This window comes from Equus asinus, chromosome 2 (genome assembly GCF_041296235.1).
Source record: "Equus asinus isolate D_3611 breed Donkey chromosome 2, EquAss-T2T_v2, whole genome shotgun sequence".
NCBI lineage: Eukaryota > Metazoa > Chordata > Mammalia > Perissodactyla > Equidae > Equus > Equus asinus.
The window spans coordinates 34,512,914-34,655,467 of NC_091791.1; the positions used below are offsets into that span (position 1 = coordinate 34,512,914).

Consider the following 142,554-nt stretch of genomic DNA (forward strand, 5'->3'; position numbering starts at 1 on the left):
TAACTTTGAGGCTCTGTGCAAGGAGGGAGTGAAGGCTAAGGCAGAATTCTAAACTGCCTGGATGAGTGTTGAAGGCATGTTCCGACAAACACACTGAGCATCTTGCAAGGACTAGGAGATTTATTGGTCTAGACTACTAAGGAAATATCTGTCCAGGTATTAGATGACCACTAAGCTAACTGAGCAGCGGCTTTAGTGGGTGCACATGACAAAGAATAGAAACTTTACAAAATTAATTCAGAGTAGTCATGAAAGAAAAATAAACAAAGTAAACTGCAAAGAATGTTATAGGTCTTGAGGGTGTAAATGTGTAGCTGAATAGAAGAAATAAACAGCTGGTGGTAAAGAAGTGTTGCTATAGGACCTGGATACAAGATTAATACAAAAATAAATTTCTTTATACTAACAACAAATAATTAGATGATGATATTATTAAAATAACCATCTAAAATAACCTAAAACCCTCTCAAATTCCTGCAAATATGTCTATTGTATAATGTGTAACACCTCAACACTGCAAACTACATAATACTTCTGGGAGAAATTAAAGAATACTCAAATACATGGAGAGTTATACCATGTTCGTAAATTGAAAGAAATTAAAATTAATATTGTTAAGGTGTCAGTTCTCAATGCATACTATAAAGTTCACGAATTCTCAATTAAAGTCTTACCAGAATTTCTGTGGGAATTGGTCAATTGATTCTAAAATCTGTGTGGAATGCAAAGAAGCGATTATGCTCAAGACAATATTGAAGAAGAAGGGCAGAGGACTCACACATCAGGTGTAAAGACTTATTTTAAAGCTATGCTATTTAGGACCATGTAGTATTGGCACATGGATAGCAAATTGGAATGGAATAGAGTAGAATTTAGAAACAGACTAACACATATATAATCAAATGAGAGTACCACTTAATTTAGTAGGAAAAGGATACTCTCAATAATTGATGCTAGACAAAATGGGTATTCAGTCAGAAGAAAACTCAATTTGTTCCCTACAAGTTGTTTACAAACAGTAATTTGAGATGGATCATAGACAGAAGTGTGAAAAATAAAACTATAAAGCCTCTAGTGTAAAACATAAGAGCAAGTCTTTATGACCTTGAACTCTGCAAACAATTTTTTAAAATATGCCACACAAATAACTAATTGTAGGAGATGAATAAATAGGTCTTGATTTAAATTAATATTTAAACTCCTTTTCATCAAAATGTATCATTTAAGGTACTCAAAAGGCAAGCTACAGGCTGGGAGAAATATGTGCAATAGATATATCCAGGAAAGGACCTATATCTAGATTACATAAAGAACTGAAAAAAAAATAACACCCCCAATATTTTTTTAAAAGATTTTATTTTTTTTCCTTTTTTTCCCCAAAGCCCCTTGGTACATAGTTGTACATTTTTAGTTGTGGGTCCTTCTAGTTGTGGCATGTGGGATGCTCCCTCAGCATGGTCTGATGGAGTGGTACCATGTCGGCGCCCAGGATCTGAACTGGTGAAAACCTGGGCCACCACAGCGGAAGATGCGAACTCAAACACTTGGCCATGGGGCTGGCCCCAAATATTTTTTATTGGGCAAAATGTTTGAACAGTCACTTCACAGAAGGGGCTATCCATATGGTCATGAGAAAAGGTACTCAACTTTATTAGTTATATGGGAAATAAAAATTAAAACCACAAATGAATTACTAATGCATACCTACTAAAATGGAAAAAAAAATCCTGAAAATCCCAAGTGTTTGTGAGAATGTGCTACCACTAGAACTCTTGTATATTGCTGGTGGGGGCATAACTTGTTTCAAAACTCTGAAACCTTTGACCGTATGTTCTAAATCTAGACATGTGCCTACCCCTAAAGTCCAGGGACTTTACTATTAGTTGTATACCCTGGAGAAATTTGTGCATACGTCAAAGAAAATACCTGAACAAGAGTGTTCACAATAGCTTTCTTCATAGTAGCCCCAAACTGGAACCAATGTAATGTTTATTAACACTACAGCGGATAAACGTATCATGTCATATTCATACAATGGAATACTACTATCAGTAAAAAAGAACACACCACTGCTACCAGTGGAAACACGGATGAATCTCGTAGATATAAGATTGAATGAGAGAGCAGACATCAAAAAATATGTTCTGTAAGATTCTATTTTTGCACATTTCTAGAATAGGCAGAACTAACTATCGTTGACAGAATTCAGAATAATGGTTTATTCCTTAGGGTGAATGGACTGGAAAAGGCCATGAGAGAGCCTCCTGGGGTGGTGGAAAATGTTCTAGATCTGGACATAGATATGTACAAGGTGTATACATACGTAAAATACCAAAATGTCTACATAAAATCAGTGCAGTTTACTGGATGGGTTTTATATTCCAACAGAGCAAAGGATAAATCAAATAAACAAACCTGCAGAAAACAAGATACTTACAAAGGTGTGAGAATAAAGAGTAGACCATAGAAAGAAAAATCTGTTAAGTCTAAGTCGTAGAATTATCTGAAAGTGGCAATATAGCAAGTATGGTGAAAATTTTTATAGAAATATAAATGGAAAGATGAAGAATTCCAGCATAAAAAACAGAAAATGTTAAAAAATATTAAATAGAAGTTTCATATTGTTATTCTGGCTTTATTGAGGTATAATTGACCAATAAAAATTGTATGTAATATGTATGTAAAAAATACATGTAAGGTACAATGTGATGGAGTGATATACATTGTGAACGATTACCACAATCAAGTTAATTAACACATCCATCATCTCATAGTTACCTTTTTTTTTTTTTTGGTCCTGGAAAGAACACTTAAGATCTACTCTCAGGAAATTTCAAGTATACAATAAAGTATTATTAACTATAGTCACCATTCTGTACATCTAGATCTCTAGCAGTCATTTACGTTATAATGCAAAGTTTGTACCCTTTGACTAATATCTCCTCATTTCCCCCACCCCCAACCCCTGGCAGCCAACATTCTATTCTGTGAGTCTGTGATTTCAACTTTTTCTTTTAATATTCCACATATAAATGATATCACATTGTATTGCTATTTCCCTTTCTGGGTTATTTAATTCAGTATAATCCCTCCAGTTTCATCCACATCATCACAAATGGCAGGATTTCCTTCCTTATGGCTAAATAAATTACACTATATATTATATTATATTTTCTTTATCCTTTCATTCATCAGTAGATTTAGGTTGCTTCCATATCTTGGCTAGTGTGAATAATGCTTCAATGAATATGGGAATGTAAATATCTGTTTGAGACATTGATTTCATTTTCTTTGGATATATACTCAGAGGTGGGATTGATGGACTATATGGTAGTTCTATTTTTAATTTTATTATTATTTTAATTAACTCATTAATTAATTTTTTCATGTACATTGTAATATATTTTGAATTCTGTGTAGACTACATCATGTTCACCACCCAAAAGGCTAATTATAATCCATCTCCACACAAGTGTGCCTAATCACTTCTTTTGCCCTCCTCCCCCCCACTTGCCCTCTGGTAACCACCAATCCAATCTCTGTTGCTATGTGTTAGTTTGTCATTGTTTTTATCCTCTACTTATGAGTAAAATCATATGATATTTGACTTTCTCCCTCTGACTTATTTCACTTAGCATAATACCCTCAAGGTCCATCCATGTGGTCATAAATGGCCGGATTTCATCATTTCCTATGGCTGAGTAGTATTCCATTGTGTACATATACCACATCTTATTTATCCATTTGTCCCTTAATGGGCACCTAGGTTGCTTCCAAGTCTTGGCTCTTGTGAGTAAGACTGTGATGAACATAGGGGTGCATGTATCTTTATGCATTTATGTTTTCAAGTTCTTTGCATAAATATCCACCAGTGGAATGGCTGGATCATATGGCAGATCGATTCTTAATTTTCTGAGGAAACTGCATACTGCTTTCTATAGTGGCTGCACCAGTTTGCACTCCCATCAGCAGTGTACAAGTGTTCCCTTCTCTCCATATCCTCTCCAACACTTGCTGTTTCCTGTCTTGTTAATTATAGCCATTCTGACTGGAGTGAAGTGATATCTCATTGTAGTTTTGATTTGAATTTCCCTGATAGCTAATGACGTTAAATATCTTTTCATGTGCCTGTTGTCCATCCATTATCTTCTTTGGAGAAATCTCTGTTCAGATCTTCTGCCCATTTTTTAATTGGGTTATTGTTTTTTTTTGTTGTTGAGACATATGAGTTCTTCGTATATTTTGGATGTTAAGCCCTTATGTGGTATATCTTTTGCAAATATCTTCTCCCAATTGTTGGGTTGTCTTTTCATTTTGTTGATGGTTTCCTTTTCTGTGCAGAAGCTTTTTAGTTTGATGTAGTCCCATTTGTTCATTTTTTTTTTTTTAATTCAAACTTATTATTATTTTTTTTTAAGATTTTATTTTTTCCTTTTTCTCCCCAAAGCCCCCCTGTACATAGTTGTGTATTCTTCGTTGTGGGTTCCTCTAGTTGTGGCATGTGGGACGCTGCCTCAGCGTGGTCTGACGAGCAGTGCCATGTCCGCGCCCAGGATTCGAACCGACGAAACACTGGGCCGCCTGCAGCGGAGCGCACGAACTTAACCACTCGGCCACGGGGCCAGCCCCCCATTTGTTCATTTTTTCTGTTGTTTCCCTTGCCCAGTCAGACATGGTACTTGAAAATATGCTGCTAAGACCGATGTCAAAGAGCATACTGTCAGTATTTTTTTCTAGAAGTTTCACGGTTTCAGGTCTTACATTCAAATCTTTAATCTATTTTGAGTTGATTTTTGTGCATGGTATAAGGTAATGGTCTACTTTCATTCTTTTGCATGGAGCTGTCCAGTTTTCCCAACACCATTTATTGAAGAGACTCTCCTTTCTCCATTGTATGCTCTTGGTTCCCTTGTTGAAAATTAGTTCTCCATATATACGTGTGGGTTTATTTCTGGGATCTCGATTCTCTTCCATTGATCTGTGTGTCTGTTTTTGTGCCAGTGTCATGCTGTTTTGGTTACTATAGCTTTGTAGTATAGTTTGAAATCAGGGAGTGTGAGACCTTCTGCTTTGTTCTTTTTCCTCAGGATTCCTTTGGCTATTCAGGGTCTTTTATTGTTAATGTTTTTAATTTTTTGAGTAGCCTTCATACTATATTTCCTCATAATTGTAACAACTTGCATTCCCACCAACTGTACATGTTTCCTTTTCTCCACTGTCTTGCCAGCACTTATCTTTTGACCTTTTGATAACAGTCATCATAACAGGTGTGTGAGATCTGATTATGGTTTTGATTTGCATTTTCCTGATGATTAGCGATGTTGAACATCTTTTCATACGCCTGTTGGCCATTTGAATGTCTTCTTTGGAAAAATGTTTATTCAGATTATCTGCCCATTTTAAAATTGGATTGCTTTTTTTCCTATTAGTTGTACGAGTTTTTTATATATTTGAGATTTAACCTTTTATCAGATATATGATTGCAAATATTTTCTCCTATTCTGTAGATTGCGTTTTCATTTTGATAATGGTTTCTTTTGTTGAAGAGAAGCTTTTTAGTTCAATGTAGTCCCATTTATTTGTATTGCCTTCAGTTGCCTTTTATTTTGGTGTCAAATCCAAAAAAATAATTTCCAACACCAATGTCAATGAGCTAATCCCCTATCTCCTGGTTCCTACCTTCCAGTATTTAATCAATTTTGAGTTGATTTTTGTGTGTTGTGTAAGATAGTGATCCAGTTTCACTCTTTTGCATGTGGCTGTCCAGTTTTCCAAACACCATTTATTGAAGAGACTATTTTTTCACATTTCATATCCTTGGCTCCCTCATAGTGAATTATTGACTATATATGTGTAGGTATATTGCTGGGCTCTCTATTCTGTTCCATTGATTTATGTCTGTTTTTATGTCAATAGCATGCTGGGTTTTGATTAAATAGCTTTGTAATACAGTTTGAAATTAGGAATTGTTATGCCTCCATCTTTGTTCTTCTTTCTCAATTGCTTTGGCGATTTGGGGTCATAGCGGTTCCCTACAAGTTTTAGGATTGTTTGTTCTATTTCTGTGAAAAATGCCATTAGAATTCTCATAGGAATTACATTGAATTTGTGGATTGCTTTGGGTAGAATGGACATTTTAACAATAATAATTCTTCCAATCCATGAACCAGAAAAATCATTCCATTTATTTTTGTCTTCTTCAGTTTGTCTCATAGTTTTCAGGGTACACGTCTTTCACCAACTTGGTTAAATTTATTCCTAGTTTTTTATTCTTTTTGGTGAAATTGCAAATGGAATTGTTTTCTTAATTTCTTTTACCATTAACTCATTAGTGGTGTGTAGAAACACAATTAATTTTTTTAATACTCATTTTTTATCCTGCATCTTTACTGAATCATTTATTTGTTCTGACAATTTTTGGGGGGAGTTTTTAGGATGTTCTCGATATAATGTCATGTCATTTGCAAAGAGAGAGAGTTTGGCTTCTTCCTTTCCTGTTTGGATGCCTTTCATTTGTTTTTCTTGCCAAATTATTCTCACTAGAACTTTCAGTACCATATTGAATAAAAGTGATGAGGGTGGCAACCTTGTCTTATTCTTGATCTTAGGGGAAATGTTTTCAGTGTTTCACTGTTGAACACGATGTTAGAGGTGGGCTTGTTTTATACAGCCTTTGTTATGTTCAGATACATTCCTTCTGCAGCCACTTTCTTGAGAATTTTATTATGAATGCACATTTTAATCTTGTCAAATGATTTTCCTGTGTCTTTTGAAAGTATCATATTTTGATTGATTTGCAGATGTTGAACCACCCTTGCATCCCTGGAGTAAATCTGACTTGATCATGGTGTATGATCCTTTTCAGTTATTGTTGAACTCAGTTGGATAATATTTTGTTGAGGGTTTTTGCATCTTTGTTTATCAAGGATATTGGCCTGTGACTTTCTTTTCTTGTAATGTCCTTGTCTGGTTTTGGTATCAAAATAATGCTGGGCTTGCAAAATGAGTTTGGAAGTGTTCCCTCCTCTTCTATTTTTTGGAAGTGTTTGAGAAGGATTGGTATTAATTCTTCATTAAATATTTGGTAGAATTTACTAGTGAAGCCATTTGGTCAAAGATTTTTGTATGTTGGGAATTGTGTTTTTGTTCCCCTGTCTTAGAGACAATCATCCTGGGAAACTGCTTAATTTTAAAAATAGCAAGAAATTGCAACCAGTTTGGATAATTTTTTAACATTGTCTACTAAAAATATGTTTCTATCCAGTGGCTTGGCAATTGCACTGCTAGTTAAACACTCAAGAGAATTGAATGTATGTTTCTACTAATAGATATGTCCAAGAATGCTTATAGCAGCATTTTCCTTCATTGTCCAGATTGAAAACAACCCAGTTGCCCATGAACAGTAGAAAGGATACATAAATCGTGGTACATTTGTACAATTGATTATGCACCAACAAAAAATTGCAATTGTTGCTACATGCATATATGGATGAAACCCATAGTCATAATGATGAACAAATGAAGCCAACACAAAGACTGCATCTATACAATTCCATTTATAAGAAACTAAAGAAGAGATTAAGCTAATCTATAGTGACAGAAGTCCAAAATAGTGGTTTTCTCTGCAACCTGTGACAGGGAAGGGGCACAATGGATCCTTCTAGTATGTTGGGAATAATGAAGGAAGTGATTTTACATAACATTGAATTATACATTTTGCTCCCTTCATTTTGTTTGTACCTCAATGAAAATAAAAATAGTAGAATGTACTAGCATGCAGAACTGAGAATTCTTTGTTAATGAAGAATCATCAAAAAGTCTCTGTTCACATTAAAGAAAAATCAAGAAACTATTTGCATGTTTGGTTAAAGTCATAGAAAAATTCCACATAGAAATATTTCAATATTGATTCTTTACATTTATTTTTGTTTTACAGATGTAGTCATCTGTGTAGGTTAGCTTTAATCTTTGGATGAAATCTAAGAAAATTTGCTGTAAAAAATGAATTTAAGTTCCACTTTGCTTGAACAATACACAGAAAGCATTGATCCCAGAGCAAAAAGAAAGAAAAGAAAAATGAGTCTTCTCAATAGATATGTTATGTTGTACCTACTTTTATAAAATTCTTATAAAAATTCAGTACCAACTACTTCAGTGAGCTCCCTTACTATATTTAGTTTTTGATTTTTATTTTTTATTGAGATATAGTTGGCATATAACATTATATTAGTTTCAGATGTACAAAAATGGTGATTTGATATTTGCATATATTTCAAAATTATCACAATAAGTCTAGTTAACAACTGTCACCATACATAGTCATAAAAATTCTTTTTCTTGTGACGAGAATTTTTAAGATCTACTCTCGTAGTATTTCAGTATGCAATATGGTATTATTAACTGTAGTCACCATGCTGTATGAGCAGCATGTTTTTTTAATCTCCACATACTTTTGAATTTTCCAATTTTCTTCTAATAAGTTATTTCTAGTTTCATACTATTTGTCTTGCTTTTATTTCAATCTTTTAAAATATATTAAGACTTATTTTGTGCCCTAAAATATGATCTAGTCTGGAGAATGTTCTATATGTGCTTGAAAAGAATATGCATTCTGCTGCTTTAGATGGAACGTTTTGTAAATGTGTTTTAAGTCCTTCTGGTCTAACGCATCATTTAAGTGCAAAGTTTCTTTATTGGTTTTCTTTTTGTCTGGATAATATATTCTTTGAAAAAAATGAGGTATTGAAGCCTTCTCCTATTATTGTAATCCTGTCTATTTCTCCCTTTAGATATGTTAACATTTGCTTTAAATATTCAGGTGCTCCTATGTTGGGTGTATCATTCTTTTTTTGTTTTTGTTCTTCTAACTAGTTAATTTCAAGTGTCTCATTTCAAGTTTGCTGATTCTCTTTTCTGCATGATAGAGTCTGCCTTGAAATTATCTGTTGAAATTTTCAGCTCAGTCATTGTACTCTACAGTTCCAGGACTTCTGTTTGGTTTTTTCCTTTACGAATTCTATATCTTTATTAAACTTCTCATTTTGTTCATGTATTCTTTTCTTGATTTGTTTAGTTGTCTGTGTTCTATTGAATTTCATTTAGATCAATTAAGGTGATTATTTTGAATCCTTTTCAGACAATTCATAGATCTCTATTTTGATGGTTATTGGAGCTTTATTAGTTTCCTTTGATGGTGTTAAATTTGACTGATTCTTTAGGAACTGTGTAGCCTTGTGTTTGTGTCTTTGCATTTGAAGTAATAAACATCTATTCTAGTCTTCATAGACTGGTTTCAACAGGTAAAGATCTTCTCCTATTTGGTCTCAGGCTGATGGGATTGCTTCTATGGCCTCAGGTGAGTGGGGTTGGAGCCACTTGTCATGGTTACTGCTGGGTCTGCACTAAGGTCTGTGGTTGTCAAGCTTGTTACCAGGTGCTTAGGAGGACATGCATCCTGCTTGATCCCTGAGCATATGAAACTGCCTCCAAGAGCTTGGTCAGTAGGGCTGATGGTGGGACAAAGCTCAGCTTCAGGGTTCACAGTTGCATCAGCAGATGTTGTGTCTGTTACCACATTCATGGACAGGTGTGGCTCCTGTTGGTTTCTTAGATGGAGTATTGTTAAATTATCGGGTGGATCCTTCAGCAGGCAAGACTGTTCCCCAAACTGTAGCTTAAAGGGACTAGAACCGAGTTACAGGGCCACTTCAGGATCTGGCATTGGACTGAGGTTGGTGGGCCAACCTCTGGGGTAACATACACATGTGTGTCTTGCTGGAACCTTAGGTAGGCAGGACTGCTCCAGACCATGACTTAAAGGGGCTGGAGGTGCATAATAACCTGCTGAGACCCATGTTGGATGGTCTGTTACCCAAAGGAGGGGTGGCAGGGTTCCTTCTGTGTCCCTTGGTGGATGATGCTGGTGGTAGGATCAATGCTAATGGGCTATAGCTGAGTCCACAGGGGAATGGTGTTATTTTAAGATCTGTTGTCAGGACCATGGTTAACAAGCCTGCCTCCTGGTTGCAAGGTCCCTTCTCAAAATAGCCCTCTTTGGTCTTCAGTTACACTGGGGTTTTGCAACCTCCTTCCTGGATCCAAAGCTCCTACAAAGGCAGTTTTGTCCATGGACTACTGACAAATTATTGCTTCTTTGCAGGAATATGAATGGGAAATCTTGTATTCTACCATCTTGCTGGTGGCTGGTGATAACTTTTTAGATACAACACAAAAATCAGAGTCCATGAAAAAAAGAGAGTTGAGAAATTGGACGTCATTAAAATTAAATATTTTCTGCTTTGTGAAAGAAACTGTCAATAGAAATGAGAAGACAAGCCACAAACTGGGATAAAATATTTGGAAAATCATATTAGGTAAAGGACTGTTATAAAAATTATACAAAGAAACTTTAAAACTCAACAGTAAGAAAATGAACAACCCAATTGAAAAATGGGCAGAAAATCTGACACTTTATCAAAGAAGATATGCAGATGAAAAATATGCATGTGAACAGATATTCCTCATATATCATTAGAGAATTCAAAATTAATCAACAGTGAAATATTGACAGACAACTCAAGAATGGCTAATATTTAAAACACTGACAGCATCAAATGTTGACAAGATGTGGAACAAGAACCCTCATGAATTGCTGGGGGGAATGCAAGATGGTACAGCCAGCTTGAAAAACAGTTTGGCAGTTTCTTAAAAAATTAAACATAGTCTTACCATATGATCCAGCAATCACACTTCTTGGTATTACCAAAATGAGTTAAAAACACAAAAATCTGCACATGAATTTTTATTGCAGCTTCATCCATAATGGACAAAGCGTGGAAGCAACCAAGGTATCCTTCAGTAGGTGAATGAATAAGTAAACCATGGTACAACTATACAATGGCATATTATACAATGCTTAAAGGAAATGAACTATCAAGTCATGAAAAGACATGGAGGAACTTTTAATGCATGTTACTAAGTGAAAGAAGTTAATCTGAGAAGAGTATATATTATATAATTCCAACTATATGACATTCATCTAAAGGCAAAACTATGGAGATAGTAAAAGGATCATCAGTTGCCAAGTATTTGAGGGAGGGGTCAATGAACAGGTGGAGCACAGGGGATATGATTGTTAAGGCATTGAAATTATTCTATATCATACTATAAGGGTGGATACATGTCAGTGCACATTTTTCAAGACCCATAGTGTGTAGAACACAAAAAGTGACCCCTAAAGTATGCTGTGGTCTTTTGCTAATAATGATGTGTTGATGATGGTATATCAATAGTTCCATTCTGGTGGGTGAGGTTGGTAGTGGGAGATCCTGTGTGTGAAGGAGTATGTGGGAATTCTCTGTACTTTCTGCTTGGTTTTGCTGTGAACCTAAAACTGCTCTAGAAAGTAAAGTCTAATTATTACATATTCCCTTTCCTGGAGCTCTGGTTCCAGAGTGAAAGAAGCAGGAGAGACAGAGACCAGATCTATTGTCACTTCTTAGTCAGACAACTGGGAGCCTGAAATCCAATGCTTTTATAACATGCCCTGCTAATTCAACATGTGCCACTCTGAGGTATAAAGTGACCAGTCAATCAGCTAGGTCAACTCTAATGCCTTCTGAGTGGACTTTTGGTCCACTGATAAAGATAAAAACAAAGTGTTCCTTAGCCTTGCTCTTCTTTCCAATCTCTTATCCTTGAGATTCTGAGATACGGCCCAAGAAGTGATAATTAAAACACAAACACAAAAATCCTCAGTTCGTTTCAAGCACAGCCAGGATATACATATAACAGCTCCAATCCACAATTCTAGCCAAGCCAAAGTTTGTATCACTCTGTGACTGTAGCGGGCTTCACACTGATGCTCCCCTGTCTATCCATTAGATCAGCAATGGGAAATCTCTTCAACATGAGGAATCACAGAACTGGGCGTGGGGAAACCTGGATTCTAAGACAAGGTCTTGAATGGGTGCGTTGGTGACATTTCACTTCACTGATTTAAAAATTGATCATTCCTAAAAATAAAGATTAGATTAGCTTTCCTCAGAGATATCTTCTATTTCCAAATTATCTATGGATTTTACATTCTATTAAAGAAAGGGCCAGGGAAGAGCTTCAGCAGAGGGAATGAGGAGCAGGGAAGAGATACTTGCTTCTTTGGGAATAAAATGGTTATTCTAAAGAGAGTGGCTGAGCTTATTTTATCTAAAACAAGCTAGTGAATATCTCTTAGAGTTTAGATCTATATGAGCCAAGCAGAAAATTACTGCTTCTCTTTGTCCTAGATAAAGTTTCCCCGAGACCTGGACTCCCTCAAGTTGTAAAGTTTACAAAACTAAACTTTTCTGAAGACTATTTTAATCAATAGGTGCTGCAATTGTTAACTAAATAAATGTAAATTTTTAACATCACTTTTTAGAGTGAATCATGGAATACTGACTCATGGTACACACTCAGTAATTGTTGGGGAACTTGCCTGAACTCAATGTTTGGTTTGGAGATAGCATGCAGGACTCAGGGAATGTGGGGCTTGAACTCTACCACCTGTAGCCTGTATGTCCTTGGCCAGGATGCCCAAAGTCCAAAGCCAGCTTCCTCATCATTAAAATGGGAGTAATTTTATCTTCAGCAAAGATAACTTAGAGAACCAGAACTATTATGATGCGTGTGAAAACTCTTTGTCAGTCTCCCTGTAAATATGAGAACTAAACTATTTTGTAACTAGGGTCTTGATAAATCTTAATTTTTCCCTTCCTAAAAGAGCTCAGAAATAACTACACTAATTAATTTAGAACAAACACAATGATATCTTGACAGAACATGCCTTTGAATAAACATTGCCCTTAGTTATCTACAATATATATCATTCCAGTGATATTTAGATCCTCATGACCATTAAATGCCGTCTCTTGGCAGGACTGCATTTTGTGGTGGTTCGTGCTGTGGGCCTGGTTAATGAAGTTCCTGCCTCTCATCCTTCACTGAAGCTACGCTTGTTGTTCTGTCTATGATCTGCGTCTGCGTACTCTACTTCATTTCATTATGTCTGACAATGACAGTCCAAAAAAGCAACAGAAGCAGCTGTTTCTAGAGGTGACTGGGAGGCAGGGGAAACCATACTTTCTCAAGACCTGCTCCCTCTAAATTTCAGGGATTGGCTCTTCCCTCAGTTACACTGAACAAGTTTCACTTCTGCAGTGATAGAGAGAGTGGAGAATCTATAGCCCTTTTATCCTTAGTATCAAATAAGGGACATCTATTTGATGTGAAGCCTGTTCTTTCGTGAACAAGGTCAATGGGGTGTAAATTCAGACTAATTGATACTTTGAGGGTTTTTTTTCCCTTTTCTTAAATTGTTCTTGAGGCAGCTGTGGTGTAAGCCATAGTGCACCACAGTGGGCATCAGAGGTCTCAGTTCTAATCTCAGTCCTGCCGCCTATGAGCTGTGTGATTCCAGAGTCTCCCTTTATCCATTTTAGAAATAAAAATAACAGACTTCATTCTCCTGTGATTTTTAGGGGCCTTAATGGTAAAAGGTGTGTATATTGACTTAGATAATTACCTGATATATGTTGGTTATTCCAGATGTGAGTTATGCTAGCTATTTTATGTTTAGGCAGCTATAATGTTAGCACAGTACATTAAAATATTTAAAAGACTTCCATTTTCAAGGACAAAGTATCTTAATCTTTGATAAAACATTACAAGATAAAATTTTTTATATGTAAGAAATAGAATGCACTGATTTCCCCTAAAGTTCTAATTTTCTAACTGGTCATCAGTCTGAGAATCCAGAATATTGAACAATATTTTGGATCAAATCATTTACTTCAGTGGTTCTTGATCCTGGCTGTACTTGAAACGAACTGAGGATTTTTGTGTTTGTGTTTTAATTATCACTTCTTGGGCCGTATCTCAGAATCTCAAGGATAAGAGATTGGAAAGAAGAGCAAGGCTAAGGAACACTTTGTTTTTATCTTTATCAGTGGACCGAAAGTCCACTCAGAAGGCATTAGAGTTGACCTAGCTGATTGACTGGTCACTTTATACCTCAGAGTGGCACATGTTGAATTAGCAGGGCATGTTATAAAAGCATTGGATTTCAGGCTCCCAGTTGTCTAAGAAGTGACAATAGATCTGGTCTCTGTCTCTCCTGCTTCTTTCACTCTGGAACCAGAGCTCCAGGAAAGGGAAGCTCCTGCCTGGCCCCCCTCCTCTCCCTACTATTGGAAATATCCTACAGTTAGATGTTAAGGACATCAGGAAATCTTTAATCAGTGTAAATATGTTTTATGCTCCCTTTGTGACTTGCAAGTGTAGGTAAGTTGACAGTTCCTTTTAAGCAAAGTATATTCCTAGTGGCAAAATTATTAAAATCGACCATCAAACAGAAAAGACTCTTTATGTATTCCAACGATTCCATTGTTTCTCAGTTTTTCCTTGTCAGATAGTGGAATGAAGTAAAGCATTTTGGGAGAAGAGAAATATCAAATTGTTGTAGACAGGATCAAAATAATAAAGTGGCAAAGTCTTGAGTGTTCCTGCTCTTGTTTCATAGTCATTTGCTGTGATTTTTTTCCCTGAAACCAAATGGTAATGGAAATGTTTTCTGATCAGAGATTTCATTCAAGGAGTTATCTGAGGATAGCCCTGTGGCCTAGTGGTTAAGTTTGCACACTCTACTTTGGCGGCCCGGGGTTCGCTGTTTTGGGTCCTGGTTGCGGAACTATACACCACACATCAGGCCATGCTGTGGCGGCATCCCACATAGAAGAACTAGAATGACCTACAACTAGGGTATGCAGCTATGTACTGGGGCATTGGGCAGAAAAAAAAAGAGGAAGATTGGCTACAGATGTTAGCTCAGGGTCAATCTACCTCACAGAAAGAAAAAAATGTTTATCTGCTTTATGAGCTAAAGATTTTGTTCTGATGAGTCATGAAAATTAAACTTCTCTAGAAGCAAATTATGTCTAATGTCAAGAAATAGCTAGGGGCTCAGGATCCACATAAATGAGTGAAAGAAATAATCATTGTGGATACATTGGGTGGTAACAGAGTCCTTTTGGATTTTCATAAAGCTGCTGTCTGTACCCTGTGAATGCTGCAGGATAAAAGAAATTGTTCTTCCATGAGATGCTGCATGTTCTGGCACTGCCTTTGTGATGCTTGTTCTCCTTCTGTATTTGTAATAGCAGTGGTTTCAAACTGGAGTGGGTGTTAGAATCATTTGGGCTCATTTAAAAAATATAGATTCCTAGTGTTCATTACAAGACTACTAAATCTGAATACTCATGGGAAGAGTTCTACAGGTGATCCTGAAGCAATCAGCCTCACATTGTTCCAAAGATGGGAGGCAGTGGGACTGACAAATTGTTCAAGCATCAGATGTTGACAAAATAGAAGTTCAAATTTGTGTCTTTTATTTATTTGCCATGGTACACTGCAAAAGAATTTGTAATTCTCTGAGTTTAGTTTCTTTATTGTAAAACTGAACAAATAAACTTGCGAATGTGTAGATGTGAGGATTATATATAATCTGTGTACCAATGGCCTGGGTCATTGCATGGCATTTCATAGGCCATCCGTATGTGGCAGCTATAATCATCATCATACTCATGAATAAAATTCAGAAGTATTTAAAGCCGTGATGACTGAATAGAAATATAAAATATATGATGATAATATCAATCTGAATCATGCAAAAATATAGACGAATTGACTTCTTTTACTAAGATTTGCATTTTCTTTCCTTTTCCCAGCTCTCAAAACTGTATGGCCCTGTGTTTACTCTGAATTTGGGCTTGGGGCCTGCCGTGGTGCTGCATGGATATGAAGCAGTGAAGGAAGCTCTGATTGATCTGAGAGAGTTTTCAGGAAGAGGTCATTTCTCAGCAGGTGAAAGAGCTAATAAAGGAAATGATAAGTGTATGTGTGCATATTCAGTATTGGTAATGGGGGTGGGGAAACATGAATTTAAAGATTTTCTCAGGAGAGCTTTGCCCAGCCCCAAGGCTGCCAAGTATCAGCTTCCTCTTTTTTTTTTTTTTAAAGATTGGCATCTGATCTAACAACTGTTGCCCATCTTCTTTTTTTTCTGCTTTTTTTCCCCTAATCCCCCGAGTACATAGTTGCGTATTTTAGTTGTGGGTCCTTCTAGTCGTGGCATGTGGGACGCTGCCTCAGCATGGCCTGATGAGTGGTGCCATGTTCCCGCCCAGGATTCCAAAAGATAAAATCCTGGGCCACTGAGAGGAATGTGCAAACTTAACCACTTGGCCACGGGGCCAGCTCCCAGCTTCCCCTTCCTTGACAAGAATCTCCCTTTCAGTTTCTCTTTCCCCTCGGATAGGAATAGTATTCAGCAATAGGAAGAGATGGAATGAGATGCATCACTTTTCCCTCATGATCCTGAGGAATTTTGAGGTGGGAAATAGGAACATTGAGGATCGCGTTCAACAGGAAGCCTGCTGCCTTGTGGAAGAATTGAGAAAAACTAAGGTGAGTGATTCCATACTCTGTGACTCTGATCTTAACAGTCTGCTCTCTTGTATAACAACATCCTTGAAAATATTTCATGGGTAGCCAAATCTTTCATTATGGGTAGTGGCTACCAGCCCTCAGGTAGAGGAGGGAGCGTATGTAGCAGGGAGCCAAGAGAGCTCTTGTGTGTATGTCTGCTTGTTGTGTGTGTACAATCATGACTGTGCATCCAGTGTGGGTATACAAGGTTGTTTAATCTTATTCTGTTGTTTATTTTCAAGTCATGGCATTATAAGAGTTGAAAGTTTTGAGCCTCAGTTTTCAAAAGAGTTAAACAGCATTGTTTCTTCCATAGCATAACTGTGGGTTACCCATATCAGAACTTCTCATCAGTGAATACTTGTCAAGTGAGAATAACCTTGCACATCCTTATATTGATGAACCAGCTGACATGTGCTTTCACATAGTTAGACTATAATTGTACTGTCAGGCTCACTGACAAGTCTGAGGGTTTCTTTCAATGTCCCTGCCTACACGTTACCAGTAATGGTGCTACCTATGGTTTGTAATTTAATATATGGTTTTAATTGCTTTGGCATATCTTTGTGCAGTACTCATCAATTATAATGTTTGCATGAACAAAGTATGATTTAAAAACTGTCAGCATGAATTATTTCATATTACCCATTTCTCACTATACTGAGTTACACATTTTGTGAATATATATTCTACAGCATAATTCTGCAAAATACACAAATACCAAGTTGTATGATGATTTATTTAAGTAGACTTCAACTATTATTAATCCCTATCACTGACTGTAATTGGTTATGTTTCCAGTTTTGCTTAACTTTTTCCCCTTCTTTATTGGATTTTGTGTTAAAATTTTATGGTAATTATGTACCTCCCACTGTGAGCTCTGCTAACCTATGAAGTGCTTGTTACAGTGACTCTCATTTTCTGCTTGGATTCCAAATTGCCCTGTTTATCTCCATTTATCTCCCAAATGAAGTGAAAGGAAAGACTGCAAGTCACATTTTACCTGTGAATCTCTCTCTCTCTCTTGCACACATCCCCTCGATGTTGCAAATAAGTCTACACCTCTTTAGCTAAAATAAAACTGTTTTTGAAAGCTTAGACCCTGGAATATGTAAAGGAGCCTGCCATAGAAGCAGATAACTCTACAGATTTCCCGTTATTCAATACCTTATTGTTTCCTCACATTATTTGTTATTCAAGTCACCTTTAAATAAATTTATAGAAGTGAATTTGGGGTCTTTTTATGTATAAAGTTTATTGACCATTTGATTACAATTTCATTTTTCAGATCCCCATGAAAAGAAAACCTTTCCTCTGCTTTAATTTACCTATAAAATAACAGAATTAACCAAAATGATGTTTAAATTTTTGAACTTATTTTATTGAGGTGTTATTGGCTTATAACATTGTGTAAATTTCACATGTACATTATTATCTGTTTCCATATAGTTTGCATCCTGTTCACAACCAATAGTCCAGTTTTTATCTGTTACTGTACATATATCCGCCTTTATCCCTTTCGCCCTTCCTCCAGCCTCTTCCCTTCTGGTACCCCTAATCTGTTCTCCTTATCCATGAGTTTGTTTATCTTCCACATTTGAGTGAAATCATACAGTGTTTACCTTTCTCTGTCTGGCTTATTTTGCTTAGCATACTACCCTCAAGGTCCATCCATGTTGTTGTAAATGGCACAGTTTTGTCTTTTTTCATGGCCAGTAGTATTCCATTGTATACATGTACACTATATGTTCTTTATCCATTTATCTGTTGATGGGCACTTGGGTTGCTTCCCCATCTTGGCTATTGTGAATAATGTTCACAATATTGTGACTAATGACTAGGATGCATAAATCTCTTTGAATTGTTGATTTCCTGTTTCTTTTGATAAATACCCAGTAGTAGGATAGTTGGATCACATGGTATTTCTATTTTCAAGTTTTTGAGAAATCTGCATCCCACCGGCACTGTATGAGGGTTCCCTTTTCTCCACATCCTCTCTAACATTTGTCATTTCTTGTATTGCTAATTATAGCCATTGTGACGGGTTTGAGATGATATCTCATTGTAGTTTTGATTTGCATTTCCCTGATAATTAGTGATGTTTAACATCTTTTCAAGTTCTTGTTGGCCATCTGTACATCTTTTTTGGAAAAACTTATATTCATATGCTCTGTGCATTTTTTGATCAGGTTGTTTGTTTTTTGTTGTTGAGTTGTATGAGATCTTTATATATTTTGGAAATAAATCCTTGCTGGACACAGGATTTGCAAATATTTTCTCCTAGTTGGTGGGTTATCTTTTTGTTCTGTTCATGGTTTCCTTCTCCTTGCAGAAGCTTTTTAGTCTGATGCAGCCCCATTTTTAAATTTTTTCTTTTGTTTCCTTTGCCTGAGTAGACATGGTATTCGAAAAGATACTGCCAAGACCAATGTCAAGGAGTGTGCTGCCTATATTTTCTTCTGCGAGTTTTATGGCTTCAGGTCTTATATTCAAGTCTTTAATTCATTTTGAGTTAATTTTTTTGTGTACGGTGTAAGATAATGGTCTACTTTCATTCTTTTGCATGGAGCTGTGCAGTTTTCCAAACACCATTTATGGAAGAGACTCTCCTTTTTCCATTGTATGTTCTTGGCTCATTTGCTGAAGAATAGCTATCCATAGAAGCACGGTTTTATTTCCAGGCTTCCAATTCTGTTCCATTGATCTGTGTGTCTGTTTTTGTGCCAGTACCATGCTGTTTTTATTACTATAGCTTTGTAGTATATTTTGAAGTCTGGGATTGTGATCCCTCCAGCTCTGTTCTCTTTTCTGAGGATTTCTTTGGTTATTCAGTCTTTTGTAGTTTCATGTAAATTTTAAGATTCTTTGTTCTATTTCTGTCAGGAATCTCATTGGGATGCCATTGGATCTGTATATTGCTGTGGGTAATGCGGACATTTTGACTCAGTTTATTATTCCAAAGAATGAACATGGAATATCTTTCCATTTGCTTATGTCATCTTCAATTTATTTCAATAATGTCTTATAGTTTTCAGTGTAAAAGTCTTTCACCTCCTGGGTTAAATTTATCCTTGTTATTTTATTCTTTTGGTTGCAACTGTAAATGGGATTGTATTCTTTACTTCTCTTTCTGCTAGTCCATTATTAGTGTACGGAAATGCAACTGATTTTTGTATGTTGATTTTTGTACCTGGCAATTTTGTTGTAGTGGTTGGTTATTTCTAATAGTTTTCTGGTGGATTCCACACACTTTTCTGTGTATAGATTGATGTCATCTGCAAGCAGTGAGAGTTTTACTTCTTCTTTTCCAATCTTGATCCCTTTTACTTCTTTTTCTTGCCTAATTGCTCTAACACTTCGAGTACTATGTTGAATAAGGGTGGTGAGAGTGGGCACCCTTGTCTTGTTCTTGTTCCCAGAGGCATGGCTTTCAGGTTTTCACTCTTGAGTACGATGTTGGCTGTGTGTTTGTCATATATTGCCTTTATTATGTTGAGGTTCTTTCCTTCTACACGCATTTTATTTCAAGTTTTGGGAGTTAGGATATCATTTGGATCTTGTCAAATGCTTTCTCTGCATCTGTTGAGATGATCATGTGATTTTTTTATTTTTTATTTTGCTTATGTGGTGTCTCACGTTCATTAATTCACAGATGTTGAAACATGCTTGAATCCCTGGAACAAATCACTCTTGATCATGGTATATGACCCTTTTAATGAATTGTATCAATTTGCTAATATTTTGCTGAAGATTTTTGCACCTACGTTCATCATCACTATTAGCCTATAATTTTTTAGTTTTGGTCGTTCTTGTCTGGTTTTAGAATCAAGATAATGTTGGCCTTGTAGAATGAGTTAGGAAATGTCCCATCCTCTTAAATATTTTGGAATAGTTTGACAAGGATAGGTATTAAATTTTCTTTGAACGTTTTGTAGAATTCAGCAGAGAAGCCATCTAGTCCTGGACTTTTGTTTCTTGGGAGGTTTTTGATTACTGTTTCAATCTCCTTACTTGTGATTGGTCTATGCAGATTCTCTATTTCTTCTTGATTCATTTTTCGGAGATTGTATGATTCAAAGACTTTATAAATTTCTCTAGGTTATCCAATTTTTTGACATGTAAATTTTCATAGTATCTCTTAAAATCATTTCTATTTCTGTGGTATCCATTGTAATTTCTTTTCTTTCATTTCTGATTTTATTTGAGTCTTTTTTTCTTAATGAATCTGGCAAAGGGTTTGTCAATTTTGTTTATCTTCTCAAAGAACTATCTCTTAGCTACATTGATCCTTTGTTTTGTTTTTTACATCTCTATTTAATTTATTTCTCCTCTGATTTTTAGTGTTTACCTCCTTCTACTGACTTTGTGGGGGTTTTCCCCACCTTTTTCTAGTTTTCTTAGTTGTGGTTTAAGATTACTTATTTGAGATTTTTCTTGTTTGTTGAGGTAGGCCAGGGTTGCTATAAATTTCTCTCTTTGTACTGCTTTTGCTGCATACCATACGAGTTGGTATGCTCTGTTTCACTAGGCTTGCCCTCCTACCTGAAACAAAAAGGAAATGGTTTACAAATGTTTACAAAGCCTTGATCCATCAGATAGACAGACAGAAAAACTAGAAAATTTCAGTTATATATCAAAATAGGTTAGCAAACAGTTAATTATAATCTAAAGGATAAAGGGAAAGAAAACATCAAAAATAAGTGTAACCTGGGGCTGGCCCCGTGGCAGAGTGGTTAAGTTCGTGTGCTCTGCTGCAGGCGGCCCAGTGTTTTGTTGGTTCGAATCCTGGGCACGGACATGGCACTGCTCATCAAACCACGCTGAGGCAGCGTCCCACATGCCACAACCAAAAGGACCCACAATGAAGAATACACAACTATACAATATACTGGAGGGCTTTGGGGAGAAAAAGGAAAAAAATAAAATCTTAAAAAAAAAATAAGTGTAACCACTTTAATTTGGTCACAAACTCACAACACAAATAAAAATAATTTGTGACAACATAAACATAGATGGGGAAGTGGAAAGGGATGGAACCTGTATAGTGTAATGGAGATAAGAGGCTATCAGAAAAAGGAATATCTCATCTATGAGATTATTTATACAAACCTCATGGTAGCCACAAAGCAAAAAATCAGAGCATAGTCACAAATCATAAATACAGTGAAAACTATCACAGAGAACCACCAAGCAGAAATGGCAGGCAGAAATACAAGGAAAAAGAAACAATAAAAATAAAGAACTGGAAAACAAGAGATAAAATGGCAATATGAAGCCCTCACATATCAATAATCACTCTAAATGTGACTGGATCGAATTCGCCAATCAAAAGACACCGAATGCTGGATGGATTAAAAACAATACCGAACAATATACTTCCTCCAGGAAACACATCTCAGCCCTAAAGACAAACATAGGCTCAGAGTGAAGGGATGGAAGATGAATATCCGAGCAAATGGCAAGCAAAAGAAAGTGGGTGTGGCCATACTTATACCAGACAGAGCAGACTTCGAGATAAAAAAGTCAATGAGAGACAAAGAGGGGCAGGGTATAATGATAAAAGGGACTCACACCAAGAAGACATAACACCTGTTAATATATATGCGCCTAACACAGGAGCACCAAAGTATATAAAGCAACTAGTAACAGAACTAAAGTGAGAAATTGACACCAAAACAATAATAGTAGGGTGCCTTAACACCCCACTTGCATCAATAGGTAGATTATGAAAACAGAATGTTAACAAGGAAACAGTGGCCCTAAATGAAATACTAGACCAGCTGGACTTAATAGATATATTTAGAATATTTTGTCCCAAAATGGCAGAATAAGCATTCTTCTCAAGTGCACATGGAACATTCTCAAAGATGGACCACGTGTCGGGAAACACGATGCTTAAATTTTATTTATTTTTAATTTTTTTCTTGAAGATTGTCACCTGAGCTAACATCTGTTGCCAATCTTCTTTTTTCCTTTCCTTCTTCTTCTCCCCAAGGCCCCCCAGTACATAGTTGTATATTCCAGTTGTAAGTGCCTCTGGTCATGCCTTGTGGGATGCCACCTCAGCATGGCCTGATGAGTGGTGTCATGTCCTCACTGAGGATCCAAACTAGTGAAACCCTGGGCCACCGAAGCAGAGCACACAAACTTAACCACTTAGCCATGGGGCTGCCTCCTATTCTCATTTTTATATAAAAATTTTTTTTATTGTGGTAACATTGGTTTAGAACATTGTATACATTTCAAGTGTACATCGTTATATATTTCAATTTCTGTGTAGATTACACCATGTTCCCCACTCAAAGACTAATTACGATCCATTATCACACACATGTGCCTAATCACCCCTTTCACCCTTCCCCCTCCCTCCTTCCCCTCTGGTAATCACAAATCCAATCTTTGTTTCTATGTGTTTGTTGTTGTTTTTATTGCTGCCGACGAAATGAAAACACGAACACCGGTTGCTGTGCAGTAGTCTTCTCCCCCTCGAGCTCCCTGAGCTCTTTATTATTATAGCCTCTAAACAAAGCCGGCCTTTTGCCAAAGCAGTGAGTCAGCGACCTAAACCTGCGCAAGCGTCCCACAATAATGACCTTTCCCCTACACATCTGTTCATAACAGGTTCCTTCATAATGTTTCAAACTCCCAAGGTCCCAGGCTTGCTCCTTTTGAGAAGCTGATAAAACATTCTTGTTTGCAAGCAATGTTTTCCCTGGGGCCTTGTGAGTTCACCAGGCAGAACATTCTGTTTGCAGAAAAGTCCAGCCAGTCTTGTGGATGCCTCGCGTGCAAGAACAACCACAATTCATGCCGGGTCTCCTTCATTTATCTTCTACTTATGAGGGAGATCATATGGTATTTGATTTTCACCCTTTGACTTTTTCACTGAGGATAATATACTCATGGTCCATCCATGTTGTCACAAATGGCTGGATTTCATCATTTCTTATGGCTGAGTAGTACTCCATTGTGTATTTATACAACATCTCCTTTATCCATTCATCCCTTGATGGGTACCTAGGTTGCTTCCAAGTCTTGGCTATTGTGAATAATGCTGTGATGAACATAGGGGTGTATGTATCTTTATGCATTTGTGTTTTCATGTTCTTTGGATAAATACCCAGAAGTGAAATAGCTGGATCATGTGGTAGATCTATTCTTAATTTTTTGAAGACTCTGCATACTGTTTTCCATAGTGGCTACACCAATTTACACTCCCATCAGCAGTGTATGAGAGTCCCCCTCTCTCCACATCTTCTCCAACACTTATTGTTTCCTGTCTTGTTAATTTTAGCCATTTTGATGGCAGTGAGGTGATAGCTCATTGTAGTTTTGGTTGCATTTCTCTGATAGCTATGATGTTGAACATCTTTTCATGTGGCCATTGGCCATCTGAATATCTTCCAGTGATTTTATTGCTTTTTCCTTTTTTTTTTTTTGATAATTTTCTTATTCCTTTTTGTGGTCTTCTCTTTCCCACTTAAATAAATCACTTTAGCATTTCTTGTAAAACTGGTGTCTTGGGGCTAAACTCCTTTAATTTTTGCTTGTCTGGGAAACTCTTTATCCCTTTTCCATCCTGAATGATAACCTTCCCAGGTAGAGTATTTTTGGCTGTAGCTTTTTTCCTTTCAGCACTTTAAATTTATCATGCCACTCCCTTATAGCCTTTAAGGTTTCTGCTGAGAAGTCCACTGATAGCCTTATGGGGTTTCCTATGTATGTAACTTGTTTCTCTCTTCATTTTTAATTTTTGACATTTTAATTATAATGTGTCTTGCTGTGGACCTCTTTGGGTTTATCTTGTTTGATGCTTCCTGTGCTTCCTGTACCTGGATGACTCTTTCCTTCCTTAGGTTATGAATGTTTTCAGGTATTATTTCTTCAAATAGATTTCAGCCCCTTTGTCTCTCTCTTCTCCTTCTGGGTCACGTATAGTATGAATGTTAGTGTGGTTGATGTTGTTCCAGAGGTAACTTAGACTGTTCTCATTCTTTTTAATTCTTTTTTCTTTTATCTGTTCAGCTTGGGTGAATTCCTCTGGTCTTTAGTCCAGCTCACTGACCCATTCTTCCGTATCATCTACTCTGCTATTGAGTTCCTCTAGTGAGTTTTTCATTTCCAGTATTATATTCTTCTTTTCTGATTAGTTCTTTTTTATATTTTCCAATTCTTTGTTGATGTTCTGACTGTGCTCATCCATTCTTCTCCCAAGATCAGTGAGCATCCTTAGGACTTTTTGTTTGAAATCTTTGTCAGGTAGATTGTTTATTTCTCTTTCATTTAGTTCTTTTACTGGAGTTTTGTCCTGTTTCCTTACTCAGAGCATATTCCTTGCCTCCTGATTTTGCTTCTTCTCTGTGCTTATGTCTGTGTATTAGATGAGTCAGCTATGTCTCCTGATCTTTGAGAGGTGGCCTTATGTAAGAGACACCTTATGAGGCCCAGCAGTGTGCTTCCCTCTTGTCACCAGTTCCAAATGTTCCAGGAGTGACTCTTGTGTGGGCTATGTTTGTCCATCTGTTGTGGCAGGGTTACTCTTGCTGCAAATGCCCAGGGAGACTAGGCTATCCCCCTGGCCAGCTGGTTGTAATTTTCAGCAGTGTGTGTGGCTTCTCTGCACCCTTCTCTTTTTTTTTCAGGCAGGCAGACCCCCAGCACAGTTGGCTGCAAAGTCTAATAGCACATTCTTGTTGCAGTTTTTCTGTTAAGTGAGTAGGCCCCCAATGTGGCTGGTTGTGAGGCTCAGGTGCTTACAATTGCTGTAGGCCTCCAGCCTACAAGGCTGTTGTCAGTTCTCTCAAGATTGCAGCTGAGTGGGGCTAGCACCAGGCATTGGAGTGCTCAATTTTTTCAGGCTCTGGAAGGTGGGACTGATCCCCTATGTGGCTGTTTGAGAAGCACAAGTCTTCTGCAGCTGACATCTCCCACCACCCATAGGGTCACACACACACTGTCAACACAGTCCTTCCCTGTGTGCACATCCTGATCCCCTGAAGTAGAAACAGTTGCCTCACAGCAAAGGCCCCACACACTCCACCTACTCATCACACATGGTCTGCCCCACAGAAGCAGACCCACTTGCCTTGTTTCAGAAGATCCAGGAACCCAGCCTATGCAGGCCTATAAGTTGCCTGAGGGCCTGCTGTTGGATGGGGCCACTCCCTAGGACAGGCTGCCTGCCCTGGCTGAGCTGGATTAAATTGATGCTCTAGTGGGTGGGGCAGACCCTGGGCTGACAGGCCAAGGGGAGAACTCCAAGGGCACCTGCCAGAGTCTGTGTCAGCATTCTTGTAGTAGGTCACAATAATGTCTACCACCAATATCTCAGTCCCTGGAGAGGTCTCACCTCTCTCCAAGTAGCACACAGAGCCTATCAGGTGAGTTTCTTTTCTCCAAACGACTGTCCACCTTTCTTTCTGAGGATTTTAGTTTGCTTTCCAAAGTGGGTGAATTTGTACATGGGCCCTTTAAGACCAAGCTTTTTTCCTCTTATGTCTGATAGCTCTTTTGGGGGTATTCCCCATTGTTGTTAGTAGCCAGCAAAGCCAGATATTATGAGACTCTTCTCAGTTGTGCTGAGTCCAAAGGATGCTTATAGCAATAATGCTCCCCCACTCAGGTCCCCCACTCCTCCAGGAAAGGCTGAATACCATAGGATTGCTTCTGGCCATCCATGAGACACCATGGTTAGTGAAGGCAGTTTTTTTCCTCTCCAAAAAGGAATTTCTGCCTCTTCCACCTCATTCAGCACTGTCCCCTGTTGCAGGGATTCTTTTCATCCAGTTTTCAGTTCTCTCTCAGGGATAATTGTTCCCAGAGTAGTTGTAAATTGGTTGTGTCCACAGGAGGAGGTGAGCTCAAAGTTTGCCTAAACCACCATCTTGACACCCCTCTCAGGACCATGATATTTAAATTTCTTATAATTTTTACATCACAAAATACTACTCTTCTTTTGGGTTTTTTTTCAGTTTTAAAATTCTTGGCTTATGGGCTGTACAAAAACAAGTGGCAGACTGGATTTGCATGGCCCATGGTTTGCTGACAACTGGTCTAAGACAACTTTCTGCAGTGATGGAAATGTTCTATATTTGTGCTGTCCAGTAAAGTGGCTACTAGACACATAGGCTTATTGAGTGTCTGTAATGTGATTAATGCACCAGAAGAGCTAAATTTTTATTTACTTTTAATTAACTCAATTTAAATATAAAGAAAAATCTGTGGCCTATAGCTACGGCATTGGATAGCATTTCTAATTTTATTTTCCTAATATGGGGTTAGAAATCCCTCATCCACAGCTTTGCAATACTAAAACTCCTGGAAATATAAATAAAATCTAAGGTTGGTGCAGTTTCATTGGACGGTCAAAACCTGACTTGAATTGAAGTGAATCGTTTATATTCTTACTTATTCCACTTTGAATATTTTTATTTTGCTCAAAAATATCCATGTGCTTGATTATATGGCATCACTCTACAATATTTTGGCAGTATTATAAATTCTATAGTGTATACATAATACTCCTTTTTAAAATATCAAACAATTCTGAAAGTGGAAATACATTAGAATCCATAGGTTTCGCATAAGGGATTGTATATATATGCCTTGAAGAAACCAAATGTTCAATTTTAATCAGCTGAAGCAGAAAAGTAGGAACAGGATAAAATTTTCTGCCTAGAGATAATCTTGTGATGGCTGATAAAATGTTTTTGGGAAAGGATGACTTCCTCTGAGTTATAGAATGGTCATTTGTATTTTATGTGCCCAGTTTATGCCTCTGTCAGTGGATAAAGGGGGACTACTGTATTTATTTTATTTCTATTGAGTTGTATGACTTCATTATATATTTTGGCTATTAACTCCTTATTGGATATATGGTTTTCAAATATTTTCTCCCACTTAATAGGTTGCCTTTTCATTTTGTGACTCACTTCCTTTGTTGTGCAGAATCTTTTTAGCGTGATTTAGTACTGTTGGGGAAGGTAGCCAAGTAGATGTGACTGACCTTTTGACTTGAGAGCTGGACCCAGGCAACTGGAGGCTCTTCTCCCTTCCCCTGTCCTTGGAATGTGTGCTCTGCTTGCCTTTACCGTGCTAGCAGCTCCCCATGGATACAACTTAGAGATAGTGATGTGGTGTTGAGACCATCTGGACTGGGTAAATGACTGAACCCAGTTAAGGACTACTGTGTTTGTGATTTAATCCAGTTAAGGCTTCTCTATAAACTTTTAAGATTTGTTGGGCAGGTATGGATAATTACTGATCTTGTGGCCACCCAAGAAAAGCTTATAAGTAAGTTCCCTTGCTTATTAAACCTGCAACCTACCAATCACCTGGAATGGTCTGCCTTTTTCTTCAGTCTCTCCTTGCCCTCCACATACAAAGACCAGTTTCAGATTATACCTGGGAAGCTCCCAGGCCAGTTTCATGCACACGAGGTTCACTTGTTTATTACTGCTTTTATTGCTTGTGTGTTTGGTGTCATATTCAAAAAGTCATTGCCAAGACCAATGTCAAGGAGGTTTTCTCTTATGTTTTCTTCTAAGAGTTCTATGGTTTGAGGTCTTGCGTTTAAGTCTCTAATCCTTTTGAAATTAATTTTTGTGAGTGGTGTAAAATAGAGATCCAATTTCCTTTTTTTCCATGTGAATACCCATTTTCCAAACATCATTTGTTGAAGATCTATCCTTTCTATGTTGAGTGTTCTTGGTTCTCTTATCAAATGTTAATTGACAGTATATGAATGGGTTTATTGCTGGGCTCTCAGTTCTATTCCATGAGTCTATGTAACTGTTTTTATGCCAGTACCATAATGTTTTTATTACTAGAGCTTTGTAATACAGTTTGAAATCAGGAAGTCTGATGCCTCCCGTTTTGTTCTTCATTCTCAGAATATCTTTGATATTTGGAGTCTTTTGAAGTTCCATACAAATTTTGGGTTTTTTTCCTATTTCTGTAAAAATGCCACTTGAATTTTGATAGGGATTGCATCAAATCTATGGATTACTTTGGATAGCATGGACATTTTGACAATATTAATTTTTCCAATCCATGAACATGGGATATCTTTCCATTTATTTGTATCTTCTTTAATTTATTTTATTACAGTCTTATAGTTTTAAATATACAAATCTTTCACCCCCTTGCTTAAATTTACCCCTAAGTATTTTATTGTTTTTGATGCTATTGTGCATGGGATGTTTTCTTCATTTTTTTTCAGATATTTTATTGCTAGTAATTAGAAATATAATTGATTTCTTTATGTTCATTTTTGTATTCTGCAACTTCAGTGAATTTATTGATTAGTTCTAACAATTTTCTGGCAGAGTCTTTAGTGTTTTCTACGTATAAGATCATGTCTTCTACAAACAGGAAATTTTACTTCTTCATTTAGGATTTGGATGCCTTCTATTTGTTTTTCTTGCTGAATTGCTCTGGCTAGAACTTCCACTACAAAGTTAGCACTCTTGTCTTGTTCCAGATCTTTCACAATTGAGTATTCTAGCGATCTGTTTGTCACCTATGGTCTTTATTATGTTGAAATATGATTCCTCTATATCCCATTTGTAGAGAGTTTTTACCATGAAAGGGTGTTTAATTTTGTCAAATGCTTTTTCTGTGTCTATTGAGAGGCTATATAATTTTTATCCTTTCCTCTGATGCAGTCCTATACTTCACACAGGATTTCTTCACCCTTTTAAATTCTATTTTCTTTTTGCTCCTCTAACTGGCTAGTTTCAAAACCTTGTCTTCATGTTCATTAATTTTTTCTTCTGCATGTTTGAGTCTGCTGTGGAAACTCTGTGTTGAATTTTTCAATTCCAGTCTTTACAGTCTAGTTTCAGCAGATAAATACCTTCTCCTGTTCATTCCCCAGGCTTATGGAATTATCTCCAGAATCAGAGTGGTATGAGGGGAAGTTGGGTTATGAGGCTGTTGCTGGGTCTGCTGTGGGTTCTGTTGTTGGTGGGCTTGTTATCAGGAGCTCAGAAAGGCATGGATTCCCAGGTGGATGGGACCACCTCTAATCAGTAGGGTGCTGTTGGGACAATGGTCTGCTTCAGGGTCCAAATTTGGTTCCACTGACAGCAGGCTTCTTATCAGGTGCATGGGTGGGTGTGCATCCTGGGAGATCCCTGGGAGGGCTCATGCTGGGTCACTGAGTTGCTCCCTGGATGGGCAGATCTGGCCTTGGACAGTGGCTGAGAGAGGCTGGAACTGTGTCCCAGTGCTGCTTTGGGTCTATAGACAAGATTGAGATATGCAGATTTGGTACTGGAGGAATGGATGGGCATGTCCTTCTCTGGGTCCCTAGGCAGGCTGGTCTGCTCCTTGACCATGGCTGTAGCAGTTTAAGCCTATTATAGGGTCCTTTCAGGATCTCTGGGTGGCAAAAATGGGATTGTCTCCTGCTGGTCCCTGGGTAGGCTGAACTGCTCTCTTACTATAACTGGAGGGACTGGAGCTGAGAATAGTGCCCTTTCAGGATTTCTGTAAGCAGAGGCAGGAGTTTATTCTGCTGGATCCCTGTGATGGCAGGGCTGGGATGGGAGGAGTTGTAGCCAATTTATAGTGCCCTTTTATAATCTATAGTCAGACTGAGTTTGATGGGCTTACCTCCAGGGTGTTCTTGTTTGTAATAGAGAGGCACTAGAGCTGGTTCTTGGGCCACTGCAGTGTTCATAGCCAGGACCAACCTCTATGTGCCTATCATTTAAGGTATGGGTGAGCATGACTGTTTCCAGCTCCTTTGGAATATGGTGACTGTGACAAGATCAAGGCCAAATGAGGCTGTATCCAAGTCCTTGAGGTATGGAGCTGTTTCTGGGTCTGTAACTGTGACCATGGTCAGGCAGTCAGCCTCCTGGGTGTGGAACCACCTTTTCAAAATGGCTTTCCTCAATTGTGGATTCTACCAGCGTTTCCAAATCTCCTAGCTGGACCCAAAACTTCAAACCAAAACACTTTTTTTCTGAATGGCTACCAAATTATTGTTGCTGAGGAGGGATATGAACAGGGCACTTCTTAGTCCATCATCTTATAGATATCACTTCCCCAAATTTTATTAATATATGCCAATTGACAGTCATTTCTCTCTGCATGTTCTAAATAATGTTATTATTTTCTGGGTTAGCTCTCAGACTTTCCCTCTTTTGTACATAATGCAGTTAAAAAATTAAAGAATGTAGAGTCCAAAGAGGTCATTCTGGGCCTCATAATGATAATCAACAGAAAAGATAAAAGGGATGAGTCTCTTGGTTGAGTTCTTGGTTGAGTGTCACACAGAGTTACTTATGGTTTGTATGTGAAAGTGACAGAATTGCTTCCAGGAGTAGCTCCAGTCTGTAGGTAAATGACATCAGTGATGGTGAGGAATAAACATTAAGTGTTAGCAATCACGGCTCTGATAGAAAACACTAAATAAAAATTTGAAATATTATTACTTATTCTTTCACGTTTTATATTTAAAAAAATTAAGTTTGTATATATACAATATGATGTTTTGATATAAATATATAGTTCAATGATTACTAAAGTCAAGCTAATTAACATACTCATTTCCTCACATTCTTATCATTTTTTTGTGCGTGTGGTGAGAACGCCTGAAATCTACTATTCTAGCAAATCACCAGTATATAATAAACTATTATTAACTATAGTCATTCTACTGTACATTAGGTCTCTAGAAGTTATTCATTCTGTATAACTGCAACTTTGTACTCTTCGACCTAAATGTCCTCATTTCCCTATTATTTCATATTTCCAATTTGGCTTTATGTATAATATGCATTTTTCTCAGTGCTAATCATACATTCTGAGTATTATTGTTTTCCTCTAACAAGGACAAAATTCCTGCAAGATATTACCAGATTTTATTCCTTCTCAAGTTTATACTACATTGCTTTGTAATTAACATAAGAGCAAAGATAATTATATTCTATGGTCCTGAAATGATTAGTCTAGTGTCATCTTCAAAGAATGGACAACTGAATATTGCATACATGTCAAACTATAGTCGTTTCTTTTTTCCGTTTTTCTTGAGGTGTGTGAAATGAGAAATAACATCACCCATTAAATTTCTCCAGGTCATATCCAAGAGGAAGCCAATTACATTTTGACATACATATTTAAGATAATGTATATGTGTACAGATGTTCATATGTATCTATACATATATCTGTGCACAAGTATATATTTATAAATATATACATTATGTAAACATACACATACATAAGGGATTAAAAGTGGTTCTTTGTAAAGTTGGGCTCATATAACACATTATTCTACAACTTGCTGTTTTTCTTCTACACAATATGCCGGGAAAACCTCTAAGATATTGGAAACTTTGGCAAATGATTCAAAGAACAGCTTACAGAAGACAAAATGGGAATGGATGTTAAGCATATGAAAACAGATTAAAAATAAAAAATACAAATTAAAACTACATTACATACACCTTAAGCCATCTTGATTGGAAATGAAAATATGTTATGTTGGCAAAGGTCTGGGCAAACATAGAGTCCCGTACATTGATATGTAGCGCCTTCTTAGTGAAGTGAAGGTGAGGATCTTATTGAAATTTATAATCTCTCTTCCATTACCACGTTCCCCATTGTTCATCTTCTGATTCCCCTTACATTGGTTTTGGTAGTTTGCATGTTTTATGTTACTTAAACTTTCTCATAAATTCATGGGGTATATAGTGTTGGTATTAATGCCCATTACTGCTATAACAAATTACCACAAACTTGGCTTAAAAATACAAATTTATAATCTTACAGTTATGGAGTTCAAAAGTCAATATCAGTTTCACTGGGCTAAAATCAAGGAGTCAGAGGACTAGTTCCTTCTGGAGGTCCTAGGAGAGAATCTGTTTCTCTGCCTTTTCAGCTTCTAGATGCTTTCAGCATTCCTTGGTTGATGGCTCCTTCTTTGCATCACTCAGGCCTCTTGTTTCAGTTATAACATCTCTAACTATTAATTCTTATCCTCTTATCTCTCTGCTATAAGGACTATTGTGATCACTTCGGGCCCACTTGGATAATCCAGGACAATATACCCATGCCACGATCCTTAATGTAATCACATCTACACTGTTTATTTTATTATATAGAGTAGCATATTTGGAAGTTCCAAGGATTAGGATGTATAGGTGATGCTATGTTATGCATCTTGTTTCTTGTTAAAGGTCACAAAGATTTAAGTAGCAGACCCAGGAGATGAACCAGGGCAATCTGGGTGGAAAGTAGAGGTTGCTAACCATTTTACTATTAACCTTGTTGTATTTATTTTCCTCCACCACAATACACATTCCATGGTCTTTCCCAGTTGTCTGGCATAGGATTAGTTACTGGTGGAAATTAGCTCAGTGATCTCTGTGGTCTGGGTAGGCAAACAGACCACGTGTCTGCAAAAGCCACTATGGAAAAATTTCATCCTGCCAGGAATCTGTACTTGTGGAAAACTTTTGGAAATGCTGAAAAGTTTCATGGCAGAATCCACTAATGAGATACAAAGTCTCACTGTCCCTAGGTATCAGTGGGAGATGGTGGAGGGTGTTTTGATAGTTCAAGTGTTCTTAGCTCTTGCTTTCAGGCAGAATTTTTCAAGCACTCAATCTCTACAGGGAGAAATGTAACTTACCAGTAGCAATTCAGCATCAGCTATAGCAAAGTATGACACCCTTGACAAGTTTCATCCTGGAGTGTAGGAAGATACAAAAGCTGGAGTGGCTGATGACCTGAACATTCCCACTGTCGTGCTAGTGAACATGATATGTACCATAGCAAACATCACTGAAAAACTTCTCAGTATTAAGAGCAAGAGCAGTTGATGCTCACACTTGCGAGAAAGATCCAGGGTGTGAAAATGAAAGCAATTCCATTAAAACACAAATAGAAGCTAAAATGCAATTAAAACTATTATGGGTGACTGAAAAAAGGCTCAGGGTCTTCACAATGAGCTCTGGAGCCTGAGCAGGAGTGAAATCAAGTCTCTTCAGGTCACTGGCTCAAGGCCAAATTCCTGGCAGCTTTCCTGGAGTAGGAAGGAGAACACAGGTGAAAACATGGAATTGAGAAATGGAGAGATTGTTGATGACCTACCCAAAGCATGCAGGAAAACAGAATTTCAACCCTTTGCTGGAGGAAGAAACAGTTTGGAAGTGGGGAAGAGAAATAGCTTGACTTTGCCGGCATGACTCTTTCCCCAAGGTGGCATAGCTGAGGGCTAAATATGATGGCCCATGATTTCTCCCACGGGGAAAGGGAGAGACAGTGAGGGAATGCCTAGTTTCCTCAGATGTGCAAGATGCTGCCAAAGAGACTTCTTTTTTCTCTTGCAGCATCGAGAGTATTAAATTGGGAGCTCCATGACTCAGCAGTAGGTAGCAGATAAGGCATTAAAGGGATATAGTTCCTGTAAATTGTATACTTTACACCAACAGGAAGTTTGTCCATGAGCTGTGGAAAACCCCACTGACAGATCATCCAAAACGGCCCATGGGTGCCTCTAGTGTACTTCATGCCAAACCCACATCACCCCACTCTGCAGATGGCTCCCTGTTCATGCTCCCCAGGGGGATAGTGAGAGCTAGATTTTGTAGAAGTCTCAAGAGCATATGCAGAAGCCAAGCCAGTGTCTGTGGGCAAAGGAGAAGCTACAAACTTGAGCCATATTAACCATTTCAGGAAAGCAAAAGAGCTGCTATCAACAGCCAACCTGGTGCATTGTAGGATTGAGAGAAGACATATAAGCTTAAGAATAATGCCTCAAAAAGGAGGAACAAGCCTGGAGCAGGTGTATCCATGCAAGGTCTAAAAAAGCCTCAGAATCTTATCAGGACTGACGAGGTATTTCTACCTTGGGGGCAGTTAATAAAATTTAGGGGAGGTACATGGTACTTCAAATGCAAGTGCAATAATGCAAAACTCCAAGAAACACGAAAAATCAAGGAAACATGATATCACCAACAATAACAATAGTTTTAGAGTGACCAAATCGGAAGACATGGCTATCTATGATTTACTCAATAAAGATTCAAAACAGCTATTTTAAGGAAACTCAGTGAGCTACAATAAGATACAGAAAGACAATTCAACAAAATCAGGAAAATTATACGGGATCAAAATTATAAATTAAACAGATAGAAATCATTAAAAACAACAAACAGAAATATTGGAACTGAATAAGTCAATGAATAAAGTGAAAAATTCAATAGAGAGCATCACTAGCAGAATAGACAAACAAAAAAATATTACAGTAGAGGATAGGAAGATTGAAATAATCCTATCAGGGGGAAAAAAGAATGAAAAAGAGTGAAGAAACCCTACAAGATCTATGGGACACCATAAAAGAAATAGTATCTTTATCATTAGAGTTCTAGAAGAAAAGAGAGGGAGTGAGGCAGGAAGCTTATTTAAAGAAATAACGGCTGAAAACTTCCCAAACCTGGGGAGAGATTTGGACATCCAAGGTCAGGCAGCTAATAGATCACTCTAATTTTTCAATCCAAAACAATCTTCTCCAAGACACAATATAATAAAACTGTCACAAATCAAAACAAAGAAAAAATCCTAAAGGCAGTAAGAGAAGAGAAGATTGTAACCTAAAAAGAACTCCTATTAGGCTATCAGTGAATTTCTCAGCAGAAACTTTTCAGGCCAGGAGAGAAAGTGATTATATTTTCAAAGTGCTAAAAGGAAAAGTTGCCACCAAGAATATTCTATCCAGCAAAATTATCTTTCAGAAATAAAGGAGAAATAAAGACTTTCCCAGATAAACAAAATCTGAGAGACTTCATCACCACTGGATCTGCCTTACAAGAAATGCTGGAAGGAGTTCTTCAAGCTGAAATGAAAAGGTGCTAACTAGTAACATAAAAACATATGAAAACATAAAAACACTGGTAAAGGCAAATATGTAGTCAAATTCAGAAAACTCTAATACTGTAATATGGTGGTATGTTAACCACTTAACTATAATATAAAGATTACAAGACAAGAGTATCAAAAATAACTATAGCTACTACAATTTGTTAGTGAATACACAATATAAAAAGAGGTAAATAGTGACATTAAGAATATAAAAGATAGGAGTAAAAGTGTAGAGTTTTTGTATGCAATCAAAGTAAACAGCATAAAAAAGCTGTTATATCTATGTGGCGTTATGTAAGTTTCATGCTAACTACAAAGCAAAAACGTATAGTAGATTCACAAAAGCGAAAAAAAAAAAGGAATCAGAGCATATCACCATGGAAAGTCACTACCTCATAAAAGAATGCAGCAAGAGAGTCAAAAAAATACAAGGGAATTACAAAATAGTCGGGAAGCAATTAGTACATTGAAATCAGTAAGTGCTTCCATATTTAAAATTACTTTATACATAAATGGATTGATTTCGCCAATCAAAAGGTGACAATGGCTGAATGGATTAAAAAAAAAAAGACCCAAGTGTATGCTACCTATGGGAGACTCATGTCAGCTTTAAGTACACATATAGACTCAAAGTGAAGAAATGGAAAAAGATATTCCATACAAGTGGAAACCAAAAGAGAGCAAGGGTTGTTATACTTCTATCAGACAGGATAGACAGTAAGCCAAAAATGGTAACAAGAGACAAAGAAGATCATTATATAATGACAAGGGAGTAAATTCATCAAGAAGATATAACAACATCACAAGAAAAAATATTGTAACTATGGGTGGTGATGCATGTTAACTAGACTTAGTAGGGTGACATTTTGCAATATATTCAACTGCTAGATCATTATGTTGTACATATGAAACTAATATAATATTATATATCAATTATATCTCAATCAAAAAAGAAGATATAGGGGCTGGCCCCGTGGCTGAGTGGTTGGGTTCGCACGCTCAGCTGCAGGCTGCCCAGTGTTTCGTTGGTTCGAATCCTGGGCACAGACATGGCACTGCTCATCAAGCCATGCTGAGGCGGCGTCCCACATGCCACAACTAGAAGGCCCTACAACGAAGAATATACAACTATGTACTGGGGGGCTTTGGGGAGAAAAAGGAAAAAAAATAAAATCTTTAAAAAAATTTTTTTAAAAAAAGAGGATATAAAAATCATAAATATATACTCACCCAACATTGGAGCAGCAATATATTTTAAACAAATACTAACAGATCTGAAGAGAGAAATAAACAGCAGTACAGTAATAGAAAGGGACTTCAATACTCCACTTTCAGCAATGAATGGGTCATCTACATCTAAAATCACGAGGGAACGTTGAACTTGAGCCATACTTTAGACTAAATGGACCTAAGAGAAATATAAGACATCCCATCCAACAGCAGCAGAATACACATTTTCCTCAAGCATGCACAGAATATTTTGCAGGATAGATCATATGATAGGCCACAAAAATGAGTCTTAACCAATTTTAGAAGATTGAAATCATACAAAGTATCTTTTTTGATCATAATGGTATGAAACTAGAAATGAACAACAAGAGGAATCCTGGAAAATCCACAAGTAGTTGGAAACTAAACAACGTACTTCTGAATAACCAATGGCTCAAAGGGAAATCACAAGGAAGATAAAAATATTTCCAAAACAATTGAAAATGGAAACACAACACACAAAAAGCTATGGGATACAGCAAAAGCAGTTCTAAGAGGAAAGTTTCTAGACATAAATTCTGATATGAAGAAAAAAGAAAGATCTCAAAAAACCTAACTTCACACCTCCAAAACTAGAAAAAGATAAACCAACTGAGACCAAAGTTAGCAGAAGGAAGGAGAAAACAAAGATCAGAATAGAAAAAAATGAAACAGAGAAGAGAAAAACAATAGAAAAGATCAATGAAACTAAAACTTGATTTTTTAAAAAAGATAAGCAAAATTGACAAACCTTTAGCTAGACTAAGAAAAAAGAGAGAAGACTCAAATAAATAAAATCAGAAGTGAAAGACAAGATATTACAACTGATATGACATAAATATGTAGGATTGTAAGAGACTACTATGAACAATTATATACCAACAAATTTGTTAACCTAGAAGAAATGGGTAAATTCCTAGAAACATACAATATACCAAGACTGACTCAGGAAGAAATAGAAAATATGGACAGACCAATAACGGGTAAGGATACTGAATCAATATAGTGTGAGTACCTAACAAGCTATTGACTGCTGAGCCATCCATTTCAAGAGCCATCTATCTAGAACAAACATATTGCCAGCTGTATGATGCAGCCACTTGCAAAACAAACAGATATCAACTAGACACCCCACATCCATAGAGTTCCCTTTTCAGAAAACTCTGGGAAACTTAGATAACTGACCATTTGGGTGACCCTGCCTCCAGTCTCCCTCACCCTGTTTCCCAGTGACTGAGTGACTGTGAAAAACCACATACACCAGACACTTGGACTCTAAGAAAGGCAGGACCCTAGGTCCTAACTATTTCTGTTTACATGCAGCTTAGCTGTGTGGCTCCCAGGCATGCCATGTAACATCCAAGATCTGTGAGTAATAAGTCTTGTTCCTCAAAATTTCCTGATGTTTCTTGAGAAGTTTATCCTGTGACCGTAAGAAGAACCACAAGGGTCAGTCTAGCTGCAAAATTAGCCCTGGTGGTGGAAATGTCTGGGGGGCTCAGTACAAGTAATACAAGTCCAGGTGAGTAATTCAGGCATTCCCAGCTGGTAGCATCCTTATCAATAGGCTGGGATCAACATAAAAATAAGTATTCAAAAACCTCCCAACAAAGAAAAACCCATGGACAGATGATTTCACTGGTGAATTATACTAAACATTTAAAGAAGAATTAATGCCAATTCTTCTCAAATTCTTACAAATATTTGAAGAGGAGGGAACACTCTTAGACTCATTTTATGTTTGAGATCATTACCCTGATACAAAAACCATATAGGAACACTACAAAAAGAAAACCACATACCAATAAAGCTGATGAATATAGACAGAAAAATTCTCAACAAAATAGCAAACCAAATTCAACAGCATTTAAAAGGATCATGCACCATGATCAAGTAGGATTTATCCTTAGGATGCAAAGATGGTTCAATATATGTAAATCACTAAATATCATAAACCACACTAATAGAATGAAAGATAAAAATTATATGACCATCTCAATAGATGAAGAAAAAGCAGTTGACAAAGTTCAACATCCTTTCATGACAAAAACTCTTAACAAATTGGTTATAAATGGAACATACCTCAACACAATAAAGGCAGTATGTGGCAATTCCACACAGCTAACCTCATACTCAATGGTGAAAGGTTGAAAGATTTTCCTCTAAATCAAGAATGAGACAAGGGTCCCCACTCTCACCACTCTTAACATATTACTACAAATCCTAGCTAGAACAATCAGGCAAAGCAGAGAAATAAAAGACATGTAAATTTGAAAGAAGGAAGTAAACTTTTTAAAATCTGCAGATGATATAATCTTACAAACAGAAAATCCTAAAGACTCGTTAAGAAGATTTTAAATATAATCAACAAATTCAGTAAAGTTGCAATAGATAAAATCCACATGCAGGAATCAGTTGAATATCTAGATACTGACAATGACAATAAAACATCTGAAAAAGAAATAAAGAAAACAGTCTCATTCACAGTAGCATCAAAAACAATGTAATACTTAGGAATAAATTTAAGCAAGGTAGGGAAATATCTGTGCCCCCAAATCTATAAGACATTGATGAAAGTAATTGAGGAAGACACAAACAAATGGAAAGATAGCCCATGTTCAAGGATCAGATGAATGAATGTTGTCAAAATGTCCCTACTATCCAAACCTACCTATAGATTCAATGCAATCCTTATCACAATTCCAATGACATTTTTCACAGAAATAGAAAAATATCCTAAAATTTGTATGGAACCACAAAAGACCCGAAATAGCCAAAGAAATCTTGAGAAGGAAGAACAAAGGTTGAGGTACCACACTTGCTGGTTTCAAACAATGTTATAAGCATATGGTAATCAAAACAGTATGGTACTGACATAAAACAGACTCATAGAGCAATGCAACAGAATCAAGAGCCAGAAATAAATCTGTGTATATATGGTCAACTAGTATTTGACAAGGGGTCCAGAAATACTCAGTGGGGGAAAGGATGGTCTCTTTAGTAAATAGTGCTGAGAAAAGTGAATATTCACCTGCATAAAAATGAATTTGGACCTCCATCTTATATCACTCACAAAAATTCACTCAAAATGAATTAAAGACTTAAATCTAAGAGCTGAAATGGTAAAACTCCCAGAAGAAAACATAGAGAAAATGCTCCTTGACGTTGGTCTTGGCAACTATTTTTTAGATATAACACCAAAAGCACAAGCAACAGAGGCAAAAATATATAAGTGGGACTTCATCAAACTAAAAAGCTCCTTCACATGAAAAGGAAGCAATCAACAGAATGAAAAGACAGCACATAGAATGGGAGAAAATATTTGCAAAAAATATATTTAATAAGGGGTTAATATCCATAATACAGAAAGAGCACATACAAGTCATCAAAACAACAACAAAACAATCTTATTAAACATGGGCAGAGGAACTGAATAGACATTTTTCCAAAGAAGGCATTCAAATGACCAATCGGTACATGAAAAGATGCTCAACATTATTAATCATTAGGGAAATGCAAATGAAAACCACAACAAGATACCACCTGGCACATGTTAGAGTAGCTATCATCAAAAAGGCAAGAGATAAGCGTTGGTGAGGATGTGGGGAAGAGGGAATGCTTGTGCACTATTGGTCGGAATGTAAATTGGTATGTCCTCTATCAAAACCACTGTGGAGCTCCCTCAAAGAAATTAAAAATAGAGCAACCATATTATGCATCACTCCAACTTCTGTGTACGTAACCAAAAGAAGTAAAAACAGTATATTGTAGATATATCTGCACTGTGATGTTTATTACAGCATTATTCACAATAGCCAGGATATAGAAACAACCTAAGTGTCCAGCAATGGATGATTGGATAAAGAAGATGTGATATATATATATACTGAATGTATATTCAATATGAGCTATGAAAATGAGCTATGAGCTCATTTTGAGCTGTGAAAATGAGCTGGAGACATACAGAAAGTGATTCAAAGATCTTGAAGGACAGGTGGAAAGAACAATTTAATCTTTTCTGAGACAAATTTTGTCCCTGGAAATAAAATCTCATGATCATCGCTTGAGAGGTCAGGTGGTTGAAGGTTGAAACCTCATGATCTCCAAACAGAAGGTTGCAGACCCAAGATAAAGAATTACCTAAATAGCAATTAATCTTGAGCTTCCAGAACTGGATCATCAGACATTTGATGTTTATGGGGGAGTATTTTTCAGTGAGCATTGTTTCCTTATGTCTCTGCAGAGAGTACTGCTTCCTCTGGGACAGGAGGATCCATTGCCTCTCTCCTCAGAACTTCCCCTTGGCTGCCAAGATCCTTCTGCTCCTCCATTCCCCATCCACCTTTCTCAGTGATCTAAAAGGAGAGTTCCTGGCAAGAGGATGTTATCAATCCCTCAGTTCCCCAAGAAGCTTGGGTGCAGCTGTCTGAGCCTGAGTCCTCACCTATGGGTCCTTGTCCTCCTTTTTGTCCTTGGTTTTTCCGTGGATATCCCCTTCCAGAAAATGGCAGTGAGGTACCTCCTAAGTTCACTCAACCAGACTTGCACCTAGTCATCAAAATCCTAAACTAAGAAAGCATCCTATCACTAGGTATCTCCTTGTTCAAAAATATTATTGTAAGCTATTTATTTTCTTTCAATTAAAAATTTTTAGGTGAGTTGCTTTCCTCTTGCTCACTTTGCATCTTGTTAGTATTTTAATATTTCAGCATAGCTTTATTAAATAAACATCATATAAGTTATTCTCATTCTATTCTACCGTCTGGATAATATAAGTGGTAAATTTTAATTAGATAAGCCTAGGGCTGGCCCCGTGGCCTAGTGATTAAGTTTGTGAGCTCTGCTTCAGCAGCCCAGCGTTTCACCTGTTCCAATCCTGGGCACAGACCTAGCACTGCTCATCAAGCTATGCTGAGGCAGCATCCCATGTAGCAGAGCTAGAGGGACCTACAACTAGAATATACAGCTATGACCTGGGGGGTGCTTTGGGGAGAAGAAGAAGAAAGAAAGAAAGAAAAAGATTGGTAATAGATGTTAACTCAGGGCCAATCTAAGAAAAAAAAATTAGTCGAGCTTGTCCACTCTTCCCTAAGTTAGAACACTTCAGCCACCAGACTAATCTAAAATATCAAAACATGCTTTCCTCTTATATTTTCTGTCCCATCATGGTAAACGGAAAAAGAAGGTATTTCTGGGCCTTCACAAATGACAACTGATTTATAGACTGGCTGGTCATGGGGACTGGTCGGAGTTTGTGGAGAGCAGGAGACTGGACACAGGTCCTCAGTTGTCCACACCACCACTCTGCAGTGCTTCCATTCCCTCTCTGGGCTCACTACCCACTCCCCTATCACTGGTCATTTCCTGGGCCAAAATTCTCTTCCTGGGCCCAGTATCTGCTTCTGGGTAACCCACACACATAGACAAAGGTCAGTGGATGGGGACTGACCCGTGGTACTCAGAAGGCCTCTGAGACTTGAGAGTGAGTGGCATTCAAGGTGGGGCCAAGATGGGGGTGACAATGGTGCATGTGCCCTGAATTCACCTGTCTAGGGTGAGCTCCAGCCTCTCTTGTTCTAAACAGAAAACTGATGTAAGTTGTAGATGAGGAAAGTGAGCTTCTCCTGGGTCCTGGTGGTGCTGCAGCGGACCAAATGTCCACTGGCTTTGGCTTCCACTTGAAGTCACACGACCCTGTAGGCTTTCCTGAGAATCCTCTGAAGGACTCAATACTGACTGACTGTGGCCTAGGTCCCTGAAGCCTGGGACTGAGTACAGAGGAGTCTCTGGTGCCACTCTGCCCACATTACTACCTCCACTCAGAGACTCAGTCTCTGACACTGCCATCTTTGGCCTTCCGTTTCTCCATTGCCCTCCTTTGGAGCCCACCCAGTCTTTTATTTTCTGTCTTTTTCATTCTTCTCTCTTCTCCTCATCTACCTATCCTTCATTTCATTTTACCCACAGTTAGTGAAAGCCCACCCACCAGAGGTCACTCAGGCCCTTGTAGAGAGATCAGAATGAGAAACTCCATGTATGCAATTAGAGAACCTACCACAGTCTGGGGATCACTCAGCCTCTCAAGCCGAGTTCGGCTTCCCCAGAATGAAGCATTAGACATCTGTAGACAGGCACAGATGGAAGCATATCTGGAAGGGAGCCCTCTCATTCCCAGGACACAGCAGCCTGGCTGATGACATATCAATAGTCACAGCGTCACTAACCTTCCATGCCCACCAGTAGAAAACAACATGAGCAGGATTCGACACCAGTGTCTGGAGAGCAAATAGGCAGAGCAGCACTTAGAAGGTTGTGTCTCCATCTCTCTTTTTCCTGGAGCTGTTCCATCTCCAGGACCTTTGCAACCTCAGCTACATTTGGTTCCTGGTTGATTGTGAGCTGTGTAGAGACCACAGCTCCACTTTTTTTTTAAGGAGTCCACTTACAGGGGTTCAATTGTTCTGAAGCCAGGCTCCCCATCCAATCTCTAGTTCTCCCAGCCTATGTCACTGAAGTCTACAGGTGTGTAGGGGAGAAGGGGTAGAATAGGGAGTGAGTCACAGGATTAGGATGGTGGGACTCATGGGTAGGAGGTCCCAGAGAATGGTATGGGATAACAGGAAAGCTTTGAAGGGACACTTGCCGCTTACAATTTCATCCATAGCAATGATGTTCTCCTGATATTGAGCAAATAAAAGCAGTCAGAACTAAATTGGATACGGTGGCTGATATAAGGTAGCAGACATCATCTGTAAAGTCTATATCAAAACTTTTTGTTCATTGGATCAGCCCAAGTGTCCTCCCTAGTTGTCTATAAATCTGTAAATTTGAATTTAGGATTAATCATTTACACATGAAACACCATTTTCAGTGATTTTTAAATTTTTTGTGGATCCATATAATATACTGTTTAATGTATTGTTTCCATTGTTAAAAAGTACAGACTAGAAATACGGCAGCTCGATACATCCTCATGAAGAATACATCCATCTGTAGCTTGCTCTCTACAAACATGAATCTTACCACCCAAGAAAGCAGTTCAGACCTCTGACTTTTCTAATTGTCAGACAATCAAAGATGAAATTCTTCTCTACTGGACATGCCCAAACCCTGCCATTCTCTATTGCTTTAGGGTATAGATATTCTCCTCCAACCTGACAGGAGGTTTATAAGGAAGATTCCTCTACAACCATGCAATGCTAAACACCAGAATGTGTCAACATGGAGAGAGACTCAAGAGATTTCATAAAGACCACGATTCTGCACAACATGAAATGGAAAGTGTATTTTTGTTTATATGTGTGTGTGAGTGTGCATGTGCATGAGTGTCTAAGTATGAGGGATTGTGTGCATAAGTATGGGAGTGTATGTATGTGTTTAAAAAGAGGTTAAGTTCATTTCAACTCCTATCTCAGAAAGTAGCTCCTCCATTAAAAAGTATGGTCTGTTTTTTCTTCCCGTGGTCTTCACTCAGCTGGGCCTCTTTAGAGAAGGTCAGTAGGGATTCTGGGTCAGCATATATCGGGAGAGAAGCCACTGCCGGGGGGTGGGGAGTTCATAATCAACGTGCAACAATAACAAAAGAGGGAACTTGACCGTTGGGCATAGAGAGATAAGTGGTCATTAAGTAGTTAAGTGGCCATTACTACGAAGGCCACTTCTCAGAGATACATGAGTGGGGAGAAGTCTCTGAAGGACACAGAGAAGAATCAGTTGGTCACAGGTTCCCAGGGAGAAAAGGATTTCAGTTTCAGGAACTCCCTTCATAGATCCTCAGAAGGGAGGAGCTGAAGGTTATCATAAAACCCAGAGGCAACCTCTAGAAGGAGCTGCTGCTGAAGTCACTGTGAAGAGACTGTCCCAGGGAGAGGCCTCAGGATCTTCCGGAACCCAGTTGCATCTTCACTTAGTTCTGAGGCAATGTCCCACAGGTCCTGGTTATGCCCAGGTGCTGAGGCTGGGTGAGCCCTGCCTGACCATCGCTGGGCATGTGTTGGTGCCCTAAGGGGTGCCTAAGTAATCAGCCCATGCCCAGGATGAAATGTTAAATATTATGCCATGTGAAGATGGTGACACCGATTGAAGTCAAGTATATACAGGTCAGAGGAAACCAGGCACAAATTTCCAAGAGTACTCTCTTACTTCATCTTACCACATCAGCACAGTGAGAATGCCCTGCTACCCTCCCAAATACTCCCAATAGAGCTGGAACACAATTTTGGTTAGGTCAGTATTCAGTGCTTATACTGTCATGAGTATGTAAACATCATTCTCTGAAGAGCTGAGTGGTGTATATGATGATTACTATTCCTTTGTTTACAAAATTTTGTATTCTTTGGAAGTATTAAATGTCCACTTATTCCTATTTGCTTAATTCTCTAGATGAATCTAGATACTTATCATTGGCTCAACTCTAAACCCTGCCTGAACTGTGAAAATCAACTACCAATACAATCGAATACATGACACATTCTATCAATTTTAATCTTCTTGAAGAAAACTGTCCCAGCCTTCTCTTTACTCCAAAATGTTCTAGTTGGTCTTGAGACTTTGAGAAGAGCTCACCTCTTAAGATCTGCCTTCAACATCATCTGAGGTTTTCCTTTTGACTCTTGTTCGATCTTCTACATCAACATAAGGTCTTCCTTTTTCTGGTTTTACTCTTTTGTTTAGCAGAGCACAGGTTTTTTTCCTGAAAAAAATGTGCATGGGAAGTCAACTTCCAGATAGTTTGCTCATCCTTTAGTTGAAAGTTGGCTGGAAATAGGTTTCTAGATTGTAAATAATTTCTCTTTGAATGTTTAAGGCCTTTAATGAATTATGGTTTGCTGTGTTGCTTATGAAAAGTTGCATCCCCTCCTGAATCTTGATCATTTCTATGGAGCCAATTTTTTCTTTTGAAATCCTAAAATATCTTCTCTCTCAACTTAGTCTTAAAAAATTTCACTATGACATGCCTAATTCCTCTTTCTGAGCCCCTGCAATCTGGAAACTCATGTCCTTTAATTAAATGATATTTCCTTGAACTTTTTTTGTGAGAATGATTTCTTCTTTTCTGTTTCTTTTTATCTCAGTATCTGGAATTTTTATCATTCACATATTGGAACTTTTGGATGGTCTTCTACATTTCTTACCTTTTCTATTTTACTTTACTTCATATGTTCATATAATTTGTCAAAGTTATATTCTATCCTCATGCTGAGTGTTCTTTTGTCCAAGTCTGGTGTCAGATTTAATTTGCAGAAGTTCTTTTTTTTTTTTTTTTTTAAATTTTCTAGACTGCATTTCTTAGAGCAGTTTCAGGTTTAAATAAGAACCAATCCAAAAGTCTAGGGAGTTTCCAAATACTCCTTCTCTGTCTGTCCACAGCTTCCTCTTTTATTAATATCTTGCTTTGATGTGATCCATTTGTTAAAATTGATGTGCCAATATTGATAACTTATTATTAACTAAAGCCTATAGTTTACATTAGGTTTCACTCTTTGTTATATGGCTTATAGATTTTTCCAAACGCATAGTGTCATGTATCCACCAATATGACATTATACAGAATAGTTTCATTGTCCTAAAAATCCTCTGTGCTCCACCTATTTACCCCTCTGTCCCTTCCTCTCCAACCCCTGAAAGCCATTCGTCTCTTTACTTTCTCCATAGTTTTGACTTATCCTGAATATCATATAGTTGGAATTATACAGTATGTAGACTTTAAAGATTGGCTTCTTTCACTTGGCAATATGCATTTATTCCTTCATGTCCTTTCATGGCTTGAATGCTCTATTAAGAACCCAGCAGTCACCCTCTGCAGGTCATTTTAGGAGCAACAGCTGATAAGAGTATGTGACTCTTTTCAAAATGAGGGAAAGGAGTGCTGGAGAAGTGGAGCAAACCTGGGGAGTGGCTGGGCCAGGGATGAAGCCTGGTGGAACTTTGTTGACCTCTCACTTCCATATGGTCCCTCACTTCAGCTGGTCCATCCCGTGATGGGTCCTACAGAGGTTGTGTAGATACCAGTTAGGCCAAGATAATACTCTGGATTTCTTCAGGGCATGCTGCATAGTGTGGCTTCTCATTGTGCTAGAAATCAAGGAATTGCTCAAAGATTGATGGACACATGTCAAGAGGACAAAAAACCCAATCATGGGTAGATAATTGGAGCATCAAAACAGATAATAATAGAAATGGATTATAACTCATCTACTACAATTGAATACATAGTTCCAACTTGATATAAATAAACAAATAAATAATGAATAAATAAAAAAACTGTATGATCCATGGATATTTACATATTTCAAAGGATATACACAGAAAATGCTTCCCAGTTACAAAGGTGAGAAGAATATATGTACAGTGGAACAGACTACCAGTCACTGTCTTAATTAAGTAATCAAAGTGAGCATCATCTATAATATGACAGACTGAAATTGTTTGTCACCTAATAGGAAGCAGACAGAAGATGAATTATCATTCTGTGGTATTTCTGCCAAAGATACATAACCTGAATCTAATCATGAGGGAATATAGACAAATTGAATTTCAGGAACTTTATTCAAACATCTGGTCTACATCATTCAAAAGAGGCAAGGTCAGGGAATTCAAGGAAAGAATGAGAAATTGTTCCAGACTAAAGTCAACAAAATGGATATGAAAATGTGTTGTAACATGTGACCTGCATTGGTGTCTGAACTGGACACAAACATGCCATTGGGATTTATTGGTGAAATACAAAACCAAAGTCAAGGTTAGATGGTTGTCATGCATTAGTATTAATTTCCTGATTTTGATAGTTGTATTATAGTTATGTAGAAGAATCATCTTGCATTTAGGAAATACATGCTAATGTTATGGAGCAAGAGCTTACTACCCACTGTGAATAAAGAGCCAATTGTTACAGCATCTAACTTTGGGAAAAGAAAAGTAGCTTTATCTGTGAGATCAATCTACAAGGAGACAGGAGGCATATGCTCTCAGATCTGTTTCCTTGGTGCAGTGCTAGAGGCAAAACCTATGGGATGAAGAGCTGAGCTGTCTGAAGTGTTGAGATAGATGATTAGAGGTAAGAAGAAGTGAAGAATTGATGATCTGCGGAAGTATAGTCAAACTTCATGGCTCTTCACAGGAGGCTTGTTCAAAAAGTAGTGGTGTTAGCATGATCTGAGTTCAAATTTTTCAGCCCTATGACACCAAAAAGGTCACTTACCAGGAATTTATGTAGGCCAGATTGATGCGTTTGTGGTCTCAACTGGCCTAAACCAGACAAGGGGTTTCAGTTAGTGAAAAACCACTCAATTACTCTGTTGATAAGATGGGGTCAGTTGAACTGGTCCTAGAGAGCCCACAGTTACAAATTCTCCATTTTTTGTTGTTCATTCCTCAACCTTGAGGGAAATGGGGTGATTACTGCCCTAGCTTCTTCCTGCTGATAAGAGGTGTAGGTTGTTCCATCTCATTGAACCACTCTTTTAGTAAGATGGTGATGCAACAGGGATCCCAAAGTTAGGCCTATATTGTATAAGAAGTAACCAGGTATTTAATAAGATGAATTTCAAGAGAAACAAAAAGAAAAATAAGATTAATGGTTGGAGCAAATTATAAACCAGTTTCTGAGCCCAGGGGACAGCCAGTGAAGATTTTCAGAAGTCAGAGTTGAAGAATCTCCTGCAGTTTGAAATGTCTCTGATGATGTAATTGAGTATTCAGGCATCTTTTTGAGTGGCTTACACAGCAACAGATATGAATCTTTCATAAGTTTATATCAAGTTGACCAGCTTCAGTTTAGAGGGCTTCAGGAAAAAGGGTGGTTTCAGTTCACAGTGATTCCAAATGAAAATCATGGGAAAAATTGAAAATGTTAATTTAGACATTTTTAGCCAGATATTTCAGGAGACTAGAATAATTCCAGATCCAGTCCATTTTACAGATAGAAAACAAAAACCTTGAAGACAATTAACGGAACTAGAATCTAATATCCATGAATATTTACTATAGCTTTTACTGAACCATAATTTTTCTCTCTAAAATCACCCTCATTTTTACCAAAGATAGCCAAATTAAAACTCACTGGTTTGCAAAATAAGTCTAGGTTCAATAAACTTGGCCCAGTTATTTACAGAATTTACATATTTACATAAGTAAATAGCAATTGATCACATCGGCTCTTTTAAACCTGCCTTGCTGGATCTTTTCATAAGGAATCTCAGGTTCAACTTTAAAGGCCTCTCAAAACACCAGGCCAGGGGAAGGACTTGCCTTCAGATTCCATCACAATATCTGTAGATTTGGGTGAATTTCTCTCTTCTCTTGAGTTTCCACAAAATATCCTGAGGTTTTTGTACCTGCCAGGGAAGTGACCTTCTTTACTCACCTGGTAAGGTTGCTGGGAAACCTGTAAGCAAGGTACCAGGCCAATATTTCCAAGTGGCTTTATTCCATTCTGTCAATCTTTATTCCTCAAAGCTCTCTGGTTATATCTGAGTCTATGCAAGTTTCTCTCAAATCAGACATTGCAGTCAAAGTCTTGATATTACAACCAATGTTTCCAATTGTGTCCTACTGTAAGGAGACCAGATTCTTTTTGAACTTATGCAAATAACTATATTGCCATGAAAGTAAGAATACTCACTCATCAAGAGTTTCCAAATTGTGGAGGAATCAGGTAAGGAGAAAAAAATAAATGTTTCAATTCTGCTTACAAAGGTATAATTTTACCTGATGGTTGTACATCATGGTTAGCTTAAGAGAAAAGAGAAAACAATTTCCTTATATATGGAAAAACAAAACATTAAAAATCATCAATATTTCAAATGAGCAGCCATAAAAACTATAATCATCCTTATCAGTTCTTTCAGCCCCATGTAATCAATTCTTGATCTTAATCTTCTGTTAGCAGTTATGAGGCCATCAGTTTCTCTGCTACAGTTGTGTAATTTATTACCCAGCTCTGTGTTATAATATGAAAGTTTATCAGAAACCTGCATTGTAGAGCAAGTGTCAGAGTCCTTTTCATGAATCTCTCTGAAGTTGAAAACATCTGCAAAATCTTCAGAGTAAAACAACAACAGTCTGCAAGTGACAAAAGACTCAAAAATGGCAATTGACAAAGAAACTTAGCTATTTCTGTGATATACAACACTTAAAAATAACAGCTAGAATTATGGCTGACAACCAGAACAGATCAGAATTTTAGGAATGTTATATAACTTTTTAAAACACATATTAATGACATTCACCCATACAATATAACCTAAGAAGGTTTGTCATCAATTATTTGATAATGACTTCCATGTAATTTAACATACCAAATAAGCCTAATTAGCTCACTATCTCCCCCTTTAAAGAGAGAATGAATTATTCAAGAGGTACAAGGGCACCATTGGCAATTCTCAAAGTTTGAATTTTGGGGAAGTTTGTCAAAAATATCAAAAGGTTTTAAAACACTTGATCAGATAGGAAACAATTCTTAGTTTTCCATTTAACGAAAGTTACAATAGAAGATGTTAAAGGCAAACACACAAAGTCAAATAGTTAAAAAAAAAAAACCCTTAAGTTCTCTTAATAGAGAGATTTCAGCCTTTTGGAACATAGGAGATTATTTGTACAAAACAGAATTTTTGTCTTTTAGGTAGACTTACCCAAAAATAAAGAAAAATCTTTTATAATCTCCTTCTCGAGAGTAGACTAAAAGTTCAAGAAAACTTTCTTTTTCACATTCAGAATTTATCCCATATTTTCTTTCTTCCCTCATAGTGCTTTAGGACAAATTTATCTTTTTTAACAAAACAAACAATAATATCATAATATGATATCAGAGACATAATAGCTGAAAAAAGCTAGATACTAAATAAAAATATTCATTTTACTTGAAATATATTACTCTGTGACTAGGGAGGGCTTCATGCTGATACCCTCCTGCCATCCATCTGGGCAGTGATCAGAAATATCTTCAATGTGAAAGGTTACTGACCTTGGAAATGGAAACCAGGATTCTAACTCAAGATCTTTTACTAATGTGTTGGAGACATTTGACCTCAGTGAGTCACCAATTCCTCATTTGTAAAAATAAAGTAGGGATTAATCTAGTGGATCTCTGAAATGACTTATACCTCAAAAATATCTACAGCTCTTTCATCTATGGAAAGAGAAAGGGCCAGGCAAGAGCCTTTCCTGAAGAAAGGGAAGGACAGAGACACAATCTCTTCAGTAATAAAATTATTGCTCTAAAGAGAGCCATGGAGCTTATTTCATCCCATAAGTTAGTGCATTTCTTTCAGAGTTCAAGGCCTTGAGCCACTCACCAAATTACTACTTCTCTGTCCTGGATAACAGATTCACTGATACCTGGGTTCACTCAAGTCCAAAGGTTACAAAACCAAACAACCTTAACTATCGTATTAATAAACAGGTGCTGCAATTATTAACTCAATATTTACTTTGAAGTTACTGATTATGGTAAATCCTGAACTATTGAATTATAGTACAGTCACATGTCACTTACTGACTGGAATATGTTCTGAGAAATGTTTTGTGAGGTGATTTCGTTATTGTGCAAATATCATGGAGTGTACTGAAGGGGAACAAAATTTGCCACCCCAAAATGTCTCTCATTAACATGAAGATTATTTTAGGCTGATTTTTTTTAAAGATTGGCACCTGAGCTAAAATCTATTGCCAATCTTGTTTTTTTTCTTCTTCTTCTCCCCAAAGCCCCCCAGAACTAGAATATACAACTATATTCTATTATATTCTAGTTGTAGGTCCTTCTGATTGTGCTATGTGGGACACTGCCTTAGCATGGCCTGACAAGTGGTGCCGTGTTCGTGCCCAGGATCTGAACTGGCGAAACCCTGGGCCCCTGAAGCAGAGCACATGAACTTAGACCACTAGGCCATGGAGCTGGCCCCTAGGCTGATTATTTTTAAGAAATAAAAGACTCAGAAAGTTTTTCTTGTTACCTCCCCCTCAATTGCCTAAAAAAATTCAGATTAAAAAAACCTGTCTCAGGAAGCAAGCTATCACCTTAGCATAACATGAACTAAGTGGCAGATAGGGAGGAACTTAGAAAAGCCTGTTTGTTGTGCTACCCTCTGTTATTCTGTTTCTGTGTTGCTAAACAAAGACTTGTTTTCCAAATGTTTGCTCCTTTTCACCTATCTGTGAATTGCCTTCCTTCCCTTTGAAATCCCTAACTCTCCCCAGCTCCAACATCTTTTTTCATGTTTAGCTGAGAGTGGTATTTAAGTTGAGGGCTTTGGCCATTTTGGCAAGTACTTGGTTTCTTCCATCTATGCATGTTATTAAACTTTTCTTTGTTTTTCTCATTTTAATCTGTCTCATGTCAGTTTAAGTCTTAGACCAGGCAAGAGAACCTGGAAGCACAGAGGAAAATGTCTCCCTCATCTACAGTACTTACACAAACCTACATATCTAGGCTATATGTGCAGGCCTCCTACACATCTAGGCTATATGTACTAATATATGGGACTACCATCATATCCATTTCTTCATTGGTCCAAATGTCTTTATGCATTTTAGTATAGTAGTTTTTGACGAAGCATTAAAGATTATCCCCCCCCCCTTTTTTTAATAAAAGCCACAGAATATACTGCAATACAATACAAAGTCATAAATTCCCAACAGGTCATCAATCTGAGAATCTAGAATGTTGAGCAATTTTTGGATCAAATAATTTAGTTCAGTATTTCTTAATCCTGGCTGCATATTGAAATCATCTCTGGTGTATTCTTAACATAATTACCAATACCTGGGCCCCATTCATAACCAATTAAGCCAGAATCTCCATGGTGGAGCATTGGAAAAAAAGGAGGACATGGTCAAAGATTATTCTGTTTTTACCTTTATCAATAGGCCAAAGTCCACTGAGAAGAGATTGGAGCTGATCTAGCTGACATCGATTTGTAGGCAAAAGAGTCACAAGTCGAATTAACATGGGGTATTATAAAAACTTTGGATTTCAGGATCACAATTGTCTGAGTAGGAAGAGAGAATGGATCTGGTTGTGGTTCTGGGGCTCTGTCTCTCCTGTTTGCTTCTCCTTTTACTCTGGAAAGAGAGCTCCAGGAAAGGGAAGCTCCCACCTGGCCCCACTCCTCTCCCTATTATTGGAAATATCCTACAGTTAGATGTTAAGAACATCAGCAAATCCTTAAGTAATGTAAGTATGTTTTATGTTCCTCAAGTGGCTTGCAAAGGGTAAGTAAATTAAAGCCAATTTTTTTTTCATTTTTTTATTGAGTTATTGATAGGTTACAATCTTGTGAAATTTCAATTGTACATTAATGTTTGTCAGTCATGTTGTAGGTGCACCACTTCACCCTTTGTGCCCACCCCCCACCCCACCTTTCCCCTGGTATCCAATAAACTGTTCTTGGTCCATAGTTTTAAATTCCTCATATGAGTGGAGTCATACACAGATTATCTTTCTCTCGCTGGCTTATTTCACTTAACATAATTCTCTCAAGGTCCATCCATGTTATTGCAAATGGAATGATTTTGTTCTGTTTTGCAGCTGAGTGGTATTCCATTGTATATATGTACCACATCTTCTTTATCCATTCGTCTGTTGATGGGCACTTAGGTTGCTTCCACGTCTTGGCTATTGTAAACAGTGCTGCAATAAACATTGGGGTGCACAGGACTTTTGGGATTGCTGACTTCAGGCTCTTTGGATAAATACCCAGTAGTGGGATGGCTGGATCGTATGGTAGTTCTATTTTTAGTTTTTTGAGGAATCTCCATACTGTTTTCCATAGTGGCTGCACCAGTTTGCATTCCCACCAGCAGTGTATGAGGGTTCCTTTTTCTCCGCAACCTCTCCAACATTGGTTGCTATTAGTTTTAGATATTTTTGTCATTCTAACGGGTGTAAGGTGATATCTTAGTGTAGTTTTGATTTTTGATTTGCATTTCCCTGATGATCAGCGATGATGAGCATCTTTTCATGTGCCTATTGGTCATCAGTATATCTTCTTTGGAGAAATGTCTGTTCATGTCTCCAGCCCATTTTTTGATTGGGTTGTTTGATGTTTTGTGGTTGAGTTGTGAGAGTTCTTTATATATTAAGGATATTAAGCCTTTGTCAGATATATGACTTGCAAATATTTTTTTCCCAGTTAGTGGGTTGTTTTTTTGTTTCAATCCTGTTTTCACTTGCCTTGAAGAAGCTCTTTAATCTGATGAAGTCCCATTTGTTTATTCTTTCTATTGTTTCCCTTCTCTGAGAAGGCATGGTGTCCGAAAAGATCCTTTTAATACTGATGTCAAAGAGTGTACTGCCTACGTTTTCTTCCAGAAGCCTTATGGTTTCAGGTCTCACCTTTAGGTCTTTGATCCATTTTGAGTTTATTTTGGTGAATGGTGAAAAAGAATGGTCAATTTTCATTCTTTTACATGTGGCTTTCCAGTTTTCCCAGCACCATTTGTTGAAAAGACTTTCTTTTCTCCATTGTATGCCCTCAGCTCCTTTGTCAAAGATAAGCTGTCCATAGATGTGTGGTTTTATTTCTGGGCTTTCAATTCTGTTCCATTGATCTGTGCACCTGTTTTTGTACCAGTACCATGCTGTTTTGATTACTGTAGCTTTGTAGTATGTTTTGAAGTCAGGGATTGTGATGCCTCCAGCTCTGTTCTTTTTTCTCAGGATTGCTTTAGCAATTCAGGGTCTTTTGTTGCCCCATATGAATTTTAGGATTCTTTGTTCTAATTCTGTAAAGAATGTCATTGGGATTCTGATTGGGATGGCATTGAATCTGTAGATTGCTTTAGGTAGAATAGACATTTTAACTATGTTTATTCTTCCAATCCATGTACATGGAATGTCTTTCCATCTCCTTATGTCGTCATCCAATTCTCTCAGAAAGGCCTTGTAATTTTCATTATATAAGTCCTTCACTTCCTTAGTTAAATTTACCCCAAGGTATTTTATTCTTTTTGTTGCGATTGTGAATGGTATTGTATTCTTGAGTTCTTTTTCTGTTGGTTCATTACTGGAGTATAGAAATGCTACTGATTTATGCAAATTGATTTTATACCCTGCAACTTTGCTGTAGTTGTTGATTACTTCTAACAGTTTTCCAATGGATTCTTTGGGGTTTTCTATATATAAGATCATGTCGTCTGCAAACAGTGAGAGTTTCACTTCTTCCTTCCCTATTTGGATTCCTTTTATTCCTTTTTCTTGCCTGATTGCTCTGGCCAGGACCTCCAGTACTATTTTAAATAAGAGTGGTGATAGAGGGCATCCTTGTCTTGTTCCTGTTTTCAGGGGGATGGGGTTCAGTTTTTGCCCATTGAGTATGATGTTGGCTATGGGTTTGTCGTATATGGCCTTTATTATGTTGAGGTAGTTTCCTTCTATGCCCATTTTGTTCAGAGTTTTTATCATAAATGGCTGTTGGATCTTGTCAAATGCCTTCTCTGCATCTATTGAGATGATCATGTGGTTTTTATTCCTCAGTTTGTTGATGTGGTGTATCACGTTGATTGATTTGCAGATGTTGAACCATCCCTGTGTCCCTGGTATGAATCCCACCTGATCCTGATGTATGATTCTTTTGATGAATTGCTGAATTCTGGTTGCCAAAATTTTGTTGAGAATTTTTGCATCTATGTTCATCAGTGATATTGGCCTGTAGTTCTCTTTTTTCGTGGTGTCCTTGTCAGGTTTTGGTATCAGCATGATGTTGGCCTCATAGAATGTGTTAGGAAGTGTTCCATCTTCCCTAATTTTTTGGAATAGCTTGAAAAGGATAGGTATTAAATCCTCTCTGAAAGTTTGGTAGAATTCCCCAGGAAAGCCATCTGGTCCTGGGGTTTTATTCTTTGGGATGCTTTTGATTGCTGTTTCAATCTCTTTCCTTGTGATTGGTCTGTTCAAATTGTCTGCCTCTTCTTGAGTGAGCTTTGGGAGATTGTAGGAGTCCAGGAATTTATCCATTTCCTCTAGGTTATCCATTCTGTTGGCATATAGTTTTTTGTAGTATTCTCTTATAATCTGTTGCATTTCTGCAGAGTCTGTTGTTATTTCCCCTCGTTCATTTCTGATTTTGTTTATTTGAGCTTTCTCCCTTTTTTTCTTTGTAAGTCTGGCTAGTGGTTTGTCAATTTTATTTATCTTCTCAAAAAACCAGCTCTTTGTCTCATTGATCCTTTCTACTGCCTTTTTCGTTTCAATAGTATTTATTTCTGCTCTGATTTTTATTATTTCTCTCCTTCTGCTGACTTTGGGCTTCATTTGTTCTTTTTTCTCTAGTTCAGTTAGGTGTGCTTTAAGGTTGCTTATTTGGGATTTTTCTTGTTTGTTAAGATGTGCCTGCATTGCGATGAATTTTCCTCTTAATACAGCTTTTGCTGTATCCCATATGAGTTGGTATGGCATGCTATCATTTTCATTTGTTTCCAGGTATTTTTTTATTTCTTCTTTAATTTCTTCAATGATCCATTGCTTGTTCAGTAGTGTGTTGTTTAGTCTCCACATCTTTGTGCCTTTCTCAGCTTTTTTCTTGTAATTAATTTCTAGCCTTATAGCACTATGATCTGAGAAGATGCTTATTATTTCAATTTTTTTAAATTTGTAGAGGCTTGCCTTGTTTCCCAACATATGGTCTATCCTAGAGAATGTTCCATGTGCACTTGAGAAGAATGTGTATTCAGCTCCTTCAGGGTGGAGTGATCTATATATGTCTATTAAGTCCAATTGTTTTAGTTTTTCATTCAGCTCCACTATTTCCTTGTTGATTTTCTGTCTGGATGATCTGTCCATTGATGTGAGTGGGGTGTTGAGGTCCCCTACTATTATTGTGTTGTTTTTAACATCTTCCTTTAGGTCTGTTAATAGTTGCTTTATGAATCTTGGTGCTCCTATGTTGGGTGCATAGATATTTATAAGCGTTATTTCTTCTTGATGAAGTGTCCCTTTGATCATTATATATTGTCCCTCTGTGTCTCTCTTTACCTGTCTTATTTTGAAATCCACTTGGTCTGATATGAGAATTGCAACACCTGCCTTTTTTTACTTGCTATTTGCTTGAAGTATTGTCCTCCACCCCTTCACCCTGAGTCTGTGTTTGTCCTTGGGGCTGAGGTGTGTTTCCTGGAGGCAACAAATTGTTGGATCTTGTTCTTTAATCCATTTTGCCACTCTGTGTCTTTTTATTGGAGAGTTCAATCCGTTCACATTGAGAGTGATTATTGATGCATGTGGACTTAATGCTGTCAATCTGTCGCTCATTATCTTGTTTTCCTGTGTTTCTTTTCCTGTGTGCTTTAGACTACCCATTTAATACTGCAATTTCTTATGCTGGGTTTCTTAGATTTTTCCTTATCTATGATTTGTGACTCTGTTCTGTACTTTATTTTAGTGTCTACCTTGAAGTTTGCATTTAGAATCTCATGTATAATATAGTGTATTCTCTGGTGGTCTCTTACTTACTCGACCAATACTGATTTAGACCCTTTGGTGTTCCCCTCCTAAATAATTATTTTCATTTTTTATTCCAACTCGTCTTATTAATTTGTAGTTAGAGTGCTAAGATCGTCCTTGTTTTGGTAGTTTCCTTATTTTTACCCTAAAGCTATAGTTGACTATTTGCTATCCTGTTCTGGTTCTATCCATCAGTCTCCCTAGTCTGTGGCTTGTGTCCCCTTTCTCCCTTTTTTCTTTTTTCAAGTATGAGAGCCTTCTTGAGGATTTCTTGTAATGGAGGGCTTTTAGTTACAAATTCCCTTAACTTTTGTTTGTGTGGAAAAGATTTAATTTCTCCCTCATATCTGAAGGAAATTCTTGCTGGATAGAGTATTCTTGGCTGAAGGTTTTTATCCTTTAAAGCTTTGAATATATCACTCCATTCTCTCCTAGCTTGTAGGGTTTCTGTAGAGAAATCCGTTCACAGTCTGATAGGGGCTCCTTTATAGGTTATTCTCTTTTTTTTTCTTACTTCCCTGAGTATTCTTTCCTTATCATTCCTATTTGCCAACTTTACTATTATGTGCCGTGCGGTGGGTCTTTTTACATTGACAAATCTAGGAGATCTAAAACCCTCCTCTACACACATTTCTCCATTGATCCCTAAATTTGGGAAATTCTCTTCAATAATTTCATTAAGCACACTTTCTGCTCCATTTTCCTTTTCCATATTCTCAGGAATTCCTGTGATCCTTATGTTCTTACTCCTCATTGAATCCATTATCTCTCGGAGATTTTCCTCATTTTTTTAAATTCTTAGTTCTCTTTCTTCCTCTGTCTGGCGCCATTCAGCCTGTCTGTCCTCGATTATGCTGATTTGCTCCTCTAGGTTGTCTACATGGGCATTCAGGGAATCCATATTCTGTTTTATCTGGTCCATTGTGTTTTTCATCTCAAGTAATTCTGTTTGATTCTTCTTTATGATTTCAATCTCTTTTGTGAAGTAACTCCAGAACTCGGCTTGTTTCTCTATCTTTCTCTCTACCTCATTGAGTTTTTTTATTATAGCTGCTCTGAATTCATTATCACTTAGTTTACCTAATTCCAAGTCCTCAGGACTTAATTCTGTGTTTTTATTGTTTTCCTTCTGGTCTGGGGCTCTTATAAATTGCTGGATGGTAGAGGAGCGGTTTTTCTCATGGTGGTAGAATTCAGTTGCAGTTACAGCCTGTCGCCACTAGATGGGGGTCGAGAGCGGCGTGTTAGCTCTCCGCCTTTGGGGCAAGATGGCTGTGCCCACTGGCTTTGTTGGGGGGGAGGGGCTGTTACTCACACGCGCCAGTCTGGGTTCAGATCAGTTCTGTTCTCTGGTCTCCCAAGGCCCTTGATTTATAGGGTCCCCGCGGACGGAAGCTTTCCCCCCGTCAGCGGGTCTCCACTGAATCAGCGGCAGGAGTCCTGGATGATCCCCCGGTCGCGCGGCCCCTCCCCCGCTCCTTCCCGACCTGCGCCGCAGCGATCGCAGACTCTAGGGGAGGGAGCGATGTTCTCTCCTACCGTTCCAGCACCTCCGAGGCCGTCTGCAAGGTTATGATCTCCGCCTTCTTGGTATTGTAGGTCTCTAACGAGCTGGCATTATGTTTATTCTCTGAAATTCAGTTCTTCCAATCTTTTGTTGTATTTTGGAGGGGAGAGAATCCCGGGTCAGCTCACCCCACCATTTTTGCCAATTAAAGCCAATTTTAAAAAGAAAATACATTCTTGGGGGCATGCAATTAAACTAGGTCACTGTAAAGCAAATTACTTCCTATAAATTTTATTTCTTTTGCCTTTTATGGTCTATTACTATCATAAATAGTGGAGTGAAATAATGTGTTTTGTGAATAGAGAAACATTTAGGTTTTTGTATGGTAGAATCAAAATAATAAAGTGGCAAAAGCCAGGAGTGTTGTTTCTCTTCTTTCCTTTGTAGCCATTTTCTGTTTCCAGCTGAAGGTAAGTGGTAAGGGAAGTGTTTTGTAGTTAAGATATTTCATTTCTCAAATCATCTACTACATAAGCTGTGTGCCTTGCTCAGATAGCCATGATAATTAAACTTCTCTGAAGAAGCAAATTGCACTTGATGTCAAGGAAATGGCTATGGGTTCAGCACCAGCATGGGTGAATGAAAGAAAGAAGTAATTAGTCAAGGCCTAATTGGTGATAACAGCATTGATTTGCATTCTGCACAAAGCTGCTGTCTGTACCCTGTGAATACTTCAGGGTGGAAGAAGTAGTTCCTCCATGAGATAGTGCCTGTCCTTGCACTGCCTATGAGATGCTCACTCTCTTTCTGTGTTAGTAATACCAGTGGATTACAAACAGGGCTGGGCATTAAAATAATATGAATAATTTTTCAAAATACAGATTTCTAGTATTCATCATTGGACTACTGAATCAGAATTCCCATGGGAAGAGCTCTACTGGTGATCCTGAAATAGTCAGCTGGTTATTGGTCCAAAGGTGGGCATTGAGGATTGGATCAGAGGTCAAATAAAAAAAGGTTCAATTTTGGATCTTCTCTATAGTAACTGTGGGACGTTGTAAATGAATTGAAAATCTCTGACCTCAGTTTTGTTATTCGTAAGTGGAGCAAATAAACCTGCTGAAGGTGCTGATATGAGGATTAATTGTAATCTGTGTACCAATTAGGCCATTGCCCGGCACACCACAGGCCATTCATAAATGGCAGCTATAAAAATTACCTCAAATCCATGTATTAAATTCAGAAATGGTTTAGGCTGTGTGGGGCAGAAAAAAAACCCATAAAAATAGAATGATAATATCATTCTGAATCAGGCACAATTTAGTATCAAGCAGTGACTTCTTTTGATATTATTTGTGTCTCCTTTCCCAGCTTTCAAAAGTCTATGGCCCTGTGTTTACTCTGTATTTTGGCATGAAGCCCACTGTGGTGCTGCATGGATATGAAGCAGTGAAGGAAGCCCTGATTGATCTGGGAGAGGAGTTTTCCGGGAGAGGCCGTTTCCCAGTGACTGAAAGAGTTAATAAAGGACATGGTAGGTGTGCACGTGCGCATGTTCAGCATTGATAATGGGGGTGGGGAGGATGGAAAACAGGAATTTTTAGAGCTCCTTAGCAAATCTTGGACTAGCTGTAAGGCTGTCAAGTGTCAGCTTCCTCCCATTTGCCTAGGATCTCCTTCTGACTTTCTGTTTCTCCTCCTGGTAGGAATCATTTCCAGCAATGGAAAGAGGTGGAAAGAGATCCGGCGCTTCTCCCTCATGACTCTGCGAAATTTCGGGATGGGGAAGAGGAGTATTGAGGACCGAGTTCAAGAGGAAGCCCGTTGCCTTGTGGAGGAGTTGAGAAAAACCAATGGTAGGTGATTCTGTGCTCTGTAACTCTGACCTTAAGAAGCTGTTCTCCTTTCTAATCATGTCCTTGGAAACATTTCCTGGGTGACCAAATCTTTCGTTATGCATAGTGGCTACCAGCCCTCATGTGCAAGAAGAAGAGTTTTTGTGTATCTGTTGTTGCATATAGTGTTCTTTATTGGATTTTAGTAACAAATTCATGGTACAGTAATTATTTACCTACCACTGCCAGGTGTAATTACCTGTAGAGTGCTTGTCACAATGACTCTGATTTTTGGCTTGTGCAAATTACTGTTTTTAATTCTTTCTTCCATATGAAATGAAAGGAAAGCCTGAGACTCAGATTCTACCTGTGAATCACATACACACTAAGAAATCCCCAAGACTTCCAAAATTACTCTTTACCAATCTAGCTAAAATAAAAGTTGTTTTAACAGTTAGAGTCCTGGAACATTTAAAGGAGTCTGGCATAGAAGCCACTAACTAAACATATTTCCTTGTATTCCATGTCCTACCATTTCTCCCCAAAGCTTTAAAAAAATTTGTAGTAAAAAACCTCATTGCATGAAATCTACCCTCTTAACAAATTATTAAGTGCTCATTATCGTTAACTATAATCACCCTGTGGACAACAGGTCTCTAGAACTTTTCATCTTACGTGACTGATACTCTACTCATTGAACTGTGACTCTCCGTTTCCTCTTCCCTCAGGCTCTGGCAGTCAGCATTCTACTTTCTGTTTCTACGAGGCTGACTACTTTAGACCTTTCATATAAGTGAAATTATGCAGTATTTGTCCTTCTGTGATTGACTTATTTCACTTAGCAAAATGTCCTCAAGGTTCATCCATGTTATAGCATATGTCAAGACTTCTTTGATTTTTATGGCTGAATGATATTCCAGAGTATGTATTTACTAAATTTGCTTTATCCATTCATCACTGATGGACATTTAGGTTGTTTCTACTTCTTGGCTATTGTGAATTATGTTACAATATTGGAACATGGAAGTGCAAATATCTCTTTGGGATCCTGATTTCAGTTATTTTGGATAAATACCCAGAAGAGGGATTGCTGGGTCATATGGTAATTTGACTTTTAATTTTTTGAGGAAACTCCATACTGTTTTCCATAAACTGAACCACTTTACATTCTACCAACTGTGTCCAAGGGTTCAATTTCTCCACACTCTCTCCAACTCTTTTCTTTTCTTTTTTTTTTTTTGATAATAGCCATCTTAACAGCTGTGAGGTGATATCTCATTGCTTTGATTTACATTTCCTAATAATTAGTGATGTTGAGCATCTTTTCATATACCTGTTGACCATTTGTATGTCTTCTATTTTTTAAATGAACACAAGTTAAATACATTATTTAACTCATTAATGAGGAAATCAGTCAGGTGTTACAACCAGTTCAAAAGAGAAGAGTCAAAAAGTGCAATCTTATTTAAGGTGAAGGAATATTGATGTGAATGTGCAAATGAAGACAAAACTATCTTGAAAAGTCAGTTGAACCTCTACTGGACAGAACAGAATTTGTATATCTATAGACAGGAATTATTTTGCACTGCTATCAGTTGTTGATAATTTACAAAGTTGAAAAGATAGCTCCCATAGCATCAGTCAGCTAAAGCAAAAGGGGGAGTTATAGATGATGCATAGCTTTCCTATGAAGCACACATTTTCCCTACACTGTGTCTGTAACTATACCTACATATACAGGATAAAAAAAAATCAACCTTTTTGAAAGGATGTGGTCTACACTCAATATTTCCCCCCCCAGCTTTATTGAGATATAGTTGATATATTACATTGTGTAAGTTTAAGGTGTACATGTGTTGATTTGATACACTCATGTATTGCAATAGGACTACCACCACGGTATTGACTAACACTTCCATTAGGTCACACAATTACCATTTCCTGGGAGAACATTTCAGATCTACTTTCTTAGCAGCTTTCAAGTATACAATACAGTGGTGATAACTGTAATCACAATGTTGTGCATGAGATCCCCAGATCTATCCATTCTCCTAAATGGAAGTGTGCACTCTTTGACCAACATCTCCCCATTTCCACCAACCCCAAGGCCGTGGAAACCACTCTTCTACTCTCTGTGTCTATAATTTAGCATTTTTAGATTCCATCTATAAGTGATATCAGATATCATACAATATTTGTCTTTCTCTATCTGATTTATTTCACTTAGCATAATGCCCCCAATGTTGAATCCATGTTGAAGCAAATGAGAGGATTTCTTTCTTTTTCATGGCTGAATAGTATTGCTCTGTGTGTGTGTAAATATATAATCACATGTTCTTCATTCATTATTCACTGATGGACACTTAGGGTGTTTTCATATCTTGGCTATTGTGAATAATGTTGCAATAAACACGGGAGTGCAGAAATCTCTTCAACATCCTGCTTTCATTTTCTTTGGATACATACCCAGAAGTATGATTACTGGGTCATGTGATAATCCTATTTTCAATTTTTTGAGGAACCTCCTTGCTGTTTTCCTTAGTTGTTCCAATTTCCATTTCCATCAACAGTACATAAGGGTTCCCTTTTCTCCACATCCTTGCCAACACTTATCTTTTGACTTTTTGATGATAGCCATTCTAACAGGTTTGAGGTGATATCTTATTGTGGTTTTGATTTGAATTTCCCTGACAATTAGTGATGTTGAGCAACTTTTCATGTACCTGTTGCCCATTTGTATATCTTCTTTGGAAAAATGTCTCTTCAGTTCCTATGTTCATTTTTAATCAGATCTTCTTTTTCTGTTGAGTTGTATGAGTTTTTTACATATTTTTGATGTTAACCCCATATCAGATATATGTCTTGCAAATTTTTTTCCCATTTCCTAGGTTGCTTTTTTATTTTGTTGATCATTTATTTTCCTGTGCAGAAACTTTTATAGTTTGATGTAGTCTCCTTTGTTTCATTTTGCTTTTATTGCTTGTGCGTTTGGTGCATATCCAAAAAATCATTGTCAAGACCATGTCAAGGAGCTGTTTCCTTTTAGGATTTTTATGGTTTCAGATTTTACATTTAAGTCTTTAGTCCATTTTGAGTTAAGTTTTGTGAGTGGTGTATGATAGGGGTTCTGTTTCATTCTTTTGCTTGTGAATATCCAGTTTTCCCTGCACCGTTTATTGAAGAGACTATCCATTCACCATTAAGTATTCCTGGCTCCCTTGTCAAATATTAGTTGATGGGACATGTGTGGGTCTGTTTCTGGACCTCAATTATGTTCCACTGGTCGATGCATCATTTTTATTCCAGTACTGTACTGTTTTGATTACTATAGCTTTATAGTATAATTTGAAAACGTGTAGTTTAATGCCTTCAACTTTTCTCTTCTTTCTCAAGATTGCTTTGGGTATTCTGCATCTCTTGTGGTTCCATATGAATTTTAGGATCATTTTTAAAATTTCCTTAAAAAATACATTAGAATTTTGATAGGGATTGCATTAAATGTATAGAAGGCTTTGGGAAGTATGTACATTTAAAAATATTAATTTTTCTGATCCATGTTTGTGTCTTCATTATTTTCACCAATGTCTTATGAGATATTGGTTTACAGATCTTTCAATTCCGTGGTTAAATTTATTCCTAAGTATTCTATTGTTTTTGTTTCTCTTTAAAATTAAGTTGTTTTCTTTATTTATTTTCAGAGAGTTTGTTGTTAGTGTATAGAAACAGAAGTGATTTCTTTTTTTGGTGAGGACGATTCACCCTGAGCTAACACCTGTGCCCATCTTCCTCTATTTTGTATGTGAGTTGCCACCACAGCATGGCTTGATGTGGTGTATGTTCACACCTAGGATCCGAACCTGTGAACTTCGGCCCCTGCTGAAGTAAAGCACATCGAACTTAACCACTATACCACCAGGCCTGCCTCTAAACAACTGATTTTGTATGTTGATTTTGTATTCTGCAACTTTACTATCTTTATTCATTAGTTATAACAGTTTTTGGTGGAGTCTTTAGGGTTTTCTATGCTATAAGATCATAGCATCTGCAAACAAGACAATTTTGCTTCTTCTTTTTCTTTGAATACATTTTATTTCTTTTTCTTGCCTGATTTCTCTGGCTAGGATTTCCAGCACTATGTTGAATAGGAGTGGTGAGAATAGGCACCCTGATATTGTTCCTGATCTTAGAGGAAAAGCTTCCATCCTTTCACCTTTGAGTATGATGTTAGCTGTGGGTTTGTCATATATGATCTTTTCTATGTTAAGTAAAGGAGTATAGAAGTGCCTTTATCATGAAAGGATGTTGAATTTTTTCAAATACTTTTTCTGCATCTGTTGAGATGATCATCTGATTTTTATTTTTCATTCTATTAATGTGGTGTAACACATGTATAGATTTGCTTATGTTGAACCATCTTTGCATCCCAGGGATAAATCCAACTTGATCAAAGTATATGATCCTTTAATCTGCTGTTAAATTTGGTTGGCTTGTATTTTGTTGAGAATTTTGCATCTTTATTCATCAGAAATTTTTGCCTGCAATTTTCTGTTCTTGAAGTGTCCTTATATGCTTTGGTATCAGGAAAATGCTGGCTTCATGAAATGAGTTTGGGAATGTTCCTTCCTACTCAGTATTTTTTTGTGTGTGTGAGGAAGATTGGCCCTGAGCTAAAATCTATTGCCAATCTTCCTCTTTTTCCTTGAGCAAGATTGTCCCTGAGCTAACATCTGTGCCAATATTCCTCTATTTTGTATGTGGGACACTGCCATATCATGGCTTGATGAGTGATGTGTAGGTAGTGCCTGGTATTTGAAACTATGAGCCCTGGGCCACTGAAGCAGGGTGCATGAACTCAACCACCATACCACCAGGCTGGCCCCTCTTCAGTATTTTTACAGAGTTTGAGAAGGATTGGCAATGTTTGCCGATCTTTAAATTTTTGATAGAATTCACCAGTGAAACCATGTGGTTCTGGCCTTTTATTCGTTGGAAGGTTTGATTACTGATTCAAGTACATTACTCATTATTCGTCTGTTCAGATTTTCTGTTTCTTCATGATTCAGTGCTGGTAGGTTGTATGTTTCTAGGAATTTATCCATTTCTTCTAAATTATCCGATTTGTTGGTGTATAATTGTCCATCATAATCTTTTCCAATTTGTTTTCCATTTCTGTGGTGTCGGTTGTAATATATCCTCTTCCATTTCTGATTTTAATTATTTGAGTCTTCTCTCTTTTTTCTTAGCCTAGTTAAATGTTTGTCAATTTTGTTTACATTTTCCAAAAACCAGCCGTAATTTCATTGATTTTTTTTCCTATTGTTTTTCTGGTGTCTCTTTCATTTATTTCTGTTCTGATCTTTATTTCCTTCCTTCTAACTTTAGGCTTAGTTTGTTCTTCTTTTTCTAGTTCCTTGAGATGTAAAGTTACACTGTTTATTTGATATCTTTCTTTATTCATTTTTTGTGTAAATAAAAAATATTTATTTTAAAATTACAAAAGAAATACAATACTAAGTATGTAAAGCAGTAAATTAACATCTGCCTTCTTCCTCAACCCAGCCCTGATCTCTAAGCCTGGCAATTTCATTAGCCAGAGGTATCACTGTTATCCGTTTACTGTATGACTTCTAGGTTTACCTTTATATTTTGGAAAAAATGAAATCATAAATACTGTTCTGCGTCTTCTTTTCCTCACCTATTTTATCAAGAACATAATTCCATGCATACTTAAAATATTTCATTATATATATGAACCATCATTTAGCCATGCACTTATTCATGAACTTTGTATTGTTTCCAATTTGTGGCTATAGGCTGCAGTGAATATCCTTGCCATACATTTGCATATTTTAATGGTAATTATGGAAAATACATTTTTATTATAATTTAAAACATTAATGTGCAGTATAATTGACATTTTCTGTGTGTGTTCAGCTTTATCAGTTTTATTGCATTTATAGGTTCATGCTACTACCACCACAATCAGAATATAGAACAATTCCATCACCCCAAAAATCTTGTTTGAGCTGCTCCGTTGTAGTCAAATCTCTTCCACTCCTAATCGCTGGCAACAACTCATCTGCTCTTCATTGTTGTGGACCTGCCTTTTCCAGAATGTCATATACAGTTGTTCATTGCTTAATGATTGGGATATGTTTCAAGAAATGCACCATTAGGCAATTTCATTGCTGTGCAAACGTCATAGAGTGTACTCACACAAACCTAGATGGTATAACCTACTACACACCTAGGCTATATGGTACTACTCTTATGAGAACACCTTCATACATGTGATTCGTTGTTGACTAAAATGACGTTATGTGGTGCATGACTATAAATGTTGTCATACAGTATGTAGCCTTCTGATACAGGCTTCTTTTACTCAGCATAATGCCATGTTGTTGCAAATATCAATAGTTTATTCCTTTTTAATGTTCAGTAGTATTCCATTGTCTGGAAGTACTACAGTTTGTTTATGCATTTATCTACTAAAGGACTATTCCATTGTCTGGAAGTACTATAACTTGTTATGTATTCATCTATTGAAAGACACTTGGACATTTCCAGTTTTGAGTAATTATAAATAAATGGAGCTGCTATAAGCATTCATTATATGAACATAAATTTTCATTTCTGTAGGATAAATACTTAGGAGTGGGATTGTTGGGTAATGTGGCAGATGTGTGTTTAACTTTATAAGGCAAGTTTAGTGGTGATGAACTCCCCCATCTACTTTTTTTGGGGGGAAAGTCTTTATCTCTCAATATCTGGAGGAAAACTTTTCCAGGTAAAGTATTCTTGGTTGGTAGGTTTTTTTCTTTTAATAGTTTTAATATATCGTCCCCCTCTTCCTGACCTGCAAGGTTTTTACTGAGAAATCTGCTGATAGCTTTATGGAGGTTCCTTTGCATATGAGATATTTTTTTCTCCTGCTGCTTCTGAAATTCTGTCTTAGTTTTTAGACAGTTCTATTATAATGTGTCTTGGTGATGATCATTTTGGGGTAAAATTTTGGTGGGATCTCTGAGCTTCATGAAGTTGGAGGTTGAACCTCTGCCCATATTTGGGAAGTTCTCAGGCACAATTACTCTAAAGAAGTTTTCTGCCCCGTCTCTCCCTCTGTTCTCCTTCTGGGACTCTATTATTGTGTAGATTGTTTCTCTAAGTCATATCTCATAGCTCACATAGGCTTTCTTCACTCTTTTTGTTCTCTTTTCTTTGCTCTTCCCTGACTGGATAATTTCAAATGATCTGCCTACTACTTCACAGGTTCTTTCTTCTGCTTGATCCATTCTCTTTTTATCCTCTCTATTACATTTTTCATTTCATTGATAGTATTATTCAGCTCTGAAACCTTTTTTGATTTCTATCTCTCTGTTAAACTTATCATTTTGTTCACATATTATTTTCCTAATTTTGTTGAATTGTCTTTCTGTGTTTTCTTGTAGCTCAGTGAACTTCCTGAAAACAATTATTTCGAATTCTCTTTTGGGCAAAATGCAAATCTCCAATCTTTTGGGTCAGCTCTGGAAAATTATTGTGTTCCTTTAGTGGTGTCAGGTTTCTTTAATTTTTCATTTTCCTTGAAGTCTTGCATTGCTGTCTTCACATTTGAAGAAGTAGTTACCTCCTCTGTCTTTAATGATGGGATTTGGGAGAGAAATAGCTTCTGTCAGCCCTCTTAGGCATTATGAGGCTTTCTCAGACATTTTCTATGGCGACACCTGTTGCACACTTCTTGTTCCCTCTTGGGGGATAATTCTTAAGACTATATGCCTCTTGATCCTGACAAGCCAAGCAAAGTGCTGACTGCTTCCCAGTTGCTTGCTTTCCCTGGGGTGGTGCTAAATGCTCAAGTTTGTGTGGATTCTCCAAATCCCACAGAGTTGTGCTGGTTTTCTGTGCATGCTCACAAGCTGTCTGCAAAGGCTCACTCTTGTTGCCTTGGAGGCATGCACAGAGAGCCAGCCGTAGTTTTGCATGTGTGTGTAGGTGAGGTGCACAGAGTGTTGGAAGTGCCCATGGGTCCACTGGGATAATCCACAGGTGAGGTGTCCCCCATGGCTCATTGACAAGCTTCCTAATGGAGTCCTTGAAGCTGTTAATAGGATCTGCTTCCCTCTGTTGCCCTTTGAAAGCCCTGGCTGAAGTTCTCCCATCCACTTCTTGCCCTCCTGTCGTGTAGTATGCCTTAGTTTTCTTGACAGGGTGAGAAGGAAGTGAATCTCTTTGGCAGCATCCTGCACACCCAGGGGAGCTTTTCCCTCAACCACAAATTTTCATTTTCTCCCACGGAAGAAATCATGGACGCAGAAGGTCGCTCTGGGCACTGATCTGTGCCACTTGTGGTAGGGGTGATGCAGGTAAAGTGAAAGTGTTCCTTTTACCCTCTTCAGTGGATTTTTTGCTTTTACTACAATGGTATTGGAAGTTCTCTGCTGGACTTCCAGGCTTCCACAAAGGCACTATCATTAATACTTGATTGTCAAAATTGGTGTTCTTTGAGGGGAAGGTGATAGAAAACTACTATTTCACCATTTTGATAAAAAATACCTTTTTATATTGTGTCCATTAACATATTTAATAGTTAGGGCTATTTTTATACTTTTGTCTTTTACCTTCTATATCAGAATCAATAGTGGTTTATACACCACGTCTACATTATTACAATATTCTGTTTTTGTCCAAATTTTTGCCTATATCAACAGACTCTGTACTTTCATATGCTTTTGTGGTGCTGTTCAGTGTCCTATTATTTCAACTTTTAGGACTCTAGTATTTTTTTTAAGACATGTCTAGTGGTGATGAACTCCCTCAGCTTTTCTTTATCTGGGGAAATCTTTATTTGTCCTTAAGTTTTGAAGAATTGGTTTGCCAGATAAGTCTTGGTTGGCAACATTTTTCTTTCTACACTCTGAATATATCATTCCACTTCTCTCTGGCCTGCAAGTTTTCCACTGAGAAGTCTAATAGTCTTGTGGTGGTCCTCTTATTTGTGACAAATCAATTTTATCTTGCTGCTACCAAAATTCTCTTTTTGTCTTTGACTTTTGAAAATTTGATTATAATAGTCTCACTGTGTTTTCTTTTGTTCATCCTACTTAGAGTCGGTTGGCTTTCTTGAATCTGGCTCTTAATTTTTTCCCCCAGATACGGAAAGTTTTCTACCATTATTTCTTCAAATAATCTGTCTGCTCCTTTCTTTCTCTGTTCTGCCATAATGCTTATATAGATCCTCGTATTGTCCCATAAGTCCCTTAGTTTTTCCTTATTCTTCTTCATTCTTTTTTCTTTTTGTTCCTCTGATTGAATAATATCAAATGACCTGTCCTTAAATTTGCTGATTCTTTTTTCTACTTGATCAAGTATGCTGTTGAAAGTCTCTAGTAAAGTCTTTAGGTAAGTTATTGTGTGCTTCAGCCCCCAGATTTCAGCTGTATAGTTCTTTTTCTTTGTGCTGTATAACTTTGTTGATATGCTCATTTTGTTCATGCATCATTTTCTTGAGCTCATAAAGCATCTTTATCACTGTTTAAAAAATTCTTTGTTGAGGTAAGTGATGTTACTCCATTTCATTTTGTTCATTTTCTGGAGACTTATTTTGTACTTTTGTTTGAGCCATGTTTCCTGCTTCTTTGTGCATTTCATAACTTTGTGTTGGGATTCATGAATTTGAAAAAATAGCCACCTCTTCCAGTCTTTATAGATTGGCTTTGTGTAGGGCAAAACCCTCACCAGTTATCCAGGCTAGAGATTTGGGGGGCCTCTGAAGCCTTCTTCTTTTGGTAGATGCAACTTCTCTGGGCCTGTGCGTACAGTTTCGTAATTAAAGAGGCTTGCCAAGTTCTTTCTCAGGCGCTGATAATCTCTTGTTCCCTTTGTTGTATGTGTCTGCAGTACTGCAAGTTCCCTGGTTCAAGAGAAACAAGCTGCCCACTCACCTTTTTCTCAGTGGCATCCAAAGGTGTTAAGCTTCCCTTTAGTGCCCTGATTTAGATGAGACAGATATCAGTCTCTTTGGTAGCCCTCCAAAAGGCCAGAACACCTTATGCATGCTCCACTTCTCTTCCTTTCCCCTTGAAGGAAAGGCCTAATGTTCTGCACCATCTGTAGATCCTGCCAAGCCATGCTGGCCACTGCAAACCACTACCCTCTGCTTTCCTTTACACTCAGTGGTCCCAGGCATCCAGGCTCTGCCAGTTCTGTCAGCATTCCACGTGAAATAAGACAGATACTAGTCCCTCAGGCTGGTACATGGGGTGCATGCTCCATCCTTCTCTTTCCTGTGATGGACTGATCACAACCTGGGGCATTCTCTACCAGCATTTAGTTGTGCCACCTTGGGGGAGGTGGTAATGCAGGTAGAGTGAAATTGTTCTTCTTACCAGTTTTAATGTGGCTCTTGTCAGCTTTGTGCTCACTTATGGTACTGCAACTTCTTAATTGGATTCTGAAAATCTCATAAAGTAGTTTTAGTCTGTTTATCACTACTTAATCAGTGTTTCTATGGGGAACAAAGGCTAAGACTTCCTAGTCTACCATCTTCCTGTTGGCACTCAACCACAATACTTTTGATTCAAGTCATCTTTAATTACAGCTATAGATGTGAATTTTGAATCTTTTTACATATAATGATATTTTATTGATAATTTGATTGCAACAATTTTATTTTATGGATTCCCTATCAAAAAAGAAAACTTTTTCTTTAGTGTAATTTCTTTACCAGAAACATGATAAACTTGATTTACATGATGGAAAAAATTTAAAATTTATTAAAATATCCTGTTCTGTGGCTGGCTATACAGAAAAATATCCCAGAAATCTCCATAGGGCAGCTGCCCAAATAAATTATTTTTTGATGGTGATTGGAAATACTGGAAATTTACTTCCTAAGGAGGGATTGTTTTTTAACATTGAAATGAAAAAATAAAAGAACCCCTTTTATCCATTTACCATTTTTGTTTGCATGGGATTTATGCTTGATATAAAAATTTCTCATTTTCTTTTTAATTTAGACAAAAAATCCATCTTATAATAATTCTTTCAGCACTGATAACTTTAGTTTTTAAAGGATATCAAATGATATAAAATGGCCTCTTTAAATGTTTGTTTCTTTTTCCCTCCCAATTAACAGGCACTTTGGCTGAAAAGGGTACAAATAAAGGCAATGGATGTGAATAAATGTTAAAAAAAATCACATTATTTAATTAGCTATGTTGAAATGGTCTACACAAGTTACGGTAAAAGTGATGTGTTGATTTTATGCATGTTGAATATTTTGCTGTTAAGGAATTTGTTGGTAAGATTTTGATTTAGAGTGTCTAAAATTATCTTTACCTGTTATCTCAAAGACAAGTGGTTTCATACATATATTTTGATGGTGTTTTAAAATTGCTTCTGATTCTTTAGCTTCACCCTGTGACCCCACTTTTATCCTGGGCTGTGCTCCCTGCAATGTGATCTGCTCCATCATATTCCAGAATCGTTTTGATTATAAAGATCAGAATTTTCTAAACATAATGAGAGTCTTTGATGAAAATTTCAAGATTCTGAGCTCTCCATGGATGCAGGTGAGGCCAAGATTCTTCCTTCCTGAGGAATCATTTATGCTCTGTTTCTCCAAAAAGTCCAAATCTATATATGCACCAAGCTGTGAAGTGAATGTGTAAATGCTACAGTGCTGCCCCGAACTTAGTGTCATGGAGTGAATATGTCAAAAAGATGGCTGAGCCCTTTAATGACAGACAGGAAAATACATGTCCAGAATACAGAACTGGAATTCAATCCCATTGACCTTGTCCAGTGTTTTTTCCACTAAACTCCAAAGCCCAGTGTTCATAAAGTACTTTTGTAACTTCCCTAAAGCATACCCATGACACTAAATGGACTTCCAGGCCCTTCTTGAAAGTATTCCATTACACACAAGTATCATCATTCAATCAACATTTAGCGATGACTTCATCACATTTGTTGGCAGAAATTTCTGCATTTAGGAAGGAAGAGAATATCTCCTTCAAATAGGGAGAATGTCTGGGACCACAAATGTTGCCAGGCAACACTATCTAGGGTAGAAGTGTTTGATGCTTCAGTTCGCATTCTAACTGACCAGGTAATTTTTGGGGGAATGACAAAATGATTGGTTTTATGGTAGATGAATCATAACCAAACATCACAATTTTACTTAGGCTGAGCTGACATGTTGTGCATTATGCCTAAAAGAAAATGGTGTGATCTTAGAGAAGTCACTTAACTGCTCTGTTGCACACTTACTTTATACAGAAAATGTTGAGTTGTGTGTGGCATCTGCATAATGTGAATCATAACATTTCATGCCATTTCATATTTTAAAATTGTAGGGAAGAACAGATGTAAAAAGAGTGAATTGAAATGAAGATGTTTTTATACTGTAAGATGATGTATGAGTATAGGAAATATTTATCTTTGATCCTCTGGTCAGAATTTTCTGCCTCAAATGCATTTATCAGCATAGAAAATAATGTATGTGTCAAATAAAAATTTCTCTTCAAGACAGGCACATATTTTATTAATATTTATAGTGCAGTTTCTAACCAGGGCTTGGCAGATGGTAGATGTCTCCATTAAATACCTTTTATTTAATAAGCTATTGTTTTCTCTTCTAGATCTGCAATGCTTTTCCTGCTCTCCTTGAGTATTTCCCAGGGAGTACTGACAAATTATTTAAAAATGTTGCTTATATAAGAAGTTATATTTTGGAGAAAGTAAAGGAACACCAGGCATCTCTGGACATTAACAATCCTCGGGACTTTATTGATTGTTTCCTGATTAAAATGGAGCAGGTAAAATGTTAACTGCAGCTAAGTTATTTGAATATTTGTGTATTTTGTGGTTCATTAAATAGTTCTGTATTTACCAGGGATCTTTCGATGGTCAGGCAAGTAATGCTGACAAGCATTTTAAGTACCCATTGTATGCATGAATCTACTCTAAGCATTGTGGAAGATATAAAATTAAACTGTTAGATTATTTTAGGAAGTATTGCCATAATAATATTAGATATTCCAATACTTGCATATGGGATAGTCTTCCGTTTATTTAGATATTCTTTATTTCATTTGGCTATGGTTTTTATTTTTCAGTGTATAAGCCTTTCACCTCCTTTGTTAAATAGATTATTAGTTATTCATGCTTTTTGATGCTGCTGTAAATGAAATTATTTCCTTAGTTTCATTTTGAGATGTTCATTACTGGTGTAGAGACACACTGATACTTGTGTTTAATTGCTGTTGAATAGAGACATAACTGATTTTTCCATAGGTCTTGTGCAGTTGTGTTGAATTAATTTATTATCTCTAGTAATTTTTTGTGGATTCTGCAGGATTTTATATACAGAATCATGTTATCTGCAAATAGACATAGTTGTACTTCTTCCTATCCAAATTGGATGCCTTCTCTATCTTTTTTTTTTTTTGCCTCGTGTCTGACTAGATCTTCCAGTACAATTTTAAAAAAATAGTGTTTTCCAAACTTTATTGAGGTATAATTGACACATAAAAACTGTGTCATTTAAAGTATACAACATATTTTTTTGATATACATATGCTAGAGGCTGGGCTCAGCAGTTGGGTAGGGCTGCTGACTTGCTTCCCGGCATAGGCAGGCCATAGAGTGTATGATGTAAGAAAATCCTCCCCTGCTCTCTTTTGATTGACATTTGCATGGAATATCTCTTTCCATTCCTTCAATTACAGCCTATACAAAATAGAGTTTAAGTCAAAAACTGTTACACGAGACAAAAAAAAGGTCATTATATAGTGGTAAAAGGATCAATTCATCCAGAGGATATAACAATTGTAAATATATATGCATCCAACATCAGAGCGCAAATACATTAGCAGAACATTCTTCAGAGTGTTCTTGTTTGGCAGTTTTTGTCTTTCAGCACTTTCAAAGTATCATCTCACTCTCTCCTGGCCTGCACAGTTTCTGCTGAGAAATTTGCTGACAGTGTTTTGGGGACTCCACTGTATGTAATATGTCACTTTTTTCTTGCTGCTTTCCATATTCTCTCTTTGTCTTTGACTTGTGGCAATTTGATTATAATGTGTCTTGGTGTGTAGCTCTTTGAATTCAATCTGTTTGGATTCTTTTGTACTTCATGAATTTGGATTTCCCTCCCCAGATTTGGACAGTTTTTAGTTATTATTTCTTGAGATAGTCTTTCTCTCTTTTTCTCTCTCTCTTCTCTTCCTGTGACTCTCATAATGTGTATATTGGTTTGCTCAATGGGAAATCTTAAGTAAGGATTTCTTCACTCTTTTTCATTCATTCTTTCTTTTTTCTTCTCTAGCTGGATAATTTCAAGTAACCTGTATTCAGGTTCACTGATTTTTTTCTTCTGCTTGATCATATTTGCTTTTGAATGTCTCTAGTGAATTTTTCAGTTCAGTATTCTTCAGTTCTAGTATTTCTGTTTGTATTTTTTTACTGTTTATATCACCTTTTTTTTTTTGGTGAGGAAGATTGGCCCTGAGCTAACATCTGTTGCCAATTCTCCTCTTTTTGCTTGAGGAAGATTGTCACTGAGCTAACATCTGTGCCAATCTTCCTCCATTTTGCATGTGGGACGCTGCCACAGCATGGCTTGATGAGTGGTGTGTAGGTCCACACCCAGGATCCAAACCCATGAACCACAGGTCGCTGAAGCAGAGGATGTGGACTTAACCACTACGCCACTGGGCCAGCCTTGTGTCACTCTTTTTGAGCTTCTCTTTTCTTTATGATTTTCCTGATTTTATTTAAGTGTCTGTGTTCTCTTGTAACTCAATGAACTTCTTGAAGATGGTTATTTTTTATTTTTTTGTCAGGCAGTTCACAGATACCTGAAGGTTTCATTCAGGTTGGCTACTGGAGATTTATTTTCTTCCTTTGATTGTGTTGTGTTTATTGATTCTTCATGTTTCTTGTAGGTTTGCTTTGTTATCTGCACATTTGATGAAGCAGCAGTCTTTGCTATTCTTTATGGAATGATTTTGACTGGGAAAGACTTTCACTAGTGAGCAGTACTTGATATGAGGCAAGATAGAGACTGCCCCCATGAGAAAATACTGTAAGGCTTGGGGAAAAGAGCTCTTCACCTCCTTTTCTCACGCCTAGAGGAAAAACCTCAGCTTTGTGGTTTTTTCAAAATACACAAGTAGTGCCACCTTCAGGAGGATCTCTGCCCCTTTTCTTTGTTGCTAGCTGTCTTATGAAACTGAGTCTACAGTTTGCTCAGTGCTTGGTATGAGGCAAGATAGAAACTGGCTTCATGGAAGGCACTCTGAAATGCTGGGATAAGGCTCCCTCTACTTCCCTCTTTGTGAAGGAAAAACCTCAGTTCTGCACCTATTTATTCCCAATCTCTCAGAGCAGTGCTGCCTGTAATGACTCACCCTTCCCTTTACTTTTCACCTAGTTGTTCCTAGGGACCAGTTTCTACAGGTTATTCAGTGCTCAGTTTGAGGCCACACAGAAACTTCCTCCTTCTGAGTGCACTGAATTGCTGACTTTAAGCTCCTCTTCACTTTCTTCCTTTCCTTGTGAAGGAAAACCCTCAGATCTTTGCCCCTTTCGCAATCTCTTGGAGTATTGCTGGCTGTAAAGGGCTATCCTTCTCCTTTGTTTTTTTCCAGCTGTCCCTGGGCACGGGGCTCTGCAGATGATTCAGTGCCTAGTATGAGATAAGATAAAAACTGCCCCATGGAGGGTGCCTTGTAGGCCAGGAGGCCAGGCAGCCAGGCACACACTCCACTCACTTCTCCTCCTGTAGAAAAATCATAGACTGAGGATCTTCTCAGTGCTGAGCTAAGCTTTTCTGGGAGAGGAACTGAGATGGGTAAAGCAAACTTGCTCTTACTGGTATAAATGTGAATACTCTCAGTATGTGCTCCTCTAGGGTGTTTCTACTTCTTTACTGGATTCCGAATTTCTCTTCAAGGTATTTTGGTAGCAAAATCATTGTTTTATCAGTGTTTCTGTGGAGGAGTGAGAGGTAGGTTTTCCTACTCTGCCATTTTGCTGACATCTCTGCCTTTCCAGGGCTATTGAACAGGAATGGTGAAAGTGGACATCATTGTTTTCCCTCTGATTTTGGGGATATCCTTTTAGTCTTTCACAACTGAGTATCATTTAGCTTTGGACTTTTCATAAGTTCACTTTATCAGGATAAGGAAGTTCTCTTCTATTTGTAGTTTTCTGAGTGTTTTTTTTACCATCATGTTAATTTCTGTCAAATGCTTTTTCTGTATCTATTGAAGTGAAAATGTTTTCTTTTCATCCGAACAATGTGTTGTATTACACTGATTGATTTTGTTATATTGAATCCCCTTTGCATTTCTGGAATAAATCCCACTTGGTCATGGTGTATAATTTTCAAATTAAAAAAATTATGGTGTAAAATACACAGAACATGAAACTCACTATTTTAACCATTTTTAAGTATGTAGTTTAGTGGTATTTAGTACATCCACATTGTTGTGCAACCATCACAACTATCTCCAGAATTCTTTCCATCTTGCAAAACTGAAACTCTGTACCCATTAAATAACAAGTCCTATTTCCTTTCTCCCTAGCCCTGGGAAATCATGATTCTGCTCTCTGTCTCTATGAATTAGACTACTCTATATACCTCATTTAAGTAGAATCATACAGTATTTGTCCTTTTGTAACTGGCTTATTTCGGTTAACATAATGTCCTGAAGATTCATTCATGTTGTAGCACTTGTTAGAATTTTCTTCATTTTGATAGCTGGATAATATTCCATTTCATTTATATACTATATTTCACTTATCCAATCAACTGTCAGTGGACACCTGGACTGCATCCACCTTTTGTTTATTGTGAATAATTCTTATGGTTGTGCAAATATCTCTTTGATATTCTGCTTTTAACTATTTTCGGTGTACATCTAGAAATGGAATTGCTGGGCTTTATAGTAATTCTATTTTTAATTTTGGGGGGAACAGCCATACTCTTTTTCAGTGACTACATCATTATATATCCCACCAACAGAGCACAAGTATTCCAATTTCTCCATATCCATGCCAATACTTATTTTCTGTATTTTTTTTTTTTGATACTAGCTATGTAATGGGTGTGAGGTGTTATAATTGGGTTGCGTTTCCCTATTGATTATTGTTTCTGAGCACTTTTTCATGGGCTAATTTGTCATTTCTTCTTAGGAGAAATGTTTATTTAATTCTTTCGACTATTTTAAAATCAGATTTTTATGTGTGTGTAATCCTTTTAATGTGCTGTTGGATTTGATTTGTTAGTAATTTATTGAGAATTTTTGCATCTATATTCACAAAGGAGATTGGTCTTTTCTTGTGATGTCTTTGTCTGGCTTTGGTATCTTGGTAATGCTGGCCTCATGCAATGTGTTAGGAAGTATTCTTTTGTCCTCTGTATTTGGAGGTGGTTAAGGAGGAAAGGTTTTCATTGTTTTAAAAATATCTGGTAGAATTCACTAGTGAAGACATCTGGTCCTGGGCCTTTCTTTTTTGTCAGGTTTTTGATCACTGACTCAATGTCTTTACATGTCCAGAATACAGAACTGGGATTCAATCCCATTGACCTTGTCCAGTGTTTTTTCCACTAAACTTCAAAGCCCAGTGTTCATAAAGTACTTTGGTAACTTCCCTAAAGCATGCCCGTGACACTAAATGGACTACAATTTGCTTTGGATATCCAGGGTCTTGTCGTTGTTCTAGGATTTTTTTCTATTTCTGTGAAAAATACCATTTGAATTTTTCTTTTAAAGCTTGGCACCTGAGCTAATATCTGTTGCCAATCTTTTTTTCCTTTTGTTCTTCTCCCCAAAGCCCCACAGTACATAGTTGTGTATTCTAGTTGTAGGTCCTTCTGGTTCTGCTATGTGGGGTGCCACCTCAGCATGACCTGATGAGCAGTGCCATGTCAGTGTCCAGGATCCAAACCGGCAACACCATGGGCCACCACAGCAGGGTGCCCGAACTTAAAAACTTGGCCAGGGGGCTGGCTCCACCATTGACATTTTGATACAGACTTCATTGAATCTGTAGATTTCTGGCATAGTTTGGACATTTTTAACAATATTAATTCTTTTGATCCATGAGCATGAGATATCTTTCCTTTTAATTGTGTCCTCTTCAATTTCTTCCATCAATGTTTTATAGTTTCTAGCATACAGAGCTTTCACCTCCTTGGTTAAGTTTAAGTATTTTACTCTTTTTGATGCTATTCCTTGCAGTTCTGTCAGTTTTTGTCTTATGTATTTTGATGTTCTGATACACTTTCAAACAACACTATTCTACTTCATGATTAATGTATCTTATAATAACAAAACAATCCTAATTCTTCCCTACCATCCTTTGTATCATTGTTGTCACTTATTTCACTTCTATAAGCATTTATATTTATATATGATATATTTATAAGCATTACATAATCTAATACATCATTATTATTATGTTGAACAAAATTTTATCTGTTATATCAATTAAGGAAAATAAAACTTTTTATTTTATCTTTATTCCTTCTTTGTAGCTCTTTCTTTATGTAGATATGAGCTGTGACCTATGTTGTTTTTCTTCTCTCTAAATAACTTCTTTTTACATTTCTTGTAAGGCAGTTCTACTGTCAACAAATTCCTTCAAGTTTGTTTGTCTGAGAAAGTTTTCATTTCTCCTTCACTTTCAAAAGATAATTTTGCAGGGTTTGGAGTCTAGGTTGGTGTGTTTTTCTCTAACACTTTAAACATTTCACTCCACTCTCTTCTTCCTTGTATGTTTGTGAGGAGAAGTCAGATGTAATTCTTATCTTTGTTCCTCTATAGGTAAGGTGCTTTTTTCCTCTAGCTTCTTTCAAAACTTTTTCTATCTTTGATTTTTTTGTAGTTTGAAAATATATACCTAGGTGTAGGGTTTTGGGTTTTCTTGGGTGTTTATCCTGTTTAGTGTACTCTGAGCTTCATAGATCTATGGTTTGGTGTCTGATATTAATTTTGGGGAAATTCTTCATCATTATTGTTTCAAATATTTCCTCTGTTTCTTTTTCTCTTTCTTCTATTTTTATTCCCGTTACATCTATGTTATATGTATTGTAGTTATCCCATAGTCTTTTTTTTTTTTTTTTTTTTAAAGATTTTATTTTTTCCTTTTTCTCCCCAAAGCCGCCCGGTACATAGTTGTGTATTCTTCGTTGTGGGTTCTTCTAGTTGTGGCATGTGGGACGCTGCCTCAGCGTGGTCTGATGAGCAGTGCCATGTCCGCGCCCAGGATTCGAACTAACGAAACACTGGGCCGCCTGCAGCGGAGCGCGTGAACTTAACCACTCGGCCACGGGGCCAGCCCCAATCCCATAGTCTTTAGATATGTTTTTCTTTTAACTCTTTATTCTGTTTTTCAGTTTTAGAATTTTCTATTGAGATATCCCCAAGTTTGGAAGTTCATTCCTCAGCTGTGTCTGGTGTATGAATAAGCCCATCAAAACATTCTTCATTTCTGTCACAGTATTTTTGATCTCTCACGTTTCTTTTTGGTTCCTTCATAGGATTTCCATCTCTCTGCTTACATTTCCCATCTGGTTCTTGAGTGTTTTCTACTTTATCCATTAAATCTCTGAGCATATTAATCATAGTTGTTTTAAATTGTGATCTGAAAATTCCAACATCTCTGCTATGCCTGGTTTGATGCTTGCTCTGTCAAATTGTGTTTTTACCTTTGGGAATGCTGGATTTTTTCTTGCTATCTGGATATGGTGTACCGAGTAAAAGGAACTCTTGTAAATAGGCATTTAGTAATATGGTGGTGAGATGTGGGGGGAAGGAAAGCACTTTATAGTCTTATGATTTGATTTCAGACTTTCACTGAGCCTATGCCTCTGGACTGTGAACTTCACAAGTGTTTCTTACCCTCCCTAGGTGGGAGAGGATAGCTAGAGTGGCTATTTCCCTTCTCCCACATGGAAGGCTAGAGTTGACTGGATTTAGTGTTCCTCTTTCCCTAAGTCAGTTTGACTCTGATAATATTCTAGCATGTTATGCTCTAGTCGACTAGATTGTCCCGAATCCAGGTCTTCTTAAGAAGAATAGAATGTTCTGGTATATTTAAAAATGGTACATTTTGCCCTCCTCCTGGTGGAAGTATGGTGGGATTTTTCTCAAATATTTACTGTGAGAACTTGCTTAAGCTCTTGGTGTAAATTTCATAAAATTGTGGGGACCCCTCTATGACTGGGTCACCTCATAGATTTTCTTTGAGAATTGTCCATATTGAGCCTTCAGTAATTTCTCCTTTACAATTCAGGTTTTCCTACCCTGACACCGGTTTTCATGGTGGTTTCCACTCATGAGTGTCTTCTCTAAGTTGTGGCTCCCTGTGTTCCCTGGTCCACTTCTCTAATTTTGGGGCTGTGATTTTCCCTTGTCCCCACCTTTCTTATAGATGTTAGAAGAGTTGTTGATTCTGCATTCTACTCAGCTTTATACTTGCTATTAGGCTGGAGTTGCAACTTCCAAACTCCACACATGCAGAACTGTCAGATGTATGTTTTATGTTTAAATATCTTTGAATTTTCTCGTTTTTATTCTATTATTGATTTCCAGCCTTATTCCACTGTGGTCAGAGGAGATACTTTGTATCATTTTTCATCTTTTTCAGTTTAGTGAGACATGTGGTCTATCCTGGAGAAAGTTGTTATGTGCACTGGAGAAGAATATATATTCTGTTATTCATTGGCATTTTCTTTATATGCTCATTAGTATTGCTGATTCTAGTGTTTTTCAAGTCTTATATTTGCTCATTGATCTTTTGCCTAGAAGTGCGATCCATCATTGAAAGTTAGGTACTGAAGTCTCTCACTGTTATTGTGGAGCTCTCTATTTATTCCTTCAGTGTTTTCAATGTTTGCTTCATATATCTTGGCCTCTTTTGCTTGGTACATAAATGTGTATAATGTTATAGATTCTTGATTAATTCACTTTTTTATCCAGTATAAAATGTTCTCAATGGTTTTTTAAAAAAAAATGTTTTTAAATAAAATCTATTCTTTCTTCTATTGGTATAGGCATTCCAACTCCCTTTGGCTATTCATTGCTTAAAAGATAAATTTCCCTCTTTCTTGTTCAACATATTTGTGTCTTTGGGTCTAAAGTGAGTCTCTTGCAGACAACATAACAGTTTTTTTTTATTGCTATATAATTGACATGTAACATTATATTCATTTCAGGTGTACAACTGATTCAATATATGTATATGTACATATTGTGAAACGATCACAGTAAGTTTTGTTAATGTCCATAATCACCCATAATTACAAATTTCTTTTCTTGTGATAAGAACATTTAAGGTTTAATCTCTTAGCAACTTTCAAATATACATACAGTATTACTAACTATAGTCATCATCTTGTACATTACATCCCCAGGACTTACTTGTTTTATGACTATAAGTTTGTACCTTTTGACCACTTTCACCCATTTTGTCCATTCCCCCAGCTCGCACCTCTGGCAACCAATGTGTTCTCGGTATTTGTGAGTTCAGTTATTTATTTTTTGGTATGTTTTAGATTCCACAAATAAGTAAGACCATGTGGTATTTGTTTTTATCTGATTTATTTCACTTAGCCTATTGCCCTCATGTTCAGTCCATGTTGTTGCAAATGACAGGATGTGTCTCTTTTTCAAGGGTAAATAATGTTCTATTATTTTTATATATACAGCTTTTAAAAATTTTATTTTTTAAATATCTATTTTTTAAATAGTGAATTTAAATCAATTAACAGTTAAGGTGGTTAGTCATATTGAAGGATTTCATTCCATTGTTATTTTTTGTTCTGATGCCTTTTGTCATTTTTGTTTCTCAATTACTCCAATATAGCCTTATTTTTTATTTGATCAATATTTTCAAGTGTATGTTTTTTTGTTCCCTCTTCAATTCTTTTTCTGTATATGTTTTAGTTAATTTTCTAGTACTTACAATGGAGATTACTGTTAGCATCCTAAATCTATAACAGTCTAGTTTAATTCCAAAGGAGCTTCAAATTACATAAGTTAACTCTGCTCCCATCCAAATTCACCCTCCCTTTATTTTGTTGCTGTCCAAAATTACATCTTTATATGTTGTGTGCCTAGTAAAATATATTTATAATGATTATTTTATGCATTCTTCTTTTAAATAACATGGAAAATAAAAAGACGGTTTCAAACTAGAATACAATAATATTAGCTTTTATGTTTACTTACATAGTTATCCTTGACAAGGATCTTTATTTGTTAATATGGCTTTGAGTTATCGTCCAGTTGGTTTCAACCTGAAAGCTGACTTTCTTTAGCATTTCCTGTGAGTCAGATCTGTTAATTAGGAACCCCTCATCTTTTGTTTATTTGGATAACGTCTTAATTTCCCCTTTATTATGGAGGGATAATAGTTTCAGATATAAAATTGCTGGTTGGCTTATTTTCTTTCAAGACTTTACATATACACATACACTGATTTCTGTCCTCTACAGTTTCTTAAAAAATCATCAATTTCTTCTACTGAGGATCCTTTTGTACATAATGAGTCACCTCTTTCTTGAAATTTTAAACATTCTCTCTTTGTCTTTGTCTTTTGACAATTTGATTAAAATAAGCCTTTGCATGGGTGTTTTTGTGTTTATCCTTTGGAATTTATTCAGCTTCTTGCATATATAGATTCATGGCTTTCATTAAATTTTGGATGTTTTCAACCATTCTTTCTCCAAATATACTTTTTTTGCTCCTTTTCCCTCTGTTCTTTGAGACTTCCATAAAGTAGATGTTGATACACTTGATGGAGTTCCATAGGTCCCTTAGGCTCTGTTCATTTTTCTTCCTTCCCTTTTATTTCTGATATTTCAACTGGGTAATTTCTGTTTTCTTGTCTCCAGGTTTTCTGTTTCTTTTTTGGGCTTTCTCAATTCCACTGTTGAAAACCTCTGGGGATTTTTAAAAAATTTCAGGTATTGTATGTTTTAGCCCCAGAATTTCTATTTGATTCCTTTTTATAATGTCTTTCTCATTATTGATATCCCCTACTTGCTCATAAACTTTTCTGATTTTCTTTAGTTCTTTGTACATGATTTCCTTCGGCTCTTTGAGCGTATTTAAGACATTTATCTTTAAGTTTTTATCTAGTAAGTCTGATGTCTGAGTTTCTCCAGGAATCATCTATATCAACTTTTTTTTTAGCTGTTCATGGGCTATACTTACCTGTTTCTTTGTATCCCTTTTAATTTTTTTTGTTGCTGTTGAGTACAGAGCATTTAATATGTTGTAATGTGGTAACTCTGGAAATAAGATTTTTCTGTCTCCCAGCAGTTGCTGTTACTTGATGAAGACTGCATTCATCCATTTGTTTGGCAGCTTTTCCAAATTATTTTTGCCAAGACTATTTTTCTTTTCCTGTGTGATCACTTGACTCTCTGTTCTATTATCTCCATAGTCAGGTAGTGACCTTACAGATATTCTCTTAAATACCTTAATCTAAAAGGAAAGGAAAAGAAAAAGAAGTTGTTCTGTTTCTTTATCTCCTGAGTGAAAGCTGTTGTGGACGTTGCTTGAATGTGAGGAGACTGGAACACTGGCTATTCTCTGTGCCAGCCTCTCTGTGATCAAAACATGCAAGACTGATTGTTGAAGAATGTGGTCCCTATTGCTCACTCTGGAACATGCAAGTTGCATGAGGAACATGGTCCATACTCTCCAGAACTGTCTGACTTAGAACTAGGTTATGAGGAATGTTAGCCACTATGTGAGATGTCATATTTACCAGACACTTTTACTTAAGTACTCCACTGGATGCTTCAAGTGGATAACTAGTCTCTAGGGTGCCAAAATAGTTGCTAAGAAAGTTTTTGCATGGCCAATAGTTGTTTCAGTGGAGGGACTGGTTCCTGGAACATCCTCTATGTCATCTTTGTGCCAGTACTCCCAGAAAGCCATCATAACAATACTGAGTATTTGGATCTATGACAAGGAAAGTCTTTTTGTTTATTTGGGTTTTCTTTAATTTCTTTCAATATTGTTTTATATAATTTGTTTCAATGTTGCTTTGTACAGCTTAATAATGATAGGCTATGTGCATGTAACCACTGTGTCTCCAAATACACTTCAAGAAATGGAAATACTAATATTATTTTATGAGTACACTGCTCTTCTTACTGAATTTAGTACTTGGAATACTTTTTAATTGACAATCTTAAAACACTATGTGAAGCCAATTTACCAAAGGGGATGAGTCTTTGTCTAACAAGTGCAAACATTCAGAGAGTTTAGTCTGCCTTAATTGTGTTTATTACATAATATTAGACATGCCCCTCGACCCCTGGAGATTATAAATGCATCATAGAGATTAATGCAGCCTAGGGACATGTTTGCAAAAAACATACTTTTTGTATGTTAATGATCCTTCTATTCAGTATTTAAAACTGCCCACTTGTTGTTTTCTATTCTGTGTCACGTCCTCTCCTCAATTGTAAACCAGTGTTACTTTATCAGTTGCTGTCTCTCTCCCAACTTCCAATTTATGTGAGCTGTATTCAACTCGTGTGTCAGCCTTGAAATTTGCATTATCCCTACTATCTCTTTTTTCCCCTATGGAAACTCTCTGTATTCATGTTTGTAGTGTCTCTTCAATTTGTATATTCCTTTTCATTCCTGTATTTGTTTGCTAGACTAAGCTCCTATTTCGTTGCATATGGAATACTATAGTGATGACTCTATATTGTCTTTGTGAATCCATTCTCTTTGACTATGATTTGTTTCAGGTTAAGCTGCAATATTAGCTTTTGCACAATTTCACCTTCATAGTCTTCAGACAATGTTGATTTCATATAAATTTTTAACAAAGAAGAGCATTATAAAATCTTGATTCAGCCTTATAACATCTTTCATGATATAACCCTAATCTACCTGTTTTGACTCATTAAGATTGTGTTTGTCTACAAATAAGAGAAAAACTATTAACAATGGCTTTAACAAATAGTGGGTTTATTTACTTCACATACTAAGAATCTTGTGATATGTCAGTGTAGTGCAGTACAGTAACTTTGAAACACCAGGAGCCCTGAAACATCAGACCTTCCATTTTTCTTCACCTATACAGAGTATACAAGCTAACTTCATGATTCAACCCTCTTGTCCCAAGATGATGTCTCTTCTACCTCCTTCACATTTTTGTTTTGAATAAGAAGGAAAAATAGAGGAAGTGGCACCACAGCCTTCTCCTTACATCTCACTGGCAAAAACTATGCTGCATAGCTAACCAATCTATAAAAGAGGCTCACTTTAAGCAAGTGAGGGATAAACCAGTATAAAATGATGCTTAAGTCATCTGATCTACAGTCTCTTGCCATACCATACAATAGTTTATTCTAATGTTGCACGCTGCAGCTTATGTGTTGGCTTAATTTTATAACAATGTGAGTTATTTGGATTAACTGTAATTCTGGCAAATTGATTTGCCCAATAATTTTATCAAATCATTCATAGGAAAAGCAAAATCAACAGTCGGAGTTTACTTTTGAAAACTTAAAAATCACTGTATCTGATTTGTTTGGAGCTGGGACAGAGACAACGAGCACCACCCTGAGATATGGACTTCTCCTCCTGCTGAAGCACCCAGAGGTCATAGGTATGACCAACACAATGAGCAGGGTGAATTTCAGAAAAGATGTTGGAAAGGCTCTGCAAGTATATTCTATCTTGTTCTCCCTAGCAAGCCTTCATTATTTAAATATCTATTCAACCAGCTTAATTTTTACAACTTTAGAGAACATAAAATAATGGGACATCTTCATGTAATACAGGAGAATGACTGAGAGGAGTAAGAACAATGTGGGCAGTAGCAAAATCAATAAAGCAGTGTCTGGATTTCATGGGAGGTTATTTGTGGCAGGCACAGATAGCATGTATTGGCCTGGGACTGCATATTGGTTTTATTATAAAAGGCCTCTTTGAACAGTAGGTACTTTCTTGCAGAGAGCTCCTCATTCGGAAAATGCAGTTTCTAAAGCCAGGATAGAGAAATGGAAAGTGCCTATTGACGCATAAGTGGAAATCCTAGAGATTTCGTGAGACTTCCTGAGATAATTTCCATACTCTAGGAAGTGTTCTACAAACTTAGATTCACAAGAAATGTGTTGCTATTCAGTCTTAAGATGTGCATAAAGGAATTTTGTTATTCCGGAAGACTGCTCCCAGAAAAGTGGTGTTTGCCAAGCTAAGAATTTTACAGGGTCAATGATTTTATCTTTTACCAAAAATTTTGTGTTAGAAATTTATCTTTCAAGAGTTACGGTTATGAACAGCAATTTAGAAACATACATCATCTTGTCCTGTGTCAGGGTCCCAATGAAAAGACTATAACCTGTTACAAATGAGATTTAGCCTTTTAAAGTTGCACAGAAAGAGGTCAAGAAACAGCCGATAAATCCTCAACAAATTTCTGAAACAGAGAGAGCATATTGAGGGGTGAAAATGAACTCAGTAGAGAGGATGAAATTGTAACATGAATGTCAGAAGAGGAAGCTATATAGTGAGGACAAGTCATTTGTGTCCTTACATCCCTATAAGGTTTGGTATTTGGAAGTACCAAGTGTCAAAGAAGATAGAAGGAGAAGGGTCCCCTGCCTGGGACCCTTCAACATGCCCTTTTATCAGGTAACTGTTTTTCCCCAACAGGATGAGGAAGGATTACTCTCCAGAGAAAATGAACCTAAGAGGCCCTACACTCAGGGACACTGGGCAGTGACAGGGAAAGGGTGAGTTGTAGGGCTGAAGAGAAAGGTTAAGTAAGAATCTATTTCTTGAGCTCTGAGAGTCTTAGCTCCTTTTTCCATCCTGCTTTCTGAAATTTAGAAGCCAGATTAATTGTGAACAGTTCTGGAGAAAAAACCCTCCATGTTTTGCGACTCAGGTAGAAAATTCTCTTGACAATAGCAGAGTGAAGGAAATGAAAACATCCACCCAAGACACAGGGTCATAAAATTTCAGAACACCACTAATAAAATCACCAAAACTTTCAGAGAGATTTTTCAGGTGATAAGTAAGGAGAGGATTCAGAAGAGTATCAGAATTCTTGAGAGCAACTATCAAATTGTGTATTAATAAACAGAGGGTATTTTCAGACCTGTATGTTTGACAAAATTTTTACACCCTCTTTCCCCTTTCTCATCCAAATGTCTGAAGTCAAGTCAGAAGATGTCATGGGCTCAAGGAATCAGGAGAACTCATCAAGGAGAATCAAATTGTCAGGGAGGTTGGTAGACACCAGGCCTAGAAAATACCCATTTCAAAATGGATTTGGTGGATAAAGTAGGTGTGAGGGGAGACACCAAGAACAAAAGAGAAGCAGTGAATTATCTGAAATGTCCTAACAATAGAGAAATCATTATTAATAGTTGGAAACACCTACCTCAGTATTTGGGAATAATTCTAAATTGAGATATAGACAATTAACAATTGAACTAGAAACATGGTTAAGTCCAAGAAAGTACCCAAAATGAAACATAATCATAGTTGTTTTACCAGGGAACATTGTTTATATAGTCAGAATGATACCAAAATAAATATTCTAACAGTCAAAAATTGAGGTCTAAATATATAGGGGAAGTAGAACAAGGGGACTTGTGTGTGTGTGTGTGGGTGTATTTTGTATGAGGCAGGGATGGAGATGTAAATTCTCACCTCTCATACCAGGAAGTCAAATATTGTCTAAAAAGAGGTAAGTAAGAAATAGAAACAGAGAGTCATTATTTAGAAATAGAACATAAATTTAAGAAAGTGCTAGGATGTTCAAAGTGGTAGCATTTGGCAACTTGGAGGAAGAGAGCACCACTGCAAGTTATACACACACACGTACACAAAGCTACATAGATTATAATTTAACTTTTCAATGCATATATTATTTTGGTATAAATTAATATTTTGCTTTTGTTTTTCTTTATGCAAGGGCTGTAATTTCTTGACAATTATGTTTCATTTATATTTTGAAACATTTCATCTTTTCTGTTTGTATTATCATGTATGCTGATATATAGGTATTTATAGATGGATCTTAAACCTAGCTTGTGGGAGAGTTCTATCTATCTATATTATAGCAATTATCTCTCTATGTCTAGGTGTATTCCTGGGTGTATAACTGATGTTTATAATGATTTTGGGACACTTTCCTAATGCTTCATGTATCCTTGAATTGACATGAAAATGTGGTATGCATTTTTCTCTTTTTCCATCAGTCTTCTTTGTGTTTTATCAGCTAAAGTCCAGGAAGAGATTGATCGTGTGATTGGCAGACACCGGAGCCCGTGCATGCAGGACAGGAGCCACATGCCCTATACAGATGCTGTGGTGCATGAGATCCAGAGATACATTGACCTCCTCCCTACCAATGTGCCCCATGCAGTGACTCGTGACGTTAAATTCAGAAACTACTTTATCCCTAAGGTAACATTTGTTTCTCTTATACTGACCCTAGTGGTCTTGAAGTTCCAATTTTCACAGTATGGGTCCAGTCCTCTATGAATACGAGATGAGAGAAGTACAAAAGTCAACTGTGTGGCAGCATTATGGATTTTGATTTGCTTCACGTCTAGACTATATGCTATATAGTGGGTTTTGAGAGCTGGCAGTGTTAAGTCTTCCAAATGTGTTCTTCTTTAACTTTGTTTGGCTAATCTTAGCTGTCTACGTTTCCAAATGAATGTTAGTAAGAGTTTGTTAATTTACCAAAACACTCTGCTGAAATTTTTATCAAGGTGACATTTGGTCAATTTGGAAAAACTTAACATCATGACACATTGAATCTTTTAATTAATGGACATGTTATATGCTCCCAATTTTGGAGGTCTTTCTTTAATTTTCTCAATAATTTTTTCAATGCATTTGTTTTCAAATCTTTGGTTTTTCCTAGATACTTAATATTATTGTTGTAAATTTTTAAAGTGGCTTTTCCAATTCTTTGATATATGGAAATATAATCCATTTTATTATTTTGTTGACCTTGTATGTAGCAAACTTGCTAAATTTAAAATCATTGCTAATAATTTGTCTCTAGACTAATTTGCAATTTTTATATACATCATTCTGTTACCTGAGTTAATATTCCTGTTTCATCCTTGTTTCACTTCTGATCTGTAGGAGATCGGAGGTTTAACGTCTTGCTATTGATAACGATGTTTTATGTACACTTTGGTAGATATTCTTATTCAGATTAGGAAGTTTACCCTCGTATCTTTTATGATTTTTTGGTCATGAATGTGTATATAATTTTTTCATGTTGACTCTCTGCATCTATTAGTATGATTGTATGGCCTCATTTTTCCCACTAAATAGTCATATTATCAGTATACACACACAGCTGGATTTAATTTGCTATATTTTGTTCGGAACTTCTGCATTTATATTCATAAGAGATTTTTGGCCTGCAGTTTTCCTTCATCAAAATTTTCTTGTCACATTTCTGGTGTCAAGGTAATGCTGGCCTTATAAAGTAGGTGAGAAATGTTCTTTAACATGGATTTATTTTTATTGTCTCATCCTCTTCTGCTGGCCACTTAGTTGTGTTCTTAAAATGCTTAATAACTTTTAGTTAGATGCTAATTATTATGTATGAAAAAATGCAGTTTCAGATGATGTTTTTATCTTCTTCCAGAAAGGGTTTATCCCTCTCCTACTAGGCAGTCAGAATGATGGAACACTCTTGTTTTGATTAAAATTTGTACATTGACACAGACTTAAAATTAACTGTAGGTATCAGCTTACCTCTCTGAGATTCTCCCAACTATGGAATCTTGAGACAAATTTTTGTCTTAGCAGATTTACAATTTCTGTATATATTCAGACTTTTTAGTTGATATACTACAAGCTACTCCAGTTCACTTGAAACCAGGACATATTACTATTATGTTTAAAAAATAATATTACAAAATTTGTTTTTGTTGAAGAAAGAAAGCAATGGCTTTGCTAAGGCTGCAAATACTAATGCCAATCTTTGGAGAAGACAGAATTGATGACTTTACCAAGAGGTGTTGAAACTTACCTCAATGATTATAGATTTGGTATAAGGGTTAGGATTTCAAGCCCACTCATTTTTTTCAACAAAGAACACAATGAGGAGAAGACTTTTCTTTTTTAATATTGGGGTCTAAGGGAAATACTTAATCAAACTTATTTTTCCTTGTATTTCTAGGTAAAAGGGAAATAATGGAGTAGATATGAGAATGAGATTGCCTATCTTTTCCATCCATTACATCAGATTTGGAAATGAGCATTCCATCCTGTATAGGGCATCCCAGTAGAAAAATATGCAACATTGCGTGGCTGATTCTACCTTCTTATGAATCAGATAAGTGATTTCTTCTATCGTAGGCTGGGACCATTGAGCTAGGTGGAAATAATGGTCTAAAACAAGTTTTGATAAACCTTTTATATAAAGAGCCAGAGTGTAAATATTTTAGACCTCATGGGCCTTGAAGTGTCTGATGCAGCATTAAAATCTGCCATTGTAGCATGGAAGCAGTCATAGAGCATATGTAAACAAATGAGAAAGGCTATATCTCAATATTTATTGAAACTGAAATTTAAATTTCACGTAATTTTAGTGTCACAAAATTTTATTCTTCCTTGGTCTTTTCAATTTAAAATGTTTAGCTCATGCACTGTATAAAAACAGGTAGTAGGCTGGATTTCCACAGGGGTTATTTTTTGTTGATGTCTGTTATAAAACAATCAGTCTAATAGAACACTTTGCAATGATGTCAGGTTTATTTGCACTTTTTTTTTGCCTTATCTAAAGAATATTTGCCTGCACAGGATCCCAAAGATTTACTCTTATTTTTTTCTAAAGCTTTACAGTTTTAGCACTTATATTTAGATCATTGATCCATTCAGGTAAATTTTACTTATGGTGCAGAGTAATGGTCATGCCTCCTTTTATTTCTTTGTGAATATCCAATTGTTCAAGTCATTTAATAAAAATATATTGGCTTTTGTATCTTTCTTTTTTTGCTTTTATATCTTAAGGAAAGAAATTCCTATATTGTTAAAAAATATACAACCAAATAATTTTAAAAATAAAGTTTTAGACCTTCTATATGATAAATTTAATGGGTGTAATTTCACCCCAACATGTCATTAAAATTTTTTTAATCTAAAAACATTAAAACATGTGCATATATATGTAGTATATAAATTTGTTTACATGTCTACTTTTATATCCATGTATCTATTTATCTGTCAACACCTTAATACTTCAGTCAGTATATTTCAATAGGAATAATTTTTGTATACAGATTAATAATAGCATTCACACTCAAGAGTTATCATTGATACAATAATATTATCTAATGTACAGCTTTTATTTAAATTTTATCAACTTTCCTAGAATATCCTTTATAGCTTTCTCTTTCTTTGCAATTCAGTATCCAGCCAAGGAACAAGCACATAATTTGGTTTTCTTTTCTTTTTGTCTCCTATTATCAGTTCCCCTTGCTATGTTTTCTTTCAGTATATTTAACTTTGTGAAGAGCCAAGGCCATGAGTCATGTAAAATATTCCTCAGGCTGGTTTTGTGTGATTTTTTTTTACATTTTGATTTTGGCAGGAGAACTACACAAGTGTGCTTTGTATGTCCCACTGAAGGTCATTGGTGAGGCGGGGGTCACATAATGTCACTTATCCCATTATTGGTTGTGCTATGTTTCTCACACAATAAAGTGGTATCTGGCAGATCTCTCCAAGGCAGAAGTTCTGTTTTTGCATTTAATTAATCAAAATCTATGGCATACTAATTTAGGATTATTGAATATCATGCTTTCCATTCATTCACCCAACAGTTTTAACATTAATTGATAAAACTTGCCTCAATTGATGATCCTAAGCTGAACTATTACAAAATGATTGTTCTAATTTTATCATCGTTTCTGTGTTTCTAAGCTAGGATCAATCTGTAATGGAGTCTACTTCATATTTTTAAATTAAGACAAACAAGCTGCTTGGCAATGATAGGCACTAATAGTTGTTACTGTACTTATTGTTATTACCTCAGAAGAGATTAATTTTAATTAGATCAGATGTCTGTTTACAAAAGCCCTATGAACAGATAACTCCAGGTGTTTCAAGCTCCAACAGACACTTCCACTTTAAACCATAATCCACATATGAGAGTAGTGAAAAATGAAAAGATAAAATAAAGAGCTGATGGGACATACACTAGTGTCCACACGTGGTGATAAACAGAATGGATTCAGAAGGTCTGGTACCATAGGATCCATATACTCAGTATTTCAAATGCTATTGGAGTTCACTTTAGCAACATCACTGCCATTAAACTTAAACTTATCCTTGTTTATTCCTTGTTCTGTCTGGCTCAAAATGCCACTATGTTTCTTTAGACTTAGGATTCCTCTTCTATAGATCATAAGATTGCACTAAATTATTTACAACATTTATTCCAGCTCCATGACTTTTTGATAACTCTGTTTATCTTTATCTGTTCTTTCCAGGGCACAACCATATTAATATCACTGACTTCTGTGCTGCACGATGACAGAGAATTCCCCAATCCAGAAGTATTTGACCCTGGTCACTTCCTGGATGAGAGTGGCAACTTTAAGAAGAGCGACTACTTCATGGCTTTCTCAGCAGGTAATGAAACTTTATTTCCTTTGGTACTTCAAAAGACAGGATAGCTTTATGTGATCAGTTGTAACTTACATAGTACCCACCCTGGGGTTGGTGGAATTGCACTTTGTTCACAGTCAGGAGTACTAATCTCAATGCCTATGCACTTTCCCTCTTCATGATATATCCTCATTATTGGGCCACATCATGGGAGCTTTGAAGAGTTGACCCAGTTCTTCCAAATTCAGAAAAGAAATTTGAGCTAGGTACTGAAAAAATATGAGAAGTGTAGCTTAGCCAAAATTAGGAGTTTGACATAAAAATTGAAACTTCACTGTGTGTTGGAGATTAATGAAGAGTAGGTATAGTTAAAGCAGGGAACAGAGGATGTGAAGAATGGAAAGAAAGATCATGGAACGTATGACTAGGAACAGAAAGTGCAACCAATGTGTGTGTGTTTCTGGGAAAGCTTGATGGCAACTTGAAATATCAAAAGAGCAGTTATAATGTAAGAATACTTAATGAAATGGTTGGAATAGTACTGATGCTCAATAAATACTTGTTGAAAAAAGGATATCTGTTAAAATAAAATATTAGTTGTATAGCATGTGTGCCCATTATTTGTCCATCTGTTTATCCAGCCATCCTGCCTTCCATACATCCACTCAACCATTTATCAAATAGTTACTGCATATGCTCTTTATGATAGCCAGAACACAGTGTTCAAGGAGTATCTACTCTATGTTTATTTTCAGGAAAACGGGTGTGTGCAGGAGAGGGCCTGGCCCGCATGGAGCTGTTTTTATTCCTGACCACCATTTTACAAAAATTTAACTTGAAATCTGTGGTTGATCCAAAGGACATTGACACCACCCCTGTTGCAAATGGATTTGCTTCTGTGCCACCTTCTTATCAGCTTTACTTCATTCCTGTGTGAGACTGTCTGAACACCTGACTTTTCCTATGATGATGTCTGCAACTCCCTCTCATTTGGGACATGGTCCACCTCCTTTCTTCGTCACCTTCTTCCTGGGAATACCTTCGCTGACCTCTTCTCTCCTCATCATCCTATTCTCTCAAGATCCAGGAATATCCAATCTCCATTAAAGGAGAATTTCCCGAGTTTCACTGCATATACTCCATACTCTATCTGCTATTCTCTATACTCTGCAACGTTTGTTTTGGTCATCATATATGCTAATACCTATCTAATATTGAGTAGTGCTATGTCATCAATATGAAATAAAGCAAGATGATTAGTGTATACCAATGCAAAGCCATTTCTCCTCTGCATTTTCTAAATAAAATATATAATTTGATGATCCAGTTTTCAGACTTTCCTTCCTATGTGCAAATACAGTAAGAAATGAAAGAAAATAATCTTAAGAGGTCATGGTGGTCCTGATGATGATAAGCACAGAGAAGGACAAAGTGAGAGCAGAAATGGTCTACTGGCTGCACATCACCTAGAGTTGCTTGAATTTGGATTTTAAAATGAGAGAAATTGTGTTCAGGAGCACCATCATCCATTAGGGAAATATTGAGATCAGCAATAGAGAGGAACTAAATCCAAAGTAAACAACAGAAAATTACATATAAAAATCAGAGCTGAAATCAATGAACTTGTAAACAGGAAATCAATAGAAAAAATCAATGAAGCCAAAGCAGTTTTTTGTGAAAAGTTCAAAGGAATTGATAAAACCATACTTAGGCTACCCCTCCCAAAAGAGAGAAGACACAAATTACTAATGTCAGAATTAAAAGAGGGTTCATCACTTTCATACTATGTATATTAAAAGCATAAAAAAGAATATTATAAACAAGTCTTTGTCCACAAATTTGATAACTTAGATGAAATGGGCCAATTCTTTAAGTACTCAATCTGTAAAAACTTACACAAGAAGGGGTAACATAAGCAACATAGCATAGTATAAAGCTCTAGACTCTCCTTCCCCCGGTGGATACACTGATTCACAACACGCATGAATCAATTCCCTTTGTAGAAAGTCCAGAAACTAGTTGAAAAATTGCTGTACCCTGAGTGAATGTGAATCCAGCCACATGAAAGCCACAAATAAATGCAGATACTTACTCCTACCATAAATACCAACCCTAGCAAAATCCTGTATAATTGGTCAGGAACCCTGTAGCTCCCAGCCTCTCCCTGAGGAGCAAAGGAGTTGTAATGCACATCTGGCATTCAAAACTTTCAAAACTGTTTTGGGATGCATGAGGAACTGGCTTCTGTCTTGCTTGCTTGGAACACTGACAGGACTCAACATACTCTAGTTAGCTGGCGGCTGCTAAAACAGAAAAAGGAGGCTGGACTAACATGCAGGTTTGAGAGAACTACAGAATCTTTGGCTGGGCTGATTGGTGAAGATTTCCTGCTGGACAAGATAAGTCAGTGAAGACTAAGAGAGATGGCTATTTTGTCTAATGTGCAGACAGCAACATGGAGAATAAAGAAAAATGAAGATACAGGAGATATATGATTTACCTGAAAGATAATTCAAAATAACAGTCATAAAGATCACTGAGTTCAGGAAAACAATAAGTAAACAAAGTAGGAATTTCAACAAAAAGATAGACAATGCAAAAATAGCTAACGGAAATCATAGAGCTGAAGAATACAATAACTGAACTGAAAAAGTCATTGGAGTGTTCAATAGCAGACTATATCAAGCAGAAGAGAGGGTCATTCAACCAAAATTCAGGTCACTGTATATTACTCAATTAGAGGAGCAAAAAGAAAAAGAAGGAAAAAGAATAGAAAGCTTAGGGAACTTACAGAACACCATCAAGTGGACCGATATATGCCTTATAGAAGTCTTAGAAGGGGAAGCAAGAAAGAGAAAGCTTATTCAAAGTAACAATGGCAGAAAACTTCCCAAAGCAGGGAGGAGGTAGACATACAGACCCAGAAAGTATAAAGAGCCTCAGATAGTTAAAAAATCAAAGAAATCCACACTGAGACACACTGTAATCAAATTATCAAAAGTCAATGACAGTGAGAGAAAGCAGCACGAGAAAGCAACTTATCACATACAAGAGAACTCCCACAAGACTGTCAGCAAATTTTTAAGCAGAAATCTTGCAGGAAAGAAGAAAATGGGATGATGTACTCAATGTTATGAAAGAAAAAAACACAAAACACCAAGAATCTATACACAGCAAAACTATCCTTCAAAAATGAAGGAGAGAGAGGGTGTCAAGATGTTGGCATAGGCGGACTCTGAACTCGCCTCTTCTCATGAACACAACCAGGTTAAAACTATTTTTGGAACAATTACCCTAAGAGAGAGCTGAAAACTGCATGAAAAGGAATCCCCACAAAAAGGAATAGTCCTGACTGAGGCAGAAGAAGCATAAGTTTCTCTATGGAGAGAAAAATGACAACTTCACAAGCCATAGAGTTTCATGGCTGGCCAGCTGGGGTCAATCTAAGATATGCAGCCTTCCTTGGAGGAGTAGGGGACCTGCGCAGGAGAGTGTTGCTGCTATAAGCATCCTTCAGGCTCAGCACAACTGAGATGAGTGTCATAATATCTGGCTTTACTGGCTATTAACTACAACAAGGAATACCCCTAGAAAAGTTATTGGACATAAGTGGGAAAAAGCCAGCTCTTAAAGGAGCCATGCACAAATTCACACATTTCAGAAAGCAACATAAAATCACCATAAAGAAGGTACACAGCCCTTTGGTAAAAAGAGACTCACCTGGTAGGTTCTGGGTGCATCTTGGTGAGAGGTGAGACCTCTCCAAGAACACAGCCCTAGTGCAGGTGTGCTGACACAGACACTGGCAGACACCATTGGAGTACTTCCCTGGTCTCTTAGTTTTGCTTGGGGTCTGCCCTCCCCACTAGAGCAACAATTTAATCCAGCTCAACCAGGGCATACAGCCAGCCCCAGGGACTGACCTCACCGAATAGCAAGCACTGGGGCAACTTCTGTTCTGCATGGACTGGGTACCTGGGTCCTGTGCAGGGAGGTGAGTGGGCCTGCCTCTGTGTGGCAGGGTTTGTGTGAGGAGTGGGTGGAGAGTGTGAGGAATCAATGGAAATTGTGGGGCCACTGCAGTGGGACAACTGGGTATGCTCCAGGGGACTGGACATGTGCATGGGCCAGGGCTGTGTTGATGGTCCATGTGGACCTGTGGGCTGTGGGGCTTATCAGTGGCAGAAGACTTGTGCTCCTCAAATGACTACATAGGGGATGGCACCACCTTCCAAAGCCTGAAACAATTGGGTACTCCTGTGCCTAGGGGCAGCCTCACTCAGCTGCAATCTTGAGAGAGCTGACAACTGCCTTGTAGACCTGAGGCTTAGAGCAACTGTAAGCCCCTGAGCCTTACAACCAGCCACGCTAGGAGCTTACTCACTTAACAGAAAAAGTGCAACAAGAATGTGCTATTAGACCTTGCATCCAACTGTGCTGGGGCTCCCCAAACCCAATAAAGTGGCTGAAGGGTCTATAGCAGCCACACACAGCTGAGCACTACAACCAGCTGATCAGGGGGACAGCCTAGATTCCCTGGGCACCTGCAGCAAGAACAACCCTGCCACAACAGAAAGACACACATCATAGCCCACACAGGAGTGACTCCTGGAACATTTGGAACTGGTCATGAGAGGGAGATACACTGCTGGGGTTCAAAGAGTGTCTCCTACATAAGGCCAGTTCTCCCAGATCAAGAGACATAGCTGACCCACATAATACATAGATATAAGTACAGAGAAAGAGGCAAAGTGAAGAGGCAAAGGAATACATCCAAGCAAGGGAACAAGACAAAACCCCAGAAAAAGAACTAAATGAAACAGAAATAAACTATCTACCTGAAATAGTGTTCAAGCCAAAAGTCCTAAGGATGCTCACTGGTTTTGGGAGAAGAATGGATGAACACAGTGAGAATGTCAACAAAGAATTGGAAAATATAAAAAGGAACCAATCAGAAATGAAGACTACAATACTAGAAATGAAAAATTCACTAGAGGGAGTCAATAGCAGAGTAGGCGATACAGAAGAACATAGCAGCAAGTGGTATGAAAGACTAGAGAAAATCACCCAAGCTGAACAGATAGAAGAAAAAAGATTTTAAAAAATGAGAAAAGTCTAAGGGAACTCGGGCACAACATCAAGTACATTAACATTCGTATTATAGGTGTCCCAGAAGAAGAGAAAGACAAAGGGCTAGAGAATCTATTTGAAGAAATAATGGCTGAAAACTTTCAAACCTAAGGAAGGAAAGACACCCAAGTACAGGAAGCAAAGAGAGCATCAAACACGATAAACCCAAAGAGGCCCACACCAAGACACATTGTAATTAAAATGTCAAAAACTAAAGACAGAATCCTAAAAACCACAAGAGAAAGGCAACAAGTTACATACAGAGGAAACAGCATAAGGCTATCAGCCAACTTCTCAGCTGAAACCTTACAGGCTGGAAGGGATTAGCATGGTATATTTAAACTGCTGAAAGGAAAAAACCTACAGCCAAGAATACTCTACCTGGCAAGGTTATCATTCAGAATGGAGGGAGAGAGAAAGAATTTCTCAGGCAAGCAAAAATTAAAGGAGTTTATCACCAAGAAACCGGTTTTACAAGAAATACTAAAGGGATTTAAGTGGAAAGAGAAGACTACAAATAGGAATAAGAAAATTATCAAAAAAAGGTCAATAAAATCACTGGTAAATGCAAAAATACAGTAAAGGTAGCAAATCAACCACCTATGAAGATAATATGGAGGTCAAGAGACAAAAGTACTAAAATTAACTATTTCAATGATAAGAGGGTAATGGATACACAAACACAAAAAAGAAGTTAGATATCAAAAACATAAAATGTGAGAGAGAGGGTAACAGAATTGAGCTTTTAGAAAGAAGTCAAACTAAAGAGACCATCAACTCACTATAGATTGCTAAAGTAGATTATTAAATATGAACCTCATGGTAATCACAAAACAGAAACCTATAATAAATACACAAATAATTAACAGAAAGGAACCTGAACATAATACTAAAGAAACCATCAAATCACATAGCAAGAGAGCAAAAGAAGAAGAAAGGAACAGAGAAGAACTACTAAAACATCCAGAACACAATTAGCAAAATGGTGATAAGTACATATTTACCAATAGCTACTTTAAATGTCAATGGACTAAATGATCCCATCAAAAGGCATAGGGTGACCAATTGGATTAAAAAAACAAGACCCATATACATGCTGCATACAAAAGACATACCTCAGACCTAAAGATACTCACAAACCGAAAGTGAAGGGATGGAAAAAGATAATTCATGCAAATGGCAAAGAAAAGAAAGCTAAGATAGCAATACTTATACAAAACAGACATTTAAACAAAAACTGTAACAAGAGACAAAGAAGTGGACTACATAATGATAAAAGGAACAATCCAACAAGAAGACATAACATTCATAAATATCCATGCACTAACATAGGATCACCTAAATAAATAAATATTAACAGACATAAAAGGAGAAATAGACAGTAACACAAAAATAGTAGGGGACTTTAACACTCCACTTATGCCCGTGGATAGATCATCCAAACAGAAGATCAATAATGAACCATTTGCCATAAATGACACATTAGACCAGATGGACTTAGGAGATATATGCAGAACCTTCTGTACAGAGACTGCAGAATACACATTCTTTTCAAGTGCACCTGGAACATTCTCCAGGATTGATCAGATATTAGGCCACAAACAAGTCTCAATAAATTTAATAAGATTGAAATATTACTGTGCATTTTTTATGACCACTAAGGTATGAAGCTAGAGATCAACTACACGAAGGAAATCAGAAAAGCCACATAAATGTGGAGATTAAACAAAATGCTTCTGAAGAATTATTGAGTCAATGAAGAAATCAAAGGAGAAATAAAAAAATACCTGGAGACAAATGAAAATGACAATATGGCAGGCCAAAATCTATGGGATACAGCAAAGGCAGTTCTAAGATGGAAGATTATAACAATAAAGGGCTATCTCAACAAACAAGAAAAATCCCCAATAAACAATCTAACAGTATACTTAAAGGAACTGGAAAAAGAAGAACAAAGCCAAAAATCAATAGAAGAAAGGAAATAATAAAAATCAGAGCAAAAAAATAAAAATAAAATCATGACAAAAAATAGAAAAAATTACTGAAAGCAAGAGCTGATTCTTTGAAAATATTAAGAAAATTGACAAGACTTTAGCTGGACTCATCAAGAAAAAAAGAAAGAAGACTCAAAGAAATAAAATCAGAATTGAAAGAGGAGAAATTACAACTGATACCTCAGAAATACAAAAGGTTGTAAGAGAATACTATGGAAAGTTATACACCAACAAATTGGATTATCTAGAAAAAATGGATAAATTCTTAGAATCATACAACCTTCCAAAACTGAATCAAGAAGAAAGAGAGAATTTGAATAGACTAATCACCAGTAGGGAGATTGGGACAATCATGAAAAACCTCCCAAAATATAAAAGTCCAGGACCAGATGACTTCTCGGGTGAATTCTACAAAATATTCAAAGAAGACTTAATGCTTTAGAGGAGGGGAAGGTTCCTAAAACCTTCTACGAAACCAATATTACCCTGATACCAAAACTAGAAAAGGACGTAACAACAAAAGAAAATTACAGGCCAATATCACTGATGAACATCAATGTAAAAATCTTCAACAAAATGCTAGCAAATAGAATACAACAATGTGTTAAAAAGATCATACACCATGATCAAGTGGAATTCATTCCAGGGATGCAGCGATGGCTCAACATCTGCAAATCAATCAACGTGATACACCACATTAATGAAATGAAGAATAAAAACCACATGATAATCTCAATAGAGGCAGAGAAATCATTTGACAAGATACAACATCCACTTATGACAAAAACTCTGAAAAAATGGGTATAGAAGGGAAGCACCTCAACATAATAAAGGCCACGTATGACAAAACCCACAGCTTCTATCATTCTCAATGGCGAAAGACTGAAAGCTATCCCTCTAAGATCAGGAACCAGACAAGGATGCCCACTTTCACCTCTCTTATTTAACATAGTATGGGGATCCCTAGCCAAAGCAATCAGGCAAGAAAAAGAAATAAAAGGGATCCAAATTGGAAAAAAAGAAGTGAAACTGTCACTATTTGCAGCTGACATGATTTTATATGTAGAAAACCCTAAAGAATCCACCAAAAAACTTCTAGAAATAAGAAAAGAATACAGTCAAGTCGCAGGATACAAAATCAACATACAAAATTCAGTTGCGTTTCTACATACTAACAATAGAGTAGTAGAAAGAGAAATTAAGAATACAATCCCATTTACAATTGCAACAAAAAGGATAAAATTCCTAGGAATAAACTCAACCAAAGAGATGACAGATCTTTTCTCTGAAAACTGCAAAACATTGTTGAACGAAATTGAGGAAGACACAAAGAAATGGAAAGATATTCCGCGCTCTTGGATTGGGAGAATTAACATAGTTAAAATGTCCATACTTCCTAAAGCAATCTATAGATTCAATACAATCCCTATAAAAGATCTAACAACATTTTTCACAAAATAGAACAAAGAATCCTAAAATTTATATGGAACAACAAAAGATTCCGAATAGCCAAAGCAATCCTGAGGAAAAAAACAAAGATGGAGGTATCACACTCCCTGATTTCAAAATATGCTACAAACCTATAGTAACAAATACAGCGTGGTACTGGCAAAAGAAAAAAAAAAAGAAAAAGAAAAAAGAAAAAGAAAAAAAGAAACAGACGCACAGATCAGTGGAACAGAATCTAGAACCCAGGAACAAATCCACACTTCTATGCAGAGCTAATATTCGACAGGGAGCCAAGAGCATACAATGGAGAAAGGAGAGTCTCTTCAATAAATGGTGTTGGGGAAACTGGACAGCCACATGCAAAAGAATGAAAGTAGACCATTCCCTTACACCATGCACAAAAATCAACTCAAAATGGATTAAAAACTTGAATGTAAGGCCTGACACCATGAAACTTCTAGAAGAAAACATAGACAGTACGCTCTTTGACGTCGATTTTAGCAGCATTTTTTCAAATGCCATGTCTGACCAGGCAAGGGAAACAATAGAAAAAATGAACAAATGGGATACATCAAACTAAAAAAGCTTCTGCACAGCAAAGGAAACCATCAACAAAACGAAAAGGCAAGCTAACAATTGGGAGAAGATATTTGCAAACCATATTTCAGATTAGGGCTTAATATCCAAAATATACAAAGAACTCATATGTCTCAACAACAAAAATCCAACAACCCAATGAAAAAGGGGCAAAAGATCTGACCAGAGCTTTCTCCAAAGAAAATACACGGCTGGCCAACAGGCACATGAAAAAATATTCAATATCATTAACTACCAGGGAAATGCAAATCAAAACTACAATGTTATATCACCTCACTCTGTCAGAATGGCCATAATTAACAAGACAAGAAACAACAAGTGTTGGAGAGGATGTCAAGAGAAGGGAACCTTTGTGCACTGCTGGTGGGAGTGCAAACTCCTGAAATCAATATGGAAAACAATATGGATTTTCCTGAGAAAATTACCAACAGATCTACCATATGATCCAGCTGTTCCACTGCTGGGTATTTATTCAAAGAACTTGAAAATACAAATGCCTTAAGACACATGTACCCCTACGTTCATCACTGCATTATTCACAATAACCAAGACTTGGAAGCAACCCAGGTGCCCATCAAGGGACAAATGGATAAAGAAAATGTGGTATGAATACACCATGGAATACTACTCAGCCATAAGAAATGATGAAATCCATTTCTTCTATTTGTTACAACATGGATGGACCTTGAGGGTATTATGCTAAGTGAAATAAATCAGAGAAAAAAGTAAAGTACCATATGATCTTACTCATAGGTAGAAGATAAAAGCAATGACAAACAAACACAATGCAACAGAGATTGGATTGGTGGTTAACTGAGGCAAAGGAGGAGGGAGGAGGGTGAAGGGATGATTAGGCACACGTGTGTGGTGATGAATTGTAATTAGTCTTTGGGTGGTGAACATGATGCAATTTACCCAGAATTTGAAATTTATTATGATCTACACCTGAAAGTTATACAATGTTATAATCAATCTTACTGCAAGAAAAAGCATTTGTAATCAAACACCCTCAGAAATAAATCTTCACTCAAATTTTGACACGAAAATAGGAGAAATAAATGAAAATGGAAATCACAACATAAATTATGGGATGCAGTTAAAGTATTCTAAGAGGAAATCTTATAGCAATAGTTACTTTATAAACAATCTAACTTTACAGTCAATATATTAGAAAAAATATCAAATTAAATCCAAAGTTGGCAGAAGGAAGGAAATAATAAAGACTAGAAGAGAAATAAACAACACAGAGAATAGAAACAGAATTTTCAAAAAACTAAGAAAGTAAGAGTTGATATTTTGAAAAAAATAAAATTGATATATCTTTAGCTAGACTAAGAAAAAAGGAAGGTTCAAATATATAAAATCACAAATTAAGGCGAAGCTATATAACTGATGCCACAAAATCAAAAGGATCGTAAGAGACTATCATGATCAATTATATGCATGCAACATGGATAACCTAGAAGAAATGGATTAATTTCTAGGCACATATAACCTACCAATATTGAACAATGAAGAAACAGAAAGTCAGAACAGGTTTGAAATGATAAAGGAGATATTGATTGAGTAATCAAAAATCTCCCAAGAGTTCCAGTTCAAGATGGCAATGTAGGAAGATCCTGAACTCACCTGCTCCGATGGACGTGCCAAATCTACAGCTACATACAGAACAATAATCCTCTGAAAAAAGCCCTGAAAGCTATCTAAGCCCTTCCTACACAATAGGCAAATGAGAGAAAACCCATGTCAAAGTGTGTAGGAGAGACTGAGACACAATGTCACCAAAAACCACACCCTTCTTGCAGTGATCCGCAATCTAAAGTGAACTCAAAACCTGGATCTTCTCGCTGAGGAGATCTGGGGAAACAAGCATCTTGAAGTACAAAATAGGCGCCCCCAGAGGATCACATCCCTGTTAGTGAGGAAGAAGAGTAAACAGACCATTGTAATCTGGTACAGCTAGTGCTATGAGAGAAGGAAAAACAGGGTTCTCTGGGGACATGAGGTGAAAACTGCCTCCTTTCTGATTAGTCCAATCTCATGGTGAGGCATAAAATGGAATAAGCAACATTCCCCCCCCCCCCCACCTTATGTTGCATTTCCCAATTGATCCAGCTATTTCCCAGAGAATTTCTTCATTTCTTTTTAGTCTTACTTCTCTCTCCTCCTCCATCTGAAGCATTTCTATATTTCTGTTCTCTAAATTACTGATTCTGTCCTCCATAATATCAGCTCTATTTTTTAGGAATCAAGATTTTCCTTATGTCATTCATTGTTTTTCATCTCCAACACTTCTGATTTTTTTAATATAATTTCAATCTCTTTTGTGAAGAATTCCTTCTGTTCATTAATTTTATTCCTGAGATCATGAAACTTTCTGAGTTTTCTTGTTATGCATTGAGTTTCTTTATGATAGCTATTTTGAATTCCCTGTCATTTAGACTGTAAATTTATGTGACTTCAGGATTGATTTCTGGGTACTTGTCATTTTCCTTCTGGTTTGGAGTGGTAATATACCTTCTCGTACTATTTGGTGGGGTGGATTTGCACTGTCACATAGTGGTAGTATCTGATCACAGATTCCACCTGCCACCACTGGGGGAGGGGGACACCAGCTGTGTCTTCTGAGCCCTCTGTGACCCCTGGAAGATGTGCCTGTCTGTTGGAAACTGTGCTGACTAAGCCCCCCTGTGTTTGCCCACTGGTTGCTGCTGCTTTACACACGTATGTGCAGGCCCTCTGGCATGGATCCGTTGTTCTGGCTGACTGGCTGTACTGGTACCAGGTGGGAGGGGGGAGTAACACTTTCTTTCGCATGCATGATCCCACACCTCCCCCCACTCTACATTCACTGTCTGCCTGATTTGGCTTCTCAGCTTGGTGTGGCCACCCCTGCAATTGCTTAGCTGCCTTGGTGTGGTGCATTCCCACAGGCTGGGAGGCAATTCAGAGAACAAAAGTGTTCCCACAGAGGGCTGCCTTTTTCCCATTCTACTCTCAGTGTCTTGTGCTGGTCATTGAAAAGCCCCTTGCCCTAGATCACTGCCTTCCAGGGAGTGAGAGAGGATCTCCTTACCTCTGCCTACTGCCTCCCAGGTGGGTCAAGCACCCCAACCTTCAGATTAATGGCTGTGTGGATCTCTCAAATGCCCATTGTGCTATGTGAATGTCCTCTGTTGGTTTATGAATGTCTTTTTTGTTGTATCTTAGGAGAGAGTGACTAAGGGAAGAGCTCACTCCACTATGATGCTGACGTCACTCTGGAATAAGCAACATTTTGATAAGATAAATGATATTTGAGTTGCCTCACATAGGGCAGAGAGAAAGGAAAGTAGAGAAGGAGGGACTTTTTTTGTGTGTGAGGAAGATTGGCCTTGAGCTAACATCTGTTGCTGATCTTCCTCTTTTTGCTCGAGGAAGATTGTTACTGAGCTAACATCTGTGCCAATTTTCCTCCGTTTTATGTGGGATGATGACACAGCGTGGCTTGATGAGTGATGCTAGGTCCGTTCCCAGGATCTGAACCCATAAACCCTGGGCCTCCAAAATGGAGTGCATGAACTTAACCACTATGCCCCTGGACCGGTCCCAGAAAGGACATTTTTAAGGAGGTAATGGACCACAGGAGTAAGACATTTGCTCTAGACCAAGGAGGAAGAACTTTCTGTCAACTAAATATAGGGTAAGGGAAATATTGGGAATATGGTAGGGTATTTAATGTACAGTAAATCTGGAAAACCCTGCAGTCATCTGCAACTCCCTCTCATCTAGAGGCATCATTCGTCTACTTCCTACTTCATCACCTTCCCAGGAATGCCTTCTCTGATCTCTCCCATCACATTTCCCCATTCCTTCAATATCCAGTGAGTATCCAACCTCCATTAAAAAGAGTTTCCTGAGTTTCACTGAACAGATTTATCTGCTATTTTCTATACTCTGCTACTACTCTCCACACTCAGATCCTCAGCTGTCACATGGGTATTATAACTCAGACTATGATGTTCAAATGAACCAGTGAATGAGAAAGACATATAAATACTAAGACAAATCTCTTGGTTATTTTTTTGTCTGTATGGTTATGTCTCTGTCATTTAGGGTGTGTGTGTATGTGTGTAACAGAGAGAGAGAGAGGGAGAGAGATGGAAGGGTAGTAGGCAAGGAAAGAGATTCCAGGACTCAACTGGGAGGAATCATGGAAATATTAAGACTAAGGTTGATGAAGACGATATATTGGCTTGCTGTCTTATGTGTCAATAAAATTTCCCCTTCCAAGCATCTACCTTCTGTAATTCCTTATTTTGGAGAATTTTACTTGGTATTCTTGTCCTTGGTTGAAATGATTTTTAGGAGTAGAGAGAGAAGGAAGCAAATTCCAAAACTTTTCTGTCATAACCCTGTGGATTTGCAGGATGGGGAAGAGGAGTATTGAGGACTGAGTTCAAGAGAAAATCTAGGGAATGGAGGGGGAGTTAAAAATAAAAAAAGATAATTTTTTGGTAAATTTTCTCATCTCTTTAACAATGCTTGTCTCACGTAATTGTTTGAACCATTTTAGGGATTATCACATTTTTTAAAATGAGATAAATTTATGTGGGTTTGTCAAGTGAGGTTTGAACTGACAAAAACTCAAGACACACGTATTTTTACCCTATTTGGAGGAGTTATTGGGGCTGGTAGGAGGAGGAAAGTAGGTAGCATGTAGGGTTTCAACTTCTTGAGCTATTTTCTGATCCAAGTTTATACCCCTGTAGTCATCCTTGAAGCACTGAAAGGGCTAATATGTAGACAGGAGATGTAAGTGAGCTTAGTTCTCAGGACTGCTGTTGTGTACACTAGAGTTCTAGGAGGCTGCCTGGGCTATGAATAAAGCCCACCAGCCTGATTCAATATTTTTTTCCCTAATTCTTTTCCTTGAAAGTAGAATATGCATTTACTACAGATTAACACTTTTTAAAAACCACTGATAATATTATCGCACACAGATAATAATAGTTAACCTTTTGATATAGCTTCTTTGTTTTCTTTACTATCATGAAAACAAAACTGATTAATGCAGTTAGTTTTGTGTAAATTTCCTCTTTCACTTAATATTGTATGAACAGGACTCTCTCTTTTCTTGACATCACTTGAGGTTGATTCTCTGTAACAGTTTCCTTGAGAAGAGAGGCTGTCTTCCTTTCATGGACGCCCTGCTGCCCGGGGTCATAGTAAACCAGGGCAAAACGGATATAAATGATAGTACTTCTGAAAATTACTATTTCAGAAACAGCATAAAAATATTAAACATTGTGGAGAGGACTCTAGCGACCTACAACTTTTTACTTTGGAAAATTTAAGCCTAAAGAAGAGTTGAAAGAATATCATGACCATCATATATCTCCCACCTAGATTAAACGGTTAATATTTTCAGTTGATCAGAGTCAACACTTGTTAATATTTTCTCACATATGCTTTAATTATCTCACATAATACATTATCTCTCATAATACACATATGTATATAGATAAATGTAAATATTCAAGTCTGTGTAAATTTGTACATTGTATAGTTACATATTACATAATTTTATATCTAATGATTTTACTGAATCATTTGAATTTAAACATTTGAAAAAATGACACTTCACCCACAGAGACTTCAGCATGAATCATCTGAGAATGAGGACCTTTCCCTAGTACTGTATCATCATAAAAATTAATTATTTCCTAATGTTACCTCTTACTCAGTCTTTATTCAAATTTCCTCAAATGTCCCAACAATATCAAAGAATGCCTTGAGCTCTATTTTTACTATAATCAGTTAAAGGGGGATGATATTCCCACAGATGATTTCTGTCTTATTGTATTTTTGAATAGTTCTCAGGAAACAATTTGTCAACAGATAGATTAGGTCATTACATCTCTATGGGGAAGGTAGCGTGCATGGACAGATGCAATGATTTAGCAGGCATCCTTTTGTCTGGCCATTTCTATAGCACCTGATCATCTAATATTTTGCCTCTGCCTCAATCCTGGTAGAAGCTCCTAGGCCAAGGCTGAGGTCAAATAATGAGTTTGGAAACCTGGATTTTCTTGGGAATGTACCACTCAGGGATGACATCTTCCCCCTTAGAATAGAACTATAATTTGATGCGTACAAACCTGGCATTTGCATAATGTCCTTCAATTTGTGTTTAACATTTTAGATTCAGGTTATGCATATTTTGGAAGAAAAATTTAAAAAAATTATTGTATACCATTCTGGTTGTCACTGCTGTCAAATAATTCTGTAATATCAGTTTTCTTCTTTGACCAAAGAGCTTTTTAGAGGCTATGCTATTTATTTATTTATCGGTAATTTTTATTGAGGTAACATTGGTATACAACACTATATAAATTTCAGGTGTAAATCATCATATTTTGACTTCTGCACATACTACATTGTGTTCACCACCAAATGTTAGTTTCCACCTGTCAATGTACAAACTTCCCCCTTTACCCTTTTTTCCCTCCCCTGCCTTCCTTCCCCTCTGGTAACAACCAATGTATCCTCTGTAGCTCTGTGTGTGGTTTTTAAAAATCTTCTATGTATGAGTAAAATCACACAGTATTTGTCTTTTGCCATCTGACTTACCTTGCTTAACATAATTCCTCAAGGTCCATCCATGTTGTTGCAAATGGCAAGATTTCATCTTTTTTATGGCTGAATAGCATTTCATTGTATATATACACCACATTGTCTTTATCTATTCATCTGTCAATGAGCACTTGTGTTGTTTCCAAATCTTGGCTATTGTAAATAATATTGCGATGAACATAGGCATACATATCTCTTTTTAAATTAGTGGTTTTGTGTTCTTTGGATAGAAGTGGCAAAGCTCGATTATACAGTAGTTCTATTTTTAATTTTGGGGGCAATGTCCATACTGTTTTCCATAGTGGCTGCACCAATTTAAATTACCACTAGTAGTGTATGAGTGTTCCCTTTTCTCCACATCCTCTCCAACACTTTTTATTTCTTGTCTTTTAAATACATTTAACATTTAGACATAAGGTGATATCTCATTGTACTTTTGATTTGCATTTCTATTAATAATTAGTGATGTTGAACATCTTTTCCTGTGCTTGTTGGCTGTCTGTATAGCTTCTTTGGAAAAATGTCTGTTGAGATCCTCTGTCCATTTTCCAGTTGGGTTGTTTGGGCTTTTTTTGGTTGAATTGTGTGATTTATTTGTATATTTTGTATATTAATCCTTTATTGGATAGATGATTTGCAAATATCTTCTCTTAATCTGTAGGTTGTCTTTTCATTTTGTTAATGGTTTCCTTTTCTGGGAAGAGCTTTTTAGTTTGATGTAGTCACATTTGTTCATTTATTTTTTGTCTCCCTTGCCAGATGAGACATTTCCAAAAAGATATTGCTAAGACTGATGTCAAAGATCATACTACCGATGTTTTCTTCTAGGAGCTTTATAGGTTCAGGTCTCATATTCAAGTCCTTAACAAAATTTGAGTTAATTTTTGTGTATGGTGTAAGATAGTGGTCTAGTTTCATTCTTTTGCATGTGGCTTTCAAGTTTTCCAAACACCATTTATTGAAGAAATTTTCCTTTCTCCATTGTATGTTCTTGGCTTGTTTGTTGAAAATTAACCATCTATAAATGTGTGGGTTCATTTGTGGGCTCTCAATTCTATTCCACTGTGTGTCTGCTTTTCTTCTAGTACCATGCTGTTTTGATTACTACAGATTTGTATTATTCTTTGAAATCAGGGAGTGTGATATCTTGAGCTTTGTTCTTTTCTTTCACAATTGCTTTGGCTCTTCAGGGTCCTTTGCTGTTCCATATAAATTTTAGGATTCTCTGTTCTATTTCCATAAAAAATGGAATTGGGACTTTGACACGGATTACATTCAATCTGTAGATTGTGTTAGGAAATATGGACATTTTATCTATGTTAATTCTTTCAATTTATGAGCATGGAATATCTTTCCTTTTCTTTGTGTCCTCTTTGATTTCTTTCCATAATGTCTTATTGTTTTCAGTGTATAGATCTTTCACTTCCTTGGTTAAGTTTATTCCCAGATATTTTATCCTTTTTATTGCGTTTGTAAGTGGGATTTTATTCCTGATATCTCTCTCTTCCAGTTTGGTGTTAGTGTATAGAAACACAACTGATTTTTGCATGTTGATTTTGTATACTGCAACTTTACTCTATTTGTTTATTATTTCTAAGAGCTTTATGGTAGAATTTTTAGGGTTTTCTATATCTAAAATTGTGCCGTCTGCAAATAGCAGCAGTTTTATTTCTTCCTTTCCAATTTCAATGCTTTTTTCCCCCTTTTTCTTGCCAAATTGCTCTGACTAGGACTTGTGGTACTATGTTGAATAAAAGTGGCATAAGTGGACCCTTGTCTTATTCCCGATCTTAGAAGAATAGTTTTTAGTGTCATACTGTTGAGCATGATGTGGAATAAGGGTGAAGAGAGTCAAAATCCCTGTCTTCTTCCTGTTCTTAAGGGGATAGCTTTCATTTTCTCACTATTGAGTATGATGTTAACTGTGGGTTTGTCATATATGGCCTTTATTCTGTCGAGGTATTTTCCTTCTGTGCCCATTTTATCTTGAGTTATTATGATAAATGGATGATAAATCTTGTTGAATGCTTTCTCTGCATCTATTGAGATGATCACGTGATTTTTATCTTCATTTTGTTAGTGTAGTGTAGGACATTGATAGATTTGTGAATGTTGAATCATCCTTGCATCTCTGGAATAAATCCCACTTGATCATGGTGTATGATCCTTTTAAAGTATGTTGTACTCAATTTGGTAGTAGATTGTTATGGATTTTTGCATCTGTGTTTAATGAATGATATTGATATGTCATTTTCTTTTATTTTGTTCTCTTTGTCTGGTTTTGGTATCAGGGTAATTTTGGGCTAGTGATATGAATTATAAAGTGTCTATACCGCTTCAATTTTTTGGAAGAGTTTGAAGAGGATGGATATTAAATCTTCTTTGACTCATTGATATAATTCACCAGAGAAGCTGTCTGGCCCTGGACTTTTGTTTTTTTGGGAGAGTTTTGATTACCGTTTCACTGTCATTACTAGTGATTGATCTATTCCAATTCTCTGTTTCTTCTTGATTCAGTTTGGGAAGGTTGTCTGATTCTAAGAGTTTATCCATTTCTTCTAGGTTATCCAGTTTGTTGGCATATGGCTTTTCATAGTATTCTCTTATAATCCTTTGTATTTCTGTGGTAATCATTGTAATGTCTCCTATTTAATTTCTGATTTTATTTATTTCAGGCCTCTCTCTTCGTTTCTTAGTGACTCTAGCTAAAGGTTTGTCAAGTTTGTTTATCTTTTCAAAAATCCAGCTCTCAGTTTCATTGATCTTTTCTATTATCTTTTTAGTCTCTATTTCTTTTATTTCTGCTCTGATTTTTATTATTTCCTTCCTTCTGCTTAACTTTAGGTTTTACTTGATATTTTTCTTAATTTATTGAGGTGTAAAGTTAGGTTTTTTATTTGATATCTTTCTATTTTTTAATGTAGCTATTTATTGCTCTAAAAGTTCCTCTTAGTACTGTTTTAACTGTATCCCATAGTTTATGGTATGATTTTTTTCCCACTTTCATTTCTTTCAAGGATTTGAGACTCTATAAATATCCTGTACCACATGAAATTTTCTCTCCATTTTAGGATTTATTAAAGATAATTGTCTAAATTGATTATTACTCTTACGGTGGCAAAATGGTAATTTCCTAACATTATCATTTCTTCTACATATATTACTTCACATTCTAAGATAAAGAAGGGGCTTGTGGTGTTGTCTTCATTCATCTTTTTAGTATTTCGCAATTTCCCTGTGATTTCTTCTTTGACTCATTTATTGTTAAGAGGGTGTTGTTTAATTTCCACATAATTATGTATCTTCTAGTTTTTCTTGTATTATTCATTACATTGTGGTTAAAGAAGATACTTTGTATGATTTCATTCATTTCAATTTATTGAGACTTGCTTTATTTCCTAACATATTGTCTATCCTGGAAAATGTCCCATGTGCACTTGAGAAGAATGTATATTTTGTTGGGTGGAATGTTCTGTATATGTCTATTAGGTCTATTTGGTTTACAGCATTGTTCATATTCTCTATGTCCTTATTTATCTGTCTACATGTTCTATTCATTATTGAAAGTGGTGTATTGAAGCCTCCAACTATTCTTGTAGGGCTGTCTATTTCTCCCTTCAATTATGTCAGTGTTTGCTACATGTATTCTGGAGCTTGGTTGTTTGTTTCATATGTGTTTATAATTTGCCTATCTTCTTGATTAATTGAATACTTCATCAATATATAATGTCCTTCTTTATCTCTCCTAACAGTTTTTGACTTAGACTATTTTATCGGATATCAGTAAGGTCATCCCAGCTCTATTTTTGTTACTATTTGCATGGAATATATCTTTTCATCCTTTCCGTTTCAATCTTTCTGAGTCTTTGGACCTAAAGTGAGCATCTTGTAGACAGGATTTTGTAGGATTATGTTTTAAAAAATTTATCCATTTCTCCAATCTCTGCTTTTCACTCGGAAGTTTAACCATTTATATTTAAAGTAATTACAGATAATTAAGGTCTTACTTCTGCCATTTTACTATTTGGTTTCTGTATGTTTTATTAGTTTTCCCCCTCATTTGCTTCATTACTGCTTTCTTTTGTGTTTAAGTGATTCTTTTGCAGGAAATATTTTAATTCCTTTCTCATTTCCTTTTGTATATATATTTTGCTATGTACTTTGTGTTTACCATGGACATTACATTTAGCATCACAAATCTATAACAATCTAGTTGGAATTGATACCAATGTAGTTTCAATAACTGTTCTCCTTTACAACTCCATCCTCCACCTTATACTGTTATTGTCAAAAGTTATGTCTTTATACATTTTATGCCCAGGAAAATAGATATATAATTATGTTTATACATTTATCTTTTACATTTTGTATAAAATAAAAAGTATACTTACATGCTAAAAATACAATAATTTTGCTTTTAATAATTTACTCATGTATTTTCCATTATTTGAGATCTTAATTTCTTCATATGGCTTTGAGTTAATGTCTAATGTCTTTTTATTTCAACTTGGAGGATTCCTTTCAGCATTTTCTTAGGGCAATTCCAGTAGTAATGAGCTTATTAACTTTTGTTTATCTGGGAATGTGTTAAATTCTCTATAATTTTTGAAGAACAGGTTTGTCAAATATAAAATTCTTTATTGACAAGTATTTTTTTTCTTTCAGCATTTTAAATATGTGCTCACATGGTTTTCTTGCCTCTGTGGTTTCTGAAGAGAAATTGCATGTTGATCTTGTCCATGACAATCACTTCTCTCTTGCTGTTTACATGATTTTCTGTTCATCTTTGTCTTTTAACAGTTTGATTATAATGTGGATTAGTGCAGATCTCCTTGAGTTTATCCCACTTAGACTTTGTTGAGCTTCTTGGTTTTGTATTCATGTATTTCATCTAATTACAGAAGATTCTGCTCATTATCTCTTCTGCCTATGTCTCTGTTTTCACTGATTGAGACTCCCATAACGTGTATGTAGGCATGCTTGATAGTATTCCATAGGGCTATTAGACTCTGTTCATTATTCTTCATTCTTTTTTTTCTGTTTCTCAGACTCAACGATTTTAATTCTTCTATCTTACATTCATTTTTCCTTTCTTCTTCCTAGTAAAATCTGTTGTTAAACCCCTTATTAAATTTTCACTTCAATGATTGCACTTTTCATCTTCAGAATTTCTGTGTAGTAGCTTTCTATAATTTCTCTTTATTGATAGTCTCCTTTTGTTCATGTATAGTTTCCTGATTTACTTTAGTTCTTTGCCCCTGTTAGCCTTTAGCTCTTTGAGCACATATAAGTCAGTTGTTTTAAAGTCTTTGTCTTGGGGCCAGGTCTGTGGCCGAGTGGTTAAGTTCCCATGCTCCACTTTGGCAGCCCAGGGTTTCATTGGTTTGGATCCTGGGTGCAGACATGGCACCACTCATTAGGCCATGCTGAGGCAGCATCTCACATGCCACAACTAGAAGCACCCATGTCTAAAAAATACAACTATGTATTGGGGGGATTTGGGGAGAAAAAGCAGGGAAAAAAAGTCTTTGTCTTGTATGTCTGGTGTCTGGACTTCCTCAGGGAAAGTTTCTATCAACTTACTTTCTTCATCTCAGTGGGCCATATTTTGCTCTTTCTTCTTTTTCAGTATGCCTTCTGATTTTTTCTTGAAAATTGAACATTTGATATTATAATGTGGTCACTCTGGAAATCATATTTTCCTTCTTCCCCAGTGTTTGTTGTTTTAAAATCTAATACATAGCCTTATTTAAATTTTCCTGACTCTCATAAAATATTCCTTAAAGGTTTTTTTAATTCTAACTCAGTGTCCAACCAAGGAACAAATATTAAATTTGTTTATCTTTTCACTTTAATATCTTGTAATCAGGAACAGTTCCCTTTCTTTTGTTACTTGTTTTCTTTAAGTACATTGCCATTTGAAGATTTCACCCAGTTTTCAAGTATACTGTTGATTTTATTGAATGGATCATAATTCCTTTAGTGTAAATGCAATTATTGTTATGTAGAAGAAATACTTTGTTCTTTGAAAAGACATACTTAAATATTTAGATGTTAAATGTAATAGACACATAGATTCATAAATATAAAAATTATATATATACACCCTTCATATTTATTTTATGTAACCATATTTATGTTGTTACAATTTGTTTATACATTTTAAAATCCAGAGTAGGGAAAATTCCATCTTCTAAGTTTATCACATATTATTTATTGTCCTACTCAACTGGTCCACCAGGGAAATATTTCCCACCAGGATTTTCAGCTTGATGATGATGAACTGGTTTGACTGGTCCTCCAGGATGCTGTCCGTGGGTTGGACTGGATCTGCTGGCTGAGAAAAATGTGAATGGGTTCAAATCAAGGTGGTCACAGAGAATTTCTGAAAACATCTCAGGAGTCATAAGCTCCTCATTCATGTTTCAGGTAAAGGTGTCTTACAACTTCAGCCTATCCATCTCCATATCCTGCTGGAAGGGGACCATCACCTCAGCCTGGACACATTTTCATGGATCACAGGTAGGACATTATCATTGAAGCAGAGAGGCAAAGTTCTCTTCTTACCCCAGCCCATGTGGTTCCTGTTGATGGTCTTGGAGCAGGGCACAGCATTCAGACAGTGAGTGCTGTTGGGCAGGGTGGGTACCTACTGGCTGTTCCTCTTGGTCTTCTGTAACCTGAGTTAGGTGGGGAGTTCTGTGCTGATGGACACATACCTTGTACTCTCATCTTTGCTGTCCAGAATCTCTTCCACCCCTGAGGCTTTTAACAAAGTTACGCTGGTGGCCAGGATCATGCATCCATGATTGTGTGACAACACAACTATTTGCTTCCACATTAGCTAGATGCCTCCAGAATGAGGGATATATTTTGGACAGAGAATTTCAGAAAATACCTTTGAGATCTTTCTGACTTTTTGAAATTAGAGAAACAAATGGTGTAGATGGATTTTCTTTTTCTTTTTGGAGAGGGATAGATAAGTAATAGTTGGAATAGCCTTTGTTAAATAAAAAATATATTTAAAATGGCCATATTTATATATTATGTACAAGAAACACATAAATTTACCTTTTCCCTGATATCAATATGGAAGTCAGAAATGACTACTCCCAATTTTTGTTCAACACAGTGCTGTGGGCATCATCAGATATTACAGAGGGTCCTTGGTTCTGACAAGGTAAATAAAGCTAGAATGAGAAATTACTAGATCTCACTGGAGAAAGTAAAGAGAAAACAATTTTTTTGTGTGCTATGCTGCCTTTATGACGGCTTATAGTTTTGTTGATCTTGGTTTAATGCTCTCTGCCTCATGGTAACTGCTGGCACTGATCACCTCATTTTTTTGCCTGATAGCTCTATCTGGCCTCTCCTTATGTCTTTTGTTCAAGGATAATGTCCATTTTTTCCTTCTTCCAGACTTTAGAAACACATAACAGTTGTATATGTGGTAAGAAGTGATGTAAAAGCATTTACAAGAATAATTGGCAGAGACTATGTTTTCCCACCTTAGGTTCCTGATTTAATAGGTCAAAGTTTTGTCCAGAAAGGGCATTCCAAACAGAAGGACATTTAAGGTGACTTTGGGCACAAGTTACTTATTATCTTCCTTCTCTGCTTTGCCATACCATCAGCTACAACACTTATTCTTTATGTCATGTGCACCTCAAACGTATAGACTTGGTTTCCTCACTTTCTTGACATATCCGTGTGTTTCACATACAAACATTTGAATCAGGTTTTTCAACTATCAGCTCATGTCATACTCTCTCTGCATGGTCCTACCAAAACTATTCATTCAGAATCCTTTTTTTTTTTTTTTGCCATTTGCAACAAAGTCTGAAATTGTCAAGTCTCAGCTTCCAGAAGTCTTGGTTCCACTGACAGGTCACATATATGATGACCATTTAGTGGGAACTATGACTTACAAAGTCTAGATTGTATGTAGGTAGGAAGGCAATTTTTTAAATAAACTGAAAATTAAGCTGTGAAAAGCACTAAAACTTTTGTCTATTTCTTAATTTTAAAATATGTTAATATGCTTTAAACTCTAGTTGCAGAGCATTATCATTTTTCTGTTTGAAAATATCCAATGCCTCCCTTAAACTGTTGTGTAATATACTTTCAGTATTAATGGAGAATTGTCATATATGTAAACTGAATGACAGTCATTTCTCTTTTTTTAAATCTAAAATAATTATACTGATATGAAGCATAAAATTTTTTCAAATATGAAAGTAATCACTTAGCAAACATGCTTGGTAATTTGGTGTCTGTTAAGGAAGGAGAGTCGTGGACAAAAGTGGGGGAAAATATATTTCCTCTTTTTTTTTTTACCTAAATGACAAGCACTATTTTGGATATTGCTGATATTAGCACATATACATCTGCCTTATTTGTGTTGCATTATATGAATGTGTCAATACATTACTGATGTACATTTAGGTAGTTTGCAACATTTCTTTATTAAGAGTGATAAAAAAAATTGGACATGTCTTCATTTGCACATGGAGTAGGTACCAAGACTTTGACCTCTTGCATTATAAGAAGTTTCATTTTGTATTTTTATAAATGTTGTCAAATTGTCCTATAAAATAGATTTATTTTATAATCCTGCCAGCAGTATGTGAAAGTACTTATTTCCACGTATCCTCACAACACAATGTTTTCTCCTTTTTTGTCTTCATCAACCTAAAGGGTGAAAATGTCATCTCATAGTTTTAGCTTGCATTTTGCATTTGTTGCCTGGTTTAATTCTTGCCACATCCTACAGAGATAAATAAGATAGGTATTATCAACAATTTAGAAATAAGAAAACTTAGGCTCAAAGGGATAATAAATTTACCCCAAATAATAGTGTAGACTAGCAGAGCTAGTGTTCATTCTGAGATCCTCTGGATTTTTATATCAAGTAACTTACATTTCTGAAAACCTACTGGAGTTTTCCACTTTCAGGACACATTTGGCAGAAGGTGATACCTGATTCACTTACAAAAGCCAAAGAGGAAACATTCCTCTCTGCACAAGTGACACTCCTTCCACCCCTCTTCCCTAAGCATGCAACTGTGATTCTGATCAAGCATTTTCCTGGCTGGGAAATAACCTGAAAATCTGAAAAGGCATATAATCTGGGCACTTGAAATGCAAATAACCATTGTGCAACTCACAGAAAGTCTTCCTTCCCCAATGTTGTTTTTATCAATCATTTCAAAATGGTCTGTAGGGGAACAATTTTACCCTTTTCCTATTTTTCTGCTTTGGCTTATAAAACATGAATATTTGTCTTCACAAAAGTGTAAGAAATCAATCCCTTATCTGAAGCCCCTGGAACCCAGTTTTTTAACTTTTAAAAAAGGTGTTTTTATGTATATACCATGGATTTTATGATCCTCCAGATGGATTGTGGGATGGTACCACATAATCAAATACATAGATATTTCTTTTGCAAAGTACATGATTAGTCACACAAAGTGGGATAAATAAAGGAATATAAATAACACTTCTTCAGTACAAGTGAAGATCTGGCCACCAAATGAATTGCACCAAATATATACATGTATATTAGTGGCTTTAAGATGTAGTAAATGAAATTTGAAATTTTTTCCCGAACTGAGGTGAATGGTAAAATCAGCCAGCCAGTGTTGCATATTTGGTTACTGGCTTGTCCCATGTAGAAGAGAATGAATGGGTCATTCCTCAAGCTCTGGCATCTCTAGGCTCAAACACTACTGCTGGGCAGAGGAGTGAACGGGTGTGAGCTCAGAAGATGCAATGCTCCTTTCAAGCAGGTCCACAAAACTGATGTGGCAGATGGAAGAGATGGGCAATCCCTATCTGATTCCTCAGTCTAGTTGCCATTTAGTTAATTATATGGGAGAAACAAGTGTCATAATTCTTCCCCTCAGACTCAAACATGAAAAAGAAAACTGTTTGCCTAGTTGTGTTTTCTGTTGAAAAAAGAGTGGACTTGGAGTCCTAACCCTTTTACTGTATCTCTAATTGAGGCAAGGACCATTACTTATTAGTAAGTTCTCAATTGTCTCTTCCCTAGAAGATGCAGCAGCACTTGCAACCATAACAAACTCACAACCATTTTCCCCCCTAAATAGAATTTTGAGTTATCTTATTTTTTGTTATAATAATATGTGCTGGCTTAAACATAATTGAATAGCTTGCAGCATACTAACTAGAAATTCTCAATAAACATAATGATCATGCATTAGAGGGATTAGAAACCTTCTGGGACAAAAATCTGTGGTAAACTATAACTCAATATGAAGCTTTATATATATCCTTCAACCTGCCACATGTATGATTTTTGCTCTTCTCTCATCTTATGTTGGTAGAGGTTGGCACTATACTGTGAAATCAGGAACTTCAAGAGTGCTGAGGTCACTGTATGAGAAACAAACCTCACATTCAGGATGAGGTAGTTTTTGAATTTAATGTCATGGGGCATGCTTGTGGAGATGATGTCAATGTGTCTCTAGAAGTTGTGTACCACAGCATCCATGCATGCTGTGAAGCTCCTGTCCTGCATGCAGGGGCTCTGGTGTCTGCCAACCACACAGTCAATCTCCTCCTGCACTTTAGTTGATAAGACACAAGTAAGACTGATGGAAAAGAAACAAAATGGCCGACTTACCACAGCAATTCAGGGTTGCATTAAGCACTATGAAGGTGTCCCAACATCATTATAAGCATAACTTATATGCCAAGAAGTAGACCTAGACTTAGAGAATTGCTATAATAAAGATACATATAACTCTCCTACAAGCTAAGCATTAGATATATTTGTACATACTTATATATTAGCACATATGATAAGTAATACATATAGAAATGATGAAATGTTTGAAAATATGGTCAGTATATAATTAAGTCAAGAAATCACTGCCTTGCAGAAAGGAAAACAGGAATCAAAATTTTTATATTAAAATAATATATAGTGTTTTAAAAACTAAATTTTACCAATAGTTGTATATCTATGTATGTTTGTGTATGTGTGTAAGTGTGTGCAGTGTGCAATGGTACCCTCTTCCTCCCCACTTCACAAAGAGAGCCACTTTGACCCATTTTAGCAGATTCTTCTGAAATTTATGTTCATGCTTTAAAATAATTATTATATTTCTATTTATTGATTTATCCATAGTTAGACAATATCCAATGACTTTCTGATGGGATATGAGGACTTACTTGTCCATCTCCACCCATCCAAAATACACACAGACATTCCCTCAAACCAAGAAATACACACAACACACACACACATACTTCCCCTTACTCAATTTTCCCCCATATATTTACATCACAATATTTGGTAATATCAATAATAAATGTTTACAATACTATGACTACATAAATGTTGTCCATTGGTGAGATAACTTGATTATGTTTCTTTTTTTACATATTTGGAGTTGAAAGCCTATTTCACTCCTATTTTCTAGATGCAGATTTGTGATAATTCCTAAATGCTCAGGTAGATGTGTCAAACTCCTAGTAATAATTTTCCAAATGCTTAAACTTCACATTACCAACCACTTCTCTCTTGCTCTTGGTGTCTCCCCTCAGACCTGCTTTATTCACCTAGTCCACTTTGAAATGGACATTTTCTAGGCCTGGTGCTCAGCACCCTTCCTGGCACTCCCATTCTCCTTCATGAGGTCTCCTGATTCCTGGAGCCCATGAGTTCCTCTGACTTGGTTTCAGTCATTCACATAGTTTGTCTTGTTCTTTTGTTCGGTTCATATTCCTCTGTCTCCTCATTTTGCCTAACTCTCTGTGTTTGTTTCTATATATTGGCTAAATCAACTACCTCTCCCAGTCTTGAAGGAGTGGTCTTACACAGGAGATTTCCTGTGGGATCTTGAAGTTCAGTCATCCCTGGATACCTGAGCCAAACACTCAAGAAGCATCCCCTATGTGGCCTGCATGAGCCCCGCTTTTGCAGCCAGGCTGTAACTGTGGAATGTTGGTAGGCGAGGCTGGCTTTCAGCCTGCTGCAGGGTGGAGTCAGGACTACTGTGGTGCATTGGTAGGCGATGCAGTCCCCTGGCCCAACTTCTGGTTGCATCCACACCTGGTGCAGCACATGGTGAGTGGGGCTGGCCTCAAGCCTACTCCTAGGTGCATCTATGACTGCTTTGGCACGTTGGTTAATGGGGCAAGTCCATGGCTGTCTGCTAGGTGTGTCTGCGACTGCTGTTACACATTGGTGGGCAGGACTGGTCCATTGCCTGTCTGAGAGGCATGTCTGTGACTGCTGCAGTGATTTGGTGGGTGGGCTTTTCACTGTGGTGCACCCACTGGCACAAGAAGATTAGAGGGAGAATTCCAAAATAGCACCCACCAGTGTGGTATTAGCAACGTAGAGTGAGATGATAAAAATGGCTCCCGTTAGTGTCTCAGCCCCCATGGGGAGTCTCAATTGATTCATGCATCTCTAGCCAATGTTTTAAAGGCAGTAAATGAGTCTCCTTTGCCTGTGTTCTATGCGTTTTTCAAACTTGTGTTTTTGAGCTGGTTTCCAGGTTGAGTGAATCTGCACGCAAGCACTTTAAGAGCAGGTTTCCCATTCCTTATAGTTTTTTTTTTTTTTTTTTGCATGAATCTTAAGAATGTAATATCAAATGATAAAAGCGATCTCCAAAATTATTTATGGCATTTTTTTTTTTTATTAATGTTATGATGGATTACAAGCTTGTGAAATTTCAGTTGTACATTTTTGTTAGTCATGTTGTGGGTACACCACTTCCCCCTCCGTACCCTCCCCCCACCCCCCCTTTTCCCTGGTAACCACCGATCAGATCTCCTTCTCAATATACTAATTTCCACCTATGAGTGGAGTCATATAGAGTTCGTCTTTCTCTGACTGACTTATTTCGCTTAACATAATGCCCTCGAGGTCCATCCACATTGTTGTGAATGGGCCAATTTCGTCTTTTTTTATGGCTGAGTAGTATTCCATTGTGTATATATACCACATCTTCTTTATCCAATCATCAGTTTCTGGGCATGTAGGCTGGTTCCACGTCTTGGCTATTGTAAATAATGCTGCGATGAACATAGGGGTGCAACGGACTCTTGAGATATCTGATATCAGGTTCTTAGGATAGATACCCAGTAATGGGATGGCTGGGTCATAGGGTATTTCTATTTTTAACTTTTTGAGAAATCTCCATACTGTTTTCCATAGTGGCTGTACCAGTTTGCATTCCCACCAACAGTGTATGAGGGTTCCTCTTTCTCCACAACCTCTCCAACATTTGTCGTTCTTGGTTTTGGATGTTTTTGCCAATCTAACGGGGGTAAGGTGATATCTTAGTGTAGTTTTGATTTGCATTTCCCTGATGATTAGCGATGATGAACATCTTTTCATGTGTCTATTGGCCATATTCATATCTTCTTTTGAGAAATGTCTGTTCATGTCCTCTGCCCATTTTTTGATCGGGTTGTTTGTTTTTTTGTTGCCATTCCTTATAGTTTAATAATTTTCCTGGACATAATCCCCATTAATTTTCAAAGCCCAGTGTTTGAGGGACTTGTCTCTCTTGTGCACGATCTAAATGTTGTGGTGACCTTGCTCTTTGGGGAAGTGTTTCATAATTTGAGATCTCTCCCAATTGTGGATTGCTGTGGCTGTGGTGTGGTTTTTCTTTGGTGAGCCCTTGATTCTGCCTTTTTTACTTGTCTTGATGCTGCCCTTTTATCACTTGTTGTGGAGGCTCTGTTCATCCAGTCTTCAGATTCCTTTCAGGGGGAATTATTCCAAATGTAGATGTAGATTTGGTGTCTTCAGGAGGAGGTGAGTCCAGGACCTTCTTACATCACCATCTTCAACATCTGCCCATATACACATTCAATTTAAAGTGGATTGTAGGCCTAAATGACACAGCTAAAACTATATCACTGTTAGAACAAAACATAGGAATAAATCTTTGTGACCTTGTATTAGGTAATTTTTCTTCAGTGTGACACCAAAAGCACAAGCAACCAAGGAGGAAAAAAAAAAAAACCAGATACTGTGGGCTTCATAAAATTTTAAAAAGCTCAAATGACAACATCAAGAAGTAAAAAGATAACCCACAGAATGAAATAAAATATTGGCAAAATATCTGATAAGGGATTTCTATCTAGAATACATAAGTACCCTTACAACTCAAAAATAAATAAAAACAAATAACCTGAGAATAAATGAACCAAGTAACTTGAGAATAAATGGGCAAATAATCTGAAGAGAAATGACTCCAAAGGATATATACAAATGGTCAATGAAAACACGTTCAACATCATTAACCATCAAGAAAATGCAAATCAAAACTAAAATGAAAGACAATTTCACACCCATTAGGATTGCTATAATCAAAACTACAGCTAATAACAAGTGTTGATGTGGATATGGAGGAATTGAAAATCTCCTACATTACTAGTCGGAATATGAAATGGTACATCTGCTTTTCTGCCTGTGTTTTCTTTTGAGTTTTATAGTTTTAGCTCTTCCATTTAGATTTTTGATCCAGCCAAACTTACTCTAAAGGTTAAACATAGAGTTACAATATGATCAGCATTTCCACTCCTACATATATATCCAAGAGAAATAAAAATACATGTTCACAATAAAACCTGTACAGTAGTGTTTATAGAAGCATTATTCATAAAAGCCAAAAAATGGAAAAACTGAAATGTCTATCAACTGATGAATGAATAAATAAAATGTAGTCCACCCTTATAATGGAATATTATTCATCCATAAAAGGATGAAGTACTGATACCTGCTACAATGATAATAAACCTTGAACACTTATAAGTGAAAGCAATTCTTTCAGTTATGCTAAGTGAAAAAAGCCACTCGCGGAAGTCCACATATTGTAAATTTGTCTGATATAAAATATGCAGAATAGGCAGATCTACAGAAACAGAAAACAGATCAGTGGATGCCTAGGACTGGGATGGTTGGGGAAAAATTGGAGATGACTCCTAAAGAGTATGAGGTTTCTTTGTAGAGTGACGAAAAGGTTCCCAAACTGATTGTGATGATAGTTTCAGAACTCTGAAAATACTATAATACATTGAATTGTGCACTTTAAGTGGGCAAGTGCTTTGATATGTGAATAACATATCAATAAGTCTGTCACAAAAATAAATTAATCAGGACCTTAAACACATTCTGAGGCCAGAGAAACAACATTGTTTTTAAATATAGTATTCAGGAAATAACCACTCGAAATAGAAGTACTAGAGATCTTAGAGCTCACCCTGACCTGAGATTAATGAAGAGGCTTCATGGCATCAAGGAAACCCCCATAACTGATGAACTCACATAGGTGCATTCCTCTGGAAAAGTGTCCACATATTTAATCAGATTCTCAAGTTAACAGGACCCCAAAAAGAACGAGTCACTGCTCTAACAGAAGAGAAGGCAGAGAGTAAAAGTAATTTGCTTTTTCCCTCTTCCAGTTTCTTCAAATTATTTTATCTTCTCACTTTATTGCATCTAGAACACATAATTTGAAGGTCTAGCTCAAATTATATGGATAATTCTTTGAATATCACCCCCTTCAGCATCTTTGACTCACTTCACATCTTGCCTTGGTAACTGATTTTTCATATCTTCTCAGTTCTACAAGGTGGTTGAATAAAGTAATGGTGAGCTCAGGGGGAACAATTTTCTTCTCTAAAGTTAGCTTTTTTCAAGTTATTCTGGAGTCTACCTCACCTCACAGCCTTGAGAACCTTGTATCAACACAAGTGTCTTCATGGTATCTATTACCTTTTTTACTCAGTTTTTCAACTTGCCTCTTCCTCTATTTAAATTCACCATTCAAATCTTTCCCACCTTGGTTGAACTTCCCATATGAGACATTTGGTCTCATCCCTGAAATTTCCTACACAGTTTGTCTCCAATCCTTCCCTCTCTACTAAAACCACTGTCTATAGAACTCCTCTGACACAAAGTCTAATCAAATCCAAGGCCTTTCCCAGGACAGCATTCTTTATTTCCAAATTTTATCTGTTTCATTTCTTCTAAAATGCTGCTTCTACTTTGACTTCTGTGGCACAGCCAAATTTATTTCTTTTCTTAGACCTCTGAGAATATGATAAGATAGACAATGTTGATTTTATTTGAGACTCCTCTCCACTTCTATGGTCCAGGGTGCCACGAAGCCTTAAGTTTAAAGAAATGAAAAATCTCCATACTAGTCCTTGAACTCCATTCTCATCATATAGATACCTCTGCAGGACATGCAGGATAATTTTTCCTAATAATTATCTGAATTCCATTCTTGTTTTGGCTCATATTTCTCCTGATCAAATCAAAATTTTCCATATCAGCATTCATGCTTACAGATTACTTGAGAAACACCAACTTCTGACACCTTATCTGTCCAAATTCATTTTCTGCTACACTCAGTTGAGGCTTCCCTCTTTTATCTACCTAATCTTTTTGCCAACACACACCTCTGAACTTCTGCATTCACCTCTCAGCCCACCTGAAATTCCCTACCTTGTTTCTCACTGAAAACATTTCAAGATCTCCTCAAACCTAACATTCAGGAAGCCCACCTTGGTCAAACCTTTCCTTCTCATTCATCCATATACTGAGGACAAATAATCATTTCCGTCTTCATTTTATGGCTCAATATTTTGTTTTGTAACATTTTTGTAATTGTATCCATTTCATCTGAGTTGTACATCCTGTCCTTCTTCAAGTATATTATTAGGACCTAAAAACAGGGTCCATGTATTCTAGTCATTTAACAATTCAATTTTAAATTTTCCTGATGCTTGGTGCAGATCCATCCTTACAATAAGTGCTTAAAGTGCTTGTCAAGCATTTCTTGCCTGACCATTTAAACATCCCTAGTAACTACAGCATTAATCAATGGACCACAAATGGCACAAGCAATCAAATAATTGAGCTGTTGCTAACATTTTTTTAAAAGATGGTTTAATTTTTTGCATTAATTTCAAGGAATGTTGCCTTCTAAGTGAAGCATACTTCTTTTTTTTTTTTTGAGGAAGATTAACCCTGAGCTAACATCTGCCGCCAACTCTCCTCTTTTTGCTGAGGAAGACTGGTCCTGAGCTAACATCCGTGCCCATCTTTAGACTTTATATGTGGGATGCCTACATGGCTTGCCAAGTGGTGCCATGTCCGCACCCGGGATCAGAACCAGCGAACCCTGGGCCACAGAAGTGGAATGTGTGAACTTAACTGCTGTGCCACTGGGCCAGCCCCTGTTGTTAACATTTTATTTGTTCCATTTTGATCAGGAAATGATCAATGAAGTCCCAAGGATTGTTAATGTCTAGAGGTCCTTTTTTAGAGACTATTTTTCCAAAAGATATCTTTTTATATAAGCAAAATTTTAAATAGTTTCTTATGACTCCCTGGTAAATAATCCCTGACAGCAGGGAAAGTATTGTAGACCTGAAAGTGAAAAATAAATAAATAAATAAATAACACTTAATAAAGACAATGTATTTCATATGCAGAGTCCTGGGTAGAAATGTTTACTATAAAAATGAATGAAATGTGGTGTCTACCTTAAAGGGAGCATTTTCACTGCACATATATAGTAATTCTCTTTGCTTACAAAGATTTAAGGAAGAGAACTATGACCAGAGGATGAAGATGATAATTATTTCCTAAACTCATACATTATTTTCAAAAATAAAAAAGGTGTTTATATCAAATCTCTCATTTTTTACATCAAGTCTTCCCTATAACCTGGAAATACACGGTGGCATGAATTGCTATGATTCACATTTTGTAGGTGAGGGTGGAGGTTAAGGGAGTTTGAGTAACTTGATAAAGAGCATAAGCTAGGCTCTGCTATTTCTCACTTGCATCAAGCAGCCTCACAGACAGAATCAGTACTTTAGAATGGAGAGAGTCTTTAAAATGCCATTAAATACAATTGAGCATTTTATGCATAAAATAACTATGCACAAGAGCAGTTAAATGACCTCTCTAAGATCACACAATTATTTTTTAGACAGAACACAGGTCATGTCAGCTTAGCATAGGGTGAAATTCTGTTTGTTTAGGGTTCATACACCCAATCATTTTGTCATTCCTAACCCAGTTGTCTTGTCAATGAGGATCCCAAAATCATGCTGTGGCAGGTGTCCCACATATAAAGTAGAAGAAGGTGGGCATGAATGTTAGCTCAAGGCCAATCTTCCTCAGCAAAAAGGGGAGGACTGGCGGTGGATGTTAACTCAGGACTAATCTTCCTCAAAAAAAGAAAAATAAGCCAGATTTAAAATAAAATTTCCTTAATTAAAAAAATTAAAAAAAATAAAAAAAGACACTGAAAACAAGCCAATTTAGTTATTAAGGAATAATTGAACAGTAAACATTTTATATAATGGTATTATTTGACTACTAGTAATTACCAGAGCAGATATTACATGAAATAAATTGGAAATTTCCAATACTCTTATTGAGTATATTAAAAACATTTAGTCTCTTACTTCATTACATTTGGTTTCCTTAACAGAACTTTATAAAACATAGATATGTTTTGTATGGCAGAAGAAGTCTGAATAAAGCATATAAAATTATTAAATATATATATATTCAAACAGATGTCTAACAGGCACATACAAAGATGTTTGACATCACTGATTATTAGGGAAATAAAAATCACAACTACAATGAGATATCACCTCATACTCATCAGAATGGCTATAATTAACAAGACAAGAAAGAGTGTGTTGGAGAGGATGTGGAGAAAAGGGAACCATCGATACACTGCTTGTGGCAATTCAAACTGGTGCAACCACTATGGAAAACGGTATGGAGATTTCTCAAAAAGTTAAAAATATAAATACCATATGGTCCAGCCATCCCAGTACTGGATATTTATCCAACGAACATGAAATAAAATTCAAAGAGATTTATGCATCCCTGTGTTCATTGTAGCGTTATTCACAAGCAAATCAAGTGCCCATCGATGGGTGAATGGATAAAGAAGATATGGTATATATAAATATTGGAATACTACAGAGCCACAAAAAAGACAAAATTGTACCATTTGCAACAACATGGATGGACCTTGAGTGTATCATGCTAAGAAAAGTCCGACAGAGAAAAAGAAATACCATATGATTTCACTTATATGTGGGAGATAAACAAAAACACATATTTAGGAGAATAGATTGTTGCTTGTCAGAGGAGAAGTGGCTGGGGAGAGGGCAAAAGGGGTAAAGGGGCACATATGAATGATGATGGATAACAACTAAATGATTGCGGTGAGCATGTTGCAGTCTATACAGAAACTGAAATTTACACAATGTTATAATTCAGTAATACCTTAATAAAGTAATTAAAAAATAATAAGGTAGATATGTTTGTCTAAAATGAAAGTAAAATAAAAAATTTTTATTTCAAACTAAATCTCAGGTAAGGCAAATAAAAAAGTTTAAATTGATAAATGATGTCCTTTTATTTCTTTATTTCATATATAGAAAACAAAAATAATTTTCTACTTTAGGAAGTAGAGTCCACCATCTCCAATTAGCCCCCAAATTTATGTGGGCAAAACCGCCCTCTTCTGGACTTCTAGGATATTATTCTGCGTAGCCATCAACAGTACAGTGAATATTAATAAATTTTAAAATTTGACCATCATTTTGTCAATTCTATCATTTTATAGATAAAGAAATTAAAGTAGAGAAAAGGTTTTCTTTCTGGTGGGGAACTGTAAAATGAAATTGCAATAAAATGATCAATAAACTTTATATGTAAAATGCTCCCAAATTCATACCTGTAGATTTAAAGGTAACTTGAATCACAAATGACGTGAAGAAGTAATTGGGCATTGAATAATACGAAATATGCTGATTTATCTGCTTCTATGCCAGGTTCCTTCACACAGTCCAGTATTCTAAACTTTCATAAAAAAAGTTTTGTTTTTGCTAAGGACGTGGAGAGTAATTTGCAACACCTAGAGGATGTGTGTGTGTGTGTGTTTGTGTGTGTGAGAGAGAGAGATTCACAGGTAAAATCTGATTTGTAGTCCTTTTTTTCCACTGGAAGATAAATTTTAAAAGAGGGCAATTTGGAATCCAAGCATAAAATCAGAGTAATTGTGAAAAGCACTTCATAGGTTACAAGAGGTGGTAGTGGGAGGTAAATAATTACCGTTTATTTCTAATCCAAAGTCTAATAAAGAAGGGGAAAAAATAAGCAAAATTGAAAGCAGAGCCAATTATAGTTAGGGAGAGGGATTAATAATAGTTAAACTCCAGTTAAATAAATCATTTACTACTTGATATTTTGCAGAATTATTCTGTAGCATGTCTATTCATGATATATGTAACTCAATATAGCAAGTAGTGGGTATCATGAAATAATTCATGCTGGTAGTTTTTAAATCGTGCTTTGTTTACATGAAAATTATAATTAATGAGAACTGCACAGAAATAATCCAAAGCAATTAAAATCATATATTAAATTATAAACCATATATAACATTGTCACTGGTGAGAACTGTAGGCAAGGACATTGGAAAAAACCATCAGACTTGTCAGTGAAGATGACCGTACAAATATAGTCCAATTAGGTGAGAGAACATCAGTTGGTTCAGCAACATAAGGCTGTGAAAGATTATTCACACTTGACACATGTTCTCTGGTGAGAACACAGATTACATATAATCCTCACACAACACTATTTTCCCTGTTTCACAAATGAAGAAACTGAAGTCAGAGAATTATAAATCTTTTGCAGTGTACCACAATTAACAAATAGAAGCTCCAAATTTGAATTTATGTCTTGTTGACATCTGATGACTGAGCAATTTATCAGTCCCCAATGCCTCCCACCTTTGGAACAATGCAAGGTTGTTAGCTTGAGGATTACCTGTGGAACTCTTCTCATGGGAATTCTGATTTAGTATGCCTGTAATGAACACTAGAAATCTATATTTTTGAAAATGAACCCAGATGATCTAACACCTACCCCAGTTTGAAACCACTGGTATTACTAACACAGAAGGAGAGGAAGCATCACAGAGGCAATGCATGAACATATAGCATATCATGGAAGAACAATTTCTTCTATCCTGCAGCATTGATAGGGTACAGACAACAGCTTTGTGGAAATCCGAAAGGACTGTGTTGCCATCAAATTCATTCTGAATGATTCATTATTTCACTCAATTTTTCTGATTCTGAGCCCATAGCTATTTCTTGACATTAGACATGACTTTCTTCTTCAGAGAAGCTTAATTTTCATGGCTAATCTGAACAAAACCCACAGCTCATAAAGAAGGTAACTCCTTGAATAAAATCTCTAATCCTTTTTACCTCCACGCAAAAAATCACAGCAAATGACTATGAAACAAGGGCAGCAGCACTCCAGACATTTTCCACTTTATTATTTTGATCCTATCTTATGACGACTTAAATGTTTCTCCTTTTCCAAAATGCATTACTTCATTCCACAATCTGACAATGACAAACTAAAAATAAGGAATGGAAAAAATGGAATGCACAGTAAGTATTTTCCGTGCAATTATCTATTTAATCATTTGCCATCAGGAATATATTTTATTTAAAGGTGAAGATTAAGAGGCCAGTCTGGTTGCATAGTTGATAAGTTTACATGCTCCACTTTGGTGGCCTATCATTTGTGGGTTTGGATCCCAAGAGGGACCTATACACCACTCATCAAGCCATGCTGTGGTGGCATCCCACATAATAAAATGGAGGAAGATTGACACAGATGTTAGATCAGGGACAATCTTCCTCAAGCAAAAAGAGGAAGATTGGCAACAGGTGTTAGCTCAGGGCCACTCTTCCTCACCAAAAAGAAAAAAAAGATTAATTTACTTACCTTTGCAAGCCACAGAAGGATCATAAAACCTACTTATATTGGTTAAAGATTTGCTGCTGTCCTTAACGTCTAACTTCAGGATATTTCCAAAAATAGGGAGAGGAGTGGGGCCAGGTGGGAGCTTCTCTGTCCCGGAGCTCTAGTTTGAGAGTGAAGGGAAAAGCAAACAAGAGAGACAGAGCAGCAGGACCATAACCACATCCATTGTCTCTTCTTAGTCAGACAACTGTGAGCATGAAATATAAAGTTTTATAGCACTTCCTCCTAATTCAATATGTGCCTCTTTGATGTATAAAGTGACAAATCAATCAGCTAAATCAACTCATATCCGTTCTGACTGGATGTTTGCCCCACTGATAAACATAAAAATAAGGTGTTCTTTGGTCTTGCTCTTCTTCTTTCCAATCTCTTATCCTTGAGATTCTGGTTTAGTTTGTCTGGGATAGGACCAGGAAGTGGTAATCAAAAAACAAACAAACAAAAATCCTCAGGTGGTTTCAAGTGCAGCCAAGATAAAGAACCACTGCAGTAAATGATTGGTCCTTAATATTGTACAATACTCTAGATTCTCAGATTGATGACCAGTTGAGAATTTACTACATTAGGGGAAATCAGTGCCCTCTATTTCTTGTATATAAAAGATGTGTATCTTGTAATGTTTTATCAAACACTAATATACTTTCTCCTTTAAAATGGAAACCTTTTAAATATTTTAATGTACTGTACAAAGATTATAGTCACCTAAACATAAAATAGCTAGCGTAACTCACATCTTGAATAACCATATATATATATATATATATATGATATATATATCAAGTAAATAGCTGAGTAAATATACACACCTTTTACCATTAAACCTCCTAAAAATCACAGGAAAATAGAGTTTATTATCTTTTATTTTTAAAATAGGTAAAGGGAGACTCTGAGATCTCACAGGTCATAGGTGGTAGGACTGAGATTAGAACTGAGACTTTCTGATGTCCATTGTGGTGCACTACGGCTTATACCAAAGCTGCCTCAAGAAAAGTTGTATAGAAACAAAGCAAAACCTCCAAAATATTAGTTACTCTGAATGTATACCCCACTGACCCTGTTCACAAAATAACAGGTTTCACACTAAATACATGTCCCTTATTTGACTCCAAGGATAAAAGGACCATAGATTCTATCACTGCAGCAGTGAAACTTGCTCAGCATAACTGAGGGGAGAGTCAATCTCAGAGAATTTAGTCGGGGAGGGCTTGAGAAACTGTGGCTTCCCCTGCCTCCCAGTCACCTCCAGACACAGCTGCCTCTGTGCTTTTTTGACCTGTGCTTGTCCGAAATAATGAAATGAAGTACAGTATGCAGATGGAGAGTGTAGACAGAACAACAGGTGTAGATTCAGCGGAGGATGGGAGGCAGGGACTTCATTAAACAGACCCACAGTACAGAACCACCACAACATGTAGATCTGACAGGAGATGACATTTAGTGTTCATGAGGATCTAAATATTACTGTAATGGTATACATTAGTGGATAACTAATGGCGATGCTTGTATAAAGGCATTCTAAACTCTTTTAGGAAGGGAAACAATAAGATTTTTCAAGACCTCAGTTACAAAATGTTTTAGTTCTCATGTTTACAGAGAGACTGACAAGTAGAGAATTTTCACACCCATCATAACTCTTTTGGTTCTCTAAATTAACTTTACTTAAGGTAAAATTATTCCCATTTTAATGATGAGGAAGCTGGCCTTGGAGTTTCAGCACAGTGGTTAAGGACACACAGACTGCAGGTGATAGAGCTCAGGCCCCATATCCCCTGAGTCCCGCATGCTATCTCCAAGCAAAACATTGAGTTCAAGCAAGTTCCCCACATTTCCTGAGTGTGCGCTATGACTCGGCATTCTGTGATTCACTCTAAAAACTCATGTTAAAAATAAATAATAATTTAGTTAATAATTACAGCAACTGTTGATGAAAATGGCATTCAGAAAAGTTTATTATTGTAACCTTTAAACCCTGAATGAGTCCAGGTCTTGGTGAATGTTTTATCTAGGAAAAAGAGAAGCAGTAATTTGCTGCTTGACTCACAAAGGTCTAAACTCTAAGAGATATTCACTAGCTTATTTTAGATAAATTACTCTTTAGAGTAATTGTTTTATTCCAAGAGAGACAAATATGCCTGCTCTGCTCCTCCTTCTCTCTGCTGGGGGTCCTACCTGGCCTTACTTACTAGAAGAAAAGAGTCATAGATAAGTTGGAGATAGAAGATATCTCTGAGGTCAGCTAGTGTGATCTTTATTTTTAGGAACGAGCAATTCGTAACTCAGTGAAGTGAAGTGTCACCAATGCATCCGTTCACGATCTTGTCTTAAAATCCAGTTTTCCCTACTCCCAGTTCAGTAACTTCTCACACTGAAGAGATTTTCCATTGCTGACCAAATGGATGAACAGGAGAGTATCAGTGTGAAGCCTTCTACAGTCACAGAGTAACGCAAACTTCAGCTGGGCTTGAGTTGTGGGTTAGACTGTTATTTTTTTTAAATTAATAGACTTTATTCTTTAGAGCAATTTTAGGTTCACTCAACTAATTTGGTTAAAACCAAGGAGTGTGAAGCTGGATTGTATAGTAAATCTATGTTTAGTTTTTCTAAGAAACTGCCAAAATGTTTTTAAAATTGGCTGTACCCATTCCCACCAGTAATTTATGAGACTCCGTTTTATTCCACATGTTGTCAACATTTGTCACTGTCAATGTTTTAAATTTTAGCTGTTCTAGAGTTGTGTATCTATATTTCATTGTTGATTAAATTTGCAATTCTTATTGATGTATGACATTGAATATCTTTTCATGTGAATATTTGCCATCTGTATATCTTCCTTGGTAAGGTGTCTGTCAGAATTTTTCCCCGCTTTTAGTTGGGTTGTTCATTTTCTTATTGTTGAGGTTTAAGCTTTTTGTATATTTTGGATAAAAATTCTTTTCTGATATGTCTTTTGCAGATATTTTCTCTCAGTCTGTGCCTTGTCTTTTCATTCTCTCAATAGTGTCTTTCACAGAGCAGAAATTTTTAATTTAATGAAGTCCAATTTATCAATTCTTTCTTTTCGTGAATTGTGCCATTTGTGTTGTATCTAAAAAGTTATTACCAGACATATGCAAGGTGGTAGAATAGAAGATATCCCAACACAGACACAATAATTTGGCATCAATTCATGGACAAACCTCCCTTTGTAGGAGCTTTAGGATTCAGGAAGGGGGTTACAGAAGCTCATTGGAGCCCAAGACAGAAGAGGGCCATTTTGAGAAGGTAGACCTGCACCCGTGTTGCAGGCTTGCCAACCATGGTCCTGACAACAGATCTGAAAACAGTTCCATCTCCTTGTGGACTCAGCTAGAACCCCATCAACAACAGCCCTACCCTCCAGCAGCATTCACCAAGTGACCCCAGAGGAACCCCGCACTCCCATGCTTTAGGTAACAGGCTATCCAATTCTTGTCCCAAATGTGGACCTCGAAGTAGGCTATGACGCATCTCCAGCCCCTTTTAGTCATGACCCTGGAGCAGTCCTGTGAACCTAGGGATCTGACAAAAGACACACCTGACTGTGATCCAAGAGGTTGGCCCACAAACCTTAGTCCAGTGGCAGATACTGAAGCAGCCCTGTAGCTTGTTTCTAGTCCCTCTCAGTCACAATCTGTGGAATAGTGCTGTCAAGGGATCCACCCAGTGAGTCAGCAAGAGCCACCAAAGGGAACTAGAAAGAGTCACACCTGTCCTTGCATGTGGTAACAGTCACACCATCAACACTGGACCCTGAAGCAGACCTTTGTCCCAATACCAGCCCCTCTAACCAAGCTCTTGGAGGCAATCACATAAGCCCAAGGACCAAGCAGGATGCACATTCCCCTAAGCACCTGGTAACAAATCACAGACCCCAGTGCAGACCCAGCAGTAACCACAATAAGTAATTCCAACCCCATTCACCTGAGATCAAGAGGCAATCCCATCAGCCTAGGGACCAAATAGAAGAGGATCTTTACCTGTTGAAACCAACATGTGAAGATCAGAATGCATGTTTGTTACCCAAATGCATAGACACAAGCACAAGGGTATGCAGATCATGAAGGATCAGGCAAACATAACACCATCAAAGGAAACTAATGAGGATCTGATAGCCAATCAAAATAGAGATCTACGAATTGTCTGAAAGAATTCAAAATAATCATTTTAAATAATCTCAATGAAATGCAAGAGAACACACACAGACAACTAAACAAAATGAAGAAAACAATACATGAACAAACGGGAAATTTAATAAATAAATAGAAATCATCAAAAAGAACCAAACAGAAATCCTGGAATTGAAGAATACAACGACTGAAATGAAAACTGCAATGGGGAGTTTCAAGGCAGACTTGATCAGGAAGAAAAAATCAGCAAACTTGAAGGTGAGATACTTGAAATTAGACAGTTAGAGGAATAAAAAGGGAAAAAAATGATACACCCATCATAGGAGCACCTAAATAGATAAAGCAAATATTAACAGATCTAAAGGGAGAAATAGTCAGCAGTACAATATTAGTAGGGACTTCAAGATTCCACTTTCCTCAATGGATGTATTACCGAACCTGAAGTGAGTTTGCTCACCTGTTGCACAGCAAGCCAGTCTCTGACACTGGGTGTGGTGGAAGAAAGTAGGAATTTTATTTTTGCACAGCGCTGAGCAAGGAGCGAGGGCAGCTAATGCTGAAATCCCAAACTCCCCAAAAAGCTAAAAGGACGGGTTTTTATTTGGGGTTTTAGATAGAGGAGGAGGAGTATATGGCCTTGCTGGTCGGAGCTTTCCCACCAGCCTGTCTTTGGCCTTGAGACACTTGCAGAGAGGAGGGAGCCCATGACCTTGCTGTCAGCAGCTTTCCTACCAGCCTGTATCTCTTCGTGGGGAGGAGATAATCCATGTGCTTGTCTATGACGGTGTCTGTCTCCATGGAGGATAGTGGATTCTGGAGCCAGGAAGCCAGAGAACAAGCAGGGAATGAGTGTTTTGGTTTTAACCCCATATATTCTGGGTTTAATGTGGGGAAACTGATATCAGGGTCGGTATCAGATAGATAATCCAGACAGAAAATCAATAAAGAATTTTGGACTTAAAAGACATGTTAGACCAGGAGGACTTAACAGACATTTACAGAACCTTCCACCAAAAGCAGCAGAATACATATTCTTCCTGGGCATACAAGGAACATTCTACAGGATAGATCATATATTAGGCCACAAAACAAATCTCATGTATTTAAGAGGATTGAAATTATATCAAGCCAAATGGTATAAAACTAGAAATCAATTATAAGAACAAAACTGGAAAATTCAAAAATATGTGGAGCTTAAATAATATGCTACTAAACAACCAATGGGCCAGAGAAGAAGTTAAAAGAGAATAAAAAAAAAATCTTGAATGCAGATCAAGCTCATTTTCTTTTTATTTTCCTTTTTTTTTCTTTTTTTGAGGAAGATTAGCCCTCAGCTAACTACTGCCAGTCCTCCTCTTTTTGCTGAGGAAGCCTGGCCCTGAGCTAACATCTGTGCTCGTCTTCCTCTACTTTTATATGTGGGATGCCTACCACAGCATGGTGTGCCAAGCGGTGCCGTGTCTGCACCCGGGATCCGAACCAGTGAACCCCCAGCCGCCGAGAAGTGGAACGTGCGAACTTAGCCGCTGTGCCATCCCCTCAAGTTCATTTTCATTACTCGTTTATCTTAGACTATTCTCAATATTGTAGGCCCCAAGGTATATCCATAATCATTGATAAAATTAGAAAAATAACACCATTAAAAGGACCAGAAGCAAAAGTCTAATTCTAAAGTATACAGGCTTAATTCAGACACATGAAATAAACCGAATGAGTATAATAAGAGGAAGAAGTCATTTATAAGAACAAGCGTGCTGTTTTCCCTAAGATGGCTATGTTACTTTGGAGAAAATGAAGTTTGATGAAATCTTTATAGTAATATTCATAGTTGTGTTATTTTATCAATAATGTCATTTTAATATAGTTCTTTGTTTTTTGTCTGGTGTATGGGTAATTATATATTCATATCACACACACAAAAAACTTTATACTCCCTATAGTATCCAACAACCCTGTCAATATATATGAATCATATCCATTAACATAGACAATACCCCTTTGTAAAATTTTAGCTAATAGCCATCCACCCTCAGCACATAATGCTGCTGTTTTAATTTCTATTAACCTACATCAGTTTGGCCAATGGCTAAACTTCATAAAAATGAAATACATCACACAGCACATTAGAAAAGAACAATCTTAAGACAAGTGAAATTGGAAGTACAAGAAACCTTTTTTTGTTTTATTTTGTGAATTGTATAACCACAACAAATTAGTAGAGAGAATGCCCTGTAAAAAACAACACAATAAAGTTTCAAAAATCAAGGTGCTCTCTTAGGTAAGCCTGAAGATTTCAGTCTCTAGTATTTGAAATTTAGGCTGCAGTCGTTGTTTTGGACGTATCCCTGAGTGTGTGGTGCAAAACATATGAGATGCAGAAAAAGCAGTTCTAAAAGGGAAGTTCATAGTGATGAATGCCTAATTTAAGAAACAAGAACATTGCAAATAAAAAATGTAAATTTACACAGCAAGGAACTTGAAAAAGAAGAATAATTTAAGTCTAAATTTACTAGAAGAAGCGATAACACAGATCAGAGTGAAAATGAAAAAAGTAGAGAGTAAAAGACAGCAGAAAAGATTAATGAAACTAAGAGCTGTTTCTTTAGGAAAGATCAACATAATAGACAAATCTTTAGCTAGACTCCCAAGAAAAAAAAAAGACTCAAGTAAACAAAAACAGAAATGAAAGAGGAAATGTTTCAACTGATACCACAGAAATAAAAAGGATCGTAAGAGACTACTAGGAATGATTATACACTAACAAATTGAAAAATCTAGAAGGAGTGAATAAATTCCTAGAAACATTCAACCTACCAGACTGAATCATGAAGAAATACAAAATCTCAACATGCTGATTACTAGTAGTAAGGAGACTGAATCAGTATACAAACCTCCCACTATACGGCATGGTGACTATAGTTAATTATATTATATTGCATATTTGAAAGTTGCTAAGAAAGCAGATCTTAAAAGTTATCACCACAAGAAAAAAAGTTGTAACCATGTGTGATGACAGTTGTTAACTAGACTTACTGTGTGATCGTTTTGCAATATACACAAATATGGAATCATTATGTTGTTTACCTGAAACCAATATAACCTTATATGTCAATTAGACTTCAATTAAAAAAATAAAAAGTAAAGAAGTAAATAAAATTAAGGAGCTCACATAAAAAGTTGGTAGTGGGCTTTTATAAGAATCTTATAAAAATAGGTACAAGATAACATAAGCTTTGAGAAGACTCTGCATTAACACAGGTTAGAGTCTAAAGGGGTTTCAGAAAACTGAACATAAGCAGCCTCCTCCCATCTCCATGGGAAAACATTAAGATCAAAATCTGCTGTAGTGCTGTCCAATAAAGTGTCTAGAATCACGTGAGCACCAGAACTTGCTGCTCCGGTGATCCCTTGAGACAAAAGCACAGCATTTGGACCTGGAAAGCTTTGCCACAGAAACTCCTTTTTTTAGCAAGTTGTCTTTGACCTTCCCTGGGATCTCCAAGACAGTGAGTATTCACTAACAGACAATGAACTTCACTTGAGACTAAGGACCCCACCAAATTGAAGCAAACATTACTCAATGAGTTAATTAGTAAAATCTTTTTTCTGTGCAACATCCTAACTATATCCTTGTGTTCACATCCTGTTCTCACTGTCAAGATTATACAGTTTCAGAAAATATAAGGTCAAATAATTCATCCAATGAATTATCAGTTTTTAATTTTTTTCTTTCTTTTACCTCCTCCTCTAGGATCATTATTTCCTGTGTATTGTTTCAGCTAATGGAACTTAAATTCATTTTTTACAATGTGTTTTCTCATATTTACCCAAAGATTAAAGCTAACCTCAACAGACGTATACATCTGTAAAACAATAACAGACATAAGAATCAATATTGAAATATTTTTATATATGCTTTTCCTAATAACTTAAACCAAATATGTAAATTTTTAATTTATTTTTCTTTAATGTGAACAGAGACTTCTTTAATAACAAAAAATTCTCAGCTCCACATGATAGCCCATTCTACTATTTCTATTTTTTTAAGTGAGGTATAGAAAACATGAAGGACACAAGTGTATAACTCAATATGATGTATAATCACTTCCTAGATCATTCCCAACGTATTTAAAGAATCCATTGTGTCCATTCATAGTAGTTCCCATAGAAAACCACTGTTTTTGACTTCTATCACTGTATATTACTTTTGTCTCCTGTAATTTCTTATAAAAGATGCAATCTTTGTGTTGGCTTCTTGTGTTCATCATTATGACCATGAGTTTCATCCACATTTCCATGTAGCAACAATTGCTGTTTTTGTTGGTACATAATCAGTGTATGAATATACTACAATTTATGTATCCATTCTAACCATAGCTGGGCAATTGAGTTGTTTCAATCTGGACAATGAGGATAAAACTGCTGTAAACATTCCTCTACATATCTATTAGTAGATACACATATAAAATTCTCTTGAGTATATAACTAGGAGTGGAATTGCTGAGTCATAAAATGAAAACATACTATTCATAGCCATTGTCAAAAAGTTATCCAAAGTTGTAGTAATTCTTTTATTTTTAAATTTAGGTAGTTTCACAGGATGACTGTCTCTAAGACAGAGGGAAAAAAACAACAACAAAACCTCCTGACAAACAGAAATCCTGGGCCAGAAGCCTTCACTGCTACATTAGACCAAATATTTAATGAAGAATTAATACCAATCCTTCTCAAACTCTTCCAAAAAGGAGGAAAGGAGGGAACACTTCCAAACTCATTTTACAAGGCTGGAATTACCCTGATACTAAAATCAGACAAGGACATAAAAAGGAAAGAAAATTACGGGGTAATACCCCTGATGAACATAGATGAAAAAATCCTCAACAAAATATTATCAAACTGAATTCAACAATATGTTAGAGGGATCATACACCATGATCAAGTCTGATTTGCTTTAAGGATCTAAGAAAGTTTCACCATCTGGAAATCAATTGATATGATACACCACATTAACATAATGAAAAAAATCAAAAGATCTCAAAAGATGTAGAAAAAATATTTAACAAAATTCAACATTCATTCATGATGAAAACTCTTGACAAAGTATGTATGCAGGAAATGTATCTCAACATAATAAAGGCCATATATGACAAACCGTCAACTAACATCATAGTCAATAAGACAAGAATGCCCATTTTAGGCACTTTTATTCAACACAGCACTGCAAGTCTTAGTCACAACAATTTGGCAAGAAAAAGAAATAAACAGTATCCAAACAGGAAAGGAAGAATAAAATTCTCTATTTGCTGACGACATGACATTACATATAGAACATCCTAAAAATCCCACCAAAAAACTGTTAGAACAAATAAGTGATTCAGTAAAGTTGCAGGTTACAAATTCAGTATACAAAATAACTTGCTTTTCTGTAAACTCTGAGTGAATTATCAGTAATTACAATTACATTGAAAAAGATAAAATATCTAGGAATAAATTTAACCAAGGAGGTAAAAGACCTGTATTCTGAAGGCCATAAGATATTATTGAAAGAAATTGAGGAAGACGCAAATAAATGGAAAGATATTCTGTGCTCACAGACGGGAAGAATTAATACTGTTAAAATGTCCATACTACCCAAAGAAATGTACATTCAATGCAATCCCTATCAAAATTCCAGTGGCATTTTTCACAGAAATAGAACAAGCAATACTAATATTTGTATGGAACCACAAAAGATTTCAAATAGTCAAAGAAATGTTGAGAAAGAAGAACAGAGCTGGAGGCATCACACTCCTGATTTCAAGCTATCTTGCAAAGCTATTTAATCAAAATAATGTGGTACTGTCATAAAAACACACAGATAGAAAGCCAAGCAAGAAATCCACACATATACAGTCAATAATCTATGACCAATGTTCCTTAACACTGGTTTTAGGAATAAGTTTTTTGGATTTGACATTAAAACAAAAGACAACAAAAGCAAAAATACGCAAGTGGGACTACATCAAACTAAAAAGCTTCTGTACACCAAAGAAACCATCAACAACTGAAAAGACAAACTACAGAATAGGAGAAAATATTTACAGTCACGTATCTCATAAGAGGTTAATACCCCAAATATATGAAGAACTCATGCAACTCAATAGAAAACAAACAATCTGATTAAAATATTGGTAGAGGGTCTGAATAGGCATTTTTTCCAAAAAATACATCCAAATGGCCAACAGGTACATGAAAAGGTGTTCAACATCACTATCATCAGCTAAATGCACCTTTCATGTGTTATAATGGCTGTAATCAGCTCGCATGTGTTACAATGAGATATCCCCTCACATATGTTATGATGCCTGTAATCAAAAAGACAAAAGATAAATGCTGGCAAAAGAGCAGAGAGAAGGGAACCCTTGTACACTGCTAGTGGGAGTGTAACTTGTTACAGTTACGATGGAGTATAGTGTGGAGGCTCCTCAAAAAATTAAAAATAGAACTACCATGTCATCCAGCAATCCCACTTCTGGGTGTATATCTGAAGAAAACGAAATCAGTGTCTCAAAGAAATAGCTGCACTCTCATATTCATTTTAACATTATTCAATTGTACGATAGGCAAGATATGGAAAGAACCTGTCTGTTGACACATAAATGGATAAAGAAAATGATGTGGATGGGACTGGCCCAGTGGCATAGTGGCTACGTTCATGTGCTCTGTTTTGGCAGCTTGGGGTTAGCAGGTTTGGATCCTGGGCACAGACCTATGCACCACTCATCAAACCATGCTGCAGCAGTGTTCCACATACAAAACAGAGGAAGATTGCCACAGATGTTAGCTCAGCAGCAATCTTCCTCAAGCAAAAGGAGGAAGATTGACAACTTTTTAGCTCAGGGACAATCTTCCTCACACACAAACACAAAAAGAAAATAAAGTGTATATTTTAGTAGAGGTTACATATGAGATATAATGGAATTATATTTTATAATTTATAATCCACATTCTTATTTATAAATTGTTTTTATTATTGAATTATTGATATTTTGCTTCTTTTTTTTCAACAATTTTTTTTAGGAACATTAGCCCTGAGCTAACATCTACTGCCAATCCTCCTCTTTTTTGCTGAGGAAAACTGGCCCTGAGCTAACATCCATGCCCATCTTCCTCTACTTTATATGTGGGACACCTGCCACATCATGGCTTGCCAAGCAGTGCCATGTCCACACCCGGATCCAAACCAGCAAACCCCGGGGCGCTGAAGTGAAACATGTGGACTTAACTGCTGCATGACCAAGCCGGCCCTTTTCAAGCAATTTTATTGAGATCATAATGGTTTATAACATTGTGTGATTCCGAGTGGACATTATTATCAATTTCCACATACACTTCATTGTGCTCTCTCCCAGTAGTCTAATTTTTATCCATCACCATACATGTGTGCTCCTTTATCCCTTTCGCCCACCCTCCAACCCCTTTCCCTTCTGGTAACTACTAATCTGTTCTCTTTATCCATGTTTTGGTTATCTTCCACAAATGAGTGAAATCATGCAGTATTTGTCTTTCTCTGGCTTATGTCGCTTAACATCATACCCCCGAGTTCCATCCATGTAGTCACAAATGGGATAATTTTGTCTTTTTTACAGCTGAGTAGTATTCCACTGTAGACATACACCACATCTTCTTTATCC

General features: G+C 36.7%; 1 protein-coding gene across 3 annotated transcripts; it reads left to right on the plus strand.

Moving 5' to 3' along the window:
- Positions 1-16,338: 16,338 nt before the first annotated feature.
- Positions 16,339-94,387, plus strand: LOC139039718 (cytochrome P450 2C19-like). 3 transcript variants are annotated; one of them, XM_070486761.1, is made up of 9 exons: positions 16,339-16,500; positions 59,960-60,122; positions 60,295-60,444; positions 71,833-71,993; positions 73,065-73,241; positions 85,935-86,076; positions 88,702-88,889; positions 92,948-93,089; positions 93,821-94,387. In XM_070486761.1, the coding sequence occupies exons 1-9, from the start codon at positions 16,387-16,389 to the stop codon at positions 94,000-94,002; spliced, it is 1,419 nt and encodes a 472-aa protein (XP_070342862.1). In that variant the 5' UTR covers positions 16,339-16,386; the 3' UTR covers positions 94,003-94,387. The 3 variants fall into 3 exon arrangements, with proteins under 3 accessions (XP_070342862.1, XP_070342861.1, XP_070342868.1); XM_070486760.1 differs by lacking the exon at positions 16,339-16,500 and adding an exon at positions 52,617-52,815; XM_070486767.1 differs by lacking the exons at positions 16,339-16,500; positions 92,948-93,089; positions 93,821-94,387 and adding exons at positions 52,617-52,815; positions 90,634-92,599.
- Positions 94,388-142,554: the final 48,167 nt, after the last annotated feature.

Excerpts from the sequence above, each read along its gene's own strand:
- LOC139039718 (XM_070486760.1), top strand. The coding sequence starts at position 52,648 with ATGGATCTGGTTGTGGTTCTGGGGCTCTGTCTCTCCTGTTTGCTTCTC. Across the intron at positions 86,077-88,701 it reads GAAGCACCCAGAGGTCATAG|CTAAAGTCCAGGAAGAGATT; the intron begins GTATGACCAACA and ends GTGTTTTATCAG. Across the intron at positions 93,090-93,820 it reads CTTCATGGCTTTCTCAGCAG|GAAAACGGGTGTGTGCAGGA; the intron begins GTAATGAAACTT and ends GTTTATTTTCAG.